The 105,002-nt window shown below is 41.5% G+C and overlaps 4 protein-coding genes across 6 annotated transcripts; 1 reads left to right on the plus strand and 3 right to left on the minus strand.

Annotated features, from left to right (window-relative positions):
- Positions 1-5,759: 5,759 nt before the first annotated feature.
- Positions 5,760-19,088, minus strand: MCOLN2 (mucolipin 2). The gene is made up of 13 exons (XM_030953477.1): positions 18,929-19,088; positions 17,113-17,286; positions 16,848-16,992; positions 16,229-16,316; positions 16,002-16,098; positions 15,441-15,540; positions 13,862-13,977; positions 12,615-12,764; positions 11,191-11,292; positions 10,953-11,075; positions 8,322-8,528; positions 7,082-7,197; positions 5,760-5,796 (listed from the first exon to the last, which is right to left on the minus strand). Exons 1-13 carry the CDS (start codon positions 19,082-19,084, stop codon positions 5,760-5,762), a joined length of 1,611 nt encoding a protein of 536 aa, XP_030809337.1. The 5' UTR covers positions 19,085-19,088.
- A 6,839-nt stretch (positions 19,089-25,927) lies between these two features.
- Positions 25,928-40,802, minus strand: MCOLN3 (mucolipin 3). Of its 3 annotated transcripts, none has more exons than XM_030953347.1 (14): positions 40,542-40,802; positions 37,718-37,947; positions 35,791-35,958; positions 35,111-35,264; positions 34,565-34,649; positions 34,388-34,484; positions 33,685-33,784; positions 31,969-32,081; positions 31,742-31,891; positions 29,704-29,805; positions 29,470-29,592; positions 28,749-28,955; positions 28,254-28,383; positions 25,928-27,072 (listed from the first exon to the last, which is right to left on the minus strand). In XM_030953347.1, exons 2-14 carry the CDS (start codon positions 37,943-37,945, stop codon positions 27,053-27,055), a joined length of 1,677 nt encoding a protein of 558 aa, XP_030809207.1. In that variant the 5' UTR covers positions 37,946-37,947; positions 40,542-40,802; the 3' UTR covers positions 25,928-27,052. The 3 variants fall into 3 exon arrangements, 2 of the variants coding, with proteins under 2 accessions (XP_030809207.1, XP_030809208.1); XR_004060909.1 differs by having other exon boundaries at positions 27,040-27,072; positions 29,673-29,805; XM_030953348.1 differs by lacking the exon at positions 40,542-40,802 and having other exon boundaries at positions 37,718-37,977.
- A 4,868-nt stretch (positions 40,803-45,670) lies between these two features.
- Positions 45,671-68,236, plus strand: WDR63 (WD repeat domain 63). The gene is made up of 22 exons (XM_030953575.1): positions 45,671-45,688; positions 46,607-46,688; positions 46,935-46,973; positions 50,494-50,675; positions 51,209-51,313; positions 52,140-52,277; positions 53,664-53,863; positions 54,115-54,231; positions 54,896-55,080; positions 56,000-56,121; positions 56,223-56,312; positions 56,751-56,864; positions 58,262-58,390; positions 60,312-60,385; positions 61,786-61,933; positions 62,680-62,767; positions 63,437-63,567; positions 64,900-64,963; positions 65,324-65,454; positions 66,103-66,307; positions 66,707-66,798; positions 68,051-68,236. Exons 1-22 carry the CDS (start codon positions 45,671-45,673, stop codon positions 68,234-68,236), a joined length of 2,640 nt encoding a protein of 879 aa, XP_030809435.1.
- A 4,450-nt stretch (positions 68,237-72,686) lies between these two features.
- Positions 72,687-99,741, minus strand: SYDE2 (synapse defective Rho GTPase homolog 2). Its single transcript, XM_030953685.1, is given in 9 exon segments — positions 72,687-74,835; positions 74,838-75,161; positions 77,276-77,507; positions 78,357-78,538; positions 83,089-83,215; positions 85,915-87,014; positions 95,499-95,873; positions 95,876-96,178; positions 99,592-99,741. Coding segments are annotated over 9 exon segments (2,928 nt in total). The 5' UTR covers positions 99,701-99,741; the 3' UTR covers positions 72,687-74,659.
- Between the last annotated feature and the right edge of the window lie 5,261 nt (positions 99,742-105,002).

Genomic DNA, 105,002 nt, shown 5'->3' on the forward strand with positions numbered 1-105,002 from the left:
ACCACTGCTGATTAAAACAAGTCACTTGACTGCATCTGATCTCTTAAGATATTCAGAGTCTGAGTTCACAAGCAAATGTGTCAGTGGAGCTGTTAGCAATAGCACACTCAAAGACCTTTTTGCTCAAGACATAGAAGTTGGCCTAATGGCATAATATAGAATTCAGGTATGTCAATCTTTAATTCTAATATCCAAGATAAATACATTCTCTTGAGCATCAAATCATATACTTCAGAGATTTTATTTCATTATCTGATAGCATAAAGCCTATGCTGTAAGACATTCCTAAAAGGTCAGCGTAGCACAGGAGGATAAGGACACAGCCAGTCTAACTTGTCTGAAACTTTCACCTAGCATTCTGAAAAAAAGCTAAATACATCTCTCAGCCCTCCACGGTGGTAGGAACTGCCGCTTCTTTACTGATTATGAAGATTTGGTTTGTGGGGCTGTTTGATTTGCTTGCTTTTAGTTTAATTTTCAGTACAGAGATAAGCTTAGTGAAATCAGATTTTTCACCGTATAACTGGATTTGAGTTGTGCTTCCTGCTGCACCTTTTCAAAGACCTTAAGAACATGCAAGAAGCTGCACACACAGAACAGCTTAAAGAACGAAGCTACAGCAATTCAGCTTACCAGTCTGCAACAAGAAACGTCTTTTTCTAGACTCATATCACAAATAGGAGACCAGACCTAAGTACATGATCTCTGGAAACCCAAGGGTACAAAACTGCTTCCTCTCCCTCCTGCCACCACTTTGTTTCCTTAAGGGAAAGAACGTATCATACAAAATAATGCAGTGTGTTTTTTCGGTGTATTGCATGGATTAAGATAACGCCGAATTTAAAAACCGCTTAACACGGGACCCTTTGCCGGCGCCCGCAGTCCGTACGAGCTGCCCGTGCCCCAGCAGGGCAAGGTTCCCGCACCCCGGGCTGTGCGAGCGGAGTCTCGAATGCTGGGAAACTCACGTGTGTGCTCCTGAACGCGCGTGTCCGTGCCCGCACACACCGCGACGGCTGTCCGGGACAGAGCGACAGCCCCGGCTCTGCCCCGCCGGGCTCGGGCTGCGCTCCGGCCGCTGCCCGCTCCGCTCACCGGCACGGCCCGGGGCGCCGCTACCACCGCAGAGAGTTTTACAGAAGTGAAGAAGTTTTGCCAGCCCGACTCCTGGAGCAAAGGCGCGTTGCTCGCGGAGCTCGTCCAGCCCGCAGTCACAGCGCTCCTTCCCACCGCTGCCCCCTCGCCGAGCCGCCGCCCCGGCCCCGCGGTCCGGTCGGTGGCAAGGGCTGCTGAGCCTGCCCGCCCCGGCCCCACTCACTCAGCGGCAGCCCCGGCCGGAGCGGAGCAGCGCCAGCGCCGCCGCCAGAGCGGGCCCGCCCGCCCCGCTCCGCTCCGCGCCCCGGCCCGCCCCGCCGGCCTTAACCCGTCCGGCCCCGCCCGCACCTGCCCCCGGCCCGAGAGCGGGAGAGCTCGCCCAGGGCTTCGTCTCCTCCCCGGGAGCAAGGTTTGGCTCTCCCGCGGCACGGGCGGCTGGAGAACGCTAGCGGGACTCCCGAGCTGCACAAGTCTAAAGGGCTGTGCTGCCCGTCAGAAGGTCCATCATCATTCACGCATTAGGAAACAAATGCAAAACTCAAATAAAACTGCAATAACTTCTGCAAATAGATCCGGACAATGCAGAGAGGTAGAGCACCACTCGTAGCTGTTCTTTAAAACAGTGTGAAAAGCAAAAAACCATTTCACACCCAGCAGTGATACAGAAACTTGGCAGCTCATGCCACCTCCAAGGGACCAGAGTGAGCACACACAGCTTTGCAATCAAAGACAAGCCAAACTCAAAAGTAGATGGTAGTACAAAACCAAATTTATCTGAAGCCTGTGATCAAGCAGATCTGACCCATTGCTACCCACCTCAATCACTTACTGAGGCCAGGCATATGCCCACATAGTACAGACCGAGACACAGACCGAGGTCTGCTCAGAGCTGAGCTGACTAAACAAAATCTCAGCAGAAGATCTCTGTCCCACTTCTCAAAAATCCTGGTAACAATTACAGCATGAATCTTAGGTGTTAAAGCCTATGTACAACCTTGCATGTGAACATTATATATGAAATGCCAAACAAACTCCATTCCAATTTTTTTCCTGTTTTAAACAAAACAAAACAAAAAAAAAAAAAAAAAAAAAAAAAAGGAAAAAAAACCCACCTCAGAATAAGTGCCCAAAATCTTACTGACCCTGTCCCCCTCACTTGAATTCTCACCTTGAAGATGGCTCAGGAAATTTTCTTCTCTTCCTTCCTGTCCAGGTCTCATCAAGCTTCTCATTGTCTCATCCATTTCTATCCTCCTTTTGTTACGTCCTATAAGCAATTAGCAAAAGCTTCCTATTCCCAAAGAACAATACTATGAAAGGCAGCGTCCCTTTTTCAGAGCACTTTGCAAAAGTTTATGTTCCAGTTCTGCTTCCATTACTGTGCATTACCTCCTTAGCAGCTGGAGTGGGACCACCTATTAGCCAGCAGCTGTGTTCAAATCTGTATTAATGTGCAGAATTCAGAGTCAACATATGCCAGATTTCCTGTTAAGTTTCACCTCTGTGGAACAGAGAGACAGTAATAGCCTCCAGCAAGTGTGTCTTATCTTCTTTTTCAAGAGGAAAAAAAACAGAACACCAGATGGTGAAGATAAAAAGTGGTTTCTACAGCACATTAGTGACCTGCTCTATTATGGTAGGGCTGAAGCAGCAGTCTAGCTAGCAAGCATTTCACATGATTCAAATAATAAAAAAAAAATCAATACTGGACAAGAAAGACTTATGATTCCATTAGAGAAATTAAGTCTTAAACACAGTTAAGAATTATTAAGTATTCTCTGCATTTCTTTTGTTGATAATGCTTTCCCTCATTCCCTGAGGGGTTCTCTCACAAACAAGTATTCATGTGAGCAGTGGTTTTGGCAGGTCACATTAAGAAGGAGCTGGAGGTTGAGTGAGGAGCCACAGCTCCTGCAGCATGGCTCGGTGTCAGCAGCATGGGAGGCACCGCAGCTGCTCCAGGGAAGAGGCACCATCACCTCTGGAGGTGATGAGCCTGTTACATTGTTCCTACATTACACCACTAATTACCTACACACTTGCTTTACTATCTGCTTCTGCTAAGTTCCAGTCTCTAACCCAAGATTTCTGTAAGTACTGGCAGGGGGCACAGCAGTAAGGAAAACTCAGTTTATTTTCAGACATGATGGACCTGTTTGATTTAGAAAGAGCCACTGCAGAAAGCTAACCAGTAAAATAGCAGCAAATTCAGAAAACATCAGTGTTGTCTTATTCATTACAACACAGTTCTATTCCATAGTTTCAGAGTTACTACCAAAGCATCTGCAGCTAATTTAACAGACTGATCCAATGAAGGATATATTGCTGCAAATTGCTACAGAGACCTGAGCAGCTCCTCTGAGCACTCTTTCCATCTTCCATCCTCTTCTGGGATTCTCAATCTTCTCTTGAGCCCTTCTCTGGGGTTACCCTCTCCTGGGGTCCTCTATCCTCTTCTGGGATTTACCCTCTCCTGGGGTCCTCTACTCCCCATCCCCTCCAGGGGTTTTCCATCTTCTCCTGGGGTTACCTTCTCCTGGGGTTCTCCATCTCCTCCAGGGGGACTCTCCTGGTCCTTGCAGCAGCCATCTGAGCACTGACTCTTGGTCCTCGCAGTGGCCGCCTTCTCCTACTACTCCACTCCTTTTTATGCCACTTGTTTTTATTAGTTACAGGTGTGTTCTTAGCAATCAGCTGCAACTCTTTGTGCCCCCCTACACATCAGCATCTTGTACATCACCAAGTAGACTGCACATTGTAAGGGACAGGGGGACCTTGGCAGCCAGTTAATGCTGACCCTCTGCAGCCTGCAGAAGAGTTTTTGGCTTATCCAGGGCCCCAGAGCACGCACCAAAAGACTAACATTGCCCCAAACAAGTTCTGCAAATAAACCCCAGGAGAAAAGTTGACTCTTCTGTCAGCAGTGGAAGAGAGCAATGCTCTGCTCTAGATCACACAATTTATGAAGAGACAGTTACAGACAATCTTTGCTAAGAGCACAGTGTCTTGGTTTTTGATAGCAATTTCAGTTACAGCCACAAGCTGCAGTGAGATTAGGCCACAGCAACACATTGCACAGCTGGGATGGGATGAAAATTCACTGTCCCAAATACATTTCAGCAATAGAAGCATTAAAATGTGCAGAACCTGGATGCATCAAAATCCTGACACCAAAAAATCTGTTCTAGACACCTAGCTGCAGCCAAAGCAATGGCATTCACTTTCAACAATAACAATAAAAGCATAATTGTCACAAAGGTAAACACTAGGCAGGAGATTAAAATAAACAAAAAAAGGGGGGGGGAAGCTGCCACTCATGTCACTCATATCAGGGCAGAATTTTGGATTGCCTTTGCCATTTGAAACATGGACAAGCCAGAACCTGCAGAGACCACCGTTAGTAGTTAAGAACACACAGCAAGACTGAGTCCTAGTTAACATGCTGACATCACCTACTAAAGAATGGCTTTTTTAGAGAGCAAATAGTGCAGAGACAAAAGTGGAGCATCTCATATAATAGTACACCCACCCCAGGAACTGTCAGCACCCCGGAAGTTCCCAGAAATATGTGGCTAACATTTGTGCACTAGTATCATGGAAGTGCTTTTAAAGTTCCCCAAAGTCCTCTGTTCTCACTAAATAAAGTTTATAAAGAGGCAAGAGGAAAGTACAGTCTTTATAGCTGCCCATCCAAAGACAGCTAGAAAGTCACCGGAACAAACCAACTGCAAGGCTCAGTTGCTACATATTTTCTTCCAATTAACATGTGCTTGAAATAGAAGTAAAATTCCATGGCACTGTTTTTGGCTGAATTTCTCCTCTGGATTATGACAATACAACAGTATAATACTACCAAAAAAAAAAAAAATTCCAGCAGCCTTCAGATAATGCTTACCATGACAGTTTTCTACCCTGTAAAGAAGTATTTAACAATAGCTAAAGCAGTAAGTTGAATTTGGACACAGTAGAAATCAGTATTGTGGGTATAATAGAAAAGACAGCCAAAAAAGATAAAAGGATAACAAACTGCTTTTTAGTAAAGCTGCTAAAGAAAAGACTGTGACCTATAAGTAGTTTGTGGTAAAATGATATACAAGAGGGAAAATAACAGTTATTTTCCACTTTTGTGCAGCTTTTTTGTTTTACATAAATTTAATTCAAATAAATGAAATATGCCAAGTATAAATGACAGGCTGAATGCATCAAGTTAAGTGATAAATTCCTCCCTTCATGACTTTTTATTTAATACCTTTAAACACGGGATTATTTTTTAAAAATTATTTTTGTATAATTCTTTTTCTTATTAACAGCAGCTGATTCAAAGCCATTTTCCTTCCTCCTCAATGTCATTAGCCAACAGAGCTTCCACAGACAATGTTCAAGGATCAGTCTTCTCTAACATGACAGAACTTGAGGCAAGAATACAGAATTCTTCACAGCTCTTCTCCAGACACAGCTTCTGGGTCTCCTGTTGGTCAGCCAGCTGCTGTCACACCAATAGCTTTCTCCCCCCAAAACCTGAATTAGCCAAGACAAGTCTGTTCTAGACACCAGAACTGAGGCAGATCCAGATGGCAGGTTCCACTGCAATTTGGAGAATTATCCTTCTCCATACCACTATGCTTTCTTTGCATATATTAGTAGTGAATTTCAATGTGTAGCCATCAATTAATAAGTATCAAGTTGTCATCACTCTGTTGTCTGCAAAGAAAAAATTCACAATTCTCCAATCAGCAAGAAATGCAATAGGAAGCATCTACCCCTATGAGCTCAGTTTTGATCCTTCTGTTCTCTGCACTCCCATTTCCACATGCAACTCTAACTCCTGCACTGGACAATGATGCAAAACCTGCCATAGTAGCAAAAGCTAAAGATTTTCACTCCATCACCAGGCTTGTGCCCTCAGTACTGCACAGCATATTATGGGGTATGCTTATTATGCTCAAGCACACAAATCTCTTACTCTGCACAGTGACTTGCAGGTGAAACCTGAAGCTGGAATTCTTGTTGACTAGCTGGTTTTCATTGTGTGCCCCCAGTAGCCACTGGGATACCTGCCCATCATCCTCTCACATGTTCCTTTTTTGGCTATGGGTCCCCTCCTGCCAGGGTACACCAAATGTATAAAATTGCATTTCACAAAAGCATCAGTATATAATTAGACAAAAATCCTACTGCTAAAAGGGGAATTGTCACACCAGTTGTGATTAAGTGTTCACATTTTAGTCTGCTCATTCTCCCATAGGCTGGCTTCCTTGCACAGTGCCCACAACCATTCTGTGCACAGGAATGGATTATCCTGGACTGTCTAGGGACGGTGACATGGTCCCTCCTGTCTCTAACAGGGCTTCTAGGGACGGTGACATGGTCCCTCCTGTCTCTAACAGGGCTTCAGAGGTGTGTTATGTTGCCTCAGAAACACAATTCAAAGCAGACCAGCAAGCACCAGATGAGACATCTGTCCCTCACCACCACTTTAAAAAGGAGCCCTGCCACAATGCCTACAAGAAGACATTTAGCAGTGAGTTTCCAATATTCTGGCAATATTCTGGTATTCCAACAGCTTGCCTCAGACACTGCATAGCTTTGGGATTAAGTGCCTGTGGCTGAATCACCCTCTCACTTTCTGCTACTACTCCAAGCTTAGTAGCAACGCTTTTTGGAAACAGACAGCTTGAAGCAAAGACTTGGTTTGCTCCAGAACCCTTGGTAGTTTCCTGATGTACTCCACAGTCCTCTCATCAGCTTCTGCGCAGCAGTTTTCATAAGAGTACAACAGTTAAAACATGTTTATCTCAGAACTGCTGCCTTTGCATCATCAGCTGACTAAAGATCTAACATGAAGTAAAGTGCAGGAGGAACAGCAGCACCCAACTATTACCAGGCTGAATTCTGGATACTCCAGCATCCGTGAAGCAGCATTTTGCAGTGAGAAGCTAACTGTTGTACTTCTTAGGAAAACACTCATTAAAAACACCCTACTGACCTCCTGCAGCAGCAGATGAGTGGAAAAGAAGTTCTGTCTTTTCTGTAGCCAGCATTGCTATGGTCTTTTAGAAATTCATGTAAATCTGTTGCTGGAAAACCACTTTGTTGGTATTTCTGAAAGAAAAAGCATTTTATTTACAACACACGGGCATGAAACATTCTAAAATTTCCTCTAGAGTGTGACAGTTAAACCAGATTATTTAGTTCAATAATTCAATATGTCTGTAGAAAGGAAAGAACCCATTTCCATCCTAGAAACACTACATAGCTTGCTTTGTTCCACCAACAGTCTCAGTGACAGAAAATTCACATTGTTCACAAATTCTCTTATGTTTTGTTTGCTGCCCATAAGGCCAAGCAAGTGATCTCAGCCCATGATGGTATTGATTCTCCCTCAGTCACAGTGAGCTGTTGTGCTCCCTGCAAGTGCCCTGGGCTCCTTTTCCCTAAAACCTCTAATTCTGGATTTAAAGGGTTCCAGTGTGACTATTCAATATTGCCATGCTGAAGAAATGCTATGAGAAAAACATGTTCAGCATACTGAAACAGCTCCCAGTTGATCTGTGAAGAATGCTCAGAGGGAAGAGTCAGTAAAACACCATTTTGCAGATCAGACCATCCAGTAAACTAAGAAGCACAGACAATTAAGCTATATTTTGAGGTGCTTCAAAAGTGAAGCTCTTGCTTGGTCTGGAGGTTGTAGCTCATGTCAGACCAGCCCTATTTTGCTGGCCTGTGTGTGACACCAAGACAAGAAAGAGATGAGGGCTGAAGGGTGGGATCCACATTGCCTTCCCACTGGCCACTGAGACCACCAGCAGCACAGAGGGCAGAGAGCACTTGAGGTCAGAACAGAAGGTAATTACTGAAAACTGAGGTTCACTTCCAGACAGTCCATACTGGAAATGGATGGCACAACTTTAACTGGAACGAGAAGTAGTGCACCTCTCAGAAGACATTTCCTTTTAACCACACATTTCTAAGCAGCACACTAAGGAGGCCTGGACACCTAAATGACTTTAGAGTTATCAGCCTGAACCTTTCCAAACTCCTGCCAAAGGCACATCTCTGCGATGTCAGTAAACCCAGCCACTCTTCCAATTTTGCCACAGACTAAAGGAAAATATTTTAATAATCTCATCACACATCAGAAGCAATGGTAGGTGGTATGGTGTTGAGTGATTAACAAGAATGAATGCAAAACTGAATAGAAGAGTAACAGAAAACAAATGCTTTACCTTTATGGTGTCATAGGAGTCAGTAATGAGTGCAATAAAAAGGCTGAGGATCATGTATATAAACAGACTGATGAAGGAGTACAGATACAATCTGCTGAACATCCACACCAGGGAACTCTTCTCTTGGATTTGAGCAAATGTTGCAAACATATCATCACCATTGACCAAAGAAAACAGACATTCAGCCACTGTGTTCAGATCTTCAAACTAGAAAATGAGTACAAATTATAAGCAGCATGTGATAATCAATCAAGACTCAAAGATTGAGTTTTACTCAAAGCAGACAAGAAAGTCAACTCAGGCAATTAAATGCTACCACACTTTCCTGTACATTCAGGCCAAAATATACATGAGTAATAAAAACATGTAGAATTATCATCTTGACTAAGCACGATGTGTTGAGATCAGACTTAAGAATATTTATTATCAAGAAATAAAACTTGTGATGTTCAACAGGCAGAACAGTCAATAACTGACCACCATGAAAAGCTACTGAATTATAGGCAATTTTGGGCTTGCAGGAAAGTATCATTCCATTTCCCAAAGCACAGTTGAAGTGATTTCACAGAACCTATACAGTAAATTAGTGGTAGTATGCTGGCAACACACCCACATTCTCTGCTTCCCAGCTCTGCAGCATTACTGGAGTATGGGTAATAAATCAATACTGTGTTCAGGGGCTAGAGTCAGCACATAGCCTTCAGAACTCAAATGGTCCAAACTGAATTACAATCTGTCCCTCAGAAAGGCCTCTATGAGCTGTAAGCACAAGCTATAGCTTTTTTATGAAGCTACTGGAGCACACCCTGTACAAAAATCATGGCTTAATTTCAAGAACAGTCTCAAACTCCAAACTCCATTTCCCCAAACTGGAATGTGTCCTGAAGCTACCAGGTAAGCCCACTTCCCATTTTGCTCTGCCCTTCCAAATAACTGGATTTCTTGACTATAATTTATTGGACAATATGAATTAATAGCCACATTAAAACGTTGTGCATTATCAGTGAACTAACACAACTGTGGCCCCACAATGAAAACAAGATGTCAAGAGGTAAGGAGAATATATTGGTGCACAGGCACAGCAGGTCTGGTTCACACCTATGGCTTATTTTATTTTTATTTTTTGAACTGAATTTTAAAGCCATTGTGAAACTCAGCAGTACATTATCCAGGAAGAAAGTAGGCATGGCACAGGTAATTTTTGAGCAACTCAAGTTTTGATGCACTGACACAGGGACACTGCTAAGGACTGCTCACCTGGAAGCCCCTGGACTGACATAGTCACAAAATGCAGGACACCCACTCCCTCTCTCTGACTGTGGTAGAGGGTGTATTTCTATATTTTCGAGCATAAGGAGCTCTCCAGCATTTCTGGACATCGGGGAAGACTCTTCCCATCTCTTCCAGGAGGGCTCAGTGGCTGGAGAGCCCCGGGAAGGCAGCCCTGGGCTGGCCTGCCTTGCACAGTGCCACATTGCCTTCCTGTGGGACACTGGGGAACTGAGGAACGGGAATCCTCCGCAGCTCCAGCTGCTTTCCTTGACATTGATCCATGACATTTAGGCAAGAGGTAACATTTTCATAGATAAGTATGGTGTTGACTGTCCCTCCCTTTGGCTCAGATAAGGTACTTGTTGCAGGGAGGTTACAACAGTAATTATGCTGTGCCTTATAATGTTATAAACAACTGAGCCTCTGGTGTGGCAGAAGACCCCTCTGCCTCCAGCATCCCCCAGAGAAATGTATTGTCATCAGCTGGGAACGTGCAGACTGAACACCTGCATTGCCCAAAGGAGGGAATTACAGCAAACTGGAGCAATGCAAGCTCTGGGGGCAGAGCAAGCTGAAAAAGCACTGCAGCATGTCCCTGTTACACACACACTGTGTGGCACCCAGGGATCCAGAATGAGAAATGAGACATTTGTTAGTCATTAACAGACATTTAGAATTTGCCACGACAGGAATCTGCCTCTGTTCAAACTGTCACACTGAGCATCTGCCAAGAGGAAAAGCAAACAAGCTTTAGGGCTGTTTTGGTTTGTGTTCTAGAATATACAGAGCCTTACTCCTGCACCCAGGTTTCAGACAAGACATACCAGGCACACACTTTGATACCAACCTTAAGAAAACAAACAAACAAACCCACAACACGCCCCCACACAGGAAGCAAAGCAAACAAGACAAGCATTCATTTATTCCTTTTATGAGTCACAATTTAGGAGCTGAAGTTACATGGCATGGGAAAGATTCGGAAAAACAAGGCCAGAGCCAAGGAGATTAAAAAAAAACGTTCCAGCGAACTATTTAGTGCCTGTGTAACCCAGCTGAAGTGGGATTGCCAGAAGAGGGCAGAAGAGACAGACCAATGCCCGTGGCCTGGGCAAACCATCCCCTCACCAAAACAGCCTGGTGCTGGAGAGCACACAGTAAAAGCAAGAATAGTTATTTTGTTAAAAGGAGCAGGTAGAAGGAGGTACGGATGGAATGACTCCCATCTTCACATTACAGCTTTTAGACAGACATTTCCATTTAAGACACATTTCTGTTCATTTGGCTAGGAGCGATACATACACACACACACACAGATATTCCCATCATCGCACCACAAAAGGAGGGATACTGCTGATGTACCTTTTCATGATAAGGCCCCAGGACAATCCAACCACAGAAAGTATAGCCAAGATAGATCATCCCAGCACAACAGCAAAACCGCAGCACTTTCGGCAACGATGCCTGCATAGTCAAAATGAGCACCTACAAGTCAGAGGGGAGCAAAGAAGGGGGAAAAAAGAAAAAAAAAATTAGAGAGGGATCTGGAAAGAAGCATTTCTACATGCTTTAATTGTTAGACATTTGATTCTCTGCTTACATTGTAGGTTTGAAAATATCCCAGGTATCGGATGACTCCAACCCAGACAAACAGAGTTGATGTTCCAAGTAAAATGCTGCAGACATCATAACTTGTGAGGTTCTGAGGGATCCAAACAGAGCAGGTGGTCAAGTTACAAAGCAGTAGATATGTCAGCCTGACAGCTACTCAAGTTCCAGCAGTTCAAACAAACAAAGTAGGGCAGCCTAATACTGAAAGCCTGTTGCTACATCACAAAAATCAGATCAATGTGAGCTGCAGTTATTTACTGAGATCATTTAAACAGAACAGTGCTGCAAATGAAAGTACACCTATGCTGATATTCTTGAAATTTTACATGAAGTGCAAAGTCTGGAAGAAAGAAAAAGCCCTTAGTTACAACACAGTTTCAAAATTAGATTGGATAACTCAAAACTTTTGTTTAAAAAGAAGGTTACTAGTTGCTGTTGGGCAAAGAAGCTCTCATTCACTATTTAAAAAACACGAGCCATCATTTACATGAAAAGTGACCCTTGGGACTACAGCCCTTTCCATGCTTACATGCATTTACATCTCTGAACAGGTTCTCTGCCAGCAGATCAGAACATGAGCATTGTTTTCACTACAACCAAATCTACTTGCACTTTACTTTAGAAGGCTAGAACTGGTTGCAGTAGGCACAAGAGAGCCATCTAGCTCAAGTTTTCCCACCCTCAATCCCCACCTCAACCTACAGCCAGGGACACCCAAGTGCTTCCTCTGAAGGCCGCTCTGGAACCTGCCCTTTGAGCCTCAGTACACATGAAGCGGGAGCAGCACACCACCTACTCTGCTTTTCCCAGAATACAAAGTTTTGTGAACACATGAATTGTTGACACACATCTATTGGAGATTTAAAAAAAGGAAAAAACTAGAAAAAACCCACAAAACCAACCCCAAAATCCTCCTGCCAGCTGGACAAAACACATAGATTTCAGCGAGCCCAGGCAGGGAGGTCAAGGATGAGCAGGTCGCACACTGTCTGTGCCAATGCTTGCCAGGAAAGCAAGCTGTGACAGCTGTGTGTCCAGTCCCACAAGCCATCAAGAGCCCTGTGTCATTCAAGGGGAGGACTCGTGTCTTCCCAGTCCTGTATGTGCTACTTCTTACAGAACGAACAACTCAAATTGTTGGGTCTTTCTGTTGGGAACTGTCTACCACAGGTCCCATACCAGGGATTGGAGGTCTTAGCACTGTGAAAATAAGATGTTTTAATAGTTTACATGGTTTTACTGAAAGACTTTGGGGAAGAGCGACTAAAGTAGTTATTAAACTAGGAAATGGACTGAAATAAGCAAACAGACGGCTATTAACTATTATGGCTCACTTCCACCTGTCCCAAATTAAAGCACATTACACATGGTTGTAGCAAGATCAGTATTTTAGCTGAAGTATGAAATTCTTACCTTGGCTTTTATTTCCATTTTTAGGATTGACCCAATGATTGTCATGACATCACTGATAATTACCAGGACATACCACCCGTTCAGGAACTCCAGGCGGTCAGCATAGCACACACGGCGCTTGTGTTTCTCCAGGAAGAAATTCACAAATCTCTGTTGACAAGCATTTAGATCTTTAGTTACAGGCCACCTTGGATGAAAAACATGGTAATGTTCAAGTTCCACACAACGCATTTTCCTATAATATTCACTGGAACAGTCGTTTAAAGCTAATTCTCAATGGCAACAGAAATAAATAGGAAAAAAATTAAGATGGATTTAGGCCAGTGAAAATGAACTTTCCAGAGATCACTTGATTTCAAAACCCATTCCCACTAACCTAACCATGGCCTGTTGACCCTTTTACCATAGGTTCTATCGACCTCTAACAGAGCAAGGCCACCCAACTAAAGAAGTGAAAAAGAGCTCAAATGCAACTACAGGACAAGAGCTCTCATTTTCAATAGAGCAAACAATACCACCTCTATGCCCAGCACAGCCCATCTGCTTTCAGTTGCTCTTTTTGCTCAGGAATAAATGTGAAGGACCTATTCCTGAGAGCAATTTGACAATGCCTCTCTTGAATCATGTCCCCTTGACTCTTGGTCTTGTTTCCAAGCTACAAAAAGGATACATTGAGCTAGATAAACAAGTATTTGTGTTTTCATATGCTACCTACCATGGACACTTCTAACTCTCGTGAGCCACATGCTTACAAAAAAAACCAGCCAGAGTTAGACAATGTGCTGCGCTTTACATTTTCTCCAGTTAAAGCTGGCTTTGAGGGATGTTCATTAAGGCGTTCATTTATAACTAGACCTCAATGGGAATTCTACTCTGAAGCCAGGGAAGAAAGAGTTGTGGTTTGGAGGTGCAGGGCCCACAGCCTGTTTGCAGCACAAAGACTCAGAAGTCATTTTGTCTAAAATCCTGGGAGGGAGGGGAAAAAAAGTCTCCTTTTTTTGCCCATGGAGAGATAAAACAAAATACTTCAAATTACAGCACTACACAAACAGAAATAAAATTCATTTGTAGTTAGCAATTGTCCACCAAGATACCGACACATCCCTTCTAGAGATAACGGTAAGAGGGACATCTTGTAACAGATTTTCTCACTTTAATACCCCAAGTTTCAAAAAGTACCCTTCACAAGACCAGCAGCAAAGCAGCAGAGACCAAACGAGCATTAAGGCCACGAGCACGGTGCTCACCTTCTGCAGCCTCCAGGCAAGAACGATGGATCGTGTGCAGAGGATTAGAGAAGCCAAGCAACTTAATATGACAAATCCATCAAAGACTAGAATATACTGAGTGTTTTTCTGGAGAACTGTAAAGAGCCAAGGCAATAAAGTAAGGTGAGTCTTTTCACATCTCTTTTAATGCAAGTTATGTGACATTTTGCAACAATTCGTGCTCAAATACTCTCACCCCATAAGCAGATGGGTTATGAGCTTTATTCTTCCTGCAAGCATATCTTGAACACAGCTCAGCAGAAAATTACATCAAGACAGTCATGGAGACTGGACCACAAAAATGAAAAATATCTTCAAGTTCTTCAAAATAAACCCAAAAATGGATACATAAATACAGGTATCCTCCTTTTTACCTGTCCATCTGTGCTTCCACAGTATTACAACTACATGAGGCAAAAAAAATGCAGATTTGGTCTGTATCAACACCATTAAATTAAAAAAATTCCCATCTTAGTCTGCAATAAGAAACTTGTTGGACTTTCTGTACTGTTTTCTTTTCATCCACAAATTTAAAATCCATCATGTGAGCACAAATTAGGTCCTTTGCTTCCTCACAACAACAGTCCCTATCTTTTCCATAACATGCATTTTTAACTATATAAAAGAGGTAAACGCTCATTTTTAATTGTTGCAATAGCCCTTCAGCTCACCTTTATTACTGAAATATGCTTGCTCCCTCAGCTGGTAATCAGACACAAAATACAGTACTCAGGAAGAGGTAGTTGAAAGACAGCCACAAGAAATTGCGACAGAGATGCAAGCCAAGGCACTTTGAGGTTATTCAGAATATTCTGTAAACTAGCACTTTAATATCTGTACAACACAGCATTATCAGAGAAGGCAAAGGGCAGGCAAAATAATATATTTATTAATCAAGATATTATATAGCACACTACAAAATATTGTTCCATCAGTCCTTTACAGCAAGTCACCACATCGGAGAAGCAGTTGCACAGTCTGTCACAGCTGCTGTTTCTTTAAGGGCCCTTTGGTGCACATTCCTGAGCTGTCAGACCAAGCCTTTAACACTGGAAATACAAGGCAGATGCCAGCCTATGTTCATACACATCATTTCATTCAGCAGTGGCAAAAAAAAAAGCCAATATGAAGAACAAACCTTCAGAAATAGTATGCTTCAATCAGTTAGAAGAAAACAAAATTGAAAGCTGTAGGAGGCTTCAGTTGGAAATTTATCCAGTGTTAGTGGGTTAAATTGAGTTATCTCAGAGCAGCACAACAATTAAAAATCTATGGAAGAAACATTCATCCTCCTTGCTCACTTGAGGTGGAGCTCACTGCCAACACACACTGGGCATGGAGAGGGGATCATGTAATCTCACAACACCCTCACAAAAGGAATTATTTCCTAGCTCTTGATTAGCAAGAGGTAATGAATTGCATTAGGCAAGTTGCATTGTTCTACTGGCAGGGGGATGAACAGGCTGGGGAATGTCCTGCTGGACAGACTGCTACAGACCAGGGAAAGCAAAGGGAGACCCATAGTGCTGCTCTGCAAACCCACATGCACCACACTCACCTGAGTTAAATATGTGCCAGTCTTTGCACTCCTGAATGTCAGTGTCACTGTCAAAATAGACCTTGATTTTTCCACTGTGGGCTCTATTATTGAAAGTTATCTGAAAATACAGAGCTACATCAGAAACAGGACTAGCAAGATTGCATTCCAGAAAAATAAATCCTGCTGAGTGCCTTGGACACAGCATGCATTAATATTGTTGATCAGAGAGGCTTTAAGAAAGTTGCCACCATAAATGATGGTGTAGACATAATTTGAGTAGATGACATGTACTGCCTAATGAGCAGTATTCCAAGAGGCCAAACTTCACACTTAGTCTTTAGGTGAAGAACAATTCCCTATCCCTCTCTCAGGTTATGAGGTTACCAACTGGAATATGTTACAAAGCAACATTGTCCCATGTCAGCACCATTTCAGCAGCCTTTGGGAAGGAGGGGTGAGGCCAGCACATGCTCAGCTGTGCTTCTCCTGCAGGCCAGGTGTGAGGATGACACCTCCACCTCAGCCTAAGCTCTCCTCACATGCACAGGGTTGGAAGTGCCACAGCCCATTTTCACTTACAGTGTTTTGAAATGCATAGCAGTCAGGCAATTCACGGGCATGGATTGTCTGAAGAGCAATGCCTTTCAGCTTGAAGGAGATTTCAACCTGTATAAGCCTGGATATTTGAAAAAGTGCACAAAGATATTTAAATATCACAGAGATATACACAAACTGCACAAATCAGAATCCACCATGTTAACATGAAAGAACAAGTTGGAATAATTTTAAAAACCCCATGACTTTACCTGTAAAATTCAAGATTGAAAAAAGAAGAGTTCAGCTTCAGTTCTGCCTTCTTACCAGTTAGTTCCTTTGGCTTTAAAAGGATACATTCTGGAAATAAAGAGGAAGATATGTTAGCATAAAAACTTCACATTGAAAGTGGCATTAAACTGAGATGATCAGTGTGTATAGCAAGTCCTAATCAGGCAAAACATTAATTTTGAGCAAACCTATTCAGAGGCCCAGCTAGTGGTGTCAGAAGCAGGTTTGTGTACCAACTTGTGAGCAGCCAGAACTCAGCTCTGAGAGGCAGTAAGGGCACCCAGCCATGGAAGGTACAGACTGCCTAGCATCCAGAATTCCCCATTTGAACCTCCTGCACAGTGGGGAACAGGGGTGTTTAAGAAAAAGAACAACAAAACACCACCTCAGCATCAATTACAAGGATTTGTAGGTGGTTGAAGAGAGCCTCTCATAATCACAGCAGTCTTTTCTAGACAGGTGCTAAAAACCAAGAGGGAAATAGGCAAGAAGCATGGTGATGTTCCTGTGATTGCTACACAAAAAGCTATTTGTTTTAAGCTTCAGAACTAGAATTCAAATACTCCACAGCAAGACATTTTAAGTACAACAGTACTGTACCTGTTTCAGTAGAAACATCTATGTTCAGTGTATCATTGGAAGGAAGCATTGTGCCTCTCTTGTACTGCTGTTTACAGATTTTTAGACCTGATTCCTCATGTTCGTAACCAAGTGTCCCCAGGGATATGTTCTTTAGGTTCCTGTACTAGTTTAAAAACAAAAACAGAAGTTAGAGAAAGTAATCCTTTTGTTGCATTAGAAAGCAAACTGAAACCTCAAAGTTATATGTATCAATACAGGTTTTTAAATTAAAACTCACACCTACCTGATTAATAACATAAAAAATGCTGTCATAAGCATCCTGTTGTGTATATATACTGCAGCTGTAGTCATCTTCATCAGTTCCAGAGTAGCCTTTCAGGAATAGGTGTTTGAAAGCAACAGTGTTTTCCTCTTTGAATGAGACCACCAGCTGGTTACTCAAACCAAAAAAAACAAGCTAACAAGAGAAAAAAAAAAAAAAAAAAGGATTTGAATTTTGAACAGTGGTCAAGCACCAGCATTTTTGGAAACAGCCTTTAATTACAATAAACACAAACCAGACAGGTGCCTGTTACTGTAACTCTGGCAGGAGCAGAGCAGCCTCTAACCAATGGCATAAGATTCCCAAAGCCAAGGTTATCACATGCAGGGTAAGTGAAACAGAATCTAACTGCAGCAACTGACCAGCCAGCTCCATCACTTGCAGTTTTACATCTCATGGACCAACAACTCCAACTGGGATTTGCAAAAACCTATGTGGAAGATGCAAATGGCAGACAAGCTAACTTAACAGCACACCCTGCTACCCCTGAAATGCTCTGCTTTGCTAGGGACAAATTCCTGCTCCTTTCCTACCCCTGGCATGGCACAGGATTAGAGCAATAATGAGCCTCACCTGCCTGACCCAGGTGCTGCTTAAGGAGGCTGTAACAAGCAGGAACAGCAGAGTTACTACTGAAGACCTGCGTTCCCCTGCCATATGGATGTTCCCATTTCCACCACCACAAAAAAACAAACAGAGCTGAGAAACTGCTGGGTTTTCCACAAGAGCTTCTTCATTGGCACAGTAGCAGGAGGATATCCCCAAGCCTGACATCTGAGCAAAACCAAAGGCTGACAAGAAAAGTCTCAAGCAGCAGTCCAGAAAAATCTTGTGGCCTTTGAAAGCCAAGCAGCAGAGCACCCCTTCTGCTCACAAAGGACAGTGGGAGACTGGGGCAGCAGACAGAAATATTACACGTTCAGTGATAGCCCCAGAAATGGAAGTCAGTAGGTTAGGAGAGATGGCAGTAATGAACCTTTTCAGAGACCTGTGACGTTGTATTTTGTGTCATCATTCACATGCAAAGTCTACTGTCCTGTCTTTGAAGGAAGAGGAACAACTCAGCGCACATATTTAGCTGTTCTTGCAAATTGACAGAAGTCAGTCTTGCATTTCAAAGGTTCATAAAAAGTAATTTCTACCTATGTGTGTGTCCCATTTTACTTCCCTCCACATGCAGTCACTCTTGGGGGACTGTAACATAACCAACTGCACTGTGATACCAGTGAAGTTTACAAACACCCTCTGCTTTGCCTCCACATAGTATCTCAAACAGTACACAACTTTTCAAATGCATTATTTGATGACAGAAGCAAGAGGCACATCCAGTTCCTGCAGCCCAGCCATCCCATCATCATCAGAAACCATGGCATCTTCACACTGAACATGGACACCTTAATTTTCTGATTAACTATCAGGAAATATCACTTTTTAAATAGTCCAGTGAAACTGTAATCTAAGAATGCAACAAAAAGCAGTACTGTGACAACAGGCCTGAAGACAGTGCTGAATTTCGTGGGAAGAGCAATTTGTTTCAAACTGTTATGTCAAAAATGGCAAAATACCTGGTCAAACACTGCCCCAAAAATCTCCAGGAGGCTTTCAAAATTTATGTTATTCTTCCCCCTTGAAGCACCTTTCATAGTATTTTTCCTTTATGGACTGAAGTGGGAGGTTCAAGCCAGTAACAAGCACCCTGGGATGGCAAAGGCCCAGAAGCACAGACCTGCCTCTCTTGCACATCATTGCTACTCTAAGAGTAAAACCAGAGACTCACCTGTGTTGTAACCATAAGTATCTTCAAAATCTGCAAAGCCAATTTCCATGGTATCTGACGTCTTGCTCTATATTTTTCACATGGGTTCATGAAGTAAAACTTCAAATCCTCTTTCAAAGCCATCTCTTTTAGATCTAAATCTGACTGAGCCATCATATTTCTGCCACAAAAAAATATTAATTAGAAACCAACAGAATATTTTGGCAGACAATTTCCTCATTGCAGTATCACCTCAGATCACCACATGACATAAAAGGTCCAAAGTAGTTTTTGGGTTATCTTATGGAAATGCAAAAATATTTTACTGTGATCACACTATTGAAAAGCATTCAAACGCATCTGATCATTAAAACACACCATTTAGACAAATAATTAATAGCCATTAAATAAGAGGGTCTGTAATAGAAAGAAATGTAGACTTGTTAGTACTCTCTTAAAAATATATTTGAAACAAAGAGGCACCACTGTTAACATATTTGTCTGAATAACCCACATTCTAGCACAAGAAAAAGATGTCTTAAAAATTAAACCAGAGCAGGCTTTACACACACTTCTGTTATGAACATGCAGCTTCAAGGGCTAAATTCAAGGGCTAAATTCATGGGCATTTATTTATTTAAATATTTGGACATGTAAAAATCAGAGGACCAAGTACAAAGGACTGTTGTTGTGTTTTAAATCACCTTAGGTTTCTCCTTTTCAACTGAATAGGATATTGAAAAAACTTTACTTTTATCTCATGATCATTTTAACCCTGTTTTCCAGTGCCCTAAATTGTCAGAACTTCCCTACTTCACACACAGACCAGAACACAACTTTTAATTTTTTTTTCTCTCTTTACATCATAAGAGGATCATATCTGACCCCAGCTTGTTATCAGTCCCATTTACCATTCAGAATATTGCTCCCAACATTCTGAATTTTATAAAGGACAACATTTTGTCTGAGGCTCAAAACCAAAAGCATCGATTCCAAGTTTTCAGATACTTGGAATACTTTTTCATTTTTACTTTTTGTGTCCTCACCTGTCTGAAGTGCACAGATATTTGAGCTCAAACTGTAGATCACAAAGCACATTTGGTTTGCTAGAACCAGCTGCCCCACAAGAAGAGAAATTCCAGTTAAAGAAGCAGAGTAAAGCTGACATTGTGGTGGTTCCTCAGAAGAGGAAGTGAAAACAACAAAAAATCTATTTTAATATTAAAAGCTCAAGAGCTATCCTTCATACACAGCCTTAAATCAATCTTTCATGAAGATGATGAGAAGCAGGATGACTTTGGTTTTTGAAGCAGGAAAAACATGGGAAGTTTCCAAGAAGAAGAAACTGTGGGCAGCATCCCTATTTAAACTTACAACAAAAACATACTGGACTAGTTTCAGTAACATCTAAGATACAAAAACTTTGAAAGATGCAAACACACCTGCCAGAGGAGGATGTGATAGATAGAGCTGTGAGCACTGATCAGGGACACAGGTACAAAGATGCTTCAGTCCTGCACTGACACCCAAGGACATCACTGCTCCTGGACCAGCCTCTCCCACAGGCAGAAGGGTTTGTGTGGGCACACAGTGAGCATGAGCTAACCCAGAGTGAAACTGAGAGCAGGAGGTGGGCAGGAAAGAGGAAACAGAACAGGGTTAAGCCAAATCTGGTCATTTTAAAGCATGAAGGTGTGACATAAGAACCACTTCAAGACTTCAGCAAAATCCTTCCCTAAGCTTCCAATAAAAGCATATCGGAAGTGACAAATCTTTAAAAATAAAAAAAATCCCACCAAACAAACACAGGCCAAAACCCTCACAAATCAAACAGCAAACTTTATAATAAACTTTAAAAAAATATTCAAATACATAGCATGAAAAACATAATGGTTTACTCCAAAGATGTGTGTCAAAACCTTACAGATATTCCAAAAACTTGATGTTGACTAGTAACTGCACTTTCACCTTTACACTTACAATTCTCACTTATGGGTAGGGATTATTTTCATTGATGTCTTTAGCTCCCGTTATTAATTAACTGTAGAAATTATGAGCAGGAAATTTGTCAAAGAAAGCAGCACATTTTTTTTTGCTCAAGAGAGATCGAAGATTCAAGCCTCTATCACTGTTGGACTTTGTCTTCCAATTAAAAAACAGGCATTCTCTGGCGTAGTATTTAAGAAAGAATTCATTTTGAAATAGGCAAAACAGGTAACAGGGCAACAGGTGAAAGAGATCAACAAGTTTTGAATTAATTCATTTCTAGGATAGATTAAAAATTACATCAAAATAGACCACATAAAATCAGCAGAACTAGAACCTTCAACCAAAGCGCTGAAGAAGTTTAAAAGCTCCAAGAGATTACCACAGATTTACCATACTTAAAACAAACCATCTAATTCTACCACAGGATCATCAGCCTAATAATCTAAACCTAGTTGAAACAAAGTACCAGCTCAGGACAGAGCAATGAAGCAATTAAATTCTGACACAGTAGGGTAATTACACCACTCAATGGGTTTCCATAGCGTGTTTTGGAAGCACTGACACAATCTTTTTTTTTGTGAATGAAGACTAACAGTATAATGCATGCTGAGGTGCTCATCCAGGTTCATGTGTCTCATATATTATAACTGGTACTAACTCAGTTCCAGCAGCTGCATTGCTGTAACCAACACTTCACTGCTGTAGCTGGTAGGACAGTCTGCTGTTCAGCTGTTTTGTAGCGAGGCATTTTAGAGCTCAACATTCCACTCAAGGAAGAGGTTTCAACAGTAAGAACTACAATTTACAGCTACCTACTCCTGAAATACACTTGTAGTATTTAGGTCTTCACCCAGTAGAAAAAGCATCATTGAATGCGCTTAGTAAGTGAGCGCAGTCACTTTCGTTAATGAGTAACTCACTAGTGCAGCGACACTAACAGTGCCCATCAGAGCTCCGTATCAGCAACATTTATCTGCTTGAGCTCTGTATCTTGGAGAGGAATTAACGAGAACCCTGCGGTCCTAAGGGAGCAAGAAGGAGAAAAAAAACCGGGAAAAAAGCCATCATTGAGTTGAGTTCTACACGTCAGCCTAGGCAACTCCAGCTTCACCTTCCCGACCTGTACTAAACTCGGCACTCTGCCAGAGGATGGCACCGCTTCGCTCTTCTCAGAAACGGAGGGGAAAGCTCTCCCATGCGGGGGTCACACCGTCACTGTCCTCTCAGAAACGGAGGGGAAAGCGCTCCCGTGCAGGGCTCACACCGTCGCTGCGCCGCTAAACCCGCCCGGAGCGGCCGCAGCCGGGGCAGGCACGGAGCTGCGGACAGCACCCACCTACCTTGTGCGCAGCCCGAGGCACCCGCACCCGCTGCCCCCCTGCGCCTCCCGAGCGGCTCCCGCCGTCCCCGTGCCCCGGCGCTACCGCGGCCCCGGCCGGCGGGATGGGATAGCCCAGCCCGGCCCGGCCCGGTCCGGTCCGCAGCCGCTGGCGAAGGAGCGCCCTGCCCCCGCTGCCCGCCGGGCGGGCTGACCCGAGGGCTCGGCACCGCGCCCAGCCCGGCTCAGCTCAGCCCAGCTCAGCCCAGCTCAGCCCAGCCCAGCCCGGCCCGGCCCGGCCCGCTTCCCTCACCCGCTGGCCGCGGCCCGCCCGCCGGGGAGGGACTTGAGGGGGATCTCCATGGGCCGCGGGTTTCGGCCGCTGCCCGGCCGGGGCAGGACTGCGGCGGAGCAGCCCGGGCCCCGCTCCTGCCCCGCCGGCCGCGCCGCCTTTATGGGCCCGGCGGAGGAGGGAGCCAGCCCGCCGCACACGTGCCCTGCCCGGCCCCGCTCCGAGCGCGGTGCTCTCAGACACACGGTGTGACTCTTGGGGATGTCCCGTGCGGGGCTGGTGTGACACTTGGGGATGTCCTGTGCGGGGCTGGGAGTTGGGCTGGATCATCCTGGTGGGTCCCCTGCAACTCAGCATAATCGCTGTCATAACAGGAGTTGCCTTACTGCCGAGCAGTAGTTGTAGACGCGGTGATAGCATGCAGGGAAGACTGCAGGTGAGATTAGCTACTACAGAGTTGGTTGTCTTGCGAGTCAAGAGGTATTTAGTTCCTCAGAGGATGTGATTTAATGCAGTTACTCCAAACTAGAGCACTCAAAACAGAATGTAAGAGGCATCATTGCAGCAACTGAGCTCTCTACCTGCCCACACAGTGGACATGGGCAGCACAGGATTCTTACACAATGCTTTCAGATCATGCTGTATTTGGTTGTGGTCACACTGTAAGGGAGAAGAAGGAACAAAAGCCCAAACATCCATATGCAGTTTCTCAACATTAGCTGCAAGAGCAATGTGTCAGCTCATGCATGAAGGTTTTCTTAAGGCTTCTTCTGTCATTAGCTACTGCTTGAGGCAGGAAGATGCTCCTCACAGGTGCAGCCACGGGTTTTGTTTTTTACAGCAGTGTCTGTGTGTTGTCCTACCTCTGTTTCCATTCCTGTCCCCCCATCTGCCAGATAAATCATGCCTTTACACATTTTAATACTGGATAGGTATGAGCATATCTGAATTTGATTTCTTACTCTTTTGCATACACACTGTTTACCTTCTCTTGAGAATGTGCTTCAATCCAGCATGGAAACTGGTACTTAGGAACAAGTAAGCCCTCCACCTCTTCCTCTCCATGTAACTTCATTATGTTAGAAGATCTGGGCTTGCTGAAAACAAGAAGTTCTCCCTAACTGTATATGCAAAACATTGGCATTGAAATGAGCCTTGGTAGGAGAACAGCTGCTGCCCAATACAGCACTCTGTGACTTATTTTCATAAGGAAATACTGACTATTGGACTTTCCAGAGCCCAGTGAGAATCAGAACAAAGAAAATCTCTTACCCCTCCACAGCTTCTTGGTCAAGAGGGCATATTTAAGCATGAGTTTATCAGATGCTTTATCTGCTTCCTTGTTCTCCCCAGCTGCATTTTACAGCTCTGTCTGTGCCTGCTTGATTGTATCAGCATAAAGATACCCATGTCTCCAGGATGCAGCTTTACATGTGCTACCAGCATTGCTAATGCTGAGATCACTGATACTCTGCAGTCACAAGGGTTTTTTAGAATAAGATCATTGTCACACATCTTGGCTCTGCAAGGCCATAACCAGCACATCATATGTTGATAAGATTAAAAAGCCTCACCACACACACGAACAGCAGTAGCCACAGATCTAGCTGAGCTGTACTTAATCTCAAAAGCAGCCAGCAGGCTAGAAAACACAGCACTGCCTGGCTTCTTCTCAGGTGAGCAAAATAGTCAGGCAGATGAAGATCTTTAACAGAAAGGATCACACAGGTCAGAAACCTGGACAAGCAAGCACTTAGACTGCCAGCAGCAGCACCAGGGTGAACAATGCAAGTTTGAGTGTCTGTTTCTTTATTAAAAAAAAACCCAGAATGTAAGTATGATATATATAACAAAAGCAGCATTTATTTTCCCAGTCAGAACTGGACATTTTGAGCAGCTGTAAGCCAGTAACCTTTCAGGGTGCTGTCCTTCTTTCCCAGTGTAACAGCCTGCACCCATAGCCAGAACTACACCATTGCTGCCCTGCTAAATTTGTAAGCAGTCCCTTTCTTTCCCCTCACCCCATCCTATCCTTGCTTTAAACATCCTTCTCCTTCTTTTAGCTAGCCCTCCCCTCTGGCCTCACAGTCTGCCCCTGCCCATTACTGTCTGAAGGCAACTTGTAATTTATCAACTTTTTCCTCCCCAAACCCACACAACTCACAGCAATGCTAAATTAAAAGTTGTGGAATCCAGCAGAAGTAACACAGACCGTGGTTTTCCAAGTAATTGCTGCATCTCAGTTTATTGACTTTTTAGCTGTAGCACAAGCCTCTGTCATCACTTAAAGACTCTACCAGGGATTTCCAGTGCTTCACTTCAGGCAAGAGAAACCAGCCTTCAGTGGAAGACTTTGCCACTTGTATTAGCAATAGAAAGACTCTGTATACACTGTATTTTCCTGCTTTGTGGTCAACTATTGTAGATTTCTATGCCTTATGCTCATACTGCAGGCTTCTATTAACATGCTTTCTCTCTGCTATTCTAAAACTCTGTAAGAATTTGATACTTTAGAGCTCTGCCAAATTTTGTTGAAACTTGCTGCCAATTCAATAAGTTAATGGTGACAAAGCACATGTTCTACCCTATTTCTAAATGAAATCAGACCATTCCTTGCCTTATAATTGTATTGGCAAAGCATTCCATAGCTCTTTACAAAATGTACCTGTATTTTAAGTGAATTATTAATCTTAGCTCTCTCTTAACTCTGTATGAAAAAGCCATGCAAGTCTGCCTTCTGCATTTCATTGATCTTAAAGTGCTTGCCACCCTTGCCAGAGTTCCTTACATAAATTACTGTATACAATAGTGATGTGCACATTATATTTTGTGTGTTCTCAAAGATCCATAAGGAGTTAATTGTGTCAAGAGAAAACATGGTCACTTCATATTTGCTTTTTGAGGCAAGACTGCCTTGTGTCGTGAAAAGTTTCAAAAGTCTTCAGTCTTAGGTGAGTGTTGAAAGAAGAGGACCTCAGTACACAAAACTTTCAGATACTGTGAATAATCTGTTCTGCCTACGCCTTTGATTTGCCTTTGCTGAATTTGAGGAGTGCTTTTAGTGTAAGGTTAAATACTTGAATATTTGTTTCGATGGCAAATTCTGAAATGCTGTTAAACATCAGCTGGAAACAGGTCCTCACCAGGGTCCACAGGAACTAGCATGGCTACAGGAAATCCAAGTTCACACACTCCACTCTCCATTTCATGCCAGAAATTGCATAGCATTATTAAAACACAAAGCTCCTATATTAACTTGGCAACATATTTACTCTTAAGATGAATTCTGACACACTAAATACTTACTGCAGCTGTAAGTGTTTATTGTAGCTCATTTACAATGTGTAAGCATTCAGACAGAATATGTGTAGTGTCCTCTACAGCATTATACATTGTCACACACAGCTACAGCAATGCTGCTCACAAATGCAAGTTCTCTAAAATATGTTTCCCTTTAGTTTTCTATTCTGCTCCCAGAGTGAATAGACTATAGAAAATAAGGCATCCATTAAATAGTATCACAATCAACAAAGAATATAAACTAAGTTGTCAAAACTGAACTTCTGTAAGAGCTAATGTTTCATCCAGCCACTGACAGTAGCAGGTTATTAGGTTGCTAGGAAACATCCAGTTTCTAAAGTGTGGAGAGATTAGACTCTCAGAAACATATCTCCTATGTCTTTAAATCAGTTTAGACTTCAGGTTTACAGACTTGTATGCCAGAGGAAGATTTCAAATTTTTTAAAAATAGGTATTTTGGAAGGGTTTTTGTCTGATTTTTCCTTTAAAAACATAAGATCCAAATGCTGTTAAGCTGAAGACTGTAACTGACTCTGCCCAGTGCTTGATACATGAGAACATTTCTCCACTCAGCTCATCCCTGAAACTTCAGTTCAGCCTGGCACATCCCAGCCTCTCTGAGAATAGATTGCCACTTACATCCAGTGGTACTTGTGTTTAAAGAAATATTTATTTTGTGCTTTCAGCTATATTTGAGTGGTTTGTGTATCAACTCAGTGTAATGACTCCAGAAACAAATTACACCAAATTTCATAGTATTTATTTTTACTGTGAGTGCAAAAAACCAAAAAATGCTGAGGGCTCTAGTGAGCTTTCATTCCTTCAGTAACAGGTCAGCCATAGACAGATAAAGGCTGCAGTACTGAGGGCTAGGTTGGTGTTCAAAGCTGAAGTTGTCTGGCACTAGTTCTACTTAGAGTTGAAGTTACTACATTTATATTCTACTTTTATAATCTAGACAAGTCTCTGAACACAAACAGGTTTTTATGCCCTTTGCATTCTAGCATAAATTAGCTAAGGAATCAAATAGAATAAAACTACTAAAAACCATCCCAACCCCCCTGAACTAGCAGTGAGTGTCAAATCAAAAGTCTGTAAGTTTAGCATAAACTTCTGCCACAGGCTTACACTGTTTTTTGAGAAAAGCAAATTAAGTCTTCAGAAATAAGGTTTTCCACCAGCTCCATTGTCAAGTTCTTGCAATGTGTGCTGCTTTAAAGCCTCCATGATACACTCCCACAATCCATTAAATATGTCCACTACAACCTGTACAAGAGAGGAGGGAGAAGTTGTCAGGTACATGCATCAAAATAATAGTTTCACTGTACAAGGAGCCTTAAAAATGCAACTGAACTATTAATAATTTGACATCCATTGACAAGAAACTGCTATGAACCACCAGAAAACATTGTGAATACAAGACTGCTCTCCTAGATGCCTGATCCCCACTGCACAGTCAGTTGGAAGATTATTACACCCCCACCCTGACCCATCTTCTGCTGGCTTTCTTGTCTGGTCAAACTGAGAGGTGTGTGCAGAAAAGGAAATATTAATGTGTCCATGCCCTTCACCCAGGAGCAAGATGCCCTGCTCTGCTTCATCCCACACTTTTATCTCCAGTAAAACACTCACTCAGAACAGGGGCTGGCTCACAGCAGGCTCTGTCATCTCCTTGCTCCAAAACACATCCCCATCTCCTCCCTCTCATAAATGTGTTCTATCAGGCATATAACAACACAGCCCACCAGAAAAGCCCAATACCAAGGAGTTGCACCTTTGATCTTTTTAATCAAGAGGCAAATATTTTCTCCCCCACCAAAAGGCTCTTCAGCAAGAAAGGCTCAGACTTGCTGCCAGCCAGGTTAAATATAAACCCTGTATCCTGCAATCAGTATTCCTGAAGAAACACAACTTCAAATAACTGAAGCATTTTCCCTTCATAATGGAAGTTAGGCAATGTTTTCCAAGTGCTGTGGTAGTATCTTAAACTGCATGCTGTCTTAAAACCTTGACAAGCTGATTTTCTCTCCTAGTTTCAGGCCTGTTACCTGCACAAGGTGTGATTACAAAGTGGATAAGAGGACACTGAAGGAATTCTCTTAGTCCTGGCTGTTGCAGTGAGTACAGGAAATGTTAATGCTTACACGTTACACTTATGGGGTTCTCGAGTTACTGTACATATTATCTTACTTTCTGTATAATTTTTCACGTTAAGTGATTCTTAATTTGGAAGTTCCCTCACATTTTCTAAGAAAATTGTTGGCTGTAGACATTTTGCTGAAGTTCTCTGTTCATTAGAAATAGTTTGGGATTTTTGTGTGGGTTTCTCCCACATACACAACTTCCCCCAAAATTTAAGTACTTTTCATAAACATTGTACCAGGGACATTTTTTAGCATGTTGCTTTTGTATATATCTCAATAGATAATTTTAATATAGATACATACCATTACAACAACAGAAGAGAGATGCAGAACTTTCCTCCTCTAACCTGTACCTCCCAGAGTTTGGTGAGTCTTTGCACTGTGATATAAATCTCTGAAGTTCTGTCTCTGGAAAGCCATCTTGCTGGTAGTGCTAAAAATTGATACTTAATTAAACCTTTAAGAAGATTAAAACCTACAATAACCCAAATTCTTCCCAGATCACTTTTGAGACACTGCTCAAGTCTGAAATTAGAAGATTCATAGGACCTAATGTGAAAATACTGCTTTTTAGTAGATATTTAGCTTCCATTGGAGCAGAAAAACAGACAGACTTTTTAAGAAAAATGAAGTAGAGAGGAAATAAAAACCCTCCCATCATCAATATGCACTCTTAAAAGTAGTAATTATATTTACTCTTTAGATTGGCATGCACTGCAAGTTAAAATATTGAGGGAGATGACAGTTTTGATAGCACCAATCTTGCACTGTTATTCCAATTGAAGAGTCTGTGCTTACCTTGACTGTTTCATATGTATCTGTAATGAGTGCAATGAAGAGACTCAGCACCATATAGATGAACAGACTGATGAAGGAGTAGAGGTAGATCCTACTGAATAACCAAACCAAGTAACTTTTCTGCTGCATTTTTGCAAAGGTGGCAAACATGTCATCTCCATTGATTAGTGAAAAAAGGCATTCAGAAACCATGTTCAGAGTGCGAAACTAGAGGAGGGAAGACAAGGATGTGTCACTGCTTTATTTGGACACAAAGACTGTACATAACATGAAGAACATACACTGAGATGACTGGCTGCCTCAGATCTCTTCCTACACCCAGGGGATGACAAGGTGCAAACAGTAAAACATCTGAGGAACAAACAGTTTGTCACCTCCTATATGCATGCACATCCAATTCAGATAGGCAAATTTCTCTTTTAAGAGGGATAAGCATAATGTCTCCAAAGTTTTAATCTGATACTCATGTTCTGCAAAATGGAAATTATTTCTTAAAATATCAGCATGTGATTGGGAGTCATGGCAGCTTCCACTTCTGACTTGGAGCTTTCATAACTTGAGGAAAGTCTGATTGAGTCATGCTCCTCAAACAGAGCAGCATCATGTTGAAGATGCACTATTTTTACATTAAGGGAAGCCTTGACATGGAGAACTAGAAAACAGCAGTAGTCATCTCTCATTCTGTTATTCAAGCTATCTTTTTTCATGGTCAGAACATTACCTTCACGTGGTATGGTCCCAGTACAATCCATCCACAGAAGCAATAGCCCAGGTAGATCATAGCAGCACAACAGCAGAACCTCATTACATTGGGCAATGCTGCTCGCAGTGTTAGGATGAGAAGCTGCACAAAGCAATGCGAACAGTTAGAATTCAACCAGAAACTTCTTCCAGTCCTCTTATAGCAACAAACAGAATAAATACCAACAATATGAAGATCCCAGGAGATCCTTACATTATACTTCTGAAAGAAACCTAGGTAGCGGATGACTCCAAGCCACACAAGCATGGTAGATATTCCTAAGAGTATGCTGCAGACATCATAACTTGTCAGACTCTGAAAAAAAGCAAGAGAAGAAGCAAAAAAATAATAAAGGAAAAAATTAATTATTGTAACAACTGACAGATTCTAAATAATTACTCTCATTATTACAAAGGTTTGTTTAGAAACACTTTTCCTTTGGCAAACTCTCCCAATTAGAAATTAGTTTAAGGCAATGTACATTAGAGAGAGGTCCCACGAAAGAGCAGGGGCACTTTGAAATGCAACTCATTTAATGAGTTGCTCATGCCTTTACACATGGCTGTTTGTAAAACAGATTCTAACAAGATGAGCTTTATTTGCAAGGCCAAGAGTGCAGGTGCACTGCAGAAGCAGAGACACCTCCTCTATACCAGCTCACCAAGATCTGCAGTGGCACTGCAAACATTTTTATGCTGCTTCCAGACTTGCAGCAACTGTTTCTAGAACCTGCATTGACAGATTCCTCAGAGCATCTTAGGAATCTCTGCACTGCATCCCAATGGGCAGTGTAAACATGACACAGAACAAATAAAGTTCTTCCACTAGTTAGGAAGAGCTCTTTGTAAAAATTAGCATGGCATGTCAGCATTGCTCACATACATACTCAGGAGGATCTTGTTATAGTTGGGAACTATGAGCTATATAAAGCTATCAAGAAGAAGACTAATTGGCTTCTAATGAATTCTATCTGGAACTTATATCTATTGGTATTTTGCTGTTTTTTCCACCTACAGATACTGGCCTGTTTTCATCCAAATTAGCATGTACTCTGTTCCTGCACTGCAGCTCTACTCTGACATGGATCGTGACAGCTTATTTGAAAAGAAGTTTTCATTCATTTCTGTTTCTATTCTCCTAAGAATAAAACAAAAATAATAGATATTGGCAATGGATATTGGCTAATCTTTCCTATCAGCATAATTTATTTAGAACTTAACAAGAAACAAATTTAGGCTACTTTAATGTGAACTTGTGATTCAACCACTTTCATACAGTAACATGGAACAGGATCTTGTCATTATGGTCCACAAGGCTTGAAAAATGGACCAAAATGTACCTGTAGACAGGAGTTTTAGTAAAATACTCTTGCACATATAAATAGATGTATGTAAAAAACAAGCTACAAGAACCCCAAATGCAAGGTCTTATTCCAATCTTGTTCTCTTCTTTGCTTTTCCCAAAGCAGGATGGAGCTATCTCTTGTATTAGCCAGCTTCCTTACAGACTCTTTCTACTCTCAGCGGGTTTATAGGTCCTATGGTGAGACAGGGCAATTTGTACAGGGAGTTTGTGACAGTCAAGCTGTCAGCAGATGGATTTCAGACCCATCCTCTCATCACTAGTGTCCAAAGTTCACTATGTTGCAATGTCACACTTCAAAGTCTGCTACAGACTTTGTGAAGAACAATACTATCTGAATATCAGAGTGATTCGGGATAGCATATTATAATAATTTTTATTTCCTAATTCTGTAAAACATAACGTTTTACAAGTTTTGAGTTTTGTCCATATCACGTTTATTTTAGAAACTGAGAGCCCAGAACCCTGCTGTGGCTGACTGTTACATACATGCTGGAAAACAGAAGCTGGGAAAGCAGCAAAGTGATATTTAAGGAGAGAGACTCTGTTAAACACTTGTAAACAGAGTTCCAAAAGTTAAATCCTAAACTTGAAGAAATTGATCAAATGAGCAAATATAAGTGAGGAAGGGAGGAAGTCAACAGCCAAAGCTTGAGAGATTAATTACATTTTATTCCTCAGAGTCACAGGGAGCAAAGATAATTCAGCACTATAATATAGAGTGATATTTGGAGTTTTTAAATCTTGCTACTAGAAACAACATGCATAAGTTGCAATTCTGGAGGAGAAGATAGAGTTTTAAAATGTCATGCCACTCAGAAGCAAGTACAGCCAGCCTAAAGTCCTCTGAGAGATTTAAACCTAGGCTGGACAGAAACAGTTTTCCTACCTTAGCTTGTATCTCCATCTTTAGAGTTGATCCAACAATAGTTAGGACATCACTAACTATAATTAGGATGTACCAGCCATTGACAAATTCCATTTGATCACTGAAAGATACTTCTTTCTTATAATAATACAGGAAAAAGCTTACAAATTCCTAGGGGAAAGGAGGAAAGAAAACAGTTAAGCAGGCTTACACAAGACAAGGCTTTCCAAAGAAGGAGCTGTACCCACCCTTTGGAGCCAAATTCCTTTAATCACTGATCGTGTGCAAAGGATCAATGAAGTCAGACAAGTCAATATGACAAAAGCATCGAAGATCATCATGTAATGAGTGTTCTTCTGTACTGCAAGAACAAAAATGTGCATGTTTATAGTGCCTTCATTCTTGTTGATCATCACTGAAGTAAAAATCAAGTTTTTATGTTAACTATATTTATACAACTGAATTAAGAAAAATTATAGTATTTTTTCCCACAAAAGTTCATCTGACATATTTTATGAGAGACATAAGTGCATCTGCACTACAGATACCACTTCAATAAATTTAGGAGGGTTGATACCACATCAAAAATATACCAAAGTGTGAGTGCTTCTTACAGCCCTGCAGGATTATAGGTGAGAGTTAATCATTTTACAAGGACTGGGATGGCCTTTGGAGTCATAGAGCGGTTCAGAAATATTTTTTTTTAAATCCTAGGAACATTATTATATGTATCTTCTCTCTCACATCAGTATTTGATAATCAGTTTTTCTATCCTAGGGTAGTGCAGATAACTTGTACTGTTGCTCAGCTAGTCAAGATCAGCACTGAGTTAGACACGAGTTCTCCATCTCTTACAATACTAAAATCTACATTCTTGATCATCTAATGTTAAACATTGCATCAAATCTGTTTATTTGTTTTTATACCTACCATACAGCTGAAAATAGGTGAGACAGTAGAAAGATTAGATTTTTAATGCTAAAAGAATGGTGGTTTGAGAAAAAAAAAATCAAACAAGTAAATGCTAAATTTGCAAGAACATGCACCAATTCTACAAAACGGGCTGCTGAAATTCCAGCTGACTTCACGAAGGAAACACCCACCCAGTACTTCCTCGTTACACTGCTGCCATTTAGGTTGGTTTTGCCATGTAGTGTGGAACAGTCGCTACTGTGCAGCTGCAGCAGTCCCTGCCCACGTTTCCCTGGATTTCAGGAGGTCAGAGAGGGCTCCGGGAGCTGCTCGGTGCTCGCGGCACCCCCGGGCACCGGCGCAGCGCCGCCCGCTGCGCACTGCGGGCACGGCAGCCGCCAGCCCGGCACCGGGGCTTGTGACTACCAAAGAGATTGGTTCCGCTAATGAAAAAAGATGATGTTTTGACCAGGCCAAATATCTGCCAACAAAGGTGGCTCGTTCTTGTGAGTGACTGTGTAAGAAATTGAACTATCTTGTGTATCTCAGTTATAGCCAAATACACAGAAAATGGCATTTAAGCAACAATAAGAAGTGTTTCTGGCCATTCCACTCCAGCAAGCTTTACCAACAATGCTTCCTTATCTTTCCCGGTGCTAAGTCCTGAAATGGGAGTAAATCAGCTTCAACTTTCCACCACTATCATGTGTCCTGTTGCCTGGTGCTAGAACATTTCACAACTTTGCCTTAAGAAATGAGCAGCGTGTTCAGAATCAAAAGAGAGAAGGATGCACAGTGAGGCATTGAAAAAGTTTGGTTTGATATTATCAGCCTTGGGAACTGCTACAGAAAGTAATGGTGTGACTGGAATCCCAGGTTTTCAGATCAGGGATTGAAAAACAAAAATTTCTTGGAAAATCAGATTTAGCGTGCACGTACTAGAGATTGTATGTCAATGGTGCCTCATGTTTCCATAAAGAAAAAGGTTAAGAAACATTGTGCTAATGGACAAAATTTCACCATGAAAATTTGAACACATTTATGTCACTTACTTGATCCAGAAACATGCCAGTCTTTACATTCCCTGATTGCTATGTCATTGTCTAGACTTATCTTAATTCTTCCACTGTGTGCTTTATTATCAAACACGATCTGTATTAAAAACAACAAATGAAGAAAAGATGCATCTCTTTATCAAGTTAAACAATTACATATGTAGCCCACTGTATTGCTAAGCCTGCATAATGATGCAGAATAATTCTCCTAGGGGAGAAGTTACAACACTTTTCTAAGCTTAAACTAATTCAAGTATCTTCAAATAAATGGTGTCAAAATGAAAGACAAATCTGCTGAACCATGTATTTGCCACAAATTGTTTGATCAACTAGTTACTAGGTGAATTTTTTTTTAACTGCATTCTCATTCCTCTGTGATCTGAAAACAACCTTTCCCAGAAGCATCTCTAAAGAGAAGAGATTTACACTTCCATTATATTTCAAATGGATTAGAGCACAAGTGGCTGTAAACCAAGCAAGTACTTCAGGACCACATCAGGAGCACTCAAAGCTTAACCTCCCACGGCGACAACTGCTGGTTATGTACAGGGTACACTAAGCCATACCAGAGTAATCCAGGCACCACTGACCCAGTGGTACTCAATTCTCTTCAGAAAATGCCTGTGCTGACTGTGTGCAGTAAAACAGCAAGCCATTTTCTGGTTTTGAACAGAAGGTCCCGTGGCAGGCTTCCACATACCCGCAGAGTGAAATCGTAGCAGTCGGGGAGCTCGTGGTGACGAACGGTCTGGAGGTTGATTGCCTTCAGATTGAACATGAGCTGCACTGCCACCAGCCTGCAACAGAGCTTCAGCTTAGCCCTGCACAGGGAGAACACACCAAAACCCCAGCACAGGAGATGCTCTTTGCTCCTCACCTGGGGAAATCCAGAGTGAAATTCAAATTGTGCTTTCCCATCGTGGTGTTGTCTAGTGAAGTCGTTGGCTCAATGTACAAGCAGTCTGGAATGGATAAGGACTCACAACAATATCTCATGGATTATCAGGCTCTTTAACTGTAATCTGCCTGTCCCACTCCCGAGGCTGTTATGAGCTGTTGGCTACACCAGACAAGATAGCACACTTGAGTGAGGAGTCATCTGAGAAGCCAACTGACAAATACACTGGCTTCCTTCAACACCAAGTTACTCATCATGAATTCACAGGGATCACTACTGAAAATTAGCCCCAAACACTTGTATTAGATGGCCACTAGTGCTAAAGGCCCATCACTTCTTTGTGGCATTAGACATTGGAGGTGAGGGTTAGTTACAGAGAACTTTTCTTACCAGTTTTGGCTGGTAGTAAGTTCAATACCGATTATGTGATAAGACTATACCACACTGTAAAGTTTTTAAAATAATTCATCAAAAATGTAGGTCCCATCCTCCCAAAGATCTGATAAAATAGATCAGGTTCATCACCAGTCACAATCTCTGGGTCTATATCAAAGGTGTCGTTTCCAGGACAGATGATTCCTCGCTTGTAGAACTGCTGACAAACAGCCAGAGGTGTCTCTTCTGCTCCCCTCTTCTCATAAGCATGATTTCCAACAGAGATGTTGGGCAGCTGGAGGTACTAAAGTCCAAAACAAACAAACCAACGTAAATAGCAACAAAACTGTTAGTCTCTGAGAAAAAAACAAAACAAAGCAAACAAAAAAAATGAAACAAAGCAAAGCAGAAGTGTTTGGATTGGTTATAACCCATCTCTTTTATTTAAAACATCATTTAAAGAACTGTGAAACCTAAACCACACAACAGCCAAGTCCTCAAATATCTTAAGGTATTTGACAAAAACACTAAGTACAGGATTTGGATCTAAATACCTTTTTGCTTATCATGTTTTTCTCCTTACAATCTTTACTAGAAAGCCTAATTTGTTACTTATAAAGGATTCTGGCTAAAATCCATTGAGTGCTTTTAGTGTAGAACAAGTACACTGATTAGCTTTAAGGATGTTACCACACTATAGCGCTCTAGCAATGACAAAAAAACCTCATTGAGGTGATGTTTTAGTCTTAAGCAATGGACACAGAAGTTCAATTCAAAAAGGGGTACCCAGGTACCAGGGGTACTGTACATATTGCAGCAACAATTCCTACCTGGTTTATTGCAAAGAATATCTGGTCATAGACATCTGTTTGTGTGTATACAGCATAGGTATCATCCATTCCGTCCATGTATCCTTTCAAGAACAGATGTTTGAATGCAACAGTGTTCTCTTCTTTGAAGGCAACCACCATTTGGTTGCTCAACCCAAAAACCACCAGCTGAAAAAGACATATATTTCCTGTTCAAGGTTGGCTTCTGGATTAACATATGAACCTGTTCTATGAACAGTCAGCCTTTTGCCTCACTGGTAGACAGAGCAATTACATGCAGGCTGCTCCATTCCACAGCTGCTGAAATGAAAGTTTGACTTTAAGGAAACAGTGGGTTTCACAACGTGTCTTTAACATGTTTACAGCATCTTGGCCAAGGACTTGAATTTTTACCAAGAAAATGATACCATCTCAGGTTCGAGCTCCCTATATACTGTTACACATGCTTTGTTAGCTCGGCCTGGCTCAATTGACTTGCCCTGGGGGAATATCATTGTTCCTCAGCCAAAAAGGCAGGACCAGACTTAACAAGACCCCACTTTGAAGTCCTTATTCCAGTCCACAAAAGGGAAATTGAGGACAGCTCAGGAAAACAAACATCTCTCAATCAAGTTGCAGTGAAAAGCGCTTTGAGAATAACTCACCAAAGCTGTGCTTGCAAAAGGGAAACACCAGCAGCTGGTAAAAAAAATATATTGCAACGGTTCATGAAAAGTGAGCACAAAACTGTTAGCTAGTATCCAGACTGGAAAAGGTTTCTAGAAGTACATGATGTATTGTTTCTGGGAGCTCACAACTGCTTGACTGTTGTTTCAAATCTGGTGTCAGGTGTATTGTGAAGAAACTCATCCAAGATAAGTCGGAATGAGTAGTCTGCAGATTTATGGCCATGGTGCAAACTGGATATGCAGGTTTTGATAAGGGTAACTCAGTTACAGAGATACTGAAATGCTCTGTAGGCAAGCTCAGCCCACAGGAATACACCAGCAAACCAACACTGCACAGACTGAATTACCACAAGACAGATTTTCTCTGAAAATATGAAATCAGCATTAGTTCCTTTCTTACTTGGATTCTTCCATCATCAAATTTTACTTTTAGTCACAAAATAGGAGAGATGACAATCAGGGAATGATGACACATTTAAAAATGAAACAGTAATAGATACAAACATGCTGCCAGATGCACAGGAGGAGAACTTTTTCTGCAGTTTGTGCCATCACTCATGCAAATGGAAAGAAAACATTCTTTTCTATACATGTATTGCCATAGCACTGGCATGACCATAAAGGCAAATCACATGTGGGCAACTCTGAAGGATCATCTGAGGACTTAGAAAGGTTTCATGAAAACTTTCTTCTGCCCTAACCACAGAACTTTGAGACAAACAACTGTGTTTTGAGCAGTAGATAAATGCATTATATGAAATCTCTGGTGCAAGGCTGGGTGAGAGGAAGAATTTCTGAGGTTTTTTTTCAATGCAAGAGTTTGTATGCCATATGCAAGTTATAAGCGAAACAAAAAAAAGAAGAAAGTCACCAATTTCAGTTCTTATCACTGTGATATCGAAACAGAAACGACTTCTCCTTCCCTCAAACACAACAGTGAAGCAGGTATTGGGGTAACAGATGCATAAGGATGCCATCATTTGGTGGGGGAGGGAGAATGGCAAAGGGAAAAAAAAGCAAACTAAAAGGTCAAGTGGAGCCCTTAAACATAGCTCCTTTCATCTGTACTGGAAGGCTATTTTTTTCAGTCCATAGTTTCATGAGAAAATTAGGCCACCCAAGATCTTAGCCACATATATGCAAATAAGATCATTTTGCAATCTATCCTTTCCCTTTCTCCGCACCACACCATGAATTGCATGTCACCTGCATTTATCTGACTTCCCAAAAGCTGAGTCCCTGCTTCCACAGGTACTCACCTGAACTGTAACCATTACTATTTTGAGTAACTGAATCCCAAGTTTCCAAGGCTTTCTGCCCCGGGCCCAAAATTTCTCACACGGGTTCATGAAGAAAAATTTTAACTTCCTTCTAAGCTGGTCTTCCAAAAGTGCCTCCTGTGATACTGATGAGTGTCGTTTGTAGCTGCAAAGGTTTTCATCATCATGTGCACTGCAGCTGCTCACAGTCACTTCAGGATTCTCCATTTCTGAAAAGAAAAGTAGTCCTTGTCCGTTGAAAAACCCGCAAGCATCAACAGAGTAGCCGCAGATCAGTCTGCACTAACAACCTGGACTCCAGAGGTGTTTATCTTCTGTGGAAGGCACACTTTACACTGAATTTCAGACCTTTCACATATTATCACACACTTTCTGCAGAAGTCCAAGAAAAATACGGCCAAGTTCTTAAATTTACAGCTAGGCTGCCAGGACACCTATTTAATAGTGGAATTTCTGTCCATTTGTACTTACAGGATCACTTCCTGAAAACTTCTTCCTCTCTCACTTGACAACACAGCATATGTGCAAGACATCCTGACTCAAGAGGAGCACAAAAAGCCTCTCATGACCATTCACTCTTCTGGAAAAATTATCTACTGATGTAGCTAGTATTTTTCCCCACACCTACAAGCCTATGTCCAGTCCCTGGAAGAAATGGAATTTTCAAGAGAGGCAGAGGTTTTCTTATACATTACTATTAGCATGGTTTACTCTGGGAAATGGAGCATGACAAATTGCAATTCCGATAAATCACCTGAGAGCATTAACTTGTCATTTGGCAGGATTATGTCTTTTTCTTTTGCCATAAAAGACCCAATGCAAACCACCAGTGATAATGAGCCAAACAAAAAGACCAAGAGGTAATTGAATCATGATTAGCCAGAGGCACACATTTGAGCTCAGTATGAGGGGAAAAGATTAGATGAGAACCTTATAAACGTGTTTGAGACACTACTCTGCATAGTATTCAGCATGTTTACATTTTGATCTGTTACTAAATTCAACATTTTATAAATGCTTTATAAAGACTCACAAACATTTTATAAATGCTTTATAAAATACTAAAGAACTAGCCAGGAATATTTTTTTCAGATGACATTAAGAACAGAGAAGACAGCCTTGGCTGTGAATAAAGGTGTGCCTTATTAGACAGTTTATTTTTGATTCCCATAAGAATAGTCTTGTATGTAACTCAAAAAATCATCATCAAGATTGATCAAAAACATTTTTACAAATGTCCAGTCACATCCAGTCTCCTCCAGCAGCCCCTGCACACAGAAGAACAACAGTCTGTTTCAGACATGATTCGAGACCTTCAATTTCCCCAACTGTCAGGAACGCAACAAAAGTTTGGAGTCAGCAGTGCAACACTAAGAACAGGCCCATACAGAGGCCAGAAAAGTTCAGCTCCTGTTTTATCAGACTTCCATTGTCCTGCAGGATAGAGTACATTCTGCTGTGCTCTCCACTCACCTTTCTCACAGCTGATCCAGCATTTCCAAAATTAAGCCCTACTCTGCCACTGCAATAGTACTGTCAATAACAGTGCTAGGAAAAAAAAAAAACAACCCGAAACAGCAACAAACCCAAACCCATTTCTGGTCCCCACGGTGGGCTCGAGGCGCTTTCCCACAGGGCAGCCCCCTGCTCCCCCACAGCCCGGCTCGGGGTCTCGGCAGCCGGGGCGGTCACAGCGGGGGCGGTCACTGCGGGCCGGGCCGGGCCGGGCCGGGCCGGGCCGGGCCGGGCTGGGCCATTCTTGCCAGCCCCGCGGGCTGCCGCAGCCTTGCGGACGGCACAGGGGCCGGGGCGGGAGCCATCCCCATCCCCATCCCCATCCGCGCCCGCATCGCGGCCCCGGCCAGGCCGGAGCGCGGCAGCCGCTGCCCCCGGCGCTGGTCGCCCCTTCCCCCGCCGCACCCCAAAGGCGAAGCCTGGGCCAGGGCGCACCCCCGCCCCTCTCCCCGCTGCTAAAGGCTCACGCGTACCTGCACCGGCGCCGCTCCTGCCGCTCCCCGGCCTCCGGGGGCCGCCGCCGCCGCAGGGGCGGCCGGGGGAGCGCCGTGCCCGCTGCCGCCCCCGCTGCCGCTGCCTCCCGGCTCCGCTCGGCTGGGCGGGAGAGCCGCGGCCTCGCCAGCCCGCCCCGGCCCCCGGGCTGGGCTGCGCCGTGCCGTGCCGGGCTAGGCTCGGCTGTGCCGTGCCGGGCACAGCGGCACCCACGGCCTCTGACACCTTGTGCCGCACATCTCCCTCCTGCCGCACGTGACGGGCGGCTCTCCACACTGTCACACACTCCCTATAGGATGGGAATGCCGGCTCCACATTTACTGACCTAGGCTTCTCCACAAGGGGAAGTAATGTTGTTATAAATAGCTGTGTCGCACCCGCCATAAAAAAACCACAAACAAATAAAAAAGCCCCAAAAATCGCTTTCAGGTCACAGAACTGTAGTTATGAAAGGCATCTATTGGTACAGTGGATATGCTGAAGTCATTCTACTCATTAGACAATTAAGCTATTAAAGTTATTAACTGAACTTCAAAGAGAATGGACTCCTGCCTCGGGTCTGTGCCAGTCCCACTGCACTGTGGAAATGATTCCTTTGGCATTGCTGCCTGACAAGAGGATAACCTCGGGTTATAACTGGGCACAGTCTTCAGCTGCGTAATTTGTGCCACTGGTATAAAAGGAGAAGATTAAATAAGGCCAAGACCAAAACAAGGTGAGTAGCAGGCATTTTGAGAAAGGGAACTTCCTGGCTGTACAGATTGACAAGGAAGACAGAAGGGACCCTCTTTCTTACCATAAGAAGGGGTGGATGGACCTCGGAGTGGCACCAAGGACCAGCACCAGGTGCTCCGAACAGGGAGAAAGGTATTCCAGGGCTCCTTGTGTTTTACATTGCAGCAAGGCAAGCTAAATTATTTTTATGCATCCAAAATACAAAATGTATAGATTACAAATCATCATATTAACAAAGCGCATCGAATCGCCTCAGTCCCAGCGGCACACGGCCTCAGCACTGCCCGGCAAGCACCGAGGCGCCTGGGCTGCGGTACGCGGGTGGCCTGGCTGCAGAGGGGACTGCCGCCGCCTGCCGCCTACAGACCCCATCATGCCCCGCGCCCCAGAGCCCCGCCGGCGGCGCATCTCCCGCGCACAGCATGCTGGGACGAGTAGTTCTTGCCTGGCGCGTCCCTTCAAGCAGCCGCCGCGGAGGCGGGTTTGCAGAGCAGGGCGCTGATTGCCTGTTCGAGCCGTCAATCACCGCTGGCCCGTCGCCATGACAACGGCGCACTGCCGGGGACGCGCCGGGCCGGGGCCGGGTTCAGGGTTCCCGCGCAGGTAGGGGACAAAGGGCACGGAGGGGACCCGGCCTGTGGCAGTGATGAAATGCCCGACCCCCGAGCACCGGGCAGCAGTCGGCAGGGCACGGCCGCAGGTGCGGAACCCGCCGCTGCCCCGTGCGGCCCAGCCGCCTCTGCCGCCCCTTCCCGCGGCTCGGCCAGCGGGCCCCAGGCGGCGCCTTCCCCGCTGCCCTGAGGGGAGCAGGGGCTGCGAGCGCTGCCCGGCCCCGCACAGCCCCCGGGCTGCTGCAAACCCCCGCAAACCCGCACCCTACACCGCATCTTGTACAGCGACCCAGCTCACAGTTCATAGATGAGACGGTTATTTTTCTTACCTCTGCGTAAAGTCTAATCTAATATAAATTTTTACAATACAGCATTTCTGTTTCAAAAGTCGAGACAATGCAACATATATTACTGTTTGGATCCTGGCAGCACCATGTTATGACAGCTTCTATGTCATACTTAGTAACTTTTTAAGTACCAACCAAATTGTTACAATATTTTCATGACCTAAACTGGCTGTACTGGCTCATACCAGAAGTTCTGTCTGGGTAAGATAATAGTAAAGTCATATTTCCCCTTTTTGCACCTCTTTTTTTTTTTTTTTTTTTGGATTTGTGGTTAAATTTCTACGGCCAGATGTATTATCATTTTTTTTAGTAGCCCTCAATTTTTCATCTGTCAGTTTGCCCTGTTACATTCTGAAATTGTGTGCTTCTGGCAGCGTTCCTGTCCACAGGCAGTATATTTTCAAATTCACACACTTATTGTGCAATGAAACACTTCTGCAGTCCTGTTGTTTGTTCCCAGTTGTTTGTTCCACATCCGTAAGCTCATGTGATGCCAGCTCGATCTCGTGTTAGGACCATGAATCAGCATCTCCTGGTCACTTTCTCTGTGCCTCTTGTGATTTCGCTGACCTCGATCATACCATTTTCAGGCTAAAAATAATCCTAGTTTACTCCCAGAACAAAATATGTTCTATGTATTCAGTCATCCTTGTTATACCTTTTCAAATTTTAATCTATTTCTCTTCAAGTAAAAAGAAAGAAGAGAATCAGAACACAGTATTAGCCAACATTCTAATGAAGTTTTCCATTTTGTTCTCTTATGGCTTTCTTATTAATTCTCAACCTAATTTTACACATTTTGTACTTGCCATCCCAGGTACTGTAACTACACCTACTGGTTTCTATCAAATAACAAAATCAACACCAGGTTCAAGTAAGCCTGATTTAATGAAAAGTTTTAAGTGTGAAACCAGATACGTTCAAATTGAACTATTTATATGTGAAATGATTTGGCAGTTGCCAAAACTTCAGCTTTACACCCTACAACTTATACAGTGAAGCTGTGTCCAAATATGCACAAGATTATTAATAATTTTTAATAATTTTGTATTATTTGCTCTTTGTGTAGAGCAAAATAGAGCAAATTTATTTAAAGGCAGCATTGCATGTGAATTTCTGGAGAGACAAAGTAATTTTCAAAATGGTATTTTTAACAGGTTCCTAAATGTTTGCCAACAGAAATGTGGTTTTTAGCTTGCTAGTGATGCAGCAAAAGAAGCAATTAGCACATGGTTTTGGTCCTTTCCTTGTAGTGCTTTCGTAAAATGGACATGCATCCAATTCTTCTGTCATTCCAAATTATAGTAAATTACAGTTTTGAAATAGTAATGCACACAAACTTGACCTTAAATCATTCAATTAGGCAACTAATGAATCATTCTGTGTCCTAGAATCAGGCAGCATCTTTTGCAGAACTGATAGCTAATTAGTTTTTGCCTTTTGCAAAACCTAGCAACTTCATGGCTTTGTTTTTAGCTGTAAATGTTTCAGTACATTAAATGATTAGGAGAACACTCTGATCTTATTTTTTCTTCTTAAGCCTAATGTTCAAAATATTAGAGCCATCTGTAAACAAACTAGGCTATTAAATGTCAAACAAAGTTGTCAAATATTTACCCAGACTAGCAATTACATAATGTAACACTGTGTTCCACTGAAAACTGCTGAAAAACTAGACTGAACAAAATTAATGAAACCTAAATATTACTTACTTCCTAAAAATAAAATACATGGCAATATTTATGACAGTTAATTTTCAAAAGTTATAATTTTACATAGATTTTGCACTCTTAAAATTTACAAATTATGTTAATTTAAATGTTGTTTCCAACCTCTTCTCAATCATAGAATCACGAATTTTTATAAACATAATGGAAAGGCATAATACATTTGTGTGCACATTGACAAGTCCTTTTTAAATTAACGGTATAGAAATACCCCTAAGAGAATAGGAACTAACCACAGATTAAAAAATTAATTGTTTTGGTCACATTTTCAGACATTCCACTAATATAGAATTATTTTTTTCATGGCTTTCTTGATAGCATCTAGGATTTTATATAAAAACTTGTGGGGAAAAAAGCAAACCCCCAAACTAAGAGGTAACTACTGAAAATAGTAGCTTTTAACTTACATATTGGGACTTTTGTTCTATTACCCTTTTTTGGAAGAGGTGAGGTACAAAAGACTTCTTGTCAATACATAATTGAAAGTTTGGTGTGTGTGTTTCCTGAAGGGAGCACCTGGAGGTTACCGTATTCCTGTGTAAAAACCAACTTTGGATCGAGGCTTTGTGAATGGCCGTGGGCCCAGTTCTGCTTCCAGAGAAGTTTCTGGAAGCTCTGCCTTTGCTTTTTCTGCAGGCCTTCCCTTTTTCCTGAGCACTGGCACTCAGTTGGCCACAGGAGGATGGAGGGCCAGGGCGATAGGGTTCTGGGGGTGTTGTAGAGGAGGATAAGCAGTCTGTCATTTCCTATCTGCTTTCTGGCTGGGAGGCCCTGAGCATCCCAAAGGGAAGCACCAGCAGTGCCACTGACTGCTCTGTTCATCTGCAGCCCTTAAACAGCGCCACTTCTGTATTAACAAATTCAAATACATGCACCAGGCACTGACACCAGCTTCACCACCATGGCCCTGCTCTCTGTACTGCTGCAACTACCTCTGTACCTTCTCCTTTCAGTGAAGGAGGGGAACTAATTACTGGGACACCATTTTCAAGAGTTTTAACTGTTTTTATAGGTAAAATATGCTTGAAATCCATTGAAAGGAAAGGGATGTTTTTTATTTGCGAGTTATTTTACTAAACATAGGATGTGACGTCTGTCAGCCTTCTCAGTGTTTCCTGCATTCATGTGACCTAGAGATTAGGATGCTCAGAGGAACTCACGCAGAATTTCCAAACCATGTTTGTTGCAGTGCATAATTATGAAATGGTGAATTAAGACATTGTGACTGGAATATATATGAGATGGTTTATATTGTCCTTCAGCTAATTTCTACAACAGCTGCACTCACCTCCTATCATGGAAGACTGTCTCTTCTATACAGAGGCATAAATATTGGTTTCAAATTAGAATAGCCACAGAACCCATTTACAAAATGGGTCACAATTTTTATACATAAAGTATGCAAGAAGCTAGATAAGAAACAGTTTTGCACAGCTTTCCTTTCTAAATAAGGAAAAATTAGTCTCTTTTGACCATCTGAGTTGACGTGCACTCTCAGTGAGGTGGGCCTGAGTGTTTCAGAGCTATAAGGTAAGCATATTGTATAGGCTTCTTTGAAAGATTATACATATCTATGAAAATATATTAAAATACGTATATATATATGAAAATATATTGGCTTACACAGAACTATGTTAACAGTGTTTCAACTCCTGTATTTGACAAAAATACTGTGAGAATGAGGGCAGAAAAAATTCCCAACTTTCTCCTTAGATTAATTATATTTAATTTTTGCAGGGGCAGGGGTGGGGGTTAAAAACATCATCCCACGCATAGCAAAAGTTTCAGAATTCTGAAACATTAATTTTCTTTGCATTGGTATCATCTTTGCTTTTTGGAAGAAGCAGAAGATTAAATTGCTACTGTTCTTCAGACAGATTAATGAAGGGGATGCATTTGCTATAATCAAGAGAGATTAAACAAGAGAGAAATACACTAACATGCCATGGATGGCCCCCATGACCTGCAAGACCCAGTATGACACAGGAAAGAGTTTGAGGATTTATAGAGTATATTTTTCTACTTTGATTGGAGTGAAAAGAAAAAGGCATAACTGTTATAAGAGTGTCAGACTGCTCACATTAACGCAAACACTGAAATTTACCTTGAGTTCATGGGAGGCCAACATGTATCCCAAAGCTCAGCTATTCCATCAGGCTATAATCCATGACCTATATCTTGTCATCAGTGGCCATCTCCATGCTAAAATTTAGATCAGAAGCTGTTATATTGCTTGCTTCTGGAGTATTTGAGAACTGTGTTACAAAACAGTAAACCACTGTTTCTCAGTCTGGGTATGCCACTGAAATTGCAAATGCACAGGCCACAGCATGTTTGTTTTAGCACTCACTATTTTTAGGCTGTTCATAAGGAAACCCTCAAGATAGAACATTTATTTTATAAACTCACCTTTTCACCTTAAGTTTCTTGACAGAAAACGTGTTATTCATGTGCACAGGCAGACAGGCTGTACTCCTGTAAGAGATCATCAGAAATAGTTATGTCATGCCAGCATTCCTGAAGGTGCCATCTCTTTCTATCTGCATCTGCTTTCCTCTCGTCAGTGGTAAAATTGTAATAGCACTCAAACCATTTAAAAAATGGCTCCTCTGCCAGTCAGTTTACAGTCTAAAAAGTGTGAACATGGTGAGGGAGGATACAAACAAAGTGAGAGCCCCATTGTCCTCATCCCATCTGAACACCTCTGGCTCTTCAATATTAACATCAAACAATTGTAACACTGCTAGGAGAATTGGGCCATCCTGATTTAGTTGTTCCATCGGCTGCTATGTGAGCACCTCCCACATGATGGTGCTGTCCAGCCTGAGCAGCGGGAGGCTGAACCGTATTTCTCCTCGCCATGGAACTGTCTTTCCTGCCCTTCTGTTCTAATCCTTTCTCTAGATATTGGGATGAAGGAGAGCAAATGAAACACAAGTAGCCTTCTATACAATAGCATCTCCTGTTGTGTGGTTGCTACATTTAATCAGGCATACATCTTCTTCCCGAGTTTGTCCTCTGCAGAGCTGCACTGAAAAATAAACTGGAAATAGAAATGCTTTGTGCAGCTGAGTAATGGTTGACACTTACAAACATTGGGACAAACATTTGTAACTGGTGAATTTTCACCCATGCTCTTCCCACTTTATCTCAGGTCCTTAGCTTTCAGTAGGGGAAACCTCTATCCTCATTTAACTTGCTAGTATTTTGGACAATCAGTGTTCATTTTTGAACACCCTGGGCAAAAGAAGTTTTTCCATCTATTACACATGATATGAAAATACAGCTTATGATTTAAAACTATGAAACATACCTTTAGCTGCATATGAAAATATTATTATAATGGTAAGCTACATAAAGTCATGGACAAAATTTTCACTCATACATGGTGCATTCTGTTGTCTATTTAAAATTATTAATGATATGTATCTTTCTCTAGAGAAATCTGAAAAAATGCCAAAAAGTGTCAAATCCAGTAAGACCACCTTGAAAGATTCAAAACCAGCGGCAAAGAAACAAAAAGGTAAAACAAAGCTAAGGAATCATGAAAAGGAAAAAGAAACACATCTTGGTATGTAAGGTACAGCAAAAATTAAACAAGCAGCAACCTGGGCTCACATGAGATCTACCTTAATTATTTTGGCCCCATGCATTAAAAAAACATGAGGTCAATTAGAATATGCTATTTTATATAAATAACTGAGAGAGGTAAAATTACTCATTATAGTTCTGTAACCAACACTGATAACATCATGTTCATATATTTCAGGTAAAAAAGATGAAGTTGATCTTTCTATGGCCAGTATAGGTAAGTGCTGTGATGACTGAGCTTTAAAGCAGTAGTTCTGGAATACTCAAAGCAGTTTGAAGTTTCAGTGTTACTAATGCAGAGAATAAAAAGAAAATATTTTTTAATGAATGGAAAAAAATAGAAATTATTTAGAAATGCAGCTATCACAGTAATTACAGTGGCTCTCTGAGTGGCAGGCAGTGCAGCAGGAAACAGGTATGGGTTTTAGAGGAGGTTTTTTTCTTGGTTTGAGAGGAGTTGGGATAGAGGGAAATAAGCATCATAACAGAATTATAGGGTGCAAAATCTTTGCATTTAGAAATAGTTTAGCAATTGAAGGAAAAACATGATTTTTTAAAAATAATTCATTAATCTTTGATATTTTTCAAACCATTATTAAATTTCATTAAAAGGTTATTTTGGCATACCACTTGTGGTTCTTAATCGTAGATATCAATAGACATTGATTAGCATATTTTTATCTTTGTAAGGGAAATAAATTAACCATTTAAAAGTCACAATTAGGTTTGTGTTCAAGTAAAGTTATGTTTTAAGCATGGCTATAATTAAGGGCTAAAAGTATGCAATTATCCAAATTTGAATATATTCCTTTTTCTTAGACACCAAATGATTTCCAATGGTTTGTTATTTTCCATATTTCTGGTTGTATTTTTCTTCTGACCCAATTTGTGCAATTATCCCTCAGATATAACTTAAATTGATACCAAAGTAAAATTTATCTATGGTTTACAGGAACAGTCCAAAGGGTTATCTTATTAATTGGCTTGTAACAATACAGCTTTTATTGTTAAAAGCTAAAACAGAGTGGCAAACAAGGGGTACACAAACTTGGTAATTCTAAAAGAAACTGTAAATCACTTGTTTTCCTCCATAATCCTATGAGCACTGGGTGAAAATTGTTCTCTGGTTAGCATCACCAAAAAGGCTAAGCTGCAGTTAATGAAAATGCACAAAAAGTGATCCCTCCGATAATTAAAGTGATACTTATAAAATGTGCTTTCAGTGTTCCAGGAGATAGTTAGGAAGAGAGAATTGTACCTCCACCTACTGGCAAATAAGATTAGAGCTCTAACGGCTAAACCACTGCTAGGAACCTGGTGCTGAAAGCAGGAAAACAACACTGGTGTAAGCAAACACTGCCTGTGCAAGATTTAAACACTGTGCACACACTCCTTAGACCTGCAAGTGTTCTTTACTTCTTCCTTAGAGTTTCTTGGTCTTTTGTGGAGATCTCCTAGCACTGAGAGCTGCTGACTATTACAAATGATACAGGTACAATTTACAAATAGAAAAACAATGTGAAACCTATGATCAGATGTTACGCACTTTTTACTGGAAAAGAGCATTCAATAAAAATATTTATAATGTAAGAACTCCAGTATCAGCTCCTTATATTATAGATTCTGTTAAAAATAATATCCTGCAATATAGAATTTTAATTCTTTAGACTGAAAGGTGTAATTTTAATTCCGATCATATCTTGTTTTTAGTTTGGACTTATAGCAATAGGAAGTTGAAAAAAATGTACTTAGAGTATCTGTATTACTCTGTTTCCTCTTGCAGTGATGTCTATTGTATTCTTGCTTAACTTTAATGCATGCTTGTATTGTTTCATTTGGCAATGAAACCTACAGCTCTTTAAAAGGATTTTTTTCAGCATTAGCATTTATGCACAAGGCTTACACATGATTCAGCATTTAAAAACCAGCACCATAAAAGCTTATTGTAACAAACAATAATGTCTAAACCAAACATTACTCCTGGCTGGGATTTTTGAGGTCTGGTGTTACCAACAGTGAGTTTGGACCAGATGACTTGGAGGTCTTTCTCAATCAACATCCCTATGATTCTGTATTTTTTTGGAAGCATCCACACAGAAATCCTGGAAATCTCCAAGATATCAAAAAGGAAAATCATGCAATATTGATTACAGCTTGTGATGAGAGTGAACTAATGGCCTGTGCAAGCTACAGATTGTATGTGCTATGAAATAAGTAGTGGACACTAAGTAATCCATACTTGGAACAGTGCAGCATGCACCAGAAACATCAGGCATGCCATTAATTTTAGTGATGACTGTGGCAGAGCAGATGCAGTGGAGTAGCAGCACTGAAAGATTTTAAAGGATAAATGTCAGATTCATCAAACATAATGTATTATGTGATAGGATTATGCAGAGATTAAGGAGGATTTACCATTTTGTGAGTCCTTGTTGGCTTAGATTAGAGATGACTTCTCAAAACATGCTGACACAGCTGGTCACAATCATCATTTGAGGTATGTCAACTTCTCTTCAAGGCATGCACAAAGAGGAGAAGCCCCACAGGTGCCGGGAATTAAGATAAAATACGAAGTGATTTAAACTAAGAGACTGAAACAAAGAGAGAAAGTATCAGCTATTATCACAACAGCCAGCACGTTTCAGAACAGTAAAATAGTATACACGTCCCTAAGTCTTTTAGTTTCCAGATCACCAAAAAGATGAACATCTGCTGGCCTGCCCAGGCAAAAAAGTAGTGGCCTTCATGAGGAATGATCTTACTGGGCAGCTGAGACAGAGCACGAGTCTGCCAGCAGGGCAGTGTAGCAAAGGAGGAGTCTCAGGGGCAGGATTCAACTGGCTGGGCCTAGAGTGATCTTAGCCCCTTAGAGCTGTAATGCAAGCTGGAGACAGAAGATGTAAGGTGAGAAAGGCCAGCATTACACACACTGCCCTACTCACATACAGCTGGCACACACAGTAAGAAGCACTGCATGCTATCCTCAGATTGAGTGTTGGCAGAGCACAGCTGACAGGTCGCCTAACTTCATCCAGCCTCCTCAAACCAATGCAGATTTTCATGCTAGCACAAAGATAAGAAATATCTTGTCCTGAGTTAGTATGAATGAACTTAACAGACATCATGTGTGTAGAAAACAACAGCTATATATTCTCCAGTAGAACTGAAAAGAAATGTCTGACTTTAATCTCAGTGAGCTTGCTTTAGTCTCATTTGATTAGTGAGAAATAGTCTCTCCTGCACTCTGAACTCAATGGGAGCAAGATGAAAGTCCAAAATCAGAAAAGCATCCTTACTTGGGAGAAGCCTCACTTAGATTTGGCTTAATATAGTACTGCCCTACAAGGAAGGACCACAGGGTATTTATTCAAAGGCTTTCTTAAGTCAGAACCATGTGGTTTTGCCCTTAATATATTAAAACCAATCCATTAAAGATTTTTCACTGCAGTTGTTAATAACCTGTTCATCAAGAAGAAAAAAAGCCCCCCATACCAGGAAAATCTTATTCATTATGTGCAAAATGCTGGGTAGAGTATTTTCAAAGATTAATAAAGTAAATATAATTTGTATTTTACCCCTTCCAAAATACCAAAAACAAAGCTGAGAGATTCAAAGGCATAGGTGAGACATTCAAAGGCATTATGCTAGAAACAGTAAAGACGTAGACTTATCAAAGTATACGTGCATGTTTAAACAACACTCTGAAGTTATCATGCAATTTTGCTTTTTTTTCAAAGGCCACCCAGAAATCTTTCCTTTGGTTTTGACTGAAAAGACCCAAGAAATTTTTAATTGCCGACCTGATGAAGATGTCACAGAAGAAAATAATTTCAAGTGTATTAAAAAAGAGGACATAATTCAAGACCTGAATACAAGAGCTAAATCTTCTGATTTCCTCCCTTTCAAAAAAGTTATCCTAGTATGTAGCATATTTCATTCTCTCTTTAAGACTTATGCTGTCAGAGTGCCCATTCTTTTGGAGCGTGGCTCTGTTCTTGTTTGACTCTGTGTAAACACACTGATGCTGTAATATCTGACTGCCAGAGGTCATGGACAGTTGTTGACTCAAAGTTTCTCATGGCTTGCCATGCATTTTTTTTTACTAGCTTCAGATTGAAAATATGCTAAAAGTAACAAATATTAGTTTTGATTCTGTGAGCTGACAGAGCTCCACATATTTGGCTTCCCCTAATTCATGGCCTATGTAAAGAGAGTCATTAAAACAGTTTATTTTCTATTTAATTGTCTGTATAAAAGATTAGTTTTGTCCCAGACTTATTTTTATTACAAAATAAACCCCATCTATTCCTTTCAATTGGCACATTAAATTCTCCACTAATACAAAACTAACCTAACACAATAAATTGGTGGTAGTTTTTCCAGTCACAACTTTATGTTTGTTTTGAGTATTATTTGTTTTCAGTTTTCCACTAATTTTTTTCATTAAAATAGGAATATCCAGGGGAAGAACTCTTGGTAGTTTTTGATCCAAGCTTCCAATATGGAGAGAACTTTTATATTGTTGCTTCTGAAGAAGCCAAGGAAAACTTTCTAAAGGTAAAATTCAAATATAACAGAGCATTGTTCTATCTGTAAATATTTTAGAATCTAGTCTCAAACAAAGATGTCAGGAATAGTATTGTTAAGCACCCAGTATTTCTCTAGTGGTTAAGCTGATAATGGAAAAATATGTGTATCACTGCAAAAATATATTTTATTCTGAGAAGGGCTAAATTTAGTTTTTGCATTTTACTTCAGAGGGCCAGTAGAACCCCCACTGCTACATTTTCATCATAAGCATTCATTTTCTCTGCCAATAATCAGTTTTCTCAGACATAAAAATAACAGAAAATAAACATATAGAGCGTTTTCAAAGAAGTATTGTACTTATTTTTCATAATATCTATGAATGTATTCTTCAAATCATGAAAATGTTCTTGAGTTCTAAATGGCTCCAGATAAATAGAACTTGTACACTGCATCATAGGAGAATGTTTATAGAAAGATTACATAATTTTTCAATATGAGTTTGCCATCCAGCATCAGGGAATCGGGAGAAGAAAAAATTAAGTAAAATGCAGTTCCAGGCTAGAGGGTCTAATGGAAAAAATCACTATAAATTCTTTTTATATAAAATGATTTGCTTTCAAGACAACAGACTCTCTTTAGTAGTTAAATATAAAATATTATTGGAAAATTCTAATGCACAAATGAATAGGACCTTAGCCAGCCCTGCCCAGGGGCACAGTATACCCAGACTCACTGCTCTGAGACAAAAGTAAAGAATGTGTGATTAAGACTGAAACCTGGGTTTCTAGTTAATACTTACATTTCTGTAACAAATTTTTGAAAAAGTACCATTTCTCACTGTTTGATATCACAGTCTTTAGAAGCTGCAGAAGAAAAAGAAGAAACAGAAGAGGAAAATATAGAGGAAACTCTGGAAGTCCGCAAACCTTGGGTTTCCCTTGGCAGCGAAAAGGAAGTTGAAGAAGAATCTCTTATAGAAAGGGATACAAAGGTCAGAATCAACAGATGTTAGTCAATGAAAGAAATATTAACCCCCTATGTTTGTTTTAAAAAAGCAACAAGTCAGGAAATTGGAAGCTGCAATCCTAGTTTTTCTTGAGGTCTTTCAAGAAAACTAACAGAGAGAAATAGAGAAATATCTAAACTTTTAACAAAAGCTAAAAGTGCTGCAGAAACTTTTATTTTGAACTCTATTCTCTAAGTCTTGCATATTAGGCATGTATTACCACCTTGGACGTAACTATTTAAGTTTTAAGGTCAGAAGTCCTGATCATCTTTGATCATTGGCAGCTCTGCCACTTTTTGCTCGATTTACCAAGTGGCCAATGACAATGGGAGTCATTGCTCTGTTTCCATGAAGCTCAGGGAACAGTTCTAGTATATGAATGGCATTTAAGTAGCATGCAACAGTCTTTAAGTATCCACAGGTATTACAATCTGACTTTACAGAAGGACATATTTGATTAATTACATCTACATTTGATTAATTACATCTACAGATTTTATATATATATATAGAGAGAGAGAGAGAGAGAGATAGAGAGAGATTATATGTCCAAAAACTAGATCCACTCACAGCTGTCAGCTAATTGGTGATATGTAGGGCATCTCCAAGTATCTAACTGTCCATGAGTGATTTTTACTCGGTACCTAAGTCCCTCTTCAGGGAAGGCTGGCTAAGTTTTGATAGTTTTCAGCAACTGAACATCTTGCATACACCTAAAAAGATGTCTGATTGCTCTAAAGCAATTTCACAGTCATTCAATTTTATACATGCACAGTCCAAGAATTCCGTACTCTGCATTCCGCATTGTTGGCAAGGTCCACTCACAGGTATTTTTAGCTTACTTTCCTTTCCAGTTCTGTGGGAGGTGCTGGGGAAAAGTACCTGGATATGAAGCCAAGACAAAGCAATATCCTCTACTGCCTGAAATCAAGTGCCTACTTCTCTTTGTGGGCAGAAGTCAAGACACTTCCTTCTCAACATAAGGAAACTCCTGTGAACTTCCACAAAAAGGGAAGAGCTGAAAATTAGGTCTTGGAAGCCTAATTCAGCATTATATAAGGCTTTCTGTAAATCAATTAATTAAATATGCAGTTTTGATACCAGATGAATTAGAAAATGTAATTCTCTTGTCCTCCTAGCAGTAATCCAAAAATGCTACAACTTCTAGTTTTACAAATACAAACCTGTCTTCTATTACATATGTAGTTTATTTATAAGAGCACTTCAGAATTTCAAAATGCAGAAATATGAATAAACCCAGTGCAGAAATTGTTAAGGGAACTAATTCTACCATTATATGAATGCAGCCATTTTAAAGAATGAACTTTCCAAAAGCTTTCTTTTCTACCTATGGAAATGTATCTTTTCCAGATTAAGTACAAGATCTCTCGAGTTCGCAGGCAGTTTGGTGCACCCATTACATTTACTGACAAGAATGCTGCAGATGACAAAGAGAGCTATGCTGAATGCACAGCCTATGAAGACAATACTTTCAGTATTAAAATGCTTGAAAGGGATGTGGGGGTGCAAATGGTTCCAAAACTAAGAGAAGCTAGTACTCAGACAAAATGGTAAGCATGAGAAAACATTTATCAGCTGATTTATTAAGCTATGCACTGTTTCTTATCTCAACTAAAATTCTGGAGTTACTCAGTTACAAACTGATTAATAGAAAAAAAAATGGATGCTCTGTTTGCATCTTTTTTCTTAAATATTTTTTAAGTGTCTAGAAAAACTATATATTTTAATTTTACACATTACATAGGTTTCTGTCTTTGAAATGTTTTCTATACTTACATTCAAATTTATTCCAACTGGGTAGGACCTATCCAAAAAATGCATCCACGCAGTATTATCCAAGGCAGTTGTCAAATGAAGCAAAAGCAGAGAGTCTGTCATCTGAGACGCTGAAAAAATTTCTTGCAGCAGTACATTTAAGGTAAAATTATTGCAGGAGTACATTTGAAGACTACCTGAAATAATACAGAACACAAGCAAGTACTCTTGTCTGAATGGATCATTGGTCTAGTAAAATACCAATTTTATTTTATGTTTCTATATACTTTTTTCCTTTTTTATTATTATAATATTAACAAACAATAACTTAATACTTCTTCGTATGAAAATAACCATGATGTCTACGCTATATAGATATGAATGTTGCTTTAAATAGATATCAGAACTGCTAAAGTTGATAGTGATACATGTTTTCAAACAAACTGCAAAACTTACCACTCAAGCAGATGGTTGTGCAGTGAGCAAAGGTGCTGTCCTACCCCTGATTATGCCCTTAGCCATGTCCCATTAAGTGGGACAAATCCTACTTAATGACATTTTTTGCACAAAGAATTGGACAATTGCTCTGTACTTGGTCCAAAGAGAACTGAAGCTAAATTCTTGATACAGTAGCTATTTCTGTTTAAACAGAACATTGTTTCCTTGCAGTGATACAGCACTGAGGAATTAACGCTTGATTTTTAAACTAATGTGACCATAATTTTGTGAAAAACAGAAGCTACCTCTTTACAGAAATATTTGTAATTCTACTATTGAGTGGTCACATCTGGATTATTGAAGTCTTAACTGTTCTTTTCACAAAACAGAGTGGAAATTGCACTGCAGCAAAATGAAATTATGAATGTTTTTTTTGATGACTGGAAGGCCCTAGCAGAAGACCAAGAAGAAGGCAAGCCAGATGTTTATTTTAAAGAATACCAATCATTTACAGATGTGCAGTATCTCAAGAACAGAACCATTAGCTGTGTTCGCTGGCATCCAACCGTTTATGGTAATGCAGTTACAGTACTGATTTGAGTTTTCAATGACGGGTATTATATGACAGCCATAAAATATGCATCTTCCATAAAATCATCAGCTTTTAAATTTAAAAAGAAATCAAAACTGATTTAGTATCCCTATTTGTATTGCCAGTTTGAGGCAAAATGAAAAATGAGACAAATCCTTTGTAGAATTCATATAGACCATGCAAAGTACTTTACCCTAACGTACAAGTGGAGATTATAGGTAAGAGAAATTTCCCCCCATGAGGCTCATTTAAGCAGGGTTGTGGTGCCAGACTCTTCAGATGGCCCTGCATCCCACTGTGCTTGTGCCCATGCCTGGCTCTCACAGCAGCCTCATACTGGTGAGCAATGTCCCAGCCACAGCGGGACATGGCTCTCCCAGTGCCAGGGAGCGTCACAAGACACACAAAATATCAACTCCTGCTCCCTGCTGTGCATTACTGCTCTGCACAGACAGACCTAAAGGCACAGTTAAGTTCCATAAAAATGCCCCAGCTCCCAGCCTACTACTAGCCAACACTGCAGCCTGGGTAAGAAAATGAATTGGGTTACAAAGATTTGTTTTCATGGTGGGTGGCCAGGACTACACGTCTGTCACATCATTTCAGTTGCAGTATTACACCATTGAGGAGCATGAGCGAAAAAAGAGGAGTTTTATCCCGATGCATAAGTTCTATGACTAATTTTAAAATAACCTAATGTTAAGGAACGAAAATAGTCTCCTCAAAGCTGATCTAAAAAAAAAGAAATATACATGGTTGGTTTGTTTGGGGTTTCTTTCCTGCTTGGTGGGTTTTTTTCACTCTATTCAGAAGGTATAAATATAATTCATTTAGGATAATTATCAATGTGTTGAAACTTGAATTGTCTCTTCTGAGAAAATTTATTTTCTCTTTTGATTAGGGATTATAGCACTGTCAGCAAGAGAGCAGTCTTCGTATGAAGAACAAGTTAACCTTTCTAATAAATCATTGCTACAGTCAGTTATACTTCTTTGGAGTATGTTTGACCCTCTCTGCCTCCAGGTATTTAATCATGACTTTTAAATATGCCAAGTATTTAAATAACATGAGAACAAGCAAATGGTGTGACTGTTTCTCAACTATCATATTTTTCTTCTCTCTAGTTGGTGTTGAAGGCTCCTGAAGACATTTGCTGCTTTCAGTTCAGTCCAAGTAATCCAAATCTCATTGCTGGTGGCTGTGTTGATGGACAGGTTTTTCAATCTTTAAAAATAAAATTGCATATTTTTGTATTTTCTTCCAGTATAAAAATAAGGATGAAGAGATGTACTCAACATCCATAGTAACACAGTGACAGACAGAAGACAGATGTCACAGAGTCTTGAAGCTCTCTTATCCTGGACTGAAGCTATGTCTGGTTATTCCTTAGCTGAGCCATTACCATACAATACTTCTTTGTAGTACTGATAAAAGGTCAAGTCGTAAAGACTTGTTTTTAGAGACAAACCTTTCTTCTGATTGCATCAAGCTGAAGAGAAAATTCTTTAAAGACTTCATAAATTCTATTGCAGAAAGTGAATTTCTTCTGTTTCCCCAAACCTCCATAATCTGAAAAAAAAAGGGTATTAATGCACAGTGTATTAATACACATATACAAATATAATTTGTAATATACTAATTTATCATTATAGGTTGTATTGTGGGATGTTTCTAAACATGAAGAAAAGCTGGAAAGTACAAAACCTGTTGTTGATGAAGTCACTGACTCTTCAGAGGGTGAGCCAAGAGCAGCAGTGGTGACTGAGGTAACTCTGGGGCTGATGGTTGGATATGGTGCACAGGGGTTCCCCAGCAGTGAGCCCTGGCAGCAGAGAACACCAGCTGAATCCTGGGCTGCATCCAAAGCAGTGTGGCCAGCAGGGCAAGGGAAGGGATTCTGGCCCATACTCTGCTCTGGTGAGATCCCCCCCAGAGCACTGCATCCAGCTCTGGTACCCCCAACACAAGAAGGACATGGGACTTGGAGCAAGTCCAGTGAAGGGCCACACAGTTGATAAGAGCACTGGAGCACCTCCTCTACAAAGACAAGCTGGAGCTATTCAGCCTGGAGAAGAGAAGGTTGCATGAAGGCCTCATATCAACCTTCCAGTATCTGAAGGGAATCTAGAGGGGAGCCAGAGAAGGACTCCTGGTTTGCAACTGTAGTGACAGGACAATGAGTAATGGGTAAAAATTAAAAGAGAGGACATGTTGGTTAGATATTGGGAAGAAATTGTTTACTTTGTGAGGGTGGTGAGACACTGGGATAGGTTGCCTAGGGAGGCTGTGGATGCTCCAACCCTGACAGTGTTCAAAGACAGGTTGGAAAAGGCCTTGAGCAACCTGGTCTAGTGGGATATGTCCTTGTCCATGGTTGGGAGGTGGGTCTAGATGATCTTTAAGGTCCACTCCAACCCCTTAACATTCTATGATTCTATGAAATCAAGATAACAGCTATTAATAGGTTAAATGCTTCTGTTGTAAGTATATTGCAGTATATCTGTATGTCTGTGGAGGAAAAACAGGTGAGGGTATACTGACTCAAAAGAGAGGAGTAAATAATCTTTGCAATGAGACAGTAGAAAGGAGAAGAAACCTGATGAGTTGATGAAATCGAACTATTATCACAATTAGCATGGTATAAACTTCTACCTGATTAGTACAGCTTAAAAAGTTTATTGCATTTTGTGCAACTTACGTTTTAGTGAGTCTGTTCTTCAGTGGGCACCAATATACCCTCCACTCTTACCTTACAAAGCCTGTCAAATACAGATGTTGTTTGTTACTGAAAGCAATACTGAAAGTATTCTAGATGTTTATGAACAGAGAAAAGGTAGCTTGGAAGATGAGAAGATGATTTCAGTGGAAAAAGACAGTAAGGAGGATAAGCAGAAGAAAGGCCTAAGAGGAGAGGAGACATTGATGATGTCTGCATATCTGTGGAGACATGTTGGAAATATTTTTAGAGTTTTATATCCAAAGGCCTCTTTTGATACTTTCCTTTTTTTTCTCAAATGGAAGGTATTAGACCCCTAGAAAGTGATATAAACTGATCTGAAATACATTAAAAAGCGTTAACAGAATGCAAAGTAACCTTTTATTCTTTGATCTACTATTTTATTTTGAAAACACGCTAAGATATCTTTTCTTAAAACATTTCTAGCCATCACCTAAGCAAGTCCAGCAGAGTAGTGCAGAGCCACCTCTAGTGAGACACTGTGCAGGCTCTTCCACACCATATTGTCATACAAAGCCAGCAACAGATGTACAGTGGCTACCATGTAACGTTGAGGTGAGTTTAAAAATTCTCTTCTTTTCATTGCTTTTCTAATCTACTACCTCAGAAATCCTAATGTAAACTCAAGAGAAAATACTAAAGAGTTAATTATTTGTATTCATTACTTCTCACTGCATTTAGTAAACACTAATAATCTGGTGCCTCTTGTTGTGTTCATTGTGCTTTACAACTGTGCTATTCTCTCAGTCTGATATGAATCTGCTAATACTGGAAAAAATTTCCATAACTTTACAGACAAGCATAATTCAAAATTATAGTAAACTTTCCATATTTAAAATGTATTGCATTTCTACTATGAGCAATCTAGCCTGTCACTAAGAATTCTGAGCAATAACTTCAATTACCTAAATATCTGGATACCCAAGAATGGCATTATTGTAGTCATCCTAATTTTTCTAGATGCTGCCTCTCTACTCAAAACTTACTTTTTCCATTATGGTTTTAAAGCTCCAAAGTACTTACAGTCTATAGGGACACTGGGTGCTGATTTACTATCAAGTATTGCAAATGGTGCTAAATTCATTTGAAATGCAAATGTAGTCAAATGCAAAATAATGACAGTGGAAAAGCAGGCCAAGAAGAAGAAAACTGAAATCTTTAAAAGGTTTATGGAAATTATATATCAATAAATTTCTGAAAAAAAAAATTAAGACTTCACAGATCCTACAGTCCTTAGTGGCATTTCCAGAAAAGTGAGAAAAGAGGCCCACATATATCATCAAAAGTCAGCTGATCCCTCTGTTCGTTATTATTTTATACAGTAATAGTCATGGATACTAACTGGTAACAGATGTAAAGCATGAAGAAAGGGATTGGATAGCAGAACATTGTTGTGGGTTTTGTTGTTTGGGTGGGGTTTTTTTTTAGTCAAACTTTAGGCTCAGAAGGCTGTTTTTGTGTTCATCTGGAATAACAGATACAAGAGACCTATGCTTAATAAATAACACTGACAAAGGAGTCACTTTGCCAGTATTTAGCAACATGTACTGGGACATACTTTTTGTTATATAAACATGGAATATGTGTCAGCCTTTGCACGACATAGCAGTTTTTATGGCACAGTTCCTAAAATCAGCAGTTTTATAATTACATATTAATGAAAAAGTATTCAAAGTTATATCTAGAATCTAATTCAACTTTGCCTGCCCGCATTGTGATTCCAGATAGACAAACTGATGAATGAAAATTAGTGTAGGCCTAATTTGGCTTAAAAAAAAATAGCTGAAATTTTGCCACATACTTGATAAGTACAGTTTTTGCCAAAATATGTTTGTTTTTATATATTGGAAGTTAGATTTGATTAGCCTATAATCCCTTGGTACCTCTGACACCTTTTTTTTTTCTTGAGTAATTAAAATTAATTTGCTATAAACCAATAACTACTTGGTAAATGATAAATAGTATAAAGCCTGCAGAACCCCACATACACAAATTAAGCTATTGATAATTAACATTTGAGGGCACCACTGCTATCCCATAGTGAGGTCTAGCCAAGTGATAATTTAAGATAGATGACCCATGGTGTAAACTTGGCAAAGACACATCACTCCCACTACGCTGAACTGTTGGAGATAAATTTCTCAATTTATCTCAACTGGCTCTTTGGTTAAGCTGCATAAAAGAAGTTATAAACATGGCAAATTAAAGGGGTAAGCATTTATCCTGCTAAGTTAATTTAGAATTTTAGGTGTGTAGCAGGCAAAGCTGGTATCAGTTCACTTGAAGCATATTTGTAAAATACCTTGACTTTATAACTGCAAATTAATAAGCCCTGATTTTCAAACCTTAGCCAAGCAGAAACAGTGACTTAATTTCTAGTAGCCTGTTTTGTGTGTCAAAGTACTTACATATCAGAGTGTGATTTTTATCTTTCATCATCTTCTTCCCCTGTAATAATTATTACCATTATTTTCAGGAAAACCAAAAGGGTGGTACTTCTGAAAACAAAGATGAAAAAAAACTGCAGCTTGTAACCTGCTCCCCTGATTGGTATGCACAATACATACTCTACAAGACATCTTCCAGTTCCCTTTGAAAAGCTTTATGAGGCATAATCCATGATTTAACTGGCACATTTATGGATGATTCCTATCAGCATATCCTGAGTGGCTGAAATTCTGTATGCAGAAGACAAGCACTTTGCATCCTTGCCCAGTTAAACCCTTTACAGTAAAGGCATTAAGAGTTTATTGACTGAAAACTCTCACATATATATGCTTTTATTCTTTGTATTCCCCCTTCAGAAGAATGTTGAGAACACACATGTTAGCCTGGAAAGCCACATCCCCACACTTACATTTGTTTGTGTGACGTGCACAAAAAGCTGTTAAAAGATTCCACGGCTTACTTCTACAGAAATACCTTAAATTATATATAAATTTGGAGACTTAGCTGGCAGAATTACTCTTTGTGAATCTCCTTTTTTTGTGGGCCAGATAGTCATGATAGTTATATTATTATTCTGTATGAAAGACTAGCAAGGGGGGCAGAATGCAAAAACTGGAAATAAATGTTTACCTTTCATGATGTCAGAAGGCTTAAGGCTTCAAGGCTGCATGGGTGGGCTCAATCATATATTTGTTAGTTACAACAAAGGGAGTGTCAGAGAGAGCAAAATTTTATAATGATGCTAAGTTATTTTTCCTAATCAAATAACAGAGAAGACTTTGAAGAATTAAATGAGAAGTAAGATTGCAAATGCAGTTCTTAATAAGTTTGCAGTGTAATGTAAGTAATACACATAGAAGAAATTATTTTAACTACTCACGCACCAGGGTTCCAAATTGAAAGTATTTTCATGTTAAAACAGGGAAGTCGCTGTAATGTCATACTTGAAGAGCACAGGTCTCTGAGCAACTCCTGTTAGAAAAGGGAAAGAGATATCAGCAATGAGGAAAGTTTCATTGGCTATATCAAATCTGTGAGTGAATGTCCAGAGTAGAACAAAAGGAACAATTAGAGGGCTGAAGAGTCCAATGAGATGACAAATATGAGTGGGACCATTTGCCTTGAACGTCAGCAAATTGGTGCACACAAAAATTGGGACTGAACTTCAGTTTGAGTTACTAAATTACCTGCTACAGCCTTCAGGAATTTCACCCAGGCAGTGCCAGCAAGTTCACCCAATAACTGTCCATAAGCAAACTACATGAATACTATCTAGCTGCTTTGGTATAATTAACTGATGAAAGGGTGAAAGAAGAAATATATTTCATCATTTGCAAAAGAAGGAATTAATTATCTAGCCTTTGTCTGAGTTTCAGTCTCTACTGTTATATAAGGCTTGAAGATAAAAGGTTAAAAAAACCTCAAGCTTTAAATGTAAGGAAAATTGCATGTAGCTGCAAACCAAAACACTATAAAATATACTTTATACAATTATTTTGCAGCTCAATATTATTTTGGGATATTCCATCCATGGAACGTCGTGAAGAATTTTTATCTGCGAAAATAAAGGAGGAGAGAAGATCTCAGATGCCCCCTGGTGATCCAGACACTGATGAGGATTTAGATCTCTCCTGGAAGCCTCTCATAAAGGTAATGTCCACAAATACAGAACACAGGGATTAAGCCAAACTGTAGATATGGCTAGAACTCCATAGGAATGTGTTTTGCTTCCCAACTCTATCTTTTCCAGCAAATTGTGACTTCTTTGTGATTTTCTTTCTGATTATGAAATTAAATACTTCAACATTCCTTTGAAACTTCAGTAAAATGCATTTTGAAAAGCTAATTCATGAGAAACAGCATGACTGCTTCTAAAAAACTGCAGTAGGTGCAAAACTAGTTGTGTAAATACTGTAAGTCCCTGTCAACTTTTTCAGATGCTCTACTGTCTATCTCAGTGGGTTCCAAATAGTGCAACATGGTCATGATCAGCAGAACCATAATTACTAGCAAACCAACATTCAGTCTCATGAAAACAGTCATAGCAGTTTGTGAAAAAAAAATGTAAGGATGAAAACAATGTTAGGTAATAAAAAGAAGTTATAATTCTAGGCATGCTGATCTGTGCTGCTCAGAATACCTGCAGCTGACAGTTTTTGAACAAGCAAAAAGTTGGGTTGTTTGGGCTTTTTTGCTAGAAACAAAGCAAAATTCTTACAGGAAGAAGGTAACACAAACACCTTTTTTTCCACGCTTGTATGTGAGGCAGCAAATAGTGTTTGTGGAGTATTACAAACACACTGCAAAGATCTGTTCCATTACAGCAGAAAGTCATTTAGACTTGTACCTCAAAGATGTGACAAAATGGTTTAGCAAATGCACTTCTTCCTGAACAGATCAATCTGCGGGAAAGGGATAACGACTCAGAGTATGGTCCCACGAGAATCAGTTTAAGGAAACTGCAGTATCGTTACAAACCCCCAGGTAATATTTTTATTACACCTTACAGAGGTAAGTGTTTTTAATAAGCTTGTATTTCAGTATATACATAATAAAAGCCGAGCAACAAAATACTGTATTGCTAAACACATCTGGAGAAAAAGATTTCTTTAGTGGTATTCAGTGTGTCACCTACATGTACTGACTATGAAGAGCTGGACATGTAAAAATCCAAACTGAGCAATTCCATATACACAGTGACTCTATCCAGTTTCACTTAAAAGCCTATGCAAATCCCTCACCCAATCTCTTTATCCCTGAAACAATATGCCCTTTTCAGCCATTACAGAAAACTATTTTTAGAAACATAATCCATTCCCTGGAGCAGAGATGTTAGCTCCTGGTTGTGGCAGCTGTGGGTGATGTGTAAGGGCAGCTCCCACAGAGACACTGGCACTGTGTAAAACTGGCACAGAACAGGACGGTGCAATACCCTGAGCATTGTCTGGGTATAAGAAGCACTGATTTCAGAGTTGCAGCAGTGGGGAGACTCCACCGGGAAACAGTAAACCTACAGAACTGCTGCTTTACTTGGCAGTCTTTCTTCATATCTCTTCTTGAAATTCCCCTTATCCACAAACTACCTTTACAAAGGATTTGCTTGGTCTAATAAATTCCAGTGTGTAACAAAAAGATGCCACTGTCATTTCCCAGGGAGGGTAAGACCTCGGAGCACACTAAGAGCACCCATCAAAGAGAGCACATATACAGAGATGAGTGCTTCTTCAAGCAAAAATCTGGAACTGCTAGAGAATATCTCCACAGACTTTTTTGTTGGAAATGAAGTAAGTGTAAATGATGTATTACCAGTGAAAATGTTAATTCAAGACATCTGAAAGACTGAACAGTTAAATAACAGAGTTTTCACAAATGTATGGACTTGCATGTTTTCTTCAGGTATAACTAAAAAGATTTCTCTGAACATGCCACCTTTTACTTCCACTTTATACATTATTAATAATAATTATATTATTAATTAATGCATTATTAATACTTTTAGCTACATGCTTAAAAATAATGAACCTCCAATATTCAGTAGACTAGGAACCCTTACTTCAAGAGCAGAATTAGAAGACATTTCCAAAATATGTTGAGCTTAACCACCTATTAGGAACCAAAGACTATTTCTTTATTCCAGAACGCATAAGATTAATAATTTTTTGTAGTGTCTTCCCACATGTGTCATGTGAAAACATTTATTCTACACTTTGCATCCCAACTTAATTTCCCATTTGGAAATTCCAACTCTTCATAACCTGCTACCTACCCTATGCTACTAAAATTCATGGGTCTTTCCCAGTTCTGAGTTCATATGGAAATGAAAATTAGACTCCTTTTTGCTTCCAGTCAGCTTTTCCCCAAATAGTGGAGCAAAGTATGAACTATCAAAACCAAACACCTGATTCTGCAGGAAGGACTCCTACATGCATGATGGCAAGTAAAGCTGTTTTGGCAAAACATAACTGAAAAATTGTGATGTAAAACTATATTGTGTTTTCAGTCATTGGCTGCAAATTCAGGTTCTCATTTACTCAGATCATATTTAATGATGGTGATGCCTTTCCCTGGTCCTAAAAATGGAGAGCCAGACAGGGTTAAGGGATAAAGGGTTTTTACCTCAGACTGGTGCGCCACTTTGCCAAGGTGGGATATGACCCCATGCACACACACAACAGATCTTGTATACAATTTATAGACCTTCCAAATTAGCTTATCCCCAGTAGGAGGCCTGGATGAATGGTGTGAGATTCCCCCATCTGAGGAATTCCCCCTGGATGGGCCAAATCTCCAGTTTACAGGATATGTTCTAGAGAGGACCTTGGTTTCCCAGGATAGTGTAGGGTTTTCCAGCCTCCTACTGGAGGATGTTTGGTCTCCTGGCCCAACAGAACACTAGGGCTACACTAAGTTATTAGACTTAAGGAACTACCAGTATGCATGCTAAGAATACTGAGGATACATAAAAGTTATATAAAAGGTTTATAAAATAAAAGGCAAAAAATCATCTTGGCATCAATGGCTATAATTAAGAAAAGTCCCAGCTTAAAAACAAATCACTTTGAAATAAGCCACCAAGCTCTAACATTAGCATTTGCTTGATTTTTTTGACATTGCAGGATGGAGAAGTTGTTTATTCTGAATGGAAAAAGAAAATTGATACTAATACAGCAAAACCAGTTAGTAAGTTCAAGTTTCTTAATATCTGATTAAGCCTTAATATATTACTAACTTAAAAATATTTGTGTCTATACTTTGTCTTTTTAAGGTTCTTGCTCATAGCTCTAATAGTCTCTCTCACTGATAACACCTGGATTTAACAATACACCCTCAAAAGTGCAAGCACTTTAGCTGGCATGAGAAAATAGTACAAAGATATTGGCACAAATCATGGAAGTAACTAGATTTGTGACAAATCCAATTCCCGTACCTTGTGAGTAAAAAGAAGAGGCTGATATCTTCCAGGGCTGTGGTAGGTCCTGCACTCTTGTTTCTTGATCCCTAAGGCACTAGGAACAAGCAACTGCTTTTTTCCTCCAATAGGTCAGAAGCACTCCCAGAAATACTCCCTCCACACTGAAACTATCAACACTCTCCAGGAATCTCCATTTTTTAAAGACATCTTTCTAAGCATTGGAGGCCAGAAGTTTGCCATTTGGAAAGAAGGAGTTACAGTAAGTTACTTTAATACAGCTGTAACATTTTTGATAAGTGTACAAGACAGGATTATAACAGGCTCAGAGACTATTTTCAGAAACATGTAAGTCATGAAGCTTCATATCTTCAAACAGATATAAAAGAAGCTTTCCATCTTCACATCAGAAAACTATTTTAGACAAAGCTTAGTAAGACTTGCCTTTTACAGAAAAAGTGAAGTGACTTTCTTAAATTCCAACCTTGCAAAAAGCATAGCTTACTAACTATTCATTTCTCCTGCTAGGGAAATGCCTGCTGAACAAATCTGAAGAACTTGTATTTTAGGACAAGGTTATTTCACCACATGAAAACAAAGAAACATGGGGGTTTTTTAAGGGTCTCATGCAGGAACCCAGGTTAGCTGCACCTGACAAAATCTCCAGACCACAGGTTTTAACAGCAGACAGACAGATTACCTGAAGAGACTGGAAGAGAGATGCCAGGGTTTTTATTTCCCCACAATCCTTTTTATCTGCAGCAGGTAGCAGGAATTTTGCCATTAATATAATTTTTGTAATGGGACCATTTAAATGGTGAGCATTTTCCAAGACAGAAGATCTGAAGTAGTGACTTGATAGTACTGTTTGATTGTCTGGTCTATCTTTTGTTTTACAAAAAAAATTAAGAATGGACCAATCCTTCAGTCAAGCTGCTCTGCAGGAAGATACACTGCAGGACAATGGTCCTTAACAAGACCAGGAGTTTTCTTCATTGGCAGAGACAATGGAAATATAGATATTTGGGACTTACTGAAGAAAACTCATGAGCCATCTCATTTCCAGAACATCTCCAAATCAATCATCACTTTCATCAGCCCCTCCAGTGCTTCAGGTATGTGGATGGTGATTGTGCTTTATTGTGCTACACTGTGTGCAAAATGGCTCATGACTCTGAATTACACAAATCTTATTACAAATGATCTTATATAAGTACATACTTCCACAAATTTAACATTGTACATTCAAAAATGGATACTTCAGTTCTAAGTGTACTACCATGGCATAAAGGCAACTAAAATATTTCATTTTTTAAAAAAGTATTTTAAAAGAAAAACTTGAAAGGGATTAATAAAATAACAGAGCAAGAAGATTGGGTTTTTTTGCTGCAATGAACAACAAACTAAAAAGACCAGAAAAAAAAAAGAACTGTCTGTAGCTTGTCTTTGGGTGGAGGTTCACATTGCTGTTGGAATTTGGATTGTTTATACTTTTTTTGTCAAATATCTTTCAGCAGAGCAGCATTTTCTGGCTGTTTCTGACAATCTTGGAGTTCTGCACATTTTGGAAATCTGTCAAACATTATGTCACCCTCCAAGTAATGAGGTTAGTAAGAATTTTTATTAAATCTCTTTGACACTTTATCCTGAAAACTCCAACATAGAAACAAGTCTGCCTAGACAAAAATGTCTTCAAGTAATGGCAATTAATTTGAGATCAGTATAGCCATATTCTCCAAAGATCACCTGTAGCCAAGCTGGCTTTGTAGAGAGCTTAGATAAGAGTCAACTAAAGGAAATCTCAGTGATAGGTGGCAGAATTCCACTGTTCCAACCTGGCTACAAGAAAACACAATTAAGAGGCTAGCATTTTTTGTCACATCTATAAAATGACACCTTTCATGCAGTAAAACAATGTTTTGGAGTGCATAGTAATGTATATATATTGAATTCCTTTTTCTTTACACCTTCTTGTCCACATTTGTATTATTTTTTTTTCTTATAATTTGGTAGTTCAATTTACATGTCTTTATATCTGGTTCTAGTTCAGTGAAAGCACATTTTGAAAACTGTTACTAACATTCCCACTCATTCACACTCTTGAAATATGGACCATCTGTACCAAAAGGCCACGGGAACAATGCAAGCAGTTTTAATTTCCCTTTTTTTTTTCTACATAGTTTTCAGTTTTTCTTTTCCTCAACCTCCCAGGCAAAGATCGAGCTAGTGTGTCAGTCCAGCAGTCTTGCCTGCTGCCTAGTCTGTTACTCTTACATCACAAAACCATCCTACCATTCTCCTGCAGTGTCATGTTTATGTAGGCACTTAAATAGTTTATAAACATCCCATAAAGCTTTGCCATGCACAGAGATGCAGAAGGCAGCAATAAAACGTCACGTCAGCAGCTTCATTTTAGTAAAAACAACTTCTCCAAAGCAAGGCAGGAGCTGAGGGATCTGAGGAAACACATTGCTTCTGCACAGATTACGTGTGCTTTGGAACTAAACTCTGTAGGGTGCAGAATTATTAACCAAAGAACAGTCACTAATATTTAGATTATGTTCATTGTAACAGAAATATTCACTGAAAAACACTAGGCTGTTGAAGAGACTAATGAAAACTAAAACACAGAATCCCAGATAAAATAAATGCAAAATGTACTACCAAAGTATGGTAGTTTATGGTTTCTTTGTGCCTGAAGTTTGTCACATCTTTGTATTGTTTTTCTGCAAACTACTGGGATAAATAGAGATATCTCTATTTCCAATTTGGATAAAATATGAATACCATTCAGATCATCAGCAAGAGATCTGTGTCTCTGAGCATGTAGTGACCTTTGTTTGTCACTGTGTTTACAGCATGCCAAAGTACTTGATTACTTCAAAAGGGAAGTCAAATATCTGAAGCACTGTGAAGAGGAGTTTGAAGAGTATCAAAAGTTTCAAGCCAAAACAGAAATGAAATTGAGCTGGAGACAGAGAGACAGAAAACAGTATGTTACACTTGGAATTAAGAAAATGTTCTATGTTTCTTTTTATCTTTAAAATGCACCTGTATTGCTAGACAGGATTTTCCATAAAAAATCAGGATGGGCATAATCAGAATTGTTTAGCAGCTCTTCATTTCATATCTATGGTTCTTAAGAATGGAAAAGATGGTCCCAGTTCATGTGGTGCATTTCTTGGTCAAATGAACCCCCCTGCAAGAGCATTAGAGCCTATGGACATTTAACAACTATAAATTTGCTTTTCATTTTACACCAGTTGCTTGGTCAAAGAGTTACGTTTTGTCAACTTCCCTATAAACTTCCTTATTGCTCCTTCAAGCAAGGATGGATTCCAGCCTTCCCTTCTTTCCATACGAATTTTGCTTATCCATTTTTTGGTAAATGGTTTAATACTAAATAACTAAACTGTCATAATAACTAAACTGCCATTTCTTTGGTTGACTGATGTAGCCCGTGGTGATGCCTATTTTCATTAATTTGTGACAGCACAGACAATCCACTGGAAAGCAATGGGGTCACATACGCTTTCAAAGCTTAACAGTGCATTATTGCCTGGTTTGTTTTTTTCCTTCAGATTATGACTACAGAAAAGAAGAGATGGAGGATCAAGAAAATGCACATTATACCATGTTTCTAGAGCTGGAGAAGCAGATAGTAATGGATTTAGAAACAAGAAGTACTTTCCTCACTGGATGCTTAGAGCCCATTATCACCTTTAGAACCAGCAAGCTTCATACTGAAAGACCTCTATTTCAGCAGAACATGTTTAGCTTTGGAAATAAAGAATCTTGCAGCAAGAGATTATTGTTTCATTAACCTTATCTATTTGTTTGCTCACAGTGTGGTTAAAGAACAATTGATTTGGACCCAGTTTCCCCACTATTTTTCCTTAATACAGTTATAATGAATATTCTCTTTAAATAATAGTTTTCAAAGCTCTGTCAGGACTCTTGAACTACTTTTACTTGCTATCATCAGTTTACAAACATATTGTTACTTAATCCTGCCAAGTGCTTACAAATAGAAAACCAAGTCCATTAAAATATATTGTTCTCTCAAATAAATCAGTATTATTTAGAACAAACAGCTTTTAGTAAGCTCACTGTAGCTGTGCATTTCTGTCAAAAGACAATTATCCCTCAGAGAGATCAAATGGTGTTATACAGAAGTTTTAATATTTACCAGTGTAAATAAGTAACAGCTCATGCATATTAATGCCCACTCTCCATCCAGAGAGGACTCTTTGGTAAATGGTTCTGCTGCTACTTCAATAGCCAGGTCAGACACCATGTAACTGAGCAGAGCCTGCCAGGCAGAAATTAAATCTATCAGAGGAGGACAGATTAAACCCTATACGGGTGAGTTCACTCTTTCCATGACTCACCAAACTGTTTGAGGGTCACAGACTCCTGTCAAACAAATGTCCATGTGGTCACAGTAGACACTAAAGCACAAAAGACAACTGACACACAGGGGATTTGCAGAAAGGATCTTCAGCTGACAAGCAATAGCCAGCCCCAGTGCTCTGCTTCGTCAGAGTAAAGCACAGCCAAAGAGAAAACAGGATCAGTGTGAGGCTCCTGCATCCCAAAATAAACACTGCAAATTGGGGTTAGGCAGTGTTAAAGACATGGCCCTTCAATTTTCTGCAGCCAGGATCTCTCTATCATGTACTTTTAGCACTTTGATTGAACTTTGGTCAGATTAAGAGAGGTTTGGAGCCAGTATATAGGATTTGGTTTGAGAAATGGTCTCTTGTTTGTTACTTTGAAGTTTAAATATTATAGTAATATTCCTTGTCCTCACGTTGAACTAGTTCTAAATTAAAACCAAGGAAAATTCAACAAGCACGTTCCTAGCACCCGCAGCACAGTGTTTGCAGTCAGAGTGCAAACAGGAAGAGAACACTGCTCCTCTGCTAAATCAATATTTAACTAACAGCCTGCTCTACACAGATATGTAAACATCATACAACTGACTAATTAAAAAGCTCACCTATTATCAGGCTTGGACTTCATTAGCACACCACTACAAAGCATCTTCCACAGATTTCTTTTGATTAACAGGGCTGCAAACTACATAGAAATCAGTCAATCAGATGGCCATGGCTCATCTGGAAAGCCCAGCCAACCCCCTCCACTGCTCTGTCACTACTCCCCAGAAGAGGCAGCAGCCTCAATGGGAGCCTTGTTCCCCCCCCCGAGGCACTCTTAAGAGAGTTTTGATTAAAAAAATATCCCAAAAGACAGAGGGATTTCAGATGGGTTTTCCTAACAGCAAGGTCAAAGAGGCAGCAGATCAGGATTCTGCCTTTCAGCTCCCCTCCCTCCCTAGAGCAAAGCAGTCTGGGGAGCTGCAGGAATTCCTCAAGGGAAAGGGAGAGCCATTGTCCTCCTCATCTCTGCTCCCAAGTAACACAGGAGACATGAGATTAGACATCCCATCAGGATCCTTTAATCTAACACTATTCTAGATGTTCAAATACCTGCAAGGTCAGCTTCACATCATCTCACGTCGGGCCGTTGCAGTTTTGCCCTGAAGATGTTAAGGCACGTTACAAGTTTTCCTGCTTGGTTCTGAGGGACAAGCACAATGAAAACAGTAAATTCATTATGTAGGATGACATTTAAAAAAAATGTATCATAGTTACATGACAGTGTAACATCAGTCCCCCTCACACCCCAAATAACCATCTTTCACCTGCTGTTAGTTGCAGAATGTGAGACAACAGCTCCCTATATCAATATACACTTTCTGTCAAGAATGCCAGTATCCCCATCCTTGGGATGGGGACAAAGGGGAAGGGGTTAAGATCTGACAGTGGAAATACCATGTGTGTCTCTGCTTTATCAGATTTATAGATTTATTCTGTAAAAATCCTACATATCTGTTTGGGATGTTTCCCTCCGTTTTTAGAACATGTCTAAGCTGCAGATCAGTTTCTTGTCTGGTGCATTAACAAACATACAGGTTACACATTTGGGGAAGACGGATGTAAAAACCTGAAGTTTCTGAGCATGTAGGTCCTCAGTGGCTTAAGCCAGCCTGAGGACATGCCACCCCACTATTCCACACTCCACACCATCCCCACCCACCTCTTGCATGCTCCTGTAATGAGCACTCTGGGAAGCTAATGGGGGAAAAGCAAAAAGGTGGATCAGCCACACAGCACCAGCAGTGTTTGGAATGTGGAAAATCCTATTTAAACAAACAGGAAAGGATTAAAACTCTACAAATGGCCCTAGTCCACTCCTAAATCCACTGAAGTGTATCATATCCCCAACCCTTGGCAGCAAAGAAAGCACAGACCTACCTTTGCATTTCTGCTTTTCCCTGGGGACTACAAACTACAATTCTTGGTTGTGACCCAGCCCTGCAATGGCCAGCAGTGGCTTGTGCTTGGGTAAAACCATTTGTTTGTGATTTTGGTGCAAGCCCTGGAACTGCCTCTGTAAAAGCACCCACACCCATTTTCTTTACCTGGAAGCAGAGGTCACACCTGAAGGAAGCCCACGGACTCCAAGGACAATTTGCTCTCTGAACTCCACTGCAGGCTCTCCCTCTGCTGTTAACTCTTCCAGTCCCTGGTGAACAGGAGCTGCCCCTGGTGCCAAAGGAGTCTCACCCAGCAGACAACAACACAGGTCAGCACAGCAAAGGAGGCTGCTGGGGTCAGCACAGCAAAGGAGGCTGCTGGCTGTGGCCACAGGGCTTGGAGGAGCTCTGCCCTGCACCCACACACAGCCAGAGGCTGCCCTTTTGGGTAAAAACAATTACTGCTTTGGTAGAAGCAGGTTGTTTTAATCTCCCAATTTAGTGTTCCTAGATTAAGGTAATTCCCACACTAATCCTGTTCCTTAAGAATCTGTAACAATCACAAAAAGAATGCAGCTTGACCAGATTCTATAACTCACTATATGAAATGTAACAGTCTCTATAAGAATATATATATATAAGGGATAACATAACAAAATACCACTTGGGAAATATCTCATTAAAGGAGGATTTCTAATATAAAAGATGTGTTTTAGAAGTTGTTGTAATTAAATTACCAGGAAATATTTCAGTAATACAATATATTAATGTATTTTAATTACTTCATGATATTAACATGAATACAATTTATGGAGTCACTAATTTCCACTGTTGTAATATTAAAATATTAAAGTTGACAGAGTTACAGAGCCCTCCTGGAGGAAAAGCTTACATGCATTCAAGAGGTGACCACTTAGCTCATCTGGATTATTACAGGCAATGAAAGATTAAGAAATAAATTTAAATGCAAACATCTTTCAAAGAGTGCTAATGGAGTAGTGGTTTGTTTTTAATTACCTAACTCAAACATTGGGTCAATCTGGACATGACAACAGAAAAAAACATCTGAAAAGCTAAATGTCTTTATATAATTAATTTATGTGTGCAGCCAGTGCAAATGGATGACATGAGTTTGGACAGGTTTAAATAATCACGAGCTAGGCACAGACAGATTTTGTTCTTAATTCAAATTTTATTTAGAATTTAAATTTATAGTTTAAAAAGTATGCACATTCTGTAGGTATAAAAGTTTAAAAAAATACATCGATTTATTGATAAATGCTTCAGGTTAAATTTACATTTTCATTCATATCATTATATTGCAATAATTGTTTTGCATCTTTTAACACTTATAAAAATAAATTAGTGAGATTGAGTAACCCATTGGAACCATGCTAAAATAATTCCTTTGAAAAGAGGGGTGAAGTTTGCCACAGCAATTCTTAATACCTTGCTACTGTAAATAAATAACTCTTCAATAAAGCAGTATAAGGAAGTACAGGTTAGCAGGAAAGCACTTACCCACAGGGTGAATGGAAAGCCATGGTGGGATGTCAAAAATCGTACCAAAAAGATGTAGAATTAATGTCTACCCTGCCAGCTGGCAGCAACTGACCTCTGAAAACACCAAAACCTTCTCAGCCCCACCTGCCCAAATCCCCCCTTCCTTGGGGGTGTGTATGTGACCTGTAGAGGACAAGGAATGACTCTGTATGCCCTTCTGGTTTAGAAGGACTATCAAAACACCTGTATACAATTTGGTGACTATTTTTACCTGAATCAAGAATGTGTTTCCCTTAACAGGAAATGTTTAATGGCTCACCATAAATGACTAGAGATAAAAGAGGCTCTGACCAGATGGTGATAGCTGAATCTAATAAGGTCACAGTGAACTGCAATCCCACCCAAACTCCCCAGGAGTAATATCATTCCAACCATTCAACCTCATGTGACAACTTCCATTTTTGGGAGAGTAATTTAAAAAGGAAAAAAAAAAAAAAGAAAAAGTAACTGGCTTTGTGCTGAATTTATATCTTGTATCTCCAGAGCCACAACCCTTTAGAGAGGGCTCAAATGCATCCAACTACCAGCAGCAGCCAAGAGTACCACAAGAAGAATACATGAAACTCTGGAAAGAAAAAAACGTACCAAAACATCCAAAACAAAGCAAGATGTTATAAAGGAAAAACAAAAAATATTTTTTGAAAAGTAAATATCTTTCAGACCTTCTTTATATGTGAAAAAACCCATGGAGGAAGAAACAAACAATGAAGAAAAAAAAAACCAAACAAACCAAACAAACAGAGAAAGGGTGATGTGTGTGTGTGAGAGTTAACAGTCAACACCTGCAAACGGCTGTTCCTGCAATACACAAGGTCATTTACATTAATCATTCACCCTACCTTCTCTCTGGCCATGTCCCTGTGCATAAATCAAATGCTGTGTTACCCAAAGGGTAACCTTGTCCTGGCATCACTGAACATTCTTCCTGGAAATGGGAACATTTCATAATTCTGAGACCTTTCCTTTACAAAGATGGCTACAGACACATGCACATTTATACATAGATATATACAAACAAGGTTAGAAAAATATTTATTTTTGCTTGTTTAAATAATTACTGAAAAGTGTTAATACAGTAATACGTTAATATTTGTACAATTAAAACTTTATATATAAATATTATATAAAGCATTTTTCATAGCAGCCATTGCATATATAGTAAAACAAGTCTATCTGAAGTCCCTGCTGCAAAACTCAGGCCAAGCAGCATTCATCCTCTTCTGAGAGGAACATCTGTACCAGAGCCAGGAGTTCAGGAATGAGGAATTCTGCTGCCACTGCCAGCAGAGATGTTGCTTTATCTTCTACCAGGTACTGCCCAGGCCACCTAAGTGCATAGTGTTTTTGGGGAGAAATGTCACTATGTGGAATCACATCACAGTCTAAGCTTGTCTCCAACACAAATCAGGACAACGCCTTCTAAGAGAAAGGCAGAAACATTACGGAATGGCTTCAAATGTGCTAACACAAGGTGGGCCATGGACTTACCACAAGGTGCTCAGGGGCACCAACACTCCTCACTCAGCCAGGGAAGCCCAACAAGGGGCACGGAGGCACAAGGAGATGTCGTGCAGGACAGGATTTAATAACTCATATTTAGTTTGTTTTTATTGAGTTCCCTTTCCAGGTTTCCTATGAGAGTATCAATACTTTCCTGCAGGTCCTTGAGGTGTGCTCTCTGATCCACTGCAGAGTCCATGGCTGGCACTGCCAGGCAGCTCCCACAGGGGAGCTCTGCGGGGCTGGGCTGGGGAGTCCCGCGGGGCCGTCCGGCTCCTCGGCCCTGCCGCTGTCCTCCCCGCTCTCCGTGCCCTCCGAAGGGACATCATCATAGTCTGCCTCCCCCAGGCAGTCCCTGGGGCTTAACAAGTAGTTCTCCCCACAGCTGCTCCAGTCCCCAGCATAGCGGTTGCTGGACGGGCTGTCGAGGCCGGCTGGCCTTGGTCTGAGCACCCCTGACATCTCGGCACCGCTCAGGTTCAGCACCTGGGGTCTCTGCCTCTTGGGCCTCAGGTAATTCAGGCAGGAGGAGTGCTCAGGAAACGCACTCAGATGTGCTGGTTCTTTGGCAGGCAAGTGATGCACTAGAAGAGAGAAGTTAAACCAGTCACAACTGAACCCATGCTGCAACAAAAAAGTCCATGGCAGCTGCCCACTGTCATCCCTCGATGTCCCACTAAGCATGCACAAATACATGCAATCTCACAGCCAACACCTTGCACATGTTTTGCCACTGTTTGATATAAAATAATTAGGAAAAACTAATTTTTTCCTAATTTGAAGATTCATGCCAGATTCAAATTGCAGCAGAGAAGCCTTTCTAAAAGTAGAAACTCCCAGAATACCAATTAAATTCATTGTACAAGTTAATCACCATCCAGCTCTGGTCAAAGAAAAGCAAACTGCTCAGTTCACACACTTCATCCAGGCTAAGGAGTAACAGAAAGCAGGCACAGCAAAAGAGGTTAAAACTCAACAACAACACTACCACTGAGAAACACCTAGAGAAGCTAACAACACATTGAGCTGAGCTCTCGTGCTTCTCTTCTGCCCTGACGCTCTGTGCTATTGAAGGAGCTCCCCTGCAATAATTTCTCTGTGCAGCACAAGCAGAGGTACACTCACACAGGTTTGCTGGCAGCATTACCCGAGCTCACGAGTGCACAGTACAGTCACTGACAGGTTCCTCTGCTGTGACCCACTGCCCAAGGCAAACAGCACTGCTCTGCTCACTGACCTGGGCCTAGTAAGTATCTGAGCTGCAAACCTTCTGGTTTTATACACACCACTGCTTCTTGTAATGAGCAGCACAGACTTCCTATTCCCACTGACCACTGAAAAGACAGTGCACACAAACCCGTGCAGTTCACCACGTGAGCCCCTCCTTGTTAGACTCCCCACACACAAGCACAAAGATTCAGTCCTGAAATGTGCCCAATCCTTCTCCTTCTGGATCCACAGTGCAGGTCTCCAAGGGATTTTACTTTATGTCTTGCACAGTAACATGCAATAACTCTCACTGCTTTCTCCCCCCTTACTATAACAAGCCCCTTCTGTTCAGACTGTGCTCCATTAAGAGAAGGGCCATGGGTTAACAATAACTTGCCAGTGTTACACGGGCTGGCCAAACAAGGCCTATTTGTTTTCGCCTGGAAATATACGGAAATCAAAGTATTGCACAACACGTTGGTTATCAAGCTGTCTCAAACTGCAGGACATTAAATACAGCGGACTGTGATCCTTCCATTCAATCCAAGTGTGCTGTTTACACTGTGTGGTATTCATCTACTCAGGTCTCTGCATTTGTGTTTTACCTCTCTTTTAACACAATATCCTGCACAGTTCTGGCAAGCCAGGGGATAGGACTCAGCTTTTTCTTCTAAGTGAAGGAAAACTCTACTACTTACCCTACTCGTACCCTCTTAGAGCAATGCACAATCCTATGGGCAGAGCTGCATCCACTTGGTTTTCTAGTCCACAGCAGCCATGCCATAACCCATCCCCATTTTCAGGTTTCAGGATTAGTTTCTGCACAGTATTTGCTGCCCAAACAGCTCTTGGTCTCCCTCCACCTACATGCCTCATCTCTCCTGCACAGACTCACTTATCTGACTGAAAGCTTCTTTTCATTTTTGGTGATCAGCAGCTTTGGAGCTGCCCACCTGCAGCTGACAAGTGAGCAGCAGCATCTTCAGTCACCTCAAACCCATCATGAAGTAGCAACATTTTCCTTATGCAAAGCTCTGCAAAAACAAGTAGAGGTTGCAGACCTCTTACTCTAAGGATATCTTCAATTCTGCCAAATTACAAGAGCGGAAATAAATTAACCCCATCAGGTCAAAGCTGAAGAGCAGGGAAAAAAAAATCCCCCACCTCTCTAATACAGATGGGGAAACTTTAATGTCACTGAGTTGGTGTTTTCTAGTGTCTTTACTCACATAAAGTCTTCACTATTTCTTTCATTATACTCAAACATTGACACATTGTAAGAAAGCAATTAAAGCAACAAACTTCCCATTCAGCAAAGTGCCCAAATAGAAACTGTCATCATTTCTTTAGATTAACAGTGATGCCACAGCACCTCACATTTTAAGAATTCTGATGCTGCTCAATCATCCTGTGAATTAATGTACAGTGTCACACAGTGCAAACACACAGCAATGGTTTGATTTTTTTTTCCTTGATCAGATGAAAGTACCTGGCCACAGCTGAAGTAAGTAGTGAAGAACCTCTATGTGCTTTTTGAAGTCCAGGGCACTAGCAAGCTCTTCTGAGTCTGTGAAGACTCTGTTGTTATGGTTGGTGGTCTCCTGCCTCTGGCTCAGCAACACAGGGCCAAAGCACACAGCTAAATTCTGGCAGGTCATCTTATTCACTTCGTGGTAAGAAGCCACCAGTTTCAGGTGATCCAACAGCATCTTCAGGGTAGCCTAAAGAAACAAAATACTGCTCAGGAAACCAAACACTAGACAACAGTGGCGCTAGTCACAGCTCTAGAGAGAAAAGATCAAGGCTGATAGCTCTGGTTTTACTACCAACACCCATCAACAGAACATCCAAGTGCTCAATTAGAAAAGCTGCATTTGACTGTGACAGAGCAGACCAATTAAGACAGATTTTCTGGTAAAACTCAGTTTGTTTCTTATCTGAACTCAGTTTCACATAGATGAGTTTTCTCACAGTACATCAGGAAGGGAGGAGAGGCTGCAGAAGCAGCACAGATGATCCAGGTACATTAGAAAATACAGAAACCCTCGAGATGATGTCAGCATCTGAACAAGCTTCCAGGTAATTCCAGATACCGTGCAGGCCCCTCCCTCTCTCCCCCCAGAAGGGGCTGTGGTTTATGGTGCTACTCAGGAATTTGACAGGTAACAGTGCACAGCTCTCTTACACTGCACAGCATGGGAAGCAAAGGCTTTATTGCACATACTTAAGAAAGAGGAATGGATTTGCCCAGGTAATTCCAACATACAGATCAGAGAGCTCTGCAGAAGTGGAGCAGGACAACACACGGGAATTATCATTTATCTGATCTTGCAAAAGTAGAGATCACAGCCTTTCATTCAGTTTTAAAGAAACAATATAAAATGAAACCTAGAGGAAGTCCAGCAATGCAGACCTTCCAATTCATTGCAGCATGGAATATGTGGAGCATCACAAATGCAAGTGAACCACTTGATCTGATAAACAGTTCTGAGACATTTTATATCCAGTGTGAAAATGTTCCTTTAGTTTCTGAAGCTTGTGATTTATTTGAACGTGCTAACACTACTCACCTTCTCAACATCTGGCAGGCAATCCAGAAGGGCTGCTGTGTGCTCAGAGTCACTTGGGTCATTCTCACAACCACTGGCTGTCATTTTCAAGGGATTTTTCACCATTGCATCCAACACCGCTTCATAGAGCTGCTTGGTTATCAGGGGAGAGGGCAGCTCTCGCAGATAATCCTTTAGGACACCTAATGAGACACAACAGCTGCCTTTAACAAGCTGCAGATTCTCTTTGCAGCAATTTTTGGGAGCATTAAAGCACATCAACTGCACTCATTACACAAGAAAATCCTCTGTGTCAGTGCCAAACCTGGCACTCAGGAGTGAGGGATGGGAGGACAACACCAAAAGGGCACAGCAAAGAGGGGCTGGAGCACAGGGCTGCTGCATGTGCAGGAGTGAGGACGCGGGGCACCAGGTGAACATCTCCCCAAGCTTCCCTCCTTCAGGGTGAGGGGAGACAAGGAAAGGACTCAGAGCAGTCCACATCCCATCCAAGGAAAGGAGCTCCTACAAACATCAAAATCCAGCTTTCATACAAGTCTATCGGTTAGTTTTTCTTTTCTGTTTATTTTCAGCTATAAAATGATGAGCAAACATCCCAGTGCCAGGGGCACGTAGAGCAAAGCACATGGTGCCTTCTCACCCAGCCAAGCACAAAACAAACAGGTCCTTATGAGAGAGAGCCACCAGCCCTGCTGCCCCTGGGCACCCTGCACGCCAGCACACCACTCCCTCCAGCTGTGACAGATGTGATCCACACCTTTGGGAGGCACTGCCTGAAGTGCCCAGCACAGAGCCCTCCCTGGGGCACAGAAACACTGCAGCGTTTCTGCAGCTGGGGTGTGCTGGGGCAGAGGCTGTTTCCAGGGACTGCAACAACCAGGCAAGCACCTCATTGACATCTATTCTTTCCAAAGAGGAATTGAGGTTTGCATTCTTGTAAGCTGGCTTTGGAACCTGGCTGATACTTCATTTTGAGAGGGGTTTCAGGATAAAATAACCCAAAATATTAAGGCTTCTAACAGCAGTCTCTGGAAAGGACATAGCAGGATGCTACCCAGGAGCAATATCCAATACAACCAACAAAAAATTGAAGGAAACAAGCCTGCTTCCCAGAAGTTTTCATTTTCCTTAAAAATTTGCTTTCTGTGCCACAAATATCTACTAATTTTAGCTAGATCACAACTGCATTTAAATACTTTGTTCGGAAGAAATGCTGGACTAAAAGAAACTGCTCAAAAGTAGATACTGCAGTTAACAAAACAGAAACAGTTTGAAAGGCAGATTTTTTTTAGCAGGCCCTCCTCACAACCTTGTAAAATCTCACATCACAGCAATTACCATCACACTGTGCCATTTAACAAAGCAACACTTTTCATCAACTCGAGCCTGTGTAACGGATCTGTAAAATGAACTGAACAGCGTGGGCTTTGTTACAAGGTAGTTTCTAACAAAGTACAGGGAACAGAAGCTAACATTTTGTCCTTCACACGCAGAATGCATGTAAGAGTTGTCTTCTACCTGTATAAATATTTTCATTTAAAAAAAAATCCTGTCCTTGCAGCAGTGCCCTGATCCTGAGCTGCCAAATCACCTCCTGCTGCAGCACGGGCAGGGGGCAGCCAGGCAAAACCATCTCTGCAGACACCACATGGCCTCCAGGAGCTCACTCTATGCTCAAAATGGGAACATCCCCTCAGGAACACAAAATATGAGAACAACCACTTTTTCCTGAAAAAATATTTCTCCCAGTGTTTCGGTGGGATTTTTTTGTTTGCTTTAAAAAGAATATGCACTTTTGGTACTTCTCCACTAAAGTGGCTAATTTTTGTTTAGTAACTTACTCATATTCCTCCCTTCCCACCAAATATTTTTTCTTCCCTGAATTTAGAGGCTCATGTTCCCTATGTGGATTAGCTGGTTAAAATATTTATGAAACAAATGGGGCAGATGCTGATGCTGTACAACATGATCTGGGATATTTTCCTTTTTTCCTAAGCAAAATATTAGCAAGAGATGCTGACTTCTATCAAGATCTCTGTTTCAGTTGTGCTTTTTTCGGAGGCAGAGGCTGAAATCAAAACCATCTTACAGTAGGAAATTATAAGTTCTAATCAAATTAGCTTATACTAATATAACAACTGTCTATTAATAATTATTTAGCAGAAATTGCTGCAATAACATCCACAATCATAGGACTGCCACCTGCCAAAGGACTTTCTCCTGTTCAGTTCCAGCTAACAGGATGGTTTGGGAGCCATGAATGCCCCTTGACCTTTTTAAATCCTTTTGTTATTCACTCAGCTAAATTAGCCCTCTAAGAGGCTGCTGTTATTTTTTTCCATGAATCTACGCTTCCTGCTGCTGCCAGCCCACTAGCACATTCCTCTTGACACAACCACACACAACAAATTTAGCCAGAGAGCAGAAATTGCCATCTTCATTAATTCCTCATTTTTCTGACCCACTGAACTGTTAAGAGCATTGCAAGCTTTATGCAGAGATATGAATTCACATGGATGCCAACAGACACGATGCAACAACATGGCTACAGGTCAGTTCCATGAACTGCCTGCACGCCTCAGTTTGATCAATGATCCCACTTCACTGTGTGTCAGCTTGTGGCAATCCCAAGAGTATTTCTCACTCAAGGTTTAATCATTAAATGTTCATTCTTTAGTCTTTGGAGAGCTGTCAAAAAAAATATTATTCATCTTTTTGGAAAGGAGCACTACTCAAATTTCAAAAAGGACATAAGGCAGCACTTCAAATCAGCCAAGATTTATGCTGAGGATTCATATTCTGTGGAACACATGTTTTGGCTGATAGAACTATGAATCATGTGCATCAGCCTCAGCATTAAGTAATCAGGGGAAACATTCCCTCTCAACCCAACTCCCTAAGCACATGCAGTAAGTTTTGTGGGCTCTTTTATTCCTAGCACTAGGCACAGTGGCTAACTCAGCTGTCCACAAAACTGTAGTTTCCCCTGTCAATCCACAGTAGGCAGTTCCCAATAACTGGAGTGGCTGCATTTGGTCAGTGGAAGGTACAGATGCCAAGAGCCCTTCCCTCCCTGCTCCCCCAGCCCACAGAGCCCCCACAGTCAGTCCTTGCAGCACAATGCTGACACAGGCACTGCAGGCACCTGCACAGCACAGCTGCAGGGCTACCAGGGCAAAAAATCTGCTTTTCAGTGTAATTCCTTAAAGCTCTTTTCCCTTATAAGGAAAGCAGCACGTAAGTAAACTCTTGCAAGAGAACACAAACTAAAGGACACCCAATAGACTTTCTGTAAGGCAGAGAACAAAGCTGTGGTCTTTTCACTCTTGCAATGCAAACTCTGGATGCAAAATGATTTCATGGAACAATCTGATATTAGAAGTTCTCACCATTTTTTCTCATTAATTTATTTGTAAAGAGAAGAAAATGACCCCGTTTAAAAGATCATTTATACTTTTTACCTTTACTGGACACCTCTTTTATAAAAGCTGTATAACGTCAGAGTGAAACACTGGTGGGTTAATGGCTGGATTTGACGATCTTTAAGGTCTTTTTAACCTAAACAATTCTATGATTCTATAAATACAAGTTTCTGACGCTGAGAATGCTGATACTTGTGACCAACATTGAACCCCACAGCAAAATCAGCCACGGCAAGTAAGGCAAACTGACTGGCTGCACACCCTGAACCAAGAGGTTCATGTAACTCAGTAAATGTCATCGGGTAGCATCTTCTGATAACATGTTGTATCATTATAAAATGTAATGAATAAAATTAATTCCCAATACATTGAAATGAAATAAACCTCCAAATAGGGTATAAATCTTCTATACAGCTGGATGTTGGATATTACAGAAAGGGTTTTGGCACAGAAAATTCATACCCCAACTACTGTTACATTTTCCATCCCTTGATATACAGGCAGTGAATGCTTCTGACTAATTTCTCAGAGCAACTGGCTTACTCAGTGATGCCTGAAATCAGATCAACTTTAGCTTACATCAAATATCAATAGTTATAAAACTGTTCCAGTTTTTAGCAAACCAGAAAAACCTCAACAACTTACTTCAGTTCTGCGGTGCAGCTCCTGTGAAGAGAGACATGTAAGGAGCTGATGCAGACAGGCTGCCCAGGACCTTCTTACCTTTGCCTGGAGCTTGCTGAGTGACACCAAGTGAAGGGCTACTCCAGGGAGCAGGAGAAAGCTCAGCAAGGTTTTTAAAAGCAGTGATCAAATGAAGGCGCTTTCCCACAGCTCTAACTAGCCTGCACAATACAAGGGGAAATCTGTTTCCATAACTCCTGCAGTCTCCAACATAAAGGGGAGAACAGCTGCTCCAAGGCAGCCCTGGGTCACATGGTGAGGATCCACCAGCACAGCAGAGGGGCCTGATCACAAAAAAGCTTTTCCAGATCTGCTCCAATACAAACCAATGGCAGAGATTTAAGCAGCTCCAAGACCCCAGCTCCTTTCAGACTGCCACTTCCCTCTGTACCCGGTGGAGCAGTTACAGGTCCCTCCATGTCCTCCCCTCCCTAAAAATCACTGCTGCTTCATCCATATTTACACCCCCACAGTACTTGCACTCATTCCCACCCAGCTTTCAGCAGAAGTTAAAAGCTTGTTAAAATGACAACAGAAAAAGAGTTCAAAGCACAATTTCCCCCTTTTAAAGGCACATGAGGAACATGCCACAACTCTGTTGGAAGAAAAGCAAGTAAATGTCTTACCTGTTATGACATTAATATCTGGGTACTCGCTCTCACAGAGAGTAACAGCCTTGCTGTCCCTCTCAAACGCCTCTCGAAGCTCCTTCTTCACCGCTGCCGAGCCACAGAGCCGGTACAGCCCCACCACCTGCAAGCACAAAGCACAGCCATGTCAGCACTGCCTGCCTGGGGACCAGTGACTGCACCCTGTGCTGTGCCATCAGAGAGCCCAGCAGCAGCAGCTGGTGACTGCACTGTGTCTGTGCCATCAGAGAGCCCAGCAGCAGCAGCTGTTTGGGAATGTAGCTGGTTTTGCAGTTAGGCTGTCCCATCACCCCACACAGGACCAGACACCTCCCAGGACACAGGGGCTGGGAGCACTCAGAGAAGGATGCTCCTGTTTTCTCAACAGTCAACATGCTGAGCAGTGTTTTATCAACATAACACAAGTTCTAAATTGGAATGGCTTAATGTTTTGCTTTTATGCAGAATCAGGAAAGAAGTACAGATTAAGCATATATTTGCTTCTCACCCTACTTACTCAGATCATCATTATTTTTTCCTGGCATAATTGTTTAATTATACAAAATAGAATTCAAACTTCAGCAGAAAGAAGTGAGAAGTGTTTAGAGCTTTATGTAAGCAAAATTGCAGTACAAATACAGTCATTACTCATCAGCAGAAGAAAAAGTCACACAACGGACTCCATACCAAAAGTGAGGGAAGTTACAAATCAATTAATAAACCAACACAAACCCAAAATAAGTGAAAGCATTTCCCTACAGTATTGCATTATATAGTAAAAAAAAAATTATACCCTTAACCAGAGTTTCAAGAAAATTGTAACTACTGCATTATTACACCTGTAAGATGTTGTTTTAAAGTTGACAAGATGCTGACTTCCATGTGTTTCAAATTATATTGAAAGTTTTCTGCAAAACAGCTATTATTTAGCATGCTTAAGGTGATAGGAGTGAAACCCACATCATTCTTAAACTAAACTCCCAGTTAAATCATGCACTTTCATGTACTGAAATTTTCCATTTTATCATTATTTGTCATTTTCCTCAGCACCACTTATGCAAAGTACTACTATGATCTTACAAAACTAAGTCTTAGAAATATTAATTTTATGTTAATTAGCATTATCGGCAGGTGTACGGAGCAGTAAAAGGTTAATTCAAAATTACCATGGACTCAAGACAAAAAATTATCCAAAACCAAGCCAAACAAAAGAGCCCCACCTGTACTGTTTTAAAACCATGAGAATGAAGGTATGCAAGAAAAGCATTTTTCTGGTCATATATTAATTGGAAAGTGACCCAATGGAATTTGTACTCCCCCATTCTCAAGACTGAATGATATGATCTAGTTCATGCCTAAGACATTTCCTTTAAACTTTTAAAGTTTCCTAATGCCACATCTGAAATTCAGGTGGAGATTATGCACCATGACAGTATTTGCAGTCTATAGGAAAGTCAAAAATGTCAGACAAGCATGTGGTTAAAAGAAGAAGTTAACAGTATATTTTGAAGTTTTGGTTCTCTCTGTGCAAATACAAAAATAGATTTCATGCTCAAAAGCATCAGATACATTCAGATAACTCAAATCCCAATTGCTTCATTACCAGTGTTGCCTTGATTACCCAATATCATTTGCATGAATAGGTGCTAATAAGCCCATAATAAAGTGCTGAAACCATAGGACACATCTACTAGAAAGAATAAAACTTCTCTTTTCCAGTAACTGCATGTTAGGAGAAGTATCCACAAGAAAAATCACACAGCTAATACCAGCGATGACTTTCAGCAAAAGAGCCACATGGAAGTTCCATTTCCCTCTATAGTTCATGACCTGGGTTATAAACAGCAGCGCTAATCTCATCACACCTGCAAGCATATCCAACCTGTCAGCAATTTAAAATAGTAACACTGGTAGGTGTGACTACTTCTCAATTTCACCTGAGTGAGAACAGATGCAAAAGACAAGGAGGGCTCACGCATGCTGTGGAACAGCAGGCAACAGTCCTCCCACCAGTTTCAAACTCATTGCCAAGGGGAACATCTGAGCTTAAGACTGTGCATAGTCCTTCTTAACAGACCTCTTGTCTAACACCCATAACCAGTGATTTTTTCCATACCTCATTTTTCACACATATTTTTGTTCACTAGGTTACATCAACCAATAATGGGATGAAAAAAAGACACTGGGCACTTTTGCTTTGTAGCACTCCCAATTTTGAGGACAACCTGAAGAAAGACAAGGAGTGGCGGTGTGGGGAAAGAACTAATTCAGCCCCTCAGGGACTCGTGCTAATGCTGTGTACAAAGTGATGACAGACATGGGTCTCAGGTACACTGGCTTCAGACTCCACCAAAAGATGGGCTCACTGTGTCCCTGCACAGAGTGTGGGTTTGGGTTTGAGCAAACAGTGAACCATATCATTTTGGCATTCAAATGTGTGTCCCTACACACTGACCCATGTCTCAGGGGTCAGACATTCTCAAGTTCGCAACTGATCTCTGCTTTCTGAGGGTGACTCTACACACTGGGGGCTGCAGGTTTGTTTCACAAACCCCACTTCTAAAGCTCAGCTGGGAGCAGTTCTTGTGAGCAAGTGTACTTCTCCTCTACAAATGCCAAGCTGGAAGTGCTGACTGCACACAGTCCTGTTATTCTTCCCACATTACAATAGCCAGTGTTCAATACACACAAGCAGCAAAGGAAAAAAAAATTGACTTGTAAAGATGTTTTTCATTTCCCCCATTTCCACTCACTATCTACACTGCAACAACAGCTATTTCAACACAGAAATACTGACAAAAGAGATTAAGATATGCACAGTACCTGACAGCCTCTCTTTTCAATCTCCAGAATGCATTTCTGCAACAAAAGTGGCACCATCAAGCCTGCGTTTTCCTTCTCCACAACTTTCCGAGCATCCACCCCAAACATCACAGGCTCACGGTCTGTGTCAAGGCCATCAAGAGAGTTTTCCCACTGCTCCATGAGTGACAGCTTGACATAAATAAGCCCCCTGGGCTCCAGTTTGACAGCCAGCTGATGTGTTTTGGTGACCCGAAAGAGAGTGGGAAGAGCCACAGTTCCATGACAACACACTCTGTTTTTCCGTGGGGTGGGTTCCCAGCTGAACACCACCAGCTTTAAGTGCTGAGCATTTTCGATTTCTATGTTGAATGTGTGGTCCATGTCAAGAAATGTTGTCCTACATGTGAGCAGGGCAGTCCTTGCTTTGTTTACTGAATCAACCTGTATTGCACAAAAGACATCTTTTGAGTCTATTCGTGGTGGCTTTAAGTCTTCAGCACCATAAAAGTGAATGCTCATGAGTCCAGAGATGTACTGAGAGCACTTGGGTTGATCAGAAAAGTTGTAGTGTCTGAAGGCATCGATATCTATTTCGGGTTTACCACTGTTACTTGGAAGGCTCTCCTTTCCTTTCCCACACTTGGTGTCAGGTCTGTGTTTACCTGATTTTGTTATAAGTTCAGGAGAGTCACCATCACTGAGGTAACCGCCTTTGTTGAAGGATTTGGAGCTCCTCAAACTCTTCTTTTTGTAGGTGTGTTGTGAGGACACACTGCTGTCAAGATGGTAACGGCTTATCACATTCCTGCTGGCAGCTGTGGTTGAGTTTCCAGAAGAAGGCAAAGACACTGTATGGCTTGTATCCCGGCAGCTACTTTTCAGCAGGGAAGGAGGATTATCTGAACTACTATGGCTTGAACTTCCCTTCACACTCAGCTTCCTGCTCAGCTCTGGCAGCTTTTTCATTTTCATGGAAAGCTTCCTCACAGTCCTGGGAGATTTAATTTTATCAGGGAAAGGCCAGTTGATTGATCCGCTTTTTTTCAGGGGACTGGGACTTGGAGGAGAAACCTCCGTGGAGGGTATATCAGGCTTGCGTGCAAGAGCAGCTCCAAACCCTTTAGAAGGAAAGAGAAGGAATAATCATTTTCAAACTGCAATTCTCAGAAATGGAAAAAATAAAATTTCAACTTGGGGAGAACATGTATGATTTGTCATAACCTGGTAAGTACAATTCATTCAGACACCCTTCACTCATTCAGTCAGATGGTCACAAGTGTTCAGAAAGCTGTGCTCTGCTGACTCGTTCAGCCAAACTTGGCAATTCACTGTCAAAAGCCAGATTTGTTCTGCTTTATGGAGATGAAAGGGCCAGAAACTACATATAAACAAATGAGCAATTGCACCCGCTGCATTCAGCTCGAGCCACTTGTGCTGCATCCCCCAGACAAGCACACACAGCCACATTCCTGGGGCACAACTGCAAGGAAACCAGACTGAAAAAATCCTGGAAATATGGCAAAGGTACCCTTGTCTGTAGAGCAGTCAGCTACACAGCCAACACATCAGCACTGCCACTCTAAATGTCTAGAGGAAAGACACTTGTCTCTAGCAAAGAATGTGGCTCTTTGTGTCCCTCTATTACCTCAAAGAGCCCTAAATCTCTCCTGTGTAGACACAGGCAGTCTCACACCTTTTCTTTCATTTTTCTCAGCTTCTCCTTTCTACAGCATGATGTAAGATTTATTCCTTCCAAAAGCTGCATCCTGCATTGCCTCATTTCACTGCCTGCCAGCAACCTTCCATGTTTCCTGGCACTACCACCCCACCAGAGTTTTTAAAGTTAGACAGCTCCCAAGCGACATCCTCACAGGAAATCACCCCCCTTTCAAGGTACCAAAAAGAAAAAAAAAATAACAGTAAGCACTGACGCTAAAAAGAGCAAAAGAAAAAAAACCAAACCAACAACACCTCCTCAATTCAGCAGTAAAGAACAGATAATTAAGGAACACAATTAGACATAAGCCAGTACTGCACACAGACAGGAACCTGTGGCTCACCTCATGCTCTAATACCCAAGGAAATGCAAATACCAAGTTTTGCTCAAGTCATTCTCACTTTTACCAGCATGAGGCAGTAATAACTGTAAGAAAATTGATCAATTTACCTGAGTTAAGAAACAATGCAGGAGGGAAGCTGAGGGCAGAATGATAGATAGATATTAATAAAATTACATTATTACTTTCACTTAGAGTCACTTTTCCTCCCCTTAAGAAACAAAGAGTGCCTCTTGCTAGCAACAGCCATCCCCATCACCATTTTCAAATGTTAGCAGCTCCCAAGGGGACTGGGCAGCCTGTGCAGACTGGGGTTCTACAGAGCCCCTAAACACACCAACCCTGTGTGAAGCAATTAGCCCAGGCAGCTCACAGAGACTCAAACACCTTTATCCATCCATCATTCCCCTATGCTAGCCACAGAAAAGGAGATTGTTTATAGCATATAAAAAGAAAGAAAGAAAGAAGTGCTGTTTTCACAAGATGCTTAGTAAACCATACTTTAAAGGAGCTTCTCCTTCAGATTTGCCAAGGACTTACTACTTTAATTCTAAACTAACCACTTCAAGTCCACAGCAAGTGATTCTTACAAGTGCTTTGTGCATTCAAATTGATTTTCACCACTGGACTGTAATGTACTTTTTATACTTCACCAAGCCTTAACAGCTAAATCAGGCAACCTGGTCTTTGACCAAAGTCATCTGCTGTGGTTTTGGTTCCCTTGCCCCCTTCCAAGAAAAAACCTACAAAGGCTAGTTCTAGTCTCAATAGAAGTTTGGATTAAGTAACTTTTGCAGACAGTGGCTTAAAAGAGTACCTTTAGAAAAGGAAGTTTCAGTTACGAAGAATAATGCATAGAATCTGTTTTCCAGAGGAACAGAAGAAAATTCATTTAATCCTGCATCTCATGGAAGTAGTTCCCTTGCAGGGGCAGGGCTATTTCTAGCACGCCTGCTGTGCTTTTCTGGCAAGCAGCTAGTTAGAAATGTGTTGTTTGATAAAGGCAGACAAAGCCTTCCCTTGTACTGCAAATCACCGCACGGTCCCACTGGTGGGCTGGCGTGGAGCGCTCTATAGCAATCACTGCCACACTGCAGCCTCTAACATTAATCTCCCCTTTCTGTCAAAACTCCTTGGCACAGGCTTGGAAAAGCAGGCCAGCAAATTAAACTTCCCCCCCAACTCATTAAAACCAAAGAGTCAGTCTAACACTATGACTTTTCTGTGTCCAACTTCTGCTGCGTTCAGCACCAAACAGTTAAAGTGAAATATGCGGCTGGAGGAAACTCAACAGTGGAGTATTATGCAGGATGGTATTCCCATCAGCACTGAGCCACATGTTGTTCCACTAAAGCCAGCAATGTGCTGAGGTATGCACGCAATTTTAAAAAGAGTGTACATGACAGCTCTGAACAAGCTACAGGAGGAGTTGTAGCACAGCCCAGTAACACCTCACTGCCCAGCCTATCCATCCGACACAGCTTTCTCACAAGGGTGACAGCAAAACTGAATTGCACCTCTTTTCTCATCCAAGTTACAAGATTGTGCTGCAAACAGCAGTTAAGACATTAAAAATATCCTTACAGAAGGGTGATAGGAGAAGGTAAAAGGCAAGAGGCGCCTGTTGCACCAGGACAGCACAGGGATGGTCAGTTCTATATACACAGGTGACCATTTGTATGTGTACGTAACATTTATCTTTTACAGTGAGAACACTCAACCCCTGGAAACAACCAGGGACGTGGTAGAGTCTTCACCCCTGCAGGATTCCAAGCTGCAACTGCACAGGGTGGGGTAGGTGGTCTCACTTAGGCTCCTTGTTCTTCTGAAGGGTGAGCCACATGATCATCTGATGCCCTCTTCAGCCTGGGCTGGGCTGTTCTATTATACTGGCTTTAATACATTTGCCTTGCGCCTTCTGACACTTCAGCAGCATGAACACAGGAAAAAAAAAAAAAAAAAAAAAAAAGCTTTTGCAGGACAATGCAATCCAAGTCAAAACGAACTGACACCCCAAGCAACTGTAACATCAGCTGTGAGTTCAGCTGTTCAGCTTGAGTAGAAAGCCACACTTTACTTTGCCCAGCACTGTGGCTGTGTGAAAGCATAGAGCCTTTCCATGGCCACAGAAACATGAAGAGCCCACACTGCCTCACAAACCAGGCCCCTCTGCCAGCCCATCCATTCAGTGTCCACAGAACAGCCACCAGCGTCCCCTCAGCTGAGCAGACCCCTACACAACACTGCCCCAAGGCAAGAGAGGGCTCAGACTCAAGCACCTACAACACAGCCCCTGCCAGACATGTGCAGTGATTTAGCACAGTAAACATGCTTGTCTGCCCCTGTTTAATGGAGTTTATATGTGTTTGGGCACATTTATCACTGTCACATGCACTGCCAGCAACACATGCTGTTTTACAGGCACATTTGACTACCCTGTTATATATGTCACATTCCCCATTGCTGAAGATAGGGTTTCTGAGTTATTTTAAAGTTACTCAGAAAACCTGCAATTTATTTTTGGGCAATAAGTTGAGGTGAATAAGTTGGTCAGAAAGCTATCAGTTGCTTACTACACCAAGCTACTGAAGTATCCAACAGCCACTCACACCTAATGGAAATGCTGAGTTAATGTATTAAAAGTGAAAAAGCAGCAAATCAAAATAGAAGAGCCCAAATATCTCAAAACCATTCTTGTAGCAAACAATAGGTGAAAGAGGACTACTGTTTTTCTGTGGCAGAATCCACAAGACAAACTGATCTGGATCCTCACCTGACAAACTGCACATCAGCTCTACTGATGTCAAAGGCTGTTAAGTTTCTCAGGTGCAGGCACAGTTCTAGACCTGTTCTGACATAAAACTTCAGAGCAGAAGTGTAAATGGCATTGAGAGAACAATTTATGATATATCAAATTGAAGCAATTAGGACGTAAGGTATGCATCACCTCTATCTACATCAGCAACTGGGCAAAAGAAAATTAAAAAACTAAAATGCACTTTTAAAAACTGTGTAAAAAGCAATTATTTCTATGTATCTAAATGAATGGAAGAATCTCTGCGTTTAACACTAAAGAAAAGTCTTTTTTACCTCTATATAAATTACTACTTTGACCAATGCAGTCCCTATCTCACATACTGCTTCAGAGACAAGGAATGGAGAAACTATTAAAATGGTAAAAAAAATCCCAGAATGTTGTAAAGATAGTTTGCTTTCTTCGATTACTATACACACTTATGCTAACAAAATTGTGATGAATTCATCAACTCGGGGATCACTTTTATAGAAGCAAAAGACAGAAAATACTTTGCTTAAAATTGAAATGGGAGGTGATTACAGCACACCCCCTCCAAGGCTCAGGCACGAGAGGTGAAGGGGGTGACCAGTGCCTGCTCCTCATCCTGGTGGTGATCCTCAGAGCATCCTCCATGGTGTATCTCATTGCAGAGAGGAGCAAGCACGTGTAAGAGTACTTTACTAACCAGATTTAAAGAGTTCAGTATCTCCAAAGCAGCATGAGTTTGCTGCAGGTATTCTAAACATCAGTGACCCTGCACACAAACCACAGGCAGCTCTGCTCAGACACTGGAGCTGCACCAAGGCATTCCTAGGCTGGAGCACGGCGGCAATGCCAGGCACTGCCTGCTCAGGCTGCTCTCATGAACATTTCCTCTCCTCACTGGGTCTTGCGCGGCATGAAAAGCAGCTCTGCCCCTATCTTCCCCATCAGAGGATATAAACAGTTACTCAGGACAAATCAAAAACTGAAAAAGGCAATAACTATTTTGACAGAACTGCTCCCACTCCACAGTGTTACATCCTGTTTCTCTCACCAGCAGGTCTTTATGGCATTGTCACCCCATGAAGCCAAAACAAATGCATGAATAAGCCCCTGACCTCCAAAAGCATGTGCACAAACTCCCCAAAAACCCACCTAAAAACTGGCTCCACCTCTGCAGAAGAAAGAGGGAGCAGAGGGACCTTTCTGTCAAATCCCTAACCATTCAGGTATCTCACACATTGTGCAAGTATTTCACATCAATGCACTTCTGTCTTGTGAAACCAAAGCTCCTTGCACTTGAAAAACAGGTAAACCACAAAGCATCTTCCATCTGGGAAATAAGCATTACATTTCAAAAACAATGTTTGTAACATGTGGAAGGAAAGGTGTAGATAGCATTTGCTGCCCAGTATACTCTGTGTATGTTGCTGGAAGCCTGCCTGCAACATGTAAGCATGCAAAATATTTGCATACATTGGCCCCAAAAGATGTATTTGGAAACCAGGACAATGGTCACAGGCTAAGTGGAGAAAGAGCCCTGTAGTTTTAATAGGAATTAAGCCAAGTTCCAGTTGGCACATATCTGGGTTAAGTGGGAATATGGGATCCATCTTCACTTGCCATAACATTGGAAAGAAATTGTTTACAGTGACTCGTACCAGGATTTTCCACCCAGACAGCTAACTCAAGTACATTTTTAGTAGCAAAAGCACAATCCAGATCCTGGCAACCTTCAATGCACCAATCCTACCAGGATGTCTCTCAGATACAGACACATGGGATGAGTCCACTCCTTATGAAGGCACTAATACCAACAGTTATCCTCCCCAAAAGCAAAAATACTGTAAATATTGTAAAAAACAGAAGGCACTATTCAGAGCTCTGTGGTGTAAATACGTCTCAGGAGCCAGCATTACAAAGGGATGCTTTCCTTCAACAATTTGCATGTGATACACGCAGCTATAAAAACACACAGTTAAGAGCTCAGTCCTAAAGAGTTATAAAGAAAATTTACTTCAACATTTTACAGTGAAAAAAATTCTCATATTGCATTTGTAACAAAAAAAAAATTCTATTTTTCAATGATAACCATTTTGTCTGTACAAGGAAACACATAATTAAAAACAGCCTCCAGGGTTCTTTCCACTTAAATTCTTCTCCCATAGACCTAAGAGCCTAAGCTGGGCTGTTTCTACATTATTAACTTGGAACCAAGTTACCTTCTTACTCCTATCTTTTGAATACATTTTATAAAGAAAATACATTCTTTTTTCCCAAGCTCTGCTATAAGGGTGCCTTATTTCTAATCAGTTTCTTTTTTAAAGACAACAAGGCTAGAATTATTCACTAAGGAATTACCTGACAAATCCTATTAACATAAATGGCATTTACTGTAGAAAGTAACCAGATTAATACCATGAGCTAGCAGTGTAAATTAAGACTATGGGACAAATTAGCACCTCTACAATTATGATCCATTGTACTGGAAATAGTATTTCCAGTTACAGGAAATACCTATTTGGTGCTCTGTTTGGAAAGACCCACAATAACAGAATTCTATCATTTATTCTTCCCATAAAAATATCTCCTGTCTAATAAAGACTCAAAAAAGCAAGCAAAAGGAAAAAAAAAACATTACTATTTGCACTCTACAAAGTCGGAAATCAAAGTAAGGCAAAAATATCTAGAATGTTAAAGGCAAAATTGTTTCCATTGTCCAAAGAAGAAAACAGCAAATGACAAAATAAACAAATATATATATTATCTAACATTTAGGCTCCAATGCCAACCAGTATTGACATATTATATATGACATCAATAAGAAAGGTAGGCAGACTTTTCCCCAAAGCTTTAATTTCTTATTTGATAGGAGTTACTGCTTAATGTAATCTCTACAAACAGAGACATCCATTTCATACCAGCTATGTAATTCAAACAAGGTCCTAACACAAATAAAGTGAAATTGGCCATGGTGCCTTTCATGTAGTAATTTTATATGGATGAGCTGTCATTTTAAATTTGACTGAAAATAACTGTAGATACTTTAACTGGATTAAAAAGAACTAAGCCACTTCTCCATAATAAAGCCAATTACTAAGCAGCAGGGATCCACTTCATCATCAATTAATCTATTCAATGTGATCACCACCCAACACATAGAAGGAGAGCTGCATTTGAAGTACCTTAATTAACTAAATGCATAACAAACAATCAGGTGGAATAACTTCTCTCCCCGTTTCAGGAAACTCTTGAAATCGACAACTTTGCTTTCAGAAATAAACGCATCTTTAGTATGAAAACAAGTTTGACATTTTTCTTCTTACAGAAAGGGACTAACTTCTTTAAAAAAAAGAAATAGTCACCCACGTATGGAGAGATTAACCAACTAAGTGGAGGCCAAGCAGTCTGCAGGACACACACGGCCTTCCTAAATAACCACATTTAGTGACCTCTACAAAGCATCTAGAGCCCCAATAATGACAAAAATCTACCAAAGAACATACTATCTCATCTGCCTTGCAAGCAAATAAAACTGGTCTAAGTATTTAAAACACCTATAAAGTGAGTTATTTGTAATAAATGCCCAAAAACTTTAACACACTTTGCAACTAAAAATATGCTTGTATCTGCAGCATTTCCATGAAAAGAACAAAATGTGAGCCCCCGAAGACCAGGAGTTTTTTCTTCTGCTGTTAACAGCAGTTGCTCTGGTGCTTTGAAAACAAACCCTATTCCCAGAAGGAATATCTCTACACCAGGAATTCAGGCACAGCAGCTCCCAGTACACAGGGACATGGAGCCAGAGACTGCCAAGATGGTGAGGCTGGATGGGGACAACCCAAAAAGAAGTTCCTCCAGAAGGCAATGCACACCTGGGCTCCCACACCAATGCTTCAGGTCCTTTCTGATGAACCAGGCAGAAATACAGGCTCTTAAATGTCAGTGTAAAGTGCAACCTTTCTCCAAAGAAAGGAACCTGGAATTCCCTGTCTCCTGAACTTTACGCTGTTTCTGACTTTGAACAGGACACCAGAGTTAAGGTCGAGATAATATGAGGCACGTAAGTAATTAAAAGTAATACCTTTTTGGAAAGGGTTGGGAGAGTTTTTTCTACTTACTTTTGTTTGGTGTGGTTTTATATTTGTTTGGGGTTTTTTAACAGACTGGGAAAAATCCTTAACATGATGCTGAATTCACACACTAATGGAATTATGGAAACGAGACTATCAAACACTCAGCCAAAGATAACAAGGAACAAAGAGACTGCCTTCTGAAAGTGAAAACCACTCTTCTGCAGTCTATTAGATTAGCCTGAGACAGTCAACAAGACAGTAATTACACAAAGCGACGTGATGAATAGCATTTACATGGTCTACCAAAAGGTCTTTATTAAAAAGTCCCAGACAGCAAGTTAAAGAAACTTCTGCAGACATTAAGTAGCTTTGAGGCAGGAATCCAAGGCCAGGGCTAGACACCAGCTGACAAAGGAAACCCAGTGTGTCCTCACTTTACCAAGCTCGTTTTGTAAAACTTTTGTCTTCAGTGAGGTGGGGGTCAGAGGGAACCCAGGCCAATCACACCTGGACATGCCATGAACAAACGGACTGGGAAACAACTGCGCACCTCTGCACCTAGCAGGCATCAGTCTCACAATCTAAGGCATTTTCAATGCACTCAACATGCGTTCCCACCAAATAACATAAGAGGTGGAGAAAGAGAAAAAGACATAACAAAGGAACGCTTATGTTCCTGGGCAGTCTTACCTGTGGAAGGACACTTGAAGGCAGGATTGTCCTCTGCTGCGGGCACAGCGGGAGCCTTGCAGGCAAACCTCGGCAGGGGCTGCTGCGGGTGTTCCCCGGGCTGTGCGGCATCTGCCGGGCTGCCCTCAGCGGGCTGTGCCGCCCGGCCGCCCCCCGCGCCCTCCGCGGGGCGTGTGGCTCCCTCATGGGGACTCGCGGTCACCCCAGAGTCACCCCCGGGGTGGCCTTTGTACCGAACCGACGGGGAGCCCACAGCAACAAGGCTATTCACAGCAGAAGGGTGCACCCCGAGCAGGTCGGGCTCATCGTCTTCAGGGATGGGGTTGTACCATATTTCTCCTTCATCATCCGCGTCGCCGTCCTCGCCGCAGTCGGGGCGGCGCTGCCCAGCGCGGCCGGGCCCGGGCGGGCGCAGCTCCGCGCCGGCCTGCAGGGAGCCCAGGGCACGGCGGGCTCCGGCAGCGGCACGGGAGACCTGGGTGCCGGGACAGGCATCTTATAGGCATCTTCTTCTTCCAGGGGAGGAGGGGGCCGCCGGTGGGTGCTCTGCTGCAGCCAGCTGCGTTTCTTGGAAACGGTGATGCTGTTCACCTGCGGCCTGTGCTCGGGCACCTCGCCGGCCTGGGGGCACTCGGGCTCCTTCCTGCTTCTCGAAGCTATGTAAACATTTTCTATGAAATCTGTTCCCAGAAAGGAAGGCAAAAAGAGAAGGAAAGACAAATGTTTAGAATATCGTTTGGCTTTTGACAGATGAACACGTTTGCTGTCGTATAACACTTGCATCAGACCTCATCCGAAAGGACAAAAGATAAAGTGATATGAGCACAAAATTAGATTTCAGCGCATCAAAGCAGAATGTGCACATAGGTAATAAAGAGCCAGGCATGTTTGGCTGTATTTTTAACACCACGTAATTTAGATAAATGGCAGTGAGATAGCTCTGCTGAAAGGTCATGCATACTTCCGCAGAAATGGCTGCTTTTTTCTGCCAAGTTCAGGTGCAACTGGTTTGAAAAGTTACTACACAGTACTTCTCCAGTTTAGTTGTGCCAATGAAGAAACAGTCCCAATGTACTACTTAAATGGCTACAAAATCCCCACATATATTAATTTCTAGATTTCTATATACAGGTGATGATATATCCTACACCAGAACCTCTAGAAAGGACTGTCCTTACCAGCTTTATCCAACAATTAAGACAGTAGCATCCCCTGATTTGGGGGGAATAAAACAAAGCACACCATCATGAAAATAAAGAAGGAGAAAGAAGAAATGCAGAGAAGTTTTTAAACAACAAAAATTTCACACAAGAAGTAAACAAATTCCACTGACTGTTCTCAAAACTTGAGAGTTTCATTGAAGCAACAGACAAACACTTAATTGTCCATGAAAAGTGCTGCTCACACTTGAGCCCCCTGTCAGAGCACAGCCAAGCTCCACTCAGCAGCAGTGCCATACCCCCCTGGCTGCAGCACATCAGGGAGCTGCAACCCCTGCACTAGGACTGGAAGAAAAGCTGCAAACACATCCAAATTTAAATCCGGGAGCAGGTCAGGTAACCCTCATGCTGCTCTGCACACCAGGACAACCCACACTGGGCTCACTCAGCCATTGAGGCTGAACGGGGATAACTGGGTTCACATAAACAGACAACCTCTTTTCACATGAAGCATTCTGCAACTGGAAATTCCAGATGGAAGCAGCTATTCATTACTGCTTGAACATTATTCTTAGCAAAGAATTATTTTCACACCAATAATGGATGTTAAAATATGGGCACCTTTCTGGTGGACTCATAGAGCAGCTCCGTAAATCCAGCCAAGTTTGCTGTAGAAAGGGAGACATGAAAAAGACTCATTTGAACACCTTCCCTTTGACCCTCTTTTTAGGTTTGTACTTTAATGATAGAAGAGATCCTTGATAAGATCTGAAACACCACCATTTTATTTGATGAAAGATTCATCATTCGGTGATTTTTCAAAAGCATAGTTTGCTTGTTCAGCTAAACTGCAGTATTATCACTGTTTTTGATTTGAAGAGTTAACTTGTTTCAAAGAATTAACAAAATTAATCATGCTCCTTTTGAAGCCTTTGCACACCTCCACTGAAGTGCTTTGCTACACTTGGGGCCTAAGTCAGTCAGGTAACAGAATCTGAGGGAAATGTGCATGCAGATGTCTTGTCAAAAGTTTCAGTGATTTGGCAGCAATCATGCTCCTTCCCCCACCCACAGCCTAGAAATGGAAGCATGCTGTTGTAATGGTTCCTCCTTACACACTGTCACACTACAATTTCAAGTAAGAAATAATCAAAAGGATAGGAAACTAATCTGCAATGGGCATAGGGCTATGCCTACGTTTCCAAGAAGTCTCTTTGGGTCAGGGACTTCTCGAGTAGGCATTCTCCTGCCAGTGACAAATATCCCAAAGTCCTTGCTTCATTCCAAGGCTGGTCCCTGCTCTGGTGACATAAATAGATGGAGCATCTGAGCGCTGTATTTCCACAAACAAAAATATCTGCTACTTCCTGCTCTGCTGTACAAACACGGGTCCTTCCGCACTCGTTAGGGCAGACTGCAATTCCCAAAACAGCAGCTCCTAAGCAGCACAGTGTGCCTAAGCACACACCCAGGGACACATCTGGTGTGAGCCTCAGGCTGCTCTCCAGTCCTAGCAGCAGAAAACTTTGTTTTCAACATCCACCCAGGTATCTCTATAACGAGCCATCTGCAAAAGCATAGTGCAGAACCATCAATGCAGAGCCTCCAGCCTCTTCCACCAAGGCTGCCCACAGGGACACTCCACCTTCCACAGGACTCAGGATGACCCCAACTGATCAGCCACATGCTGCCAGAGGTCACCGATTGGAAATGCCCACTGAAACTCATCCACATTACACACTTACACATACATCTCCCAGTTGCAGTTTCTGCAACTGCTAGCAGTATTTGCAAGCACTGCTTCCCCTTTATTCGAACTTGGCCCTGATCCTGAAAGCCCTTATGCCTGTGTTTATTTTAGTAACAAACTGGTTCACATGCAAGTATCTGCACAACCAGTGGTTCAATATCACAGAGCTAGTTTTCAATGTTATTAGCTGTTACAGGAGGGAGTCAATTTTAAATAAATACAAAGCTCTGAGAGACCTACAGGTCAGGAACATACTTTTTGTTCTAGAGCAATGCTTCATTCAGAAGAATGCTGCCTACTATAGGCATTTTCACATACTTACTTAATATTACATTTAATATAGTTAAGACCTTGTCTCCACACAAATACCAAACATGACAACAGTTCCTTTTCAAAAGGCTTCAATATGGTGTTCAAGAAAAAAAAAAAAAGTAAGGTATTTCCTTCACCTTTCACTCCACTGACAAAAAAATTAAATAAATCAGTATTTCAAGTTACGCTATAACAGTACCGACACGTGTATGCTCAGAAATCAAAGCGTCAATGCTTCAACTCAACTGCAGTCAAGGCTGACCTTATGCCAAGTCCGTGGGCACAGAAAATACTTCGCCACGATACCATGCCTTGCTTTGCAGATTGCATGGAAGCAGGGAACAGCTTTATCCAGCCTCTCCATATATGGATCAAACAACTCTCAGTTCTTCTGGCTGATATTTAAACACGTTCTCTTTCACTAGGTTTCCTAACAAAAGTGTAAGATATAACCACTATATATTCAAATGGAACAACGACAAGACTGAAAACTGATCTATAAAATTTCGAGTGCATCTTTAAAAAGCGAACGAACCAACCAAGCCCAGGGGGCAAACAGCAGCCGAGGAGTGACAAGCAGATGTGGGAGATGAGGAGCAGGGACGCGCACCCAGCGCTGGTCGAAGCCCCAGGAGCTCTCGCTTTCACGCGGAACTCCCGCTCCCAAAAGAAGCGCAGGTACCGATGGCACGCTGCCGCCGCCGAGGAGCGATCCGAGACCCAAGCTCCCGCCCGGCCCCGGCGCGGCGCCCCGGGCAGCGGGCACAGAGCATCCCGGTGCCGCGGGAGCCCCCGCCCGGCGCTGGCCGGCAGGTGGAGGAGCAGGAGCGGCCGCGGGCGGGCAGCCGGAGCCTCGCGGCCGAGCACTTACCCTGCGGGGCGCAGACCCCGCCGTGGCGGTGCCCGGCGCCCGCCGCCGCGCCTCGCTGGGACCTTCTGCCCCGCAGCTTGGAGAGCGTCCTACGGAGCGGGTCGGCCATGCCTGGCGCTGCCTCCGCGCCGCGCTCAGCGGGCGCTGCCCCCCGGCCCGCGGGAGCGCGCAGCCCCCGAGCGCCGCGGCGGCCCCGCCGGCAGCCCCGGCCCCGACCGCCCCATGGCGCCGCCGCCGCGCGCGCCCGGCCTCGGCTCCGCCGCGCACATACTTGGCATAGCTGAGCGGGGTGAGAGGGCGCCCGCGCCGCGCATGCGCCACGGCCCTGCCCCGCCCGCGCGGGGTCGCCCCGGGGGAACCGGGCTGCTGAGGGGCGGGCCGTGCGCGCCGGGCCCGGGAGTGCCGAGCCCGGAGCCGAGCCGGGCCCCGTGCTGTGCCCGCCGCGGAGAATGCCGTACCCCTGGAGCCGCGCCGGGGCCCAGGAGTGCCGTACCCCCTGGCCCCGGGCGCAGTGCGGGCACGGACTCCCCATCGGTACCCCGTTCCCCACGGCTGCCCCAAGTGTCATCATCTCCTTCGGCCGCCATGTGCGTGGCGTTTGACCAAGACCAAAAGAATCGCAGCATATTTTAAATACTTATTTTCCCTTGTTGTTGGCTCCCCCCGTCCCTAAAGGAACAAGTCTCTGGGCTGAAAACCCACTTCTATCCCCGGGCTCAGGCTGTGCGTGTGGCAGTTCTCAGCTCCCGGCGGTTCTCCGCAGCTCTTAGCAGCTGTTACTGTCCCAGCCCAAATGCCACGCCGGTGGAAGACAGCATTAGGACAGGGCAAATAGTGTGCTGAGGCTGCTCGAGTGGGCAAAACTCCAGTTTTGGTATACGTGCTGCTCAGCTACATCCTGCATTGGTTCCATTAGCAAATGTACAGCCCTTCAAAACTGATCTTAGGAGATGATATGCCATTGATTTTTTACCAAGATAAAGTACTGAGATGGATTCGTTGGTTAATGTGTACCTGAGTCTACATCTCCTACGTTTAATTTCATTATTAACAGCTTCAGGACCATATTTTGCAGCTTTTCATGTGGCAGAGTTCACAAACAATCTGCAGTACACCTGTCTTGTGGTGGGTGAGCAGAGGACTCACTGCCATCTCCTACCCGTTGGCTGTGGGTTGGCTGTCACCTCGCTGTGGAAGGCAGCCAGGAGCAGCCAGGCATTCCATGCATTCTACATGCCCAGCACAGCACTCAAATCCTGGACCAAAGGAAGTGCTTGTTTGGTTCTGGAGAAAGCACCATGCCACATAAGAGCATCGCACATATTCATAGATTTCCTCTCTTACTAAATTTTGAGGAAGGTCGAACAATTTGCTCATCTGAAACTAAATCTTCCTGAAGAACAAATTAGATTAAATTTTTGAATCTTTAAATGTGAGATACCAACAGTAGTAACCCAGTAATACCTGTATTTCTGCAAAGTAAAAACAACTCATTACAGAGTAGTTGTGTTTTCTCTTCATCTAAAATAAATGTCACAGTAGTTACTGTATATCACAGTGCAACAACTTGAAATGCTATCTTGCCATCCAGTCTTTTGAAACCACTTACATTCCTTTAAATACACATATTGTGAAATAACTGTATACGGGTTTCAGAGCAAGATGTGAAACCATTCCAGAATGCCTTTGGTTGGGAAAAATCCCAGAAGGTGGTGGTTGGAATGATCCCAGTACTCACTGCTGTGCAGATGGGAAACTGTGAGTCCCAATGGATCTGCCCCCGTGGCCTCAGATCCTGCTCCTTCTGGCAGCTGCATTTCAGCACCCATGGACTGGGTTTGGAACTGCATCTCAGGCAAATCAAGTGCAAGAAATGCATAAACCCAAAACTGCCAATGCTTTTCTGACAGCACACTTGCTGTGTACTGTCCATGTCTGTCTCAAGCATGCATCTGTCTCCAGCAAATTCATCCACAATTATACTTTCTTCATTTTCCAAAGGCCCAGGTAAAGGAAAAGCCCAGCACCACCTCACCTGAATTGATCTTACCTGTTTAGGTGGTTTTCTTTCCCAATAAAAATCTTTGATTTCTAGCTGGAATCAATATGTAAAGCTAAGCTTTTTACTATACCTCTCAGAACTGATCTGTAAGGATACAGGAAGAAGAAAGTATAAACAAATTTGATATTGTTGTTGTGCATGTCATAATTAGATGCCAAAACAGGTTGCCCAGAAAAGCTGTGGGAATTCTATTCTGCAGACATTGGAAACTTGGCCTCTGGCCCTGGCCAAAGTCACCTGCATGGCTCCTGCTCTGTGTTGGGGCTGACCAGACAACCTCCAGAGGTTCCATCCAACCTAAATTACTCCCTTAACCATAAAGCTTTCCTCTGCTGGAGCTGCCATGCTCTCTAGCTGAGACGTGGCTTGGGTAGAAGGAATGAAGTCCAGCCAAGCAGAACATCAGCAAAAAAAACCCCATTAAAATTCTGCATGGGCACCACAGCCTGAGTGGCCTGACCTTACAGATGCTGTCAGGAGGTGGGATGTGCCACCAGCACATGCACGCCTGAAGTGAAGGGCATGCATTTGAAATCTGGGAGAGGAAACCTGCCCCACTGAAAAACACCAAAAAGATTCCAAACAGCTACCAGCTGAATTCTGGGCTTTTTCTGCAAGAAACATTTGTTGCAACCATTTCAAACTGAGCAAACCAGTTTACGTTACTGGACTCTTGTCTTCAGACCTTCAGATTTTCCACCTGTTCTAATGGGAAATCAGATTCCTTCTGTTCATGTGTACGTTTGATTGTCTGAATTATTTTACTAAGGAATAATAACTTGCTGCACTTAAAGCAACTATATAACATTTAGCAAGTTTGTCTAATTTAGGAAGCATTTTTGAAAATTATTGTTATTTGGATATTTCAGCAATTAAAACAATATTAGTAGAAAGTAAGTACTGGCCAGAGTAAGGACCAAATCCTGTAAAGAACTGGAGTACTGGCATTTGGTGTGCAGTATTTACTGTCTTCTCCCATGAGTATTAGCTATGGAAACAAAAGAAAATTCAACACCATTATGTTTTCCATGCTGCTTCACACAGTATTTCCTTCACGTTCTATACAGTTTTAAAAGTTAGTTTAAGCACTTAGATTATTCCTCTATGCAATAGGCACACAGGAAATAGCTTGGTGAAAAGCTGCCAATAGTTGAGTCTATAAACACAGTTTGATCTGTATCTTAGAAAATTGTTTCCATTCCAAACTATGGTTACAAAGCACTTTTTCTTGTTGGCAACTGGATTTTTTTAACATCCCTATGCATCCTGTATTTGCCCAACAGTGTTGGCATGGATCGCACATAAAACCTCAAACCTGCAGATAAAGTAACATTAAGGATCTGGCTGGAGCTAACTTGAGCCAGTGGAGTAAGAGTCAAAGCTGAGCTTTTGTTTTCAGCTCGGCCTGTTTTGTTCGGGAGCTGCAAAGCACACAGTGCTGAATGCGAGTCCTTTTATTTGGCCTTCTACAAAAAGTAAAAGCTACTTTAAGAGAATGGGACTAGAGCTTGCATAGACTTGAAGAGGCTTCTTGTCAGGAGACAGGCAAATATTTAGGACCAGTTAAACAGTGTAACTTTTAGCAAAAAGAAAACAGTATTCTTCTGATGGTACAAAGAGAAATATTTTTTAAAGTTTTTTTCATTAACAGATTGAGATTTCACCAATTACTTATTTTTTTCCAAGCTGAAAATGTAAGAACTGTAAATAACTGAACAGGCAAAAGGTCCAACTTAAGTTGAAAAAAAAAAGCATTTATCAGAAGGATATCCCTGGTGAAGATGCTGGTGCATAGGTAGCAATGTTTGGGCACTGATATAGTTGAATAATGAAATTATGCAGCTTAATATTTCCTCATGAAAGACTGAAAAATAACCTTTTCCAGCCTTGCCAACAGCACCAGAGATAAGCTCTGCCTCAGCAGATAGGTTGAAGAAGTTGTGCTTTCCTAAGTACACAGGCTTTCATTTCTGTACACACTTGGGGACTGGTTTTGAACTGCTCCGGTCTGACTTCAGAAAATTCCATCCCTCACAGCGTACAAGATCTCCTCAGATCTATCTGAAATAATAGTTTCTTATTAATTTTGGATGTACCTGTGGAAAGATGTACTTTATTTTCCTTCAGTGGGATTCATTTGTGCGAGTAAAGCTAAAAGTGTCTGGAAACATGAATGAGTGTCCTTTTCATTAAAGCTTAACAAATCAGTATCTTTCTTCTCTCAAGACCTGTTGCAGACAGAGGGATAAAGTGACAACTATATGACTAAAGTGGAGCTGATGACAGCTGGGAACTGGAAGCATTTGAATGCTCCAATAAAATCTATGAGCACTCTTTTTGTTGAAAGCGTCTGCCTTCCTGACATCAAAATGGACTGAAATCAGAGTCCCATGAAACCCTATCAGGCAGCTAATAGCTGTGTGTCTTATCTCCAGCCTGCCAAATGACTGATCTCTCTCAGACCTAGACACCACTACAGTCATCCAGACCTTTGTTACCCCCATACCCTATTTTGAACTGGCCAGCCAAGGCACCCCAGAGGCCCAGAATACAGCTACTTATCTTAGGAAGACAAACCAATGGGTGAATAAAACATTTATATTCTAAACCTGAGGAGGTTGATAGACAACAGGCCGGACAAAGCTGAAGGTGCTCATTGCCAAAATAGGTCCACCATCTGCTCCCTGGTCACTGGAAGTATTTGCAGTTGGAGCAGCCCTTTTGAAAAGCAGGTTTCAGAGACCCAAAGAGCAGTGAAGTGTTTGGCTCAAACCACTGCCTCCTTGTAGAGAGCATCCTCGCCAGACACCTTCGTCAACCAGAACACCTTTGAGGCACTGCTGTCAAGATCTTACACCTGGTGCACTGCACGTGTATTGCTGTTGCTTGGCCATGTCCAACAAAACGTGAGTGCCTTGTCACCAGGAGGTAACACATCTCTGAGAAGTCACTGCCACCATCAGTCCTTCTCTGACCCCAGTGGCATGGGCCACCTGGGCTCTGGCAATGGGACCTACAGCCTCAGGGTGGTTACTCTGCCTTTACATGAAGTGCTGACCCCATTGCTTCCAGGGGCATGGTCTACGTGTCCTGTTAAACTGTAATTACAATGAAACAGAAAAGGATTTGAAGAGCCAAATAAGGTAAACCTAGAGTCAAACGAGCAATGTGATGGAAATTCTTCTGTTCATAGTTATCAGCTAACTTAAGCAGCCGGAATGTTCACAGCTCTGCCTTCTGTGCTTTGCTTCAGCAGAAATAAGACAGTAATTCATGCTCTTTTTTAGCATCTTACATGTATTTTTTTAAGTTAGCATTTGACTTTTTAGAAAATGTAAGTTAACATCTC

Source organism: Camarhynchus parvulus, chromosome 8, assembly GCF_901933205.1.
Source record: "Camarhynchus parvulus chromosome 8, STF_HiC, whole genome shotgun sequence".
Taxonomy (NCBI): Eukaryota; Metazoa; Chordata; class Aves; order Passeriformes; family Thraupidae; genus Camarhynchus; species Camarhynchus parvulus.

Excerpts from the sequence above, each read along its gene's own strand:
- WDR63 (XM_030953575.1), top strand. Across the intron at positions 56,313-56,750 it reads GTGGCTGTGTTGATGGACAG|GTTGTATTGTGGGATGTTTC; the intron begins GTTTTTCAATCT and ends TTATCATTATAG. Across the intron at positions 58,391-60,311 it reads GGCTACCATGTAACGTTGAG|GAAAACCAAAAGGGTGGTAC; the intron begins GTGAGTTTAAAA and ends CATTATTTTCAG.
- MCOLN3 (XM_030953347.1), bottom strand. The coding sequence starts at position 37,945 with ATGGAGAATCCTGAAGTGACTGTGAGCAGCTGCAGTGCACATGATGAT. Across the intron at positions 34,650-35,110 it reads AGACCCAGAGATTGTGACTG|ACTGCTTGTACATTGAGCCA; the intron begins GTGATGAACCTG and ends TATCCATTCCAG. Across the intron at positions 31,892-31,968 it reads AAGGAATTTGGCTCCAAAGG|GAATTTGTAAGCTTTTTCCT; the intron begins GTGGGTACAGCT and ends CCTTTCCCCTAG.
- MCOLN2 (XM_030953477.1), bottom strand. The coding sequence starts at position 19,084 with ATGATGGCTCAGTCAGATTTAGATCTAAAAGAGATGGCTTTGAAAGAG. Across the intron at positions 16,317-16,847 it reads AGATGTTTCTACTGAAACAG|AATGTATCCTTTTAAAGCCA; the intron begins GTACAGTACTGT and ends CTTTATTTCCAG. Across the intron at positions 5,797-7,081 it reads CTCATCTGCTGCTGCAGGAG|ACAACAGAGTGATGACAACT; the intron begins GTCAGTAGGGTG and ends TTTTCTTTGCAG.